At 43.0% G+C, this 144,179-nt stretch overlaps 4 protein-coding genes across 6 annotated transcripts; 2 read left to right on the top strand and 2 right to left on the bottom strand.

Moving 5' to 3' along the window:
* Positions 1-26,301: 26,301 nt before the first annotated feature.
* ALDH16A1 (aldehyde dehydrogenase 16 family member A1) lies at positions 26,302-74,374 on the bottom strand. Its single transcript, XM_077259645.1, has 17 exons — positions 74,040-74,374; positions 65,787-65,889; positions 60,399-60,525; positions 54,329-54,507; positions 53,758-53,835; positions 52,308-52,492; positions 52,017-52,169; positions 48,276-48,473; positions 46,883-46,981; positions 46,638-46,774; positions 45,120-45,225; positions 44,020-44,189; positions 35,743-35,910; positions 31,405-31,609; positions 30,782-30,967; positions 28,954-29,079; positions 26,302-27,051 (listed from the first exon to the last, which is right to left on the bottom strand). Exons 1-17 carry the CDS (start codon positions 74,133-74,135, stop codon positions 26,878-26,880), a joined length of 2,490 nt encoding a protein of 829 aa, XP_077115760.1. The 5' UTR covers positions 74,136-74,374; the 3' UTR covers positions 26,302-26,877.
* Positions 74,207-86,093, top strand: PIH1D1 (PIH1 domain containing 1). 2 transcript variants are annotated; one of them, XM_077259646.1, is made up of 11 exons: positions 74,207-74,504; positions 75,316-75,444; positions 80,154-80,220; positions 80,716-80,901; positions 81,248-81,309; positions 81,392-81,473; positions 82,721-82,817; positions 83,006-83,053; positions 84,967-85,057; positions 85,483-85,626; positions 85,898-86,093. In XM_077259646.1, the coding sequence occupies exons 2-11, from the start codon at positions 75,364-75,366 to the stop codon at positions 85,931-85,933; spliced, it is 894 nt and encodes a 297-aa protein (XP_077115761.1). In that variant the 5' UTR covers positions 74,207-74,504; positions 75,316-75,363; the 3' UTR covers positions 85,934-86,093. The 2 variants fall into 2 exon arrangements, with proteins under 2 accessions (XP_077115761.1, XP_077115762.1); XM_077259647.1 differs by lacking the exon at positions 74,207-74,504 and adding an exon at positions 74,530-74,566.
* A 1,876-nt stretch (positions 86,094-87,969) lies between these two features.
* On the bottom strand, positions 87,970-122,883 carry LOC143768599 (prolactin-like). The gene is made up of 6 exons (XM_077257235.1): positions 122,780-122,883; positions 100,144-100,245; positions 92,276-92,457; positions 90,055-90,162; positions 89,078-89,239; positions 87,970-88,433 (listed from the first exon to the last, which is right to left on the bottom strand). The coding sequence occupies exons 3-6, from the start codon at positions 92,423-92,425 to the stop codon at positions 88,251-88,253; spliced, it is 603 nt and encodes a 200-aa protein (XP_077113350.1). The 5' UTR covers positions 92,426-92,457; positions 100,144-100,245; positions 122,780-122,883; the 3' UTR covers positions 87,970-88,250.
* Positions 106,108-114,117, top strand: LOC143768598 (protein kinase C delta type-like). Of its 2 annotated transcripts, XR_013213961.1 has the most exons (6): positions 106,108-106,615; positions 111,253-111,506; positions 111,663-111,725; positions 111,894-112,447; positions 112,569-112,612; positions 112,772-114,117. XR_013213961.1 is itself a non-coding variant. In XM_077257234.1 (4 exons), exons 2-4 carry the CDS (start codon positions 111,337-111,339, stop codon positions 112,249-112,251), a joined length of 591 nt encoding a protein of 196 aa, XP_077113349.1. In that variant the 5' UTR covers positions 106,108-106,615; positions 111,253-111,336; the 3' UTR covers positions 112,252-114,117. The 2 variants fall into 2 exon arrangements, 1 of the variants encoding a protein (XP_077113349.1); XM_077257234.1 differs by having other exon boundaries at positions 111,894-114,117.
* Positions 122,884-144,179: the final 21,296 nt, after the last annotated feature.

Here is a 144,179-nt window from a genome sequence, read left to right as displayed (position 1 = left end):
GTGGCCTTCCTTGTCGCGGGATGTGCGTTCTTTTGTGCAGTCCTGTGGGATTTGTGCTCGGGCTAAGCCTTGCTGTTCTCGTGCCAGCGGGTTGCTTTTGCCCTTGCCTATCCCAAAGAGGCCTTGGACGCACATTTCCATGGATTTCATTTCGGATCTTCCGGTGTCTCGGAAGATGTCTGTCATCTGGGTGGTGTGCGATCGTTTTTCTAAAATGGTCCATTTGGTGCCCTTGCCTAAGTTGCCTTCCTCCTCTGATTTGGTTCCTTTGTTCTTTCAGAATGTGGTTCGTTTGCATGGCATCCCTGAGAATATTGTATCTGACAGAGGATCCCAGTTTGTGTCCAGATTCTGGCGATCCTTTTGTGCTAAGATGGGTATTGATTTGTCTTTTTCGTCGGCTTTTCATCCTCAGACTAATGGCCAGACCGAGCGAACTAATCAGACGTTAGAGACTTATTTGAGATGTTTTGTTTCTGCTGATCAGGACGACTGGGTTACCTTTTTGCCACTGGCCGAGTTTGCCCTTAATAATCGGGCTAGTTCTGCCACCTTGGTTTCACCCTTTTTCTGCAACTCTGGTTTTCATCCTCGTTTCTCCTCGGGTCAGGTTGAACCTTCTGACTGTCCTGGGGTTGATTCTGTGGTGGATAGGTTGCAGCGGATTTGGAACCATGTGGTGGACAATTTGAAATTGTCACAAGACAAGGCCCAGCGGTTTGCCAACCGCCGCCGCGGTGTGGGTCCCCGACTTCGTGTTGGGGATTTGGTTTGGTTGTCTTCTCGGCATGTTCCTTTGAAAGTCTCCTCTCCTAAGTTCAAGCCTCGCTGTATCGGTCCTTATAAGATTTTGGAAATCCTTAACCCGGTGTCTTTTCGCTTGGACCTTCCAGCGTCTTTTGCTATTCATAATGTGTTCCATAGGTCCTTGTTGCGGCGGTACGTGGTGCCTATGGTTCCTGCTGTTGAGCCTCCTGCCCCGGTTTTGGTTGAGGGCGAGTTGGAGTACGTGGTGGAGAAGATTCTGGATTCTCGTATCTCTAGACGGAAACTCCAGTATTTAGTTAAGTGGAAAGGCTATGGTCAGGAGGATAATTCCTGGGTTGTCGCCTCTGATGTTCATGCGGCTGGTTTGGTTCATGCCTTTCACGCTGCTCATCCTGATCGCCCTGGGGGTCTTGGTGAGGGTTCGGTGACCCCTCCTCAAGGGGGGGGTACTGTTGTGAACTGTGTTTCTGGGCTCCCTCTGGTGGTCACTAACGGTATTGTGGTAGGTATGTCTTGTTGCAGGCCTGAGCTCCAGCTGTGTCGTTAAGCAGCGGGTGCTTCCTATTTGAGTCTCCTCTGGACTCAGTCTCTTGCCTGGCATCGTTGTATCCAGACCTATTTGGTCTCCTCCGGATTCCTTTCAGTCTGCCTCATGCAAGAAAAGCTAAGTCTGTTTTGTACAATTTGGATCGTTTGCATTATTCAGTGTTTTTGTCCAGCTTGCTTTACATTTGTTTTTTGACTCGCTGGAAGCTCTAGGGGGCTGATATTCTCCCTCCACACCGTCAGTCGATGTGGGGGTTCTTGAATGTTCAGCGTGGATGTTTTGTAGGGTTTTCTGCTAACCGCATAGTCCACTATCTATTTTCTGCTATCTAGACTATTGGGCCTCACTTTGCTGAATCTAGTTCATCTCTACGTTTGTGTTTTCCTCTTGCCTCACCGTTATTATTTGTTGGGGGCTTTCTATATCTTTGGGGTTCAATTTCTCTGGAGGCAAGCGAGGTCTTATTCTTTCCCTCTAGGGGTAGTCAGTTCTCCGGCTGGCTCGAGACGTCTAGAACCAACGTAGGCACGTTCACCGGCTACTTTTAGTTGTTTGTGTCAGGATCAGGTATGCGGTTAGCCCAGTTTCCACCTCCCTAGAGCAGTATTTATATTTTTGCTATCTTGCCGGAATATCAGAGATCCTCTGCCATTGGGATCATAACACTCCTGTATTAGACCTCGTTCACACGTTATTTGGTCAGTATTTTTACCTCAGTATTTGTAAGCTAAATTGGCAGCCTGATAAATCCCCAGCCAACAGGAAGCCCTCCCCCTGGCAGTATATATTAGCTCACACATACACATAATAGACAGGTCATGTGACTGACAGCTGCCGTATTTCCTATATGGTACAGTTGTTGCTCTTGTAGTTTGTCTGCTTATTAATTAGATTTTTATTTTTGATGGATAATACCAGACTTGTGTGTGTTTTAGGGCGAGTTTCATGTGTCAAGTTGTGCGTGTTGAGTTGCGTGTGGCGACATGCATGTAGCGACTTTTGTGAGATGAGTTTTGTGTGGCGACATGCGTGTAGCAACTTTTTGTGTGTCGAGTTGCATGTGACAGGTTAGTGTAGCAAGTTGTGTGCAGCAAGTTTTGCGCATGGCGAGTTATGTGTGGTGCGTTTTGAGTATGTGCAAGTTTTGTGTGAGGCAACTTTTGCATGTGTTGCAACTTTTGTGCATGTGGCAATCTTTCTGCGTGTGGCAAGTTTTGCATGTGGCGAGTTTTCCATGAGGTAAGTTTTGCACGTGAGCCTAGGTTTGCATGTGGTGAGTTTTGCATGTGGCGAATCTTGTGCATGGCGAGTTTTGAGCAGCGACTTTTTTGTTTCGACTTTTATGTGGCGAGGTTGGTGTATGTGTGGTGAAATGTGTACTGAGGGTGATATATGTGTTCAAGCATGTGGTAGTGTGTGGCGCATTTTGTGTGTGTGTTCATATCCCCGTGGTGGTGTGGTGAGTATCCCATGTCGGGGCCCCACCGTAGCAACTGTACGGTATATACTCTTTGGCGCCATCGCTCTCACTCTTTAAGTCCCCCTTGTTCACATCTGGCAGCTGTCAATTTGCCTCCAACACTTTTCCTTTCACTTTATCCCCATTATGTAGATAGGGGCAAAATTGTTTGGTGAATTGTAAAATTTCGCCTCACAACATAGCCTATGACGCTCTCGGGGTCCAGACATGTGACTGTGCAAAATTTTGCGGCTGTAGCTGCGACGGTGCAGATGCCGATCCCAGACATACACACACACCCACATACACACACACATACACACACATTCAGCTTTATATATTAGATATATCCTTATACCGAGGATGTTCATACTTGTTATCTCTAGTACCCATGGCTTAGAGGTTGCCCTAATGTAGCCCTGCTGTTGTGGCTTTTTTTGTCTCAGATTGTCCTTTGTGCATCTCACATGTATAATGTTAAATGTGATTCTGTCTCTTACCTGCTTTAATTATTAAAGTTTGTTACTTTTTGATATACATAGATTATTCTATTGCTTCTTTTGTATTTATATAGTCCAGGATACATAAACGAAGCAACTATTATATCGCGCATCTGTGACGGACCCGGAAACGCTGCAGACCGCGTCCGAGGGTCCGTCATAGAATGATGGCACATCGCTAATGCATGCAGATTATGACATGCGTTAGCGATGCGCTACATAATGGCCATCAATGGGTGTGCTGAAGCATCCGTTACATTGCGCTAGCGCTGCTGTGTAACCGATGCCATCAGCGCATTGCCATTGACGCAATGTGAATGAGGCCTAACAGGTGTTTTCATTTGTCTGCCCTTTCACCTTTCGGGCGCAGCTTCATATTCTGTCCCTGCTGGCATTTCCTGCTCATGATAGTTTCTTGTGGATGTTCAGCCATTCTGCTAAAGCTTAAAGCGACTGAGCAAAATTTGAGCTAGGGTTTACCGCCTACATATTTCTGCTTTTTACTTTGCACCTACCTTCTGCTTCTTTTTAGGAAGTAGGCAGCATATAATCAAACAGTACTTACTCTATACTTTATTTTGTATTTCGTGGTTTACTTTACTCACTCTGGAATCTTTCCTTTTTTCAGCACACAGTGCACGCATTGAGTTGTTACACAGTCCTAACACAGGGTCTTTTCTCTCTCCTGTATAGTGTAACTCTTGTGATCAGTGGGGTTACTGGACTATCCTATACTTTTACGTTTGCTATTGCTCACCCATCTTGGAAATACCCTTAGGTTATTTTATTACTATTTACATAAAAAAAGGGCAGGCACTCCTTTAGTATTACATTAATATGTAGGTGCACAAATAAGATGTGCCCCATATGCAAACATATATGCAACCACTGTGCATCAGCACTCTGCGATTAATGAGTAATCATCCAAGTTCAGGTCACTATGTGGCAGTTGGGTGGTTTTTACACTCTTTGATGAAAAAATGTTAACCAAGTACCTTAAGTTTTATACTTTAATACTAATATTGGAGTTCATATATTCATTAATTACTGTGTATACCCAACAAGTTAATTATGCAAATTGTCTCTTCAGAGAGGAAGAGAGCTAGAACTCTAGTGCCACCTATTGGAAGGTAGAAATCCTACAAGTCAATGTTGACCTTTTAACGAGCCTTGTCACATGACTTAGGATAATAGCCAAACCAGAATCACAATTTGCAGACACTGTGTTTCGGGGTACTGCCCCTCATCAGTGCAAAGCGGAGATCTCGTTTGGCTGTGTGAGAGGCGTCAGTTGTAGGATTGCTACCTTCCAATAGGTGGCACTAGAGTTCTAGCTCTCTTCCTCTCTGAAGAGACAATTTGCATAATTAGCATATTACCCAGAGGGGCATTGTGGCTTTAAGTCTCCTCATCTCGGCATGCTTAACATGTCAATCACCGCATGCTTAACATGTCAATCTCCGCAAGGAGAAACGATACTTCTTGGATAACCGTCTGACGCCTCTCACACAGCCAAACCAGATCTCCACTTTGCACTGACGAGGGGCAGTACCCCGAAACACAGTGTCTGCAAAATGAGATTCTGGTTTGGCTATTATCCAAAGTCATGTGACAAGGCTCGTTAAAGGGTCAACATTGATTTGAAGGATTGCTACCTTCCAATAGGTGGCACTAGAGTTCTAGCTCTCATCCTCTCTGAAGAGACAATTTGCATAATTAACATATTACCCAGAGGAGCATTGCGGCTTTAGGTCTCCTCATCTCGGCATGCTTAGCATGTCGATCTCCGCAAGGAGAAACGATACTTCTTGGATACCCAACAAGTAGAATAACACGTCTATAATCTATATACTTTTTTACCTCGGTCAGCAGCACACATACAGTAAGTATAACTAAGCATTAGATTGAGTATGGATAACTATAGCATGCTCAACCATGCCGATCCACTCAAGATAAAAATCCACAGCCAGAGTGTCAGCTTCAACGAGTGAAGAATCCACTAGTGGTGAAGAAAGGAGATGATGGATTCTTTTCCATAAAAGAGCATAAATTCTTAATTGAATCTTCATTAAAATTTCATATATGCATCATAAGGAAAGAGACAGCACATACTAATGTGTGTCGTCCACACACCAGTCTTAGTCGTAATGTGTCATGCAAACAAGGATTTCATTTTAAATGCAAAAACAACTCCAAAATTTGATGAAGTCTCCTGATTACCCAAATTACAAAAAAATTAAATTCCACCATTAATAATCAAAAAGAATGTAATGTAAGGATGCTGAAATATCCTGAATAAATAAATATATAGAAAGTAATTTGATAAATTTACACCATAAGGGGAATGGGTATTTAATTGCAAAATCCAAAATGGTTCTCTATTGAGTAGGATTTTTCTCAATTACTACCTCGCCCAGGTCTATTGATCTGCGTAATGGCATGTGTTGGATGTGCAGCCATTGCACTTGAAAAAAGCCCTTAAAGGCGTGCCAAGTGCTATCGAGATTAACAAAACTGGAGCAAAAATAACTAAAGGACAAAACAGAGGACTTTTGAAACACCTTGAGTGATAATCTACCCTTGTGCTCTTTGGAGTTTATGACCAACATAATCCAACTAGAAGAAGCGAAATGACAGAATGTTTACAAAGATTCTTTTAATACATGAATTCTGATTCTGAAGGTCTAGACTCCAAAATGAAGGAGAACATTTCCAAATTGAAATAGAAAATTACGAGGCTCATACAACAATTTAAAAGAGACTCTAATGAGAGTTGGATCCAACGATGAATCGAATCCAAAGAGAAATGGGTCTATGAAAGGAAACTATCACCTTAAATCGATTCTCAAAAAAAAGCAGATTTTTTTTCAGACTTTTTAATTTCCACCTCCCCAAAAAATCTCTACAGATAAGGATTGATCTTTTTGTAATACAGAGATCTCGGATTCCAGCACATACAGATCTGACATTTCTTCCATCTCTTTCAAGGAGGACACTTTGGATGATTGGATGTCATCAAAACAATGTAAAAGAAAGAAGAATGACATTCTTTACCAAAACCGATATAACAGCAAAAGCAAAAGCAGTAGTAAATAACCAAACTGATTCCATTAACCCCTCAACAACGGAAGTTAAGGGACCTTATTTTTTAACGACGCTGATAAATAAGTCAATAGCACCCTCCAGCATTGGAAAATCTCAGAGGTTTTAGCTACCTCCTGGATCTTAGCTGGAGTACATGATCAGGGCTGATTTTTTCCGGTCCTCTTTCACGTGATCACCATTATTCATCGAATAACGTTGATCACGTTAAAAAAAAGTAAAGTCCGATTTTAAAATAATTTCTCTCTCTGACATGATCTATCGTGTCAGAGGAGAGAGAAATTATGTTCTCACGCTCCCCACGGTGCCTTAGTACCAGCGACGCCATCCCCCGGCCCTCCTCCTTCTGTTCCCGAAGCACAATGGTGGGCACATGGCAGTGCGCTCGCCGAGATCTGAGAACCGGCAACAGCAGGACATTTTTCTATTGACACTCTGCTTTGACTTGACAGTTCTAAGAGTGAAACGGAAACTGCTTCTGAAGCAGAATAGTTTTCATCCAGGGACAACTCCTCTTCCTCCACGGATTCCCAGACCCTGATTGCAGTGGAGTCAGTCATCACTTCTTAAGAGTAAGATACAGGGCCAAGTTCTGTAGTCCTCCCTTCATTGTCGTATCCCAACACTGCATTTTCCCCTCAAATGCCCCATTTTTCAGCACTACCTGCAATAAAATTAGCGGTCACCAATCTTACCCCCTTTGCCCACCAAAACACTTTATATGACCGAAAATATATTTCCCCCAAACCCACTTCCTTTCATTCCCATTCATGGATCCCCACAAATGTCTCAGAAATACAAAAAAAAGTTATTGCCTTACCCTCAACATGAGTTTAGGAAAAAAAAATCCACTCTCTGTTCCTAAGAGGTTAAAGAATCGGTTCCCAGCTGTATTTGTAGCTGTCATCTCCTGAACCCGATATGTAGCCCTAATGAGATTCCTTCATTTTAATGACAACTCCCAAGCCCCCAAGAAATGACCCCCAACTATGATTGCCATAATTTTACCCCTCAAAAACTAATTTCTAAATTCCTATGCCCCAGAACAAAATGTTGCAGTTGACGAGTCCCTCATGAGTTTCAAGGGCAGTCTATCATTCTGCCAATTTATCCCCTCCAAGTGCACCAAATATGAAGTCAAATTGTAGAAAATGTGGTAGAGCAAAACAGGATACACATCCACCTTCCGAATATATAAAGGTAGGAACTGCCAAATAAACCCACCAAACTGCCCCAGACAATTGAAATCCCAGTTAAAATTGTCTGGGAACTAATTACGCCATTTCTTCCCTGAGGTTACCATGTGTACACCAACAATTACTACAAAAGCTAGTGCAATAACATTTGATGTGCGTTCCTCAGAACGTCCAATAAAAGATTCATGAACGTGACAGTGAAAAAAATGCAAATTGTGATTTTTCAAACTTGCATTGCATCAACTGCATAACAATGGTGGTATCAAACTACTCACTACCTCCCTAGATAAATAAAGTAGAGGACATAATCTACAAAAAAGACATTTAAGGGGTATTTTTGGTGCTCTTGAATCACACTGGCTCTGCAAATATGTCAATCTATTCCAAATAGAGCCAAATTTATGTTCCAAAATTCAAATTGTGCCCCTTCTGTTTCGAGCCTTGCCTTTTTTATTACATGTGGGCTATCGCCTTGCTCGTAAGAACGTGGGTAACAAACTGAATAGTTCACTTTTTGGTGTTGCTTTTTTGAAAAAGTGGGGCTCTGCAAATACTACATGGTGCCCCACTATTTTTTCAGCCAAATTTGGGTTCCAAAATTCAAATTGTGTCCTTTCTGTTCTGAGCTCTGCCGTTTGTCCAAACAGAACTTTCTGACTACATGTGAAGTATCACCAAGCTTGGAAAAAAGAGGGTAACAAACTGTGGGGTCCCCTTTTTGGTGTTACCTCTTGCAAAATTGAAAAAATTGGGGCTAAAGCAAGATTTCCGACAACAGTTTTGAAGTATTTGAGGAGTACGGTTTTTAAATTGGCCTAACTTTTGAGGAGTTTCCAATATACAGGCCCCTCAAAGTCCATTTAAATCTGAACAGGTCCTTTAAGAGACAGGTTTTGAACATTTATTTAAAAAAAAGAGAAATTGCTGCTAAATTTTTAACCCCTCTAACATCCTAACAAAAAAAAAAATTATGTTTAAGAAAGGAAGCAATTGTAAAGTCAACACATGGGAAATGTTTTGTGGGTTATAAGCATCTGATTTAAAGGCTTAGAAATTTAAAGTTTCACATTTTTCAATTTTTTTTTGTCAAAATTTTAATATTTTCATAAATGTACGCAAATCAAAATTTACCACTAACATGAAGTACAATATGGTACAAAGTGTTCCAGAGTTTTTCCCACATAAATTGACATTGGTCAGAGTTCGAACATTTGGCCTGGTCATTAACCCCTTAATCCCATATGACGTACTATCCCGTCAAGGTGACCAGGGACTTAATTCCCAGTGACGGGATAGTACGTCATATGCGATCGGCCGCGCTCACGGGGGGGCCGATCGTGGCCGGGTGTCAGCTGCCTAACATGCCTGTTATTTGGGTCCGGGTTACGGGTAGCTATGAGAGATGGGAGGGTCTGGCTACCCATATACTTCACCCCTGCGTAAGGGGCATAACCATGCCTGTCTATGTTTGTTTCAGGACCTGTGGTGATGTCAGAACCACATGTCTAATCATGTCATGGGTTCCTGGGTGTGGTTTCAGGCTACATAATGGAGGTGTGTTTGGCACATGGTGGGGAGTGTTTGGAAGTCTGTCAGAGTGGACACACTTCCATGTGACTTGGCTGGACACTGCAGAGTGGCCTGTGTGTTGGACGGTTCCAAGTGGGGACAGACGCCCTGGAAGCACACAGAGACCATATTTAGGCTGGAGAGCCTACGTGCTGGACATGGCACAGCCTGTATGCCTACAGGTCTGAGAGAGAGCGGAGCTCTACTATGGACACTGAGGATTTATCCATCTGATGCAAGACTGTTTACCTTTGTTTTGCTGACTTAAATGGCTTATGGAGTGAATAAACCTACATGAACGCTGAAGAGAATGTGCCTCCTGTTTCCTCCTACGCACGTAAGCGAGTGAACCCCTACAATTGGTGGAGAATACGGGCAAAGATCCGAAGAGCACATGTTGCAGTGCTGGCTGGTCTGAGCCAGAAGAGTGGACGGTCTTGAAAACCGTGAGTAAATACTGACCAGGGTCAGTGAGAATTGTTATTGGTGGGATACCTTCGAGGAGAAGAGGGTCCCAGGAACCTGTGCGGCAATGACGGGTAACGGTCTTGAAAACCGTGTGTAAATACTGACCGGGGTCAGTGAGAAAACTGTATTGTCTGGGCACCTCTGTGGCCAAGTGGTGTCCAGGAACCCGTGAAGTTGCCAACGGGTGACGGTCTGAAAACCGTGTATTGTACTGACCGGCGTCAGTGAAAAACTATGTTTGGGCTGTGTGTAAAGCCGGGTGCGTAACAGACCGGAGTCTGTGGTGTTCTGACCGGGGTCAGCGAGAGACTGAGTTTTTTTTTCCTGAGAGTCAGCTTGCTGTGGCTCGGTGGGGTCACGAAGGTGACAAGCGGCTTGCTGTGGATTGGCGGGTCCACGAAGGTGACAAGCGGCTCGCTGTGGATCGGCGGGTCCACGAAGTCTGCGGTGCAGAGCCTTGTGAAGTGCAGTTGCAGCAAAGAGGAAAAAAAAAAGACATTGCTGGTTTAGAGTGTGCAGACTCTTAAAGGGCCAGAGTCACATTGGTGTGCTGTGCGAACTGGGGCCTGAGAGTGCTGTGGGAAGTCCACAGGGTGTATCCCAGAGTGGGGTGGTGTCCCTAAAAGGGGGTGGAGTCCCAAAAAACGGAGCAGTGCCCAAATAATTATGGTTGGCCAAAAAGGGGCTGTGTCTCAAAAGGGGGTAGTTGCCCAAAAGGCGTGGTGGCCCTAAAGGAGAAAATGGTCCACAAGGGGGTGGTAGCCCACAAGGGGGTGGTGACCCAAAAAGGGGTGGAGCTTTCAAAAGGGGAAAAACAATGTTTGTGTTTTGTGTATTCTGAGTGCGGCATAGACTTCCCATTTGATGACAGCCCACAGGTGTGTACTGTTATGTTACACCGTGAAGGAGTATCTGGACTGCTGGACTCAAAGAGTCAGGTGACTCTGATGGGAACTCCTCTCGTTCTCTGTCTAACCGAGAAAAAGGTTAATGTTCGCTGCATGCATGGGGTCACTGTTGACTATACTGTGGACAGAGTGATCATTGATATGTCCAAAAATGTAAAGTGCCAAGATGGCGGTATAACACCAGACTTGTTCTACCCTTTTGAGAGGGACCGGGACTTTGTGATCTTTGAAGACATACGGGAAGTTGACGCAGTATGGGGTTGTTCAGAGGAGAGACAGAATGGTCATATTGAAGCCCCACTAAAGCAGCAGGTTATGGGGATTCCTGTTAATGGGATGTGTAAAGAGAAAGTAGCGCCACCTAATGTCAATAGTCCAGAGTTACGGGTGACTGGAAGAAAGTGTGGGTCTGACACCTGTTTAAGTGGGGACTTGCTGTTCCAGGATGACAGGGTGAGAAGGGGTGACTCCTATCCCGACTGTGACTCGAGCGCAAAGGGAAAAGAGTGCAGTAAGGAGGAGCCCAGTAAAAATCGCAGATCTTCATCTCATCGCGGGGGACGCAGAAAGGCGGGACAGGTTACACCCTCTGAGAAGAGAGATGATGAGGAAGAGACAGGGTCAGGTGCAGATCAGGTTACGGTCTTTGATAAGGAGGTCACTATACCTCTGACAAATCCCAGCACAGAGGTAGGGCTGGAGTTAAAACAGACCTGCGGTAGTCCCATATCTGCAATGCCCGGAAAGGCTGAAGTGGCTCAGTATGAAGGCTCCAGAGTACCTGATGTTGAAGAGGTGGAGAACTCTGAAGTTACCAAGAGCCCAGGAGAGACCATAGAGGTGGATGCAGAAACAGGTGGAACTCTGAAGAGGCAGAGTGTGGGTGGGCAAGAGACCCCGTCTGAAAGTTTAATTAAAGAACTGGTGGTGCGACATGTGCTAGCCAAAAGAGAGCAGGACCATGAGATAGAGCTGCTTAAAGAAACTGTTGAACAAGAAAGGGTCCTGAGGCAAGCAATTGAGCACAAAATGGGTGACCTAGAGAAGGAGGTCGTTGAACTCAGAGGTCACCTATCAGCGCGTCAGGCCATGAATAGGGCCATATTGAAAGATATGGATGTGCTCAGAATGGCTCAAGAAAAGCATCAGCAGGAGCTTCTCCCGAGAGAGGAGGAACGTCGCTGCCTGGCAGAGGAGTTGCCAATGCCCATCTTGGCGAAGGCTCAAGTGGAAGAAAAGACTGAGGAAGAGTTCGTGCTAAAAGCGGAACAAGAGAGTCACCCGGTCGTGACAGACGTCTTGGTGGAAAGGTCAGAGGCAAAAAGGGAGCCGTCTGTCTATGAAGGGAGTGAGACCCAGCTCTTCAAGACCATGACTGATGTACCCGAAGAGGTGCAAGAAGCCTGTACCGGTGAAGGTGTGCATGAGGCCTTCAGAAAAGCAGTGGAAGCATGTAGTGTGCACTGGGCACCAGAGACTAAACAGTTGGTGATACTGTCGACTATGGAAGTCACAGTGAAGCGGGTGGCTATCCTGAGGGATATGCACCTACACTGCCTCCGTACAAAACAGAGGATCATTTTGAAGAATGATGAAGCCGTTCGACGTTTGGAGCGTGAAAGGAAAGCTCTTAGTCGGCTGGGCTTAGTGGAAGACACAGTCCAAGTACCCAAAGTTCTGGTGGAGAAAGTTATTGGGAAACTTGGGAGAGTGATGCAGGAGATGGTGGATAAATCCGGTCTGAAGAGACTGAGGATACCGGCTGATGAAGAGGTCCAGGTCATGGGTGAAGATGGGATGGTTCCGTTCCTGGTTGTCGGATCCAGAGAGAGTCTTAGGAATATCCGCATGCTCCTGGAATATCGCATGGCATACCTAAGGGAGGTAGAGCAGCTGAGATTTGAGAGACTGCACGTTAATAAACAGCTGCCAGAGAGACGAAGAGGTTCTCTAAAGACTCGAAGTCCTCAAGCTAACGGCGTATATAGAGATAAAGGGAAGAGCTGCTCTCCGAAGAAAGACAATAGGAGAGATCAACAACCGAGAGAGAACCGAAGGTGGTCAGATGGAAGAGCTAGAAATAGTGACTCCTCAGTTAGTTCAGGGCTCAGTGACCTAAGCGGGAGATCCTGTAGCAGACGAGATGACAAGGGGTCATCGTTATCAAAGGATGTGACGGAAAGGGTTGACGAATACCGACGTAAGGGTTCAGTGCCAGGCCCTGACTTTGACAGACGGTTTGACTGTCAGGGATGACTGAGAGGGGTCTCTAGTCGGTTTATGACAAGTGCCAAGCCCCACGGCTTTAGGCAGAGAGGGAGGTATGTAGCGTGGCTAAAGGTTGTATAGTCGACGGGAGGTATGTATCACAGGGAAGGTTTGTCGCTGTGATGTAACCCGGAGTATTTTCTTTAATGCACATAAAGCAATGAGGAATTGTTTGGTATATTTGGGTCTGGGTTACGGGTAGCTATGAGAGATGGGAGGGTCTGGCTACCCATATACCTCAACCCTGCATAAGGGGCATAACCATGCCTGTCTATGTTTGTTTCAGGACCTGTGGTGATGTCAGAACCACATGTCTAATCATGTCATGGGTTCCTGGGTGTGGTTTCAGGCTACATAATGGAGGTGTGTTTGGCACATGGTGGGGAGTGTTTGGAAGTCTGTCAGAGTGGACACACTTCCATGTGTCTTGGCTGGACACTGCAGAGTGGCCTGTGTGTTGGACGGTTCCAAGTGGGGACAGACGTCCTGGAAGCACACAGAGACCATATTTAGGCTGGAGAGCCTACGTGCTGGACATGGCACAGCCTGTATGCCTACAGGTCTGAGAGAGGGCGGAGCTCTACTATGGACACTGAGGATTTATCCATCTGATGTAAGACTGTTTACCTTTGTTTTGCTGACTTAAATGGCTTATGGAGTGAATAAACCTACATGAACGCTGAAGAGAATGTGCCTCCTGTTTCCTCCTACGCACGTAAGCGAGTGAACCCCTACAGGGCATAAAAATTAAAAGTTGGAAAATTGCGAAATTTTCAAAATCTTTGCCAAATTTCAATTTTTTTCACAAATAAACGCAAGTTATATCGAATAAATTTTACCACTAACATGAAGTACAATATCTCACGAGAAAACGGTCAGAATTGCCAAGATCCGTTAAAGCGTTCCAGAGTTATAACCTCATAAAGGGACAGTGGTCAGAATTGTAAAAATTGGCCCGGTCATTAACGTGCAAACCACCCTCGGGGCTTAAGGGGTTAAAGTCAAAATTGGCTCTGCCACTAAGGATCTAATCATGCTGATTTCGATGATGTTATTGTTTTACCTCCTCATATATATATATATATATATATATATATATATATATATATATATATCCGAGGCTGGAATGCAGGTATTAGCTAGGGCAGGGGTGGGGAATCTTTTTTCTGCCAAGGACCATTTGAATATTTATACCATCCTTCGGGGGCCATACAAACTCCGCCCACAAAGTGCATCATGACTCTGGCACTGGTGTCAGGACATAATCTTTCATTGCATGCCCTTCAATGTTCAGTAGTGAACACTGTGTGTGTGTGCTAACAGAGCAAGAAGAAATTAATGAGCTGGTGGCAATCAAAATACATCTCCCTGCCTAAGAATGCAGTCCCTGAGAATCTGCTCGGGGGCCTGATAAAAGGTCATCGAGGGCTGTAAATGGGCCTGGGGCCTGAGATTCCCCACCCCTGATCTAAGGGTTTACATTACGTTCCTATTCGTCATTTTGATTTATGTAAAACTATACTTGATGTGAACCGGTTTGCCCGGCTTTTGACAGTCAAACGTCATTTAATTTTACGGTGTGTCTAATGCATGTCTTGACACTATAGCAGAGGAAACTAATGTCTACGTGATTTATTGTTAGGTGAGCAATTAGCATTATCCATTAGAGATTAGTGAATATATTCCAGTAGAGTTGAATTTTACAAAAACATTTTTGCAATTTGCTTCTGCAAGAAATTCATCAAAATGGTAATCGTTGGCTGCTATTCTTCTTGAGTCATAATGGGCCATCAAAAGGTTAAAAGTTTCCTTATACTCAGCTAACTACTCACCTCTATGGCTGCTCTGCTCATCACAGTTACCTGTCTGGTCCTCGTCGCATCTTCTGATCATCTCCACTCGTGCTGAAATCTTTATAACCTTGATGAAGCCCAGGAGATACTGTGTATGCCCGTGTAATGTAACGGTGCACGTCATGACGTTGGGACTGCTCGGTACTCGAATTGAGTACGTCGAGTGCTTGGATGCTCGACTCACATATCAAGAATAATGTATGTCAATGAAGTAGTCAAGCATTTTTCGGGGAGACCGGTACTCGATGGGTGGGAGAGAGATGAAATTTTCCAAGAGAGAAATATTTGCACAGCTCAGATTAAAATGAGGGATCCGAGCACTTGAGCAGCATGCGATTCTCGACACTCTTCGGTACTCGACTGAGCACCCAAATGTATCGAGCTTTGGGAAGCACGCTCGCCAACCTCCAGTTCCTACCATATGCATGCATGTGCAGATCTGTCCCAAGCCTCATCAAAGCCAGAGGTTCCAGTGAATTCACCGCGAGCGGATGTGATAAGAAGACGTAGCGAGGACCAGACAAGTAACGGTGAAGAGCGAAGGGGCGGGAGAGGTGGATTTTTTTTTTGATGGCCCTTTCCGACCCCCAAAAATGGCAATTTTGCTAAATCAATGAAGAAGAAAATGAGTGAGTATAAGGATTTTTTATTTTTTACATTTACATGTCAGATGCATTTCTAAAAAAGCTAGCTCCCTTAGTAATATTTTATCCGTAAGTTAAATGCCGTAAAATGCCACACCAGACAGTAAGCAAATACGAAAAATCTGTTTACTGCCATCTACGGCGTTACTGTAAAATCTGGTCATTCATTAATTGCAGCACCACACACAGTTTATGCCATTGTGTGTCCATGTTGCAGTTCACGCTATATAGGTTATTTTAAAAAGTCAAAATAAAATCCAGAAAAAACATAGAAAATAATACAAAATAAAAACTGTCTCTTCTTTTCAAAAAGACCACCATTTTTCTTTATTTTTCCGTCGATATAGACGAGCGAGGGCTTCAGTTTGAGGGACACCATTCATTTTTCCATACAATGTACTGAAACACGAGAAATAGATTCCAAGTGTGATAAAAAAAAGTGAAAACAAAAATGCAATTCCGTCTTTGATTTTTTTTTTTTTTGGGGGGGTGGATGGGTTATTTTTACAGCATTCATTGTGTGGTAAAAATGACCTGGGAACATAATTCTACACGTCAGTGCGATTCCTGTAATACCAAACATGGATACATTTTTTTCGATTTAAGCAATAACCAAAATTCAGAAAATGTTAAAAAAAATGTTTTTTTGCTTTGTGCCGCCATTTTCTGAGACCTTTTTATTTTTTCTATTGACAGTCCATCACTCCGCTCTATTTTTTGCTCAATGAGCTGTCGTTCTTATTAATATAATTTTTTTTTATATATATACATACAATGCTTTGACTGCATCATATTACATTTTGTTTAGGAAGGTGTGATGATAAAAAAAAATGCAATCTAGTGTTTTTAATTTTTTCCTCTGTACTGAGCAGTTTCATTAACTCTATATTTTGATTGATTGGACTTTTATGAATGCAGCGATATTAAATATGTTTATTTTATTTATATTATTCCTTTATTTTTAAGGGGAAAAGGGAGGGAATGAAACTTTTATATATATTTTTTTATTATATTTTCAAAAACTTTTTTCTCTACTTTTTTTGTTAGACTTGAACAAATAAACAGTACTGCAGTATATAGGGAAAATATTAGTTTCCTGTGGAGTTTAACCGAGAAGTACTAAGATGACAGCGACAGGGGTCTTCAGTAGACCCCTGGCTGTCCTAGTAGCCCATACGTCCACCGGAACTGTATCCCAGGGTGGTAAACGGCGAACGCTCCATTTAAATGCCGCTGTTAGACATTGATAGTGGCATTTAAATGGTTAATAGTCACCGCCAAAACTCATATCCCGCCGCGGCTGTTAAGACACAGAAACTGGCTATGTAATACAGCCGGTACCTGCCGCATGTAGAGGGAGATCAGCCCCTTCCCATGACGTGAATGTATCCTTTGGCTGCAATAGGTTAATATAAATTTTTTAAATAAACATAATGGTGATTTACAATTTTTTTTTTTACATTTTTTGTGACCGAAAGGGTCAATGGACCTATGCGAAATGGTAATAGGCAAAAATTCCTCTTCAGTAGAGAAGCATTTTGGAGTTTGCAATTTTAAACACACAGCCAAGGAAACTCTCAATTGGTTTCAGAGAAAGAAAATGAAGCTGCTACAATGGCCGAGCCGATCACCAGACCTGAATCCAAGAGAAAATTTATGGAAGCAACTAAAGCTCAGAGTTCATAGAAAGAGTTCACGGGACTTTCAGGATTTTCAGTTCTTCAATACAAAACGTGAAGCTCCTATATTATATATAGTCATTACAGAGTGATCTATTTCAAGTGTTTATTTCTGTTAATGTTGATGATTATGGCTTACAGCCAATGAAAACCCAAAAGTCATTATCTCAGTAAATTAGAATAATTAAAAAAAAAAAAACACCTGCAGAGGCTTCCTAAGTGTTTATAAAGGTCCCTTAGTCTGTTCCAGTAGCTCCACAATCATAGGGAAGACTGCTGACTTGACAGATGTCCAGAAGGCAGTCATTGTCACACTCCACACATGGAGGGTGAGACACAAAAGGTCATTGCTAAAGAAGCTGGCTGTTCACAGAGTGCTGTATCCAAGCATATTAATGGAAAGGTGAGTGGAAGGAAAAAGTGTGGTAGAAAGTGTGTCTTTTTTAAATCTTGTCCGCAAATCATTAGTCCTGTGGTTCCTATATGGTCCGCAGTCTCCTAGTATCTCCTTACCATTGTTAAGGACATACTGGGAGTTGTAGGTTTATGCGATACAAACAGTGTCGGACTGGGGTGTCAAGGGCCCACCAGTAACATTGACTTTGGGGGGCCCACTTTTCACCTGCATACAAATATTACACAACCCTTGTTCACAAATCTGTCTAATAATGAACCATACGGCGCTGCTTAGTTGCTCCAGGTGAATAAGCAGCAAATATATGGACGAGATCACTCCCAATCGTCCCAAAAGTGGTAAGTCAAAGAAAGCTATATGTAATATTTGCGCTAAGGACACCTATATGAAGCCATAAATAGTTAAAATGCTAGGACATGTCATAAGCAAGGTTCTTCGTTAAAGACTAGGATTAACAAGATGTGTTTACCTTAATATCAAGGAAAAGGAAAACTGTATCCAGTGCTGGCATGCGGAAAGGTCCTTCACTCATGCACTTAAAGGTTGGTATCTGAAGCCTTCTCTGAATCTCTGTTCCAAAAATATCCAATATGTTGCAGAGCAAATGGTGGTATAGGAGACGCTGTCCCGGCCGGTGACTAGCGTACTCCCCTAGAGCTTGGTGACTGCCGTGAACAGGCAGTGGCGGCCACGTGTGTATAGCTAAAGCCGACAAGGTGCAGGACCTTGTGTGACGTCAGTCACGTGATGTGTACACGTGACCAGCTACAGAGCTGCGGAGCTAAGGAGCTACGAATAGCACACAGGACCAACTAATCCTACGCGTTTCAGAGTCACTGACTCCTTCATCAGGGATCCCTGATGGAGTCAGTGACTCAAACGCGTAGGATTAGTTGGTCCTGTGTGCTATTCGTAGCTCCTTAGCTCTGTAGCTGGTCACGTGTACACATCACGTGACTGACGTCACACAAGGTCCTGCACCTTGTCGGCTTTAGCTATACACACGTGGCCGCCACTGCCTGTTCACGGCAGTCACCAAGCTCTGGGGGAGTACGCTAGTCACCGGCCGGGACAGCGTCTCCTATACCATTTGCTCTGCAACATATTGGATATTTTTGGAACAGAGATTCAGAGAAGGTTTCAGATACCAACCTTTAAAGGGAACCTGTCACCTGAATTTGGCGGGACCAGTTTTGGGTCATATGGGCGGGGTTTTCTGGTGTTTGATTCACCCTTTCCTTACCCGCTGGCTGCATGCTGGCCGCAATATTGGATTGAAGTTCATTCTCTGTCCTCCGGAGTACACGCCTGCGCAAGGCAATATTGCTTGTACTCCAGAGGACAGAGAATGAACTTCAATCCAATATTGCAGCCAGCAGGTAAGGAAAGGGTGAATCAAACACCAGAAAACCCCACCCATATGACCCAAAACTGGTCCCGCCAAATTCAGGTGACAGGTTCCCTTTAAGTGCATGAGTGAAGGACCTTTCCGCATGCCAGCACTGGATACAGTTTTCCTTTTCCTTGATATTAAGGTAAACACATCTTGTTAATCCTAGTCTTTAACGAAGAACCTTGCTTATGACATGTCCTAGCATTTTAACTATTTATGGCTTCATATAGGTGTCCTTAGCGCAAATATTACATATAGCTTTCCTTGTTCACAAATCTACCTATATCTCTATATAATAATAGACTGGGTAGTTTGGTTAATGAATGTTGAGATGCTGCTTTTTTTCTGTACAGAGTGAATCAAGTGAATTATGCCAAGTACTGCTCATACAGTGGGGTTGGGGGCCCAGATGTGCACAGGAGGCCCACCGGGGGATTCCCCTGTTACCCTATGGGCCAGTCGGAGCCTGGACACAAATGTGTATGGAGCAAACTTGATTTTGCAATTGATTGCTGTACTAAGCTTGGTTCTTGTATTCAAGTACTTGTGGTGGTTCTCGTTATGTATTTCTGTATTGATGATGGTTCTAGTGATGTATTAATGTACTGATTGTGTTTCTGGTAATTCATTCATATACTGATGATGATTTTGTTGATATATTTATTTACTGATCATGGTTCATGTACTATTGATGGCTCTGGTGTTCTATTTAAGTACTGATGATACTTTTGGTTTTGTATGTATATGCTGATGATGGTTCTGATGATAAATACATTACTAGAGCCATTATCACTCCAATCACTCCATGAAGACATCACCAAAACCACCATCAGTACATGAATATACCCTATGTCATATAAGGGTGCTTGTTACATGGGTGTTTTTTTTTTTGTATTCTTTCCATGTGTGAATAAACTTTTTTATTGTGGTGCTGAATCCACTGACTGAATTCTGCATCAAACCTGGAATTTACAAAATAGAAATGCTGGAAGAAAACTACAATTTCACCCATAGTGAAATACAAACATAAGTGTTCCTTACTTCCAGCTGAGGGTAGGCCTGAATAAGTGTTCTTCCTACGAAGGAAGTCTAGAAATATTCCTGCTTCTATGATCTGCTCTATCAGACACATCTCCACCTCCGAGAACCCTCAAAGCGTATGAAATTTTTAGCAGCTTTCTTGTATTATCTGTAGAAACTGTTTTAGGTGCACTTTGCAACGGAACATCTCTGAATTCCAATTTCAAGAGGAAAGTACTGACCATAAAGCCCCTGCCACAGACAGCTACATGCACATTTGTGTAGGTCCCATGCTCTTTCATTCAGACCACAACCCGCTCATAATTGAGCTAAATTTATACTTTGTAGCAGACGAGGCTTTTAATTCTTAGTAAAATCACCCACACAGGAAGTAACCTTCACTTAATTGTTACATATTTGTGAAAATAATCAAAAGTTAACGTAAGAATATAGAATGTTTGCAGAATTGCAAGATTTAAATTCAATAATTAAAGGGCACCAATTATGTCCCCAAATGCTATTTACCTGCAGATAAAGGGTTAATCTGCAGGTACATAACGTTCCAATGCAGACTCTCAGCCTCACTGAATGTGTGGCTAACGGGAGAAAAAGAACTTTATTCCTCCTGGAAGCCACCGGCTTTCAGTCATAGATGCGTGTCTGGAAAAAGCTACAATCACAGTGGGTGGTGAATGTAAGCACACCTCAACGCTTTGATTGTCAGCTCGCTTTGCAGTGCATTTGTGTACTGCAAGCTGTCAATCAAATTCTGTAAGAGATGATTGTAGCAGCATCGGCATGCCTCTATGACTGAAAGCCAGCGGCTTGCCTCTATGACTGAAAGCCGGAGGCTCTCAAGTGGATTAAAGTTCATTTTTTTCCAGAAGCCGCACTTTTAGTAAGGTAGCCATACAGCTATGTAATACTATTAACCTGTAGATAAACCCTATATCTGCAGGTTAGTAGCGTTTGGGAACATGACAGGTTCCCTTTAAATGCTGTCCAGGCTTATAGTATTGATGACATGGTCAATGTCATGACTGCCCAGTTTTCTCAAGCAACTCTCAATTTAGATGTACGGAAATCGTAGATACTCCAGCTCCAGTAAGATGATAAAAAAATATTTCTTTATTCGTCCAACATATAGTTTTAAAAGGACAATCCTTACAAGTGAAACGTGGAGACAAGTGAATTACAAGATAATAGCAACGTGTTTCGATCCCTAGGGATCTTACTCATGCACATGCATTGAAGCACAAAGATATAACATACCGTATATAGCGTGCTTGAACCAATCACATGCAATTCACTGATCACATGATGAAATGAAAGGTCCTGCGATCTAATGAATATGACAAATATAAACTGGTAATCTATAAAATATTACAAAGTACATAAAACTATTAACAATAATGAAATATAATTTCGTTCCTTTTGTTCAAACCTGCGGGAAAATGAGTATTCAAATTATAAATCCAAAAGGCTTCTCGGGTTAGTAGACGTCTCCTAATGTCTCCCCCGCGGCTATGAAAGTGAATTTTTTCAATGCCATGGATTTTAAAGGCTGAGGTATCACCATTATGTTGGTCTAAAAAATGTTCAGATGCCATAGATATATTTCTATTCGTAATATTACGACTACTGGCGTCCCTGAGGTGTTCCGTAATGCGCGATTTTAATTTACGTGTTGTGCAGCCTATATATGACAATTGACATGTCATGCAATCTATTTTATATACAACATTTTTTGTATGACAGTTGATGAAACTGTTAATATTGTATTTTTTATTTTTTTCTGAATTTTGAAAAAAGCTGCCTGTATGAGAGTGTACACACGTACTACATGCCGTAGTGCCGCATTTAAAAAAAACCCTACACTCAAGCCAAGTATTTGATTTGTATTTGGGAGCATTTGAATTAGATGAAATCATATCGCCAATGGTATGGGCTCTCCTAGCTATTACGTTTATTCCATCTTTCAAGATGTCCATGAGAATGGAATCTTCGTATAGAATTGGTATTCTTTTATTAATAATCTTTCTAATTTGGGTGAACTGAGAGTTATACTGTAGACAGACATAAGGATTAACATTATGTTTATTTTTATTCTGAGCATTTTTTGTTTGCGATGTTAGTAAATCTTGTCTACATTTTTGGTTCACTATTTCTGTGGCTCTATTTAATGACCAGTTAGGATAGTTTCGAGCTCTAAGTTTCCTTTTGAGTTCCCCGAATTCTCTCATTTTGTCCTCTTCTCTGCTACAGTTACGTTTATGTCTAATTAGTTCACCTACAGGTATAGATTTTATTGTGTGGGCTGGGTGACTACTGGCTGCGTGTAAGATAGTGTTCATGCGTTTTACTGACAATTATTTCTTCAGCTATGCCGCACAGATCCAGGTCCAGAAAAGAAATTTTTTGTAAATCCCAAACGTAAGTGAACTTGATTCCAAACTCATTGTTATTAATATAATCAACAAATCCCGGTATGGCAGACACATCGCCCCCCCCAAATAATGAGGGTGTCATCGATGTATCTGCCATACCAGGAGATGTGATCAATATAAGGATTGTCCACAGAGTATATGAATTGTTGCTCCCAGTAAGCCATCGTCAGATTGGCTAAAGACGGGGAATATTTAGCTCCTGACTTTTGAACGTATATCTCATTATCAAATGCAAATATATTATGCTTCATCAAGAAAAAAATGACTTGTAATGCAAAATTGATCAAATCATGAGAATATTGTACGTAATCTGTGAGATGAAATTGTAGGGCTTTCATTGCCACCTCATGCGGTATACTTGTATACAAAGATACAACATCGCAGCTGAGCCACGCTGAATTACCGCTCCATTTTCGATTATTAAATGTCTTTAAAACTTCTCTTGAGTCTTTGATGTAACCCGGAATTTTCAATACGATAGGTTGTAGCAGAGAGTCCACCCATTCACATAGATGTTCTAACATTGATCCGATACCGGATACTATGGGGCGCATTGCTGGAAATCCATTGCTTTTATGCACCTTGGGAAGGCCGTACATAACAGGCAATTTAGGATATTGAACCAAGATGTATTCTGCCTCTTTTTTGTTAAGGACAGCCAAATTTAAACCTTCCGCAATTAATTCTGCTATTTGATCATTAAATTGTTTGGTTGGGTCTTTTTTTAGTCTCTCATATATTGATGTATCTGACAAGAGTTCATACATTTTTTCTTTATATTTATCCTCATCCATAACAATTATTTGGCCTCCTTTGTCACTTCTCTTTATAATGATGTTTTTCATTTGTTTCAAATCTTCTAATGCTTTTCGTTGTTGTTGTGATAAGTTGTTACGAATTTTTTTAGTACGGTTATCTTGTAGATTTTTTAAGTCTTTTTCGATTGATTCCTGGAATCTCTCCATACAATCTACTCTTGTTTGCAAGGGATAAAAATAAGGATTTTTAGTTTTGAATTTTTTTGAAACATTCACGTGTTCTTCTGATGATTCATCTTGTTGTTCTTTTGATAATTTTATTAGACAATTCAGAGCTACTTGTTCTTTGAAGTCTAAATTCTCAAATTCGTTTATATCAGAGTTTATATCATTTTCCTGTTCTGTTTCATTTTTCAGAAAAGAAATGTTTTTTTATTGTCAGATTTCTTATAAATTTATTTATATCTAAAATTGTCATGAACAGATTGAAATCAGTATCAGGTACGAAATTGAGACCTAAGGCTAATACATCTATGTGGTCTTGTGTTAATGTTTTAGACGACAGATTGACTACATTGTTCTTTTTCATTAATTGTGATTCTTCTTGTACCGAGTCATCATTCCTGGATGATTTTTTATGTTTCCTCCCGCCTCTTTTCCGTTTTTTGATGTTTTATTATATTTTTTTCTATTTTCATAAGTATTGCTCACCACAAACATATCCGATGTACTTGCGTTTGTGTCTGATGAGTCAGGCTCTGTGGAGGAAAAATTTACCTGAGGTCTGTTGGTTGATCTATATCGCGCTCGGCTATTTTTCAAAATGGGTTTGGGTGATTTATAAGAATTTCCCAATTTTCCCCATTCGTATACATTATCAGTAGAGTAGTCATTCAGATCTCTTTCAAATTTACGTCTTTTGCGATCTGTTATTTCATCTTCAAAGGCACATACTTTTTCTTGCATTTGTTTGATCAGTGTGTCATATTGTGGCTGTGATTTATATTTGTAATCATATGGTACGCTAAAATACAAATTTTATTAAATATGAATTTAAAATGCCAACAACCAATGGCACACCAAAAAAGAATGACACACTGTGAAAAAACTAGGTGGGGAAAGAGTCATACCCTAGTGTATGTCTATACTGTAAAGCTGCCTATCTGCGGGGGTTGGCACCCTAGGGGAAGCGTTGTGGCGCCCCCGCTCCACGATGGCTGGCCCTGGGGTCCCTGATTTGACCCTGATCGACCCTCAAGGAACCTCTACCCAAACACAATTGCACTAAAGGTTCCCCTATTGGCTAAACATAGATCAGGCCTATACCTAGGGAGACCTAGACCCCACACTGTGCATAGTAAAAACAATAAAGAGAACATGTAATTAAGGCGTTTTGGTGGCAAAATTTGCAAAGTAGCCCTGATTATAGTCTTTGGCATAAAGATTGCCTAACATGGATTACCACAGTATCATTGGCTCCAGCTCCAATGTGATGGCAAATGTTTCACCCTATATATGGGATTATGAGCACATAAAGATGGTGAACAGTATGTTCCCGAATCATGTGATAGATTTTACATGTGCCACATATTGCAGGAGCTAGAGCATATCAATCCATATATATTTTGATACTCATCATTCAGGTGCAATGCCGCCCGCCTTCTGTCTGCTTAGCCTCAACGCGTTTCGCCTCTCTGGCTCATCAGGAGGCCCGATTTCCTGTCATGTTTCTCGATAGGTTGTGATAGAGTTGAATCGCGATACTATTACCTCAGTTTTTAAAAGGCAAGACACCGGAACTTGCAGTATTGGTACTTCCTGTTTCCAGGATAGAGTGCATCCATATAGTATGCTCCCTAATGTCCGGGGAGAAAGGTTCCACCTCCTATGTCTGATGAACTATCTGGCGCTTCCTAGTATTTCATACACAGTGGGCTAAACGACGTCCCCGCTGCTTCCGGGGATATCCAATATACGTCAGCAAAGAGTTCCGCCCTCGTAAATTGCGCATGCGCCGGGTGGAACGCTACCAGATTGCCTGCGTTCCACATGCTCCCAAATGCAGGATGTCTAATGCGCGTGCGCGAGGTGCGACGCTTACAGAATAGCTGCGTTCCAGCAACTCTCTCGTACGGGGTATCTGATGCGACGCGACACTGCTGCGCAGGCGTAGCATGGAACGCTCTGTCACATACTGCGTGCCACAGCCTACTGCTTTGCTGCAGCAGGCAGATACCTGTATGTCACCACCATATCACCTGCACCTGTGAAATATACGATAACCGGATATAGACAGTGCAGTTATATTGCATACAAATTATATTTTCTGCACATGCTATTGTTATTCTCCACAAGCATCCGATGGAGGTGGTAGACACCCCGCCCCCATGGGGTACACACTTATAGATACTAACCCCGCATCTGTTCCCAAGGGATTTGGAAGGGGGGGGGGGAAATTGTAATGATGTCTAAAGCAGGTGCCCCTGAAAATCCCATTTATTGTGACGACTGCAACAGGTGATCACCCCTATTAGAGGGATGCCCCTAAACTGAGGATTTTTATTAAGACTATTCTACACACAAATCTGTGTCAAGCCCCCCTTATAAAAAGGAGGGGGCAAAACAATGGCAGAGTATGGACAGGCCTGTGCATGCACTGGCTCCCACCGACCCCCAGCCCATATGTGCATGCACTGGCTCCCACCAACCCCCAGCCCACATGTGCATGCACTGGCTCCCATTGATTTTCCCAGCCCACATGTGCATGCACTGGCTCCCTTTGACCCTCCAGCCCACATGTGCATGTACTGGCTCCCATTGACCCTCCAGCCCACATGTGCATGCACTGGCTCCCATTGACCCTCCAGCCCACATGTGCATGCACTGGTTCCCATCGCCCCCCCCCCCAGCCCACATGTGCATGCACTGGCTCCCATTGACCCTCCAGCCCACATGTGCATGCACTGGCTCCCATTGACCCTCCAGCCCACATGTGCATGTACTGGCTCCCATTGACCCTCCAGCCCACATGTGCATGCACTGGCTCCCATCGACTCCCCCCCCCCAGCCCACATGTGCATGCACTGGCTCCCATTGACCCTCCAGCCCACATGTGCATGTACTGGCTCCCATTGACCCTCCAGCCCACATGTGCATGCACTGGCTCCCATCGACCCTCCAGCCCACATGTGCATGCACTGGATCCCATTGACCCCCCAGCCCACAGAAGCATTTTTCAGGCTACTTTCATTCCAAGCTAGGCTAAGCAACTAAACCAAATAACAACCATCAACAGGTACGCCGCCGCTTTTGTAAGAAGCCGCCATGTTTTTATTAATTCTAGACAAATCCTTTAAGCTTTTGCCTTATGGAAAAGAGAAAAATACTAAAAACTCAACTAGTACAAATAATTTGAAATGTGGAATTTTATGGTAAATTAAGTTTTTGGTCAACGTTCTTCATTAATGGACTATTAAGTTCATCCGCCTTCATCCTCCTTATTTCAGAAAATTGCAGGGCTCCTCAGTAAATGATGGGGGAAATATCGACCCCCAATAAAAGCCAATTAAAGTGGCCAACAACATAAGATATTTGATGAAAGGTCCATCTATTTTTTTGTGGAATCTGCTGATAATCTGGGAAACAGATAGCCCAGCGTTCCAGTGTATAGGGAGTTCGGAGACATAGCCATCTAATAAGAACGGCCAGCTATAAAACCCATGGCGCTGCTTATATGAAAAGGCGGCCATGTTTTTCGGGTCTCATAAAACCCCTTTAAGAAACAGGGAGCACATATGTGAAGGGTTTACTGGTCTTGAGAAATGCACTGAGGTATGAATTGTAAGGCAGAGGGTCCCCTGATGGCGACAAGGCTGTAACCAGGTTAGTTGGCAAATATTTCCCCCATGGGTATCCAGATGTTTTTGCACTGGGTGGCGTGATAGAGGAACTCTTCTCCTTCGCCCTCCTGGGGGTTCTCCCAGTCTCTGGGCAGGCCGTAGTTCACCCACGTTCGCTTGCAGTTTTCTGCAGACGACCACTCCATGAATTTCGATCCCTGTTGAAAGTGAGAATAAAAATTATTGCTATGAGTCCACGGTATCTGATCACAGTTGTCGACAGCTGGAAATTATAGAAGTGTAAGTTCTTAGTTTCCATGCTGCCCGACGTCTGCCCTGAATTTTGGACAAAGTGATTACTGCACTGATCGTTACTATTCGGCCTACAGAGACTTCAGCGCAGGTAAATCTCAGATTCAATCCTTTTCCTGCCACATCAATGAATTCAGAATTTAGACACGTCACGTTGTAAATATTCCTTCCGGAACTTTACCCTTAATTTTGCATCCAAGTATCACATTTAGAAACAAAGTGCACTAAAGGTCAGGTTTACCCAGAGTCACTTATACCCATGGCTACATGCATTCTTAAAGCACTGCCGTAACCACATGAAAAGTGGGCTGTTTTCGCTTTTATTTATTTCCATTGCTCCCCTAAATATTCTGTTTTTTGTTTTTTTTAAATCCGCCATATGGTTTCAGAGATATGTGCCATTTTGTTTTGTGCCAATTGTTATGGCTTTTATCAAGTGGGAGTGGCTCTGGATCCTCTGGGGCGTGTCTTTAGGCTGCCCAAAAAATTAATATCTCTGGAACTACATGATGGATTTCTAAAAAATAAACAACAATGTAATCAGGGGAGCATCATAAATAAAATAAGAACAAACTCTGGCATATTTTAAATAACAGTTCCAGTATCGTTCATGAGGGTCACTGTATGCTGTACAGGGGTGAGCTGATAGTTACAGACAGTCTTGATCCTGAGGTCACTTACTTCAGTATCAGGAACGGCCTTTGTGGAAAACTTTTTTGCATGACGGAGCCGCTGCCGATGACCTATTGTAGTCTCTATAACCCAATGCTAAATACTACATGGATGTTCCAGCACACTGCGAAACGTTTGTCTTGGAATAATACAGGCAGGGTCCTGAGTAGAATAATTCCTATTAAACTCCTCAAAACAACCGCCAGCATAAATCAGAGTATTTAAAAGGGTTCTCCAGGACTTAGTTTGGATGACGTATTCTCGCCAATTAGCTGTACACAGGGTATGGAGCGGATCAGGTCCCATTCACTAGAATAGGAGCTGAGCAGTAGTACCTGAGACCAGTCACTAAACAGTATATGGAGCTGTGCTGTCCCGCTTTGGAGCTGATAACCGTAGATTAGTGTGGGGTGCTGAATATTGGACCCCCACTGATCTGATACCGATAATCTACGCTATGTATAAGCCATCAGCATATTTGTTTGTGCTACATACCCAATTTAACCCCTTTCCATATCATTGATACAGTCGAGTAAACCATGATTAGTCAGACAGATTGGATATGTATTATTCCATTACAAATGAGAATACTTTATTTATTACTCACTTCCACTGTGGGAAAATTTTGCGTGATCCCAGAAAACCCCTTTAAGGGAATTCTTTAGATGCCTTACACAAGACATAAGGGGCTGTTTAGACGGGTTGGTGTGAGCAGTTTGTTCCTGATCACTGCCTAGTACTAACACTTCCAGCTATGCAACGACAAACCATGATTGGAAGATTTGTCACCGATTGCATGGGCTACAATAATCTGTTTATCCGAAGGATGATTTATTGGAGGCAGCCATCTTGCTTGAATTGACAGCATTTAGATATGCTTTACAGCAGTCATATGGTCCATGTAACACTGGCATCCAGAGATGACTGACTTCTATGGGGGAGTGCAGTGGGCATGCTCTGTGACCTGTGCAGTGGTCATTGCGCAGAGAACAGGAGGAGGGGAGGCATGTCCATCACCGACTTTAGAAAATCGATCCAGGATTGCCATCATGATTTCGGTATAAAACAGAAGTTTAGACACCAGGGTGAATACCGCAAGATGGAAAGGAAAAAGACAGAAGAATAAAGGGCATTACCTGCTCAGATCCGAAGTACCACATGGCTTGTATATCTTGGTGCTCCACAAGGTATTTGGACAAATGGTCCCGTCCACCGGTAAGTACGTTGACTACCCCTCCTGGGAGGTCGGACGTGTCAAATACCTGAGAAAAGAATAAAAAGTAACAATCAGAGACAGAAATAAAGTCTATCAGGAATTATTGAAAACATCAGATGACTTTTCTGAATATGTCCTGAAGGACCTTAAGGAGAAACAAAACTATTGGATATTTTTTTTTTAGTTACTCGTCAAATATTTAAATTGTGACTCAGACTCTTAATACTGTATTTTCCTCAACTTTTCAGGTAAAATCCACCTGATGGTCGAGGTCGACTAAAAGGCTACGGCAAGCCGGAGAAACAAGTGCAGTTTTATGTGCTCCTATTTAGAAAAAAAAAAAGGGTCTAATACTTTGATATTTTTGTGTTTGGGTGGAAAAGGAGGAAAGTAAGAGACTTTGGAGAAAAGATGACGTACATAATGTTATGTGAAATATATCCATCTACATGTTAATACTAGATAAGAGAACATTTGCAGAAATATCCAATCTCTGTACAAGAAGGTACGATGGTCAAGGTATTTAAAATAATCCAAAATGTATATCGTTTCAATATATTTATAAGGAGGGGGTTTAAAAATCAAGCGTGAGGCATCTCTGTAAGCAGCCAAGATATGTACCAAGTCTGGTAAGTATTACATTAGTAGTTCCAAAGATATAATAGGACAATGATCTATTGGACATAGACAGGGATTGGTATTATTGAAAATAAAGAGTAAAAACGCCACCGTTTGAAGAAGCCAAGGCGAAACGTCGTCGTCGGGGTGGCAGCCTGAGTGTACATGGGTCTTCTATGCAGCACTACAGTAAGTTATACCTGGTATCATCTTGATTACTACTTCAGAGTAAGAGAGCCTAAGAGAGGAGTTCACACACGTAGGGACCCATCAGTGTTTGAGACCACCTTGACGATGGTTGATGGGCAGATAGAATTTGGCCAAATTCTATGCCAAGCATCTCATTTTTTCCTAATATTCAAAAACCGTATTGCTATTCCTATTTTATATATTTCACATTGACATGCCTTAGCACAATAGAGTGCAACCTTTTTTTGAATATCAAGGTCAGAACATCATGGATTGGTTCCAAGAACAGGACAGCAGAATTTCCTTTGCTTCCCCGATCTTCAGTCCTCAGATCTTTATCCTATAGGGCAGTGTTTCTCAACTCTGATCCTCAAGACCCACCAACAGGTCAAGTTTTCAGGATATCCTTAGTATTGCACAGGTGATAATTTCATCATCTGCTCAAGCATTAATTCCATCACCTGTGCAATACTAAGGAAATCCTGAAAACATGACCTGCTGGTGGGTCTTGAGGACTGGAGTTGAGAAACACTGCTACAGGGTATCTTTGGGGCAAGCACTTCCGCTCCTCCATCTAAATTGCAGCAACTTTGACCATCTTTGTCCACACTGGCCAATATTCCTACCAAATGACTACAACACCTAGTGACTCTGCCACAGTGGACTGCTGATGTTCTAAAGGCCAAAGGAGGTCCAATGCGCTAGGGGCATTTCGAATAAAGTGGCCATTCAGCGCGTGGTCACTTTTTTGGAGACTAATAACCACTTAATGATTTAACTAGTTCAGTCCTTCAGGACACACCGTTTTACACTTACAATACATTTTATAGTCCAGGTCCCATTATTAAGGAATTTTTATTCCCGCCAAAAAAGTGAACCAAGCTCTTACACCGCACATCATGGAGATCTCAACAATCTTATTCAGACCAAAATTGTGGTACCTGGTAAAAGTCAAGAGCCGGCAGAGGGAATTTTTCACTTGGTATAACCACCACAGCGTTTCCTCGAACTATCGCAGGGGCAAAGAGGCTCACAAAACTGAGGAGAGGGTTTTCATCAGGGCAGGCGATGCCCACAACTCCTACAGGTTCTCGTATAAGAACAGTCGCTCCATAAAGTAATGTTTCCTTAAAAGAAAAAAAAAAAAAGAATCAAAAGCTCAGATTGACCCAATTATGTATGAGCCTACAAATCCCACATCTGTATTCGTGACCCCCAAATATATATTTCAGGGTCCTGAAATATATCCTACGATGGTTTGTGGAAAGATGATGCAGAAGATAGGCCAACCATGGCAAACCAAGAGTTTGGTAGGTCAAGTTACAACCTCTCGAATCAAGTTTTCTTGAGACACAAAACACTGCCATGGTTGTCTGCCAACCTCTTATCTCCTTACTGGTTGGACAAGTCTGGGAACATACTAATTGCCCGATCACGGCTATGTTAGGAGTAGAGCCAGCTATAGTCTGGCCAGGTCGTCTTCTAAGGTCACCGTGTGGAAACCATATGTGTTGTCCACAGTGAGCACATTCATGACGTGATTTCATGCACTGGAACATCTTACCTGTACAGTGCCACCATATTTATCACAATACGCTCCCCAGTAGAACAGTCGTTGGATGCTCAGGTCCACCTCTTGCAAAGCCTTCTCCTTAGAGCGCCCAGTCAAGGTACTCAGTCGTTGAGATACCTCTTCCCTCCGCAGCTCAAGATTTTCAGCCATATAGTACACAATCTGGGCTCGATTATGTGCGGCCCTTTTGCCCCACCTGTAAATTTTAAGAATAAGTGGTATTTTAAGACAATAACTTATACAGCACCTGAGCAAATATACATTATATGGAAGGACAGGAAACATTGTCCTCTGTACCCCAATACTAATTCTCTATGTATAGAAATTTACAGTCTGGTACAGTCTGGTGAGGATTGGCGTCATAATATTGCTAATAACACAAATGGTAAACTTTCTATAGTCAAGGTCAGTCGGCTGCACCTAAGGCTCAAAGACTTTTGTTGTGCATTGAAATGGGAAGGTCATATGCTGCCACTGAAAAAAGGGAGCAAACAAGATCTCGGTTCAAAGGGAACACTGTATAAATTAAATGAGAGGAAGCCCCCATACACAGACTAAAGTCAATATCGACAACTTCTGCCGACAGTCTAATGTGTATGGAGGCCCTGGACAACTGATGGTTGGGGAAGATGTCGATCGGGCATGTCCGATTTTGGATTGCTGATTGGTTTGTTAGATGAGCAGTCACCAAAGGTGACCGTCTGTGGCTTTCTCAGAGAGAACACAGGAATGCATGGTCAAGCAAGCGCTCCTATGTATGGAAGATATGGCCAATGTGGCTGTTGGCCGAACAACTGGCCGAACCATCATTCAGCCAACCGCCATCTAATGTACAGTACATGGCCGACTAAAGACGAGCTGTAATTTTATTTTCTGATCACCACAGTGGTACGAAACCAAACGCGAAGATTCCTGGTGTTGGGAATGCAGAGATGGGTCATGGTGTTGTAGGACCATGTCTTAAGGAAGAACTGTCTGCTCTTCACACATGTTCACTCAGTACATTATTGTATTCCCTACTATATCCCGATTCTAGAGCATTTTTTTTTCTAATTCTATATTGAGCAGTTGCTCTTTTCCCTACTAAAAATTTATGAATAAAATTGAAAAGTGGGAGTTACCAGCTGGGAGGCAGGGAGTGTCCTTACAGTCTGATAACTACCAATCAGTGCAGGGACACGTCCCTTAGAGTGACAAAGGGAATGGTAACACCCATATGTCAATTTATTCATTTCTAGGAGGAATAACAGATGTGTATGGGCATAATGTTACGAAAACACTCACATTGGACCGGACTGGGAAGAGGTAATGGAGACAACAATATGATTACAAAGCAAAAAAGTGCTAAAGGACCATTAAAAAATCTGTTTTCTGTCCACTGCTTGCTTATCTATTTAGAAGGCAGAAAAGACAAACAAAAGGCTAAAATAAAAATAAAAAGTCCTCAAGCACTATGATATGATTTTCATTGTACTGTAATCACCTCTTAATTATTTAACTTTCAACTCACATGTACCGTATTTGTATACTTTTTTACAGAGCTGGTGTGACCTTTATTATATACTACTGTCATAAAAATCAAGAATGTATGACAAAAAACAGTAAAATTATTGGATGGAAAAGCCCCTTGAAGCCACGGCGACACGCACGTCAGGAAACAAGGGTGCTGCACCATAAGATATTATGCTCTAGGCACTTACTTTTGGCTTTAGTCATTATGTCATTTAGGCTATTGACCATCTGCTTCATACTGTGAATAAAGGGCATAAAAAGCACTGCACTATAGAACTTTATGCACTTATTATGGACCTGGAACATACTGCAATTAGTGATATGCTGGTTTAAATATTTACCACTGTCCTCTATCAGTCCCGTCTATGCTGTTATTTATTCTGTGAGCTACCAGTACATCCAGATCCTCCTCTACAAGTGACTCTCCTAGTTTTACTCTCCCTCATTGAAATTGCAAGCTGTTATTTACTCTGTGGTCTATCAGTACATCCAGATCCTCCTCTACAAGTGACTCTCCTAGTTTTACTCTCCCTGATTGACATTGCAAGCTGTTATTTAGTCTGTGATCTACCAGTACATCTAGATCCTCCTCTACAATTGACTCTAGTTTTACTCTCCCTGATTGACACTACATGCTGTTATTTACTCTGTGGTCTACCAGTACATCCAGATCCTCCTCTACAAGTGACTCTCCTAGTGTCACTCTCCCTGATTGACATTGCATGATATTTACTCTGTGGTCTACAAGTCAATCCAGATCCCTCTCCACAAGTGACTCTCCTAGTTTTACTCTCCTGATTGACATTGCACGTTGTTATTTTCTCTGTGGTCTACCACTACACCCAGATCCTTTTCTACAAATGGGTCTCCTAGCTTTACTCTCCCTGATTGACATTGCATGCTGTTATTTACGCTGTGATCTACAAGTCCATCCAGATCCTTCTCTACAAGTGACTCTCCTAATTTTACTCTCCCTCATTGACATTGCATGCTGTTATTTATTCTGTGATCTACCAGTACACCCAGATCCTCCTCTACAAGTGACTCTCCTAGTTTTACTCTCCCTGATTGACATTGCACGCTGTTATTTACTCTGTGATCTACCAGTACACCCAGATCCTCCTCTACAAGTGACTCTCCTAGTTTTACTCTCCCTGATTGACATTGCACGCTGTTATTTACTCTGTGGTCTACCAGTACATCCAGATCCTTCTCTACAAGTGATTCTCCTAGTTTTATTCCCTCCAAGACATATGATGCCCACATATTCACATATTACAGGTGCAGATCTTTACATTTTTCCACATTAAATCCCATTTGCCAAGTAGACGCCCAAACATTAGGTTTCTCCAAGTGTTTTATCTATATGGTTTTCCCAAGTACCGATCTTCGATTTCGTTGTTTATATTTTAGATGTTGCGTGATTATTTATGTCCCGTAATACAATGATTTATAAAACTCTCTAAAAAAAATAAATTAAAATAAATCTAATTTAAAAAAAAAGCCATTTCTTTTTATTCCTGCAGAAAACACATATCCAATAGTGACACGATATAAAACTACAAGTGCACGCCTTGCATTCCTGGAGGAGCCAGAAGACTTTGGCTTGGCTATATTGTTTTCTCAGAGTAGATTTTTTGTCTGCTCTAATTAGTACTAAGTCTTCTGAGAAAATTTACATATGTTGCATCATCCGCCTCTTGCACAAAGAAGGTGTTGGATAAATAAATTGTTTTAGCCATTTAAACCTCTTCATCTTAATAGACCTGGGGGATTTTTGGAATCCATCTACATCTGTGCCTGGCGGATTGTATTTTCTGGCACTGGAGACCATGAGAAAATATGAATAAATTGTGTAATATTCCTGCCCAAACAGAATAAATGAGATGTGACGGTAGGTTTGTGAAATTGGCCATACATTAATTACATGTGCACTTGAAGGTATCTTCTAAAATATCTCAAGTTCCAGACAGAAACAGACAAGATAACCAATGTAATGAGGCCGGACAGTGTTTGGTTTCACAAACCAAGGTGCACCATGGCGGGGCCATACATTTCAATGGACCTTCCCACCTACATATCAGTGCCCATCCGAATCCAGGTTGACCTGTGTAAACAGGCTACAAAATTACCACTGTTTAGCAAATAAGCAGCTGTTCAGCAATCATTTAGGACCCTGGGTCGGCCAGTGTAAATATACACCTTAGATCGCACAATCAGAAAATATCTTGGCCATCTCTTCCATACATAGGAGGAGTGTTCACTCTGGGTTTGGAGAGTCCGGGAAAATGTTACCCCCTGATTGTGGCCGTTGTACAGATGGTGGAGGAGGCTAATGCTATAGGCTTGTTCCTCAGGGGCTGGCCTATTTCCAGTGAACGGAAATCTTAATACTTCCAACATAAGACATTTTGGACTATCACAGCTTCATGGAAACAGTTTGGGGAAGACCCTATTCTGTTCCCCATGACTGAGTCCAGTGCACAAGGCCCATACAGTCATGGAGGGCAAATTTGATGGAAGAACCTGACCGGCCGTCAGCCCCATCCAACACCTATGACGGTGAGCCCGGCCTCTCCCCAACATCAGTGTCTGACCTCACAAATGTTCTTCTAGAAAAAAAATTCCCAAAGCTGTCCAGAAAATCTGGTATAAAACCTTCCCAGAAGAGCAGGAGCCAATTCCATAATTAATGTCAATGGATGTAGAACTGGAGGTCAGGTTCCAGTTTTATGTAAGGGGCACATAGCCTTTCCATATAGTGCACATCTATGTTTGTAGACCTCTCATCATAAGTCTGGTGCAGACAGGACGTACCCAGGAGCAGCCTTGTGAGCTGCTTCCACTGCGTTGCGCACATCTTTCCGGTTTCCATCAGCTACATATGCCATGACGGCTCCATCAGATCCAAGGATGGGTCGAGAGTACATGCCGTCTGGACGTTTTTGGGCGCCTCCATAATACAGCTTGTAAGTTCTATCGACACTGGAGGCAAATGACAAAGCAAACAGAAAAAAAAAGATTATTCACATGAATGAGCAAATATGGGACTTGTCTTCATCCCACTGAAACACAGACGACAGGAGGACTAACAGAGGCAGCATGCAAAGTTCTAACACGGCTAGTACTGACTGGATAAAAGGGACATAAACCCATTAACAAGGGGAACTAACAACCCCCTGACAGTAAATCAGGGAGGAATAACACAATCCATAGAACTAATACAAGAAATGTCAGAATTTATTAAATTATAGAATCCTGCCTCTGATGATAAGGAAACTGCTGAAAACTCTTCCGGAAAGGACAGTCTAAAAATGCCTTTAAAAGTAACTTTGTAATAGATCTAAGAGAAATCCACTTCTTTCTTCGCCAGGACGGATCGATCGTTCTCAAAATTCTCAATTCAGGGGTAAAACCTGTGCTCAGAGAAGATATGTTTTTAGATTACGGAGACAGTAGTTGGTGCTGGTTAAGACTATGTGGAGGGGAGGAAAGAAAAGAACGCAGAGCTCCTACCTTCTACTCCCTCCTCAGTTTACATAGAATCTTATAAGCAACAACTGTCATCGAACTCAGTAATATAAATATCTGCCTTCACTAAACTAAGATTTTACCTGTGAATTGAACATTTTGGATATGAATGATTAGTCCAGGAGGGGAGAGAAGCAGATTTCTCTGATAAGGCATACCATATGTTCCCAAAAAATAAGCCATAGCATTATTTTACAGGATTTTTGGAATATGCATGAAATGTAAACCTTACTACAAAAATAAGCCCTATTCAGGGCTAATGTTTGGGGTTCGCTGAGTGCTAAAGCTTGAGAAATGGCTTTATAACCTTTTCCAGACTGATGATCTCAATTACTTTGTTTCCCATTTCTTCAAAAATTTCTTTGGATTGCATCATGATGTCTAGCTTTTGAAGATCTTTTGGTCTACTTCACTTTGTCAGGCAGGTCCTATTTAAAGTGATTTCTTGATTTAAAACGTGTGGCAGTAATCAGGCCTGGGCGTGGCAAGGGAATGTGAACTCAGCTTCCCAAAAATGTGATAAACCACAGTTAATTTAATGTTTTCGCGAGGGTGGGTGGGGGGATTCAGTTTTTCACACAGGGCCCTGTACATTTGGATTATTATCTCCAGTTCTAAGAAGCACCGTCAGCACAGACTGGTGAATATCAGCATCTTGTATAAAACAGCGAATAGTCTGAACACACTACACAAAGAAGCAACAACACATGTAGCTGATTAGAAGAAGTAAGCCAGAGATTGTGATCCCTGTAGTTATAGGGTCACTTTCCTTTACCCCTTCAATTTCTTGGCACTTTTCACTTTTTCATCCCTATTTTCTACAAATCACAACCTTTTAATTGAAGACTTGAGTTTTAGCTACCGTTTTCTGCCACCATTTAAAGGGGAAGTCACCAGGTCAAAAATGTTTTTGCCATTAATTCTAGAGACAAGGGCCTTTATTTGGTGTTAATTTTTTATTATCTTTCCTGAGGGGATCAGAGTAAAGAGGCAGAATAATCTAAGACACGCCCAAGAGGATCCCGTAAGCCACACCTTCTTAGTAAAGACCAATAAATAAGCTCAAAATAAAAAGGACAATATCTCAACCTATAAAAAGACAAAAAGGATGACGAATGACAATAGTCCTAACACAAAGGGCAATATAGACATGTGTTTGTGGTTGAACCAAAGGGAAAAACACCCCTGTGCTAATAAAAATGAGTCCTAGTGTAAAGTATAAAGCATAGTCAATACAATGTTAAGCATGCATAATAAGAGCAAAGAATGACATGCCAAAATGGAAATATAAATCGATAATGCAGTAAAAGTCCCTATTAGGATGTAATAATATGCATCATGGCAGCCAAGATGGAGACTCACCCACCAAACACACCCGACAAGCTTTTCACAAATACTTCATCAAGTTACCCTTGAAGAAGCATTTGCGAAACGCGCGTCAGGAGTGTGGTGTCCAAGGGACTTACTGCATTATTTATTTACAGCTCCGTTTTGGCATGCCATTCTTTGCTTATAATATGCATACTTATGCTTTATACTCTTTAGTAGGACTATATTTTAGTACCTCAGGGGCATTTTTCCCCTTTGATTCACCCACTAACACCTGTCTGTAGTGTCCTGTGTGTTGGGACTATTATCATTCTTTAACTTTTAGAGGTACATACAACCTTTTTAATGTTTCTTTAGTCTATTTTTAGAAGACAAAATAACCCCACCCCCAAAAAAACATGGTGGCATTTTTATTTCTTATTTTTGGGGTGGATTTCTGTTTGACCACTTAAAGCTCATCAACTGCAGCATCTATGAGGTTAACAGTACACGATCAGCAGATTACAAGCAGGTTTTCCACTGGTTCACACGCTTCCAGGTGGAATGGCAGACCCGAATGCATAAAGCAGAATTCTAAGTATTTACTAAACCAGACATGTTAGGAGTGGTGTTTGCTCCTCCGTAATACAGGTGCTCGCTCTTATTATATGTAGGAGGTATAAAAGGTCAAGATTACTGGCATTTATCCAAAATTAGGTACATTAGCCATGTGGTTCTACAGAACTCCCACACCGCACAATTGTGCTGAGTGTTTTCTCCACTACATCAAACATTAAAAATATGTCAAAGATCAGTGACTTTCCACTCTGGAAAAGCAAAAGCACAAAGCATAGAAACCTGCGAGAGCAAATGACACCAGGCAATAGTAATAGTAATCATATAATACTGTGACCCTTAAACAAGAACTTGTGTGTGCTCGCATCAAGACTTTAACCCCTTAGGCCATGGAACTTACCATAAGTATATATATTTTTTTTAACCTGGTGTGAATGTCGCCGTTCTCCTGAATCCGGCATAGTTTTTCTTTTTTTTCTGCACCTCTCCGTTCCCAAGATATGGCCTCATCATTATTAATCTGGTTTTGTTAGCCAAACGGGTGTAGACTTCAAAGAACACTCCCACGAGGATGATCTAATGATCCCACCCACTCGGATAGCAAGGCCAGATTAAGAAAGATGAAGCCATATCTCAGCAATAGAGTGGCACAGGCATACAGGTAAAATGACGCCAAATTCAGGAGAATAGCGGCGTTTACACCAGGTAAAAAAAAAAACCATTTACAGCAAGGGAGAGGTCCGCTTTTTATAGGTTTTTCCCAGGATAAAAAGTGATGTACTTTCCATCAGATAGGATCTGACCAAGTGACTGCTGGCACCCCCAGCGATCTTCGTAACAGGACAGTGCAGACCCGCCATCTTGAATGGAGCAGAGGTGGGAATGCATAATCTCCTTGCGCAGGCGTGTACTCCGGAGGACAGAGAATGAACTTCAATCCAATATTGCGGGCAGCATGCAGCCAGCGGGTAAGGAAAGGGTGAATCAAACACCCGAAAACCCCGCCCATATGACCCAAAACTGGTCCCGCCAAATTCAGGTGACAGGTTCCCTTTAATCTGAGAAGGTGCACAGTTTGGCGGCATTCTGGTTTTTATAGCAGCAGTGGGCGCCCCCAATGTGCACAAAGTCTAATCCTTATCGGCATGAATTCCATCTCCATTTCTCTACTGGAATGACGTAGCCGACACTGGATGGGTTGAGTGTCCCCTCTTCCATTGCGGAGACTCCGGTTCATCTGTATTTTCTGAGGAGTTCAGCAAGAACAACATCTGCAAAGAGTTTGTATGTTCTCCTCCTGTTTGGGTGGGTTTCCTCTAAGTTCTCTGGTTGCCTCCCCCACTCCAAAGACATACTGATAGGGAATTAAGATTGTGAGCCCTAATGGGGAAAGTGATGATTTCTGTACTGCGCTGCAAAATATGATGGTGCTATAATAAGGCTTTGTTTACATGAAGTGTTTTTTTTGTTGCTAAGGCAGCGCTCTGCAGCATGCAAACATAAAATATGAAAATTGAATTGCATTACTGCACTAAGAAATATGAAAAATTGAGACTACTTAGCACATAAATTGGTCAATTCAGGTGTACCTGGCAGCCACGTTAAGGCGTTTCTCGTTGCCAGGACCTAATGCCAATCCTCCCCCTCCACAGAGATATAGACTTTGGTCCAAGAGAGGATTCACATTAGGTTCCCAGAGAGATGTAGACTGTCTAAGAGAGTATTGACATTAGGTCCTGGCAACAAGAATCACCTTAACGTGGCTTCCAGGTACACATGAATTGGCCAATTTATGCGCTAAGCTTTCTCAATTTTTCAGATTTCTAGTGCAGTAATGCAATTCAGTTTTTCATATTTTATGTTTGCATGCTACAGCGCTATAGAGTGCTGCCTTATCTGTTTAATTGTATATGAGTTGGCGACTCTAGGTAAGCACCTGTTCAGACCTGTATTATGTTTGGATGTGACGGTCAGTTTTTTTTATTTTTTATATATTTTTTTTGCTGTCACCAGATTTGTCTTACCCCATCTGGTAGCAACATGATGCAGGGGAAGAGACCCTAATTCCAGCAATGTGTCACTTATTGGGCTGCTTGCTGTCATTTTGATCCAATCACTGATTTCTCTACCGTATAACCCCGCCCACACCACTGATTGGCAGCGTCACGTGTACATTGGCAGCAAGCTGCCAATCAGCTGTGAGGGCGGGGTTATACAGAGCTCATGAATATGGAGGACTACATGGCAGCAGGTTTACTGGTACTTCAAAGATAATCTCCTAAAGATAAAACTGTGATTATATCAAAATGATAACAAGCAGCCCAGTAAGCAACACATCACTGGAATCAGGGTCCCTGTCTCTACATTATGCTGATCTCAGATTAGGTGGCAAAAACCTGGTAACAGATTCCCTTTAATGCAAATTCAAAGCTGCTTTTTAGCAACAGATAGGAGATTTCAGAATTTTGTTTTTCGATGACGGAATTTAAGAACATGATCGTTTTTTAAATCTGCATCATGTCAATTCTTTCATCGAAAGTAGTAAAAAAAAGCTGCAAAAAAAAAAAAAAGGAGCAACAAACGTCTGAGTTTTTTTTGGTAGATAAAACTAACTTTCTTAGTTGCACATATACATAAACGATGAGCCACGGTGTATAAGGGTGTTGAGTCCTGAAGGTCACCTTGATGTGGTTGTGCTGACACTTCGTGTATGTATATGGTAGTACATTGGACACATGGAGTATTTGGGCACCTGTGCATTAAGTTAATGCTGAAGGTGTGTGGGTAACATTTTTTTCCTTTTTTGTGTGGAGCAAACATGTAATCCACCCCCCCCCCCCAAAAAAAAAAAAAAAAAAAGTCAAAATAGACCAGGAAAAAAATGCAACAAAAATGTTGAGAGTGAACACAGACTAAGGGAGTAAAAAAAAAAAAAAAAAAAAGTTGTATAAGGAATTCCAATGCAGACCAAATGGGAAGAAAAAACAGATGATCAAAAGGCTGGCGGTGGCGGGTTCTCCAGATTAGTCGTCTGGGGGTCAAAGACCCTGTAAAATACTACGCTTTAATCTGGAGGGAAGGAAACATTATACAGAACATGAACGGAAGATCCAGATGCTGGAATGTGGGAAATATCCCTGAGAAACATGGAGGATTTACAACCGGCAGGAACCAGGATCACAGCTGACGGCCGTCTCCAGACAGTCATTTTTAGGGAGGGAGGACCCCTGCCCCGAGGGAGGACACGCCATAGATTCAGTGTCTGCATTAGTCGCATTTTCCTGACTACAATGGAAACTATTTCCACCCGAATCGACTTCCCATTGAATTTTCAGCCGGTCAGTCTACAAAGCTGCAGTGTAAAGCATAAGGGATAGACTGAACAGTGTTCTAAGCCTCTAAACCATGGATGTCAAACTCAAATACTCAGAGGGTTAAAATTAAAAGCTAGGACAAAGCCACGGGCTAACAAAAAAATAAGTCTATAATTGAGATTTTTTTTTCTTATCAAATATAACGATGAACTTTTTCATATGGATCAAACTTAAAGGAGCCGTCCCGCAAACAAAGAACATTTTAAATAAATTATATTAAATAAATATTAAAATATTAGAATAATATAATGTTATGTAAGAGCAGGAAAAGCATAAGACCTAATGGACTAATATAAATATGTAATAAAAAAAAGGACTAAACACTTAATAATACAGATAAAGTATGATTCAAACAAAAGTGCCCCCAAACACAGTATGATACCCCCACACGCTCAGTATGATTACTCTACTGTACCCACCCCCTCAATCCCCCTTACAAATCACAATATGATTCTCAACAGTAGTCCCCTACGCAGCCCTCCATACAGTATAACGGCTACAAAAAGTGTTCCACAGTATAATGAGCCCCATATATTGCTAGATACAGTATTATGGCACGACAGTCCTCCATAAGGTATAACGGCCACAAAAAGTGCTCCACAGTATAATGAGCCCCATATATTGCTAGATACAGTAGAACGGCCTAACATAGTCCTCCATACAGCATAATGAGCCCCATATATTGTGCCATACAGCATAATGGCCCCACATAGTCCTCCATACAGTATAATGGCCCCATATAGTCCTCCATACAGTATAATGGCCACAAAAAGTGTTCCACAGTATAATGAGCCCCATATATTGCTCCATACAGTATTATGAGTATTATATAGTGCTGCATACAGTATAATGGCTCCACATAGTCTTCCATACAGTATAACAGCCACAAAAAGTGCTCCACAGTAAAATGAGCCCCATATATTGCTCCATACATTATAATGGCCCCACATAGTCTTCCATACAGTTTAACGGCCACAAAAATGCTCCACAGTATAATGAGACCCATATATTGCTCTATACAGTATTATGAGTATTATATAGTGCTGCATACAGTATAATGGCCCTACATAGTCCTCCATACAGTATAATGGCCCCACATAGTCCTCCATACAGTATAATGAGCCCCATATATTGTGCCATACAGTATAACAGCCCCACATAGTCCTTCATACAGCATAATAAGCCCCATATATTGTGCCACACAGTATAACAGCCCCACATAGTCCTCCATACAGTATAATGGCCCCACAGTCCTGACTATGGAAGGTACTGACCAAATTATGTGTCTGGGAAGGAAAAAAAAGGCAACTTATTGCAGGACAGTGGCTATAGTCATAGTGCACAGGAATCCAGAGCTTTAGGTACATACAGTGATGCAGCCGTCCCAAAAACTGCAAAGGTTGTATTTAATTTTTTTGTTTTTTCGGCATTTAACATAAGGTTTAAATAATTTTAGATGATTTTGATAGATCAGATTTATACAGACACAACAATGCTAAATAGATTTTCAATGAGAAATATGTATAATGTAATTAGGTGTTGCCTTTAGTTATTAAAATTGCAAGTTTGCAGCCTGTTACAAGTTTTAGATCTTTGCCTTGTGGGAGTTTCTCTCCCAGTAATATAGGCTGAATATGAGCTCTGTGTGTATTCCTGGTGACGCTGTCTTCACTTGCTTTCATGGTTTAGCACAGCTTCTATTCTGTACTTATTCGTCTCCGCCTGCTTTCTTCTTTGCATATAATCTGATATCTCTGCTCTCCATAACACATTAGATGCTTTCTCCTTTATCCACTGCAGATCTGTGTACAACCTCTTCCCTCCAGCTATCACTAACACTGAAAAATTGCAAGTTTATGGCCTGTTCCAAGTTTTAGATTTTTGCCTTGTGGGAGTTTCTCTCTCAGGAATATAGGCTGAATGTGAGCTGTGTATATTCCTGGTGCTGTTGTCTTCACTTGCTTTAGCACAGCTTCTATTCTGTACTTATTCCTCTCCATCTGCTTTCTCCCTTGCCTATAGTCTGTTTTCTCTGCTCTCCATAAGACTTTAAATGCTTTCTCCTTTATCAACTGGAGATGTGTGTACAACCCTTCCCTCTTGCTATCATTAAAACTGAAAAGTGAGGGGAAAAGCACTGAACTGGTCAAAGAGCTTACAGTCTGGGGCAGCAAAATGGTAGAAAAACTTTCATGAAGACTATTGGAAAGTTGCTTAACTTTGCATTTAAAAAGCAAATGAACAACAAAAATGTAAAAACCAAGGTTTGCCCACAGATACCACGCTTTGCCATTTACCTACTTACCTCGGAATTTGGGAATCCTGAACCTGAATGATGGAGGCGCTGACGTCTTTTTGGCCAGGAATTGGGGGAACATCGGCCCCATAAGTAAACGCAAATGTTTTGAGGTTCACATCTCCTGGGTTCGGCTTGGCTCTACTTTCCCAGGACGGTCGAACATATTCATATAGCCCCTGAAAATAAAGGATCAACTCGTCTTTGCAACAGGTTGTAAAGTGGAGCTCTATTAAATCCAAGAATAAAAAATAGCACAGTAACATAAGATAGAAATGTCTATCTAGTTCTACATCTGCTTAAATCAAATTGTCGTGTTAAATTTATTTTTTTGTGTTTTTTTCATGTCACGATCTGTATTAAAAGAACAAAATTGATAATCTTGCAATTTCCACTTTAGCCACTAGGTTTTTTGTTTTTTTTAAAGACTAACTTCCTGTTCTTTCAGGAAGAGTTTTCAGCAGGCTCCTTATCACAGACAGGATTACAATGACGGGCAACACACAGCTATCACAACAGGAGACCTTTGCACACGCTCATTAGATGCTTCAACATGCTAGGGTTGGGGTCTGATTATTGCTGCTAATGTACATGTGCCATTTCCTGAAACAGGAAGTTAGAGTGTAAAAAAGCCCCGATGGCCGGTATGAGAACTGCAGGATTTTTATTTATTTACTTTTTTGTAGGGGAGATGAACAAGAAACCCTCAATATTGTATTTTGTTATGCATTTCACTTTTTTTTTTGCACAATACTGATCACTCCCTCCAGGGACTTGAACACACGATCATTTGATTACATAGATAATACCCTGCACTACTTCTAAAGTGCAGAGCATTATCTACACTGCCGGTGTAGCCAGTGAAGTAACAGCAGGAGAGATCTCCCTCTGTCACGCTCCTTATATTAAGCATAGCATGTAAGGAGTTTGTGGAGCCGCTGCAAACACCGACAACGCTCATTTAAGTCTGCTACATCTTTGCTAGAAGCTGGTAGACACTGGCAGCCCTCCGATCACCCTCCCAGAGTGAATAATCAGTGCATCTCACATCATAATGGAAAATGGCACGTGAAAAGAGAAGTAATCATTCCAGGAAATCTCCCCTTTACCTCTTTTCCACCATCTCGGCCAAATCCACTTTCTTTATAGCCACCAAACCCGGCTGCTGCATCAAACATATTGTGCCCATTCACCCACACAGTACCAGCCTTGATGCTGAAAGTAAGGGAAAAAAAATTGGTAAAAGTGCCTAGCTTAGACTACACAGTCTTAAAATTTGCTCAAAGATTGTTAAAATTCTGTTTTTAGACGGTCTATATTAAATTTGAGGCAACATTTGACATTTTGGCTAATTATATGAGTAGCAAAAGAAAACAGGATGGCAAGTTGAAAGTTGCTAAATATTAAATCAATATGGTCCCAGTATAATTATTCCATAAAGGAATTTATCAACGATATGGTATATGAGGCAAAAACACTAACAGTGAGCCACAGGCTTCAATACTATGTGGAGTAGAAGAGGCAGAAACACTAACAGTGAGCCACAGGCTTCAATACTATGTGGAGTAGAAAAGGCAGAAACACTTACAGGGAGCCACAGGCTTCAATACTATGTGGAGTAGAAGAGGCAGAAACACTAACAGTGAGCCACAGGCTTCAATACTATGTGGAGTAGAAAAGGCAGAAACACTTACAGTGAGCCACAGGCTTCAATACTATGTGGAGTAGAAGAGGCAGAAACACTTACAGTGAGCCACAGGCTTCAATACTATGTGGAGTAGAAGAGGCAGAAACACTAACAGTGAGCCACAGGCTTCAATACTATGTGGAGAGACGCTGCCACCATAGGTGACTGTCATCGCCTCACTCCCCTGTGTCCTTTGAATAAATGTATTGGGGACTCGGGAGAGACCGTTGTTGGCTGACCAAGCATTTGGCCCATGCGCTCCATTCATTTCCTAAGGAGCTGCCGAGGGCTGCGCTTCGCTTTTACCGGCAGCCTAATAGAGAAAGAATGGCGCGGTGGATTAGTTGTTTGTAGCGGGATTTGTAGTGCATTTGTAACGGGAATAAAAGGTTCCGTTTCTGACAGCAGTCGGACCCCCATCAATTAGCAATCGGTGCAGATCGGTGATAGCATGTTCTAATCGAACAACCCCTTTAAGGCCAGACAGGTTTCCATATTAGTGATGAGCGAACGTACTGGGATAAGGTGTTATCTGAGCATGCTCGGGTGCTAACCGAGTATCTTCGGCGTGATCGAATATGTCTCGCGGCTGTTAGGCAGACACAACACATGATTGCCTGTGTGTTAGACAATCCCTGTATGTGCTGCGGCTGTAGAACACTCGAACATATTTTTCGAGCACGCCGAAGACACAGTTAGCACCCGAGCATGCTCAGATAACACCTTATCCCGGCTCGTTCGCTCAGCACTACTCCATATCTCCGCTTTCTGGAATCCTATGAATGTGACACAATAATGGTGAATATCGAGTATGTAATTTGGGTATAAAATTAGTTTTTATTACATGGTGCTTATTAAGAAAAAAAAAGGAAACAAAAGAAGGGGAAACGGTTAAAAAAAAAGGGGTAAATCCGTAGGTTTGAAATACAGAACCACTCACCTCAATGCTACTTCCAAGGCGAGAGGGAGGTTATCTGTCCACACACTCGCTGCCAATCCATATGGGGTGTTGTTACCCAGGGAAATGGCTTCCTTAGCTGTGCGGAAAGACATGGCGACCAAGACGGGGCCGAAAATCTGGTAAAAAAAAAAAAAAAAGAAAAAAAAAAAAATATATATATATATACATATATACATACATACATACACACACACACACACACACACATATATATACTTTCTTACCTCTTCTCGGACACAGCGAGAGGTGGTGTCCACACCAGTGATCAGGGTCGGCAGGTAATATAATCCTTTCTTAGGGAGCGGTCCTGGAGCTTGGAAAATCTAAAGGGGCAGACAGAGGATACACTGATGTCTGAATGAGGTCTTAAAAGTGGTTGTCCAGACTTGTGAATCCTCACAGCGCGCACAGTGCGCGAAGTCAGGATTCTCCGGTGCCAGCAGTGATCTTGAGACTTGCATACTCCAGGCCACATTACGACTAGACATATGTGACCTCACTCAATTCACTTGTATTGTGCGTGGTCGTGCACGTCTAGTCGACATGTGACCGCATGTCTTCAAATCGCATATTTGTGGTCAAGCGCCCTCCCCCTACCGGCAAATGTTGACAGCTTGCCCAATGCGCACTGTCGGGATTCACAAATCTGCAGTCAAATCGAATTGAACCCCAATCTTAAGCATGGACAATCCCTTTAATAATTAATTTCTAGATTAAGTTTCATTAAAAGGTTAGTGGGTTTCTGAATATTTTTTGGAAAGCGAACATGCAGAGAAGTGGAACTGGAAGCTGATGAAGGTGCTCACACTGCATTCATGCAGCAGATCCCTCCCGTGTCAGACAGCAATGATAAAAGTATAAAATTTGAATAGAATCCGCCACCAGGTTTTTTTCTATATAATCGGAGAGCAGCATAATGTAAAGACACACCCCGATTCCAGTGATGTGTCACTTGCTAGGTGGCTCGCTGCCAATTTGATACCAACCCTGTTTTCTCAGCTGCAGAGCTCAAATGCTGAGCCCTGTATAACCCCGCCCACACCAGCATACACTGACAAAAAGCTGCCAATCAGTGGTGGGGGCGGGGTTCTACAGAGCTGCAGGACTAGGTGGCACGAGACACCTAGTCCTGTAATGATAATCTACTGCTGATAAAACACTGATTGTATTGAAACAGAAATTAACAGCCCAGTAAGTGACACATAGCTGGAATCAGGGTCTCTGCCTCTACATGATGCTGATCTCAGTTTACATAGTAAAAAAAATGCTAATAGATTCCCTTTAAGTACAATAAAAAAAGCCTTGAAGTACTACAAGTCTCAAGAATGTTGGAAGCACCTATCATGAGCTTCTCCTCCATCCTATTGTCATTTAACGTTCAATCTTTGGGACAGTAAGGCCATATTCACATGACGGTGTCTGGATCCATGAGATGGACCTGAATGGTCTGAGCCTAATCCACAAACATGGACCAGAATAAGATATACGCAGAGTTGGAGTTGAGCGTGAATAATACCATAATATGGTTTTTGGACAAAAGAAAGGTTTCCAAATTAGACAACCCCTTTAAGCTTTACGATATACAACATGTCCTCCCTTTTCAGTTCCAATGTTCACCTCTGCCCCTTCTGAACGAGCCTCCTCCACAAATTCCCCAATTGTCTTCTTTTGGCTTTCGTCCACCAGGGCTCCCATGTCGGTGCATTTATCGAGACTGTCCCCGACCCTCAGGTGGGACATCCTCATCTTGAGTCTACGTATCAAATCTTCAGCAATGGACTCCTGCATGAGAAGCCGGGACCCCGCACTGCAAACCTGGAGGAAAAGGGGCAAATCAAGTCAACCGGACATGACCACTAACCAGAGGACCGCCCTGGGATTCCATGTATAAGCGTCTGGTCAGTTTTAAGCCCAAGCTTAACAGGAACAAGGCCTTAACAAAAGGTGAAAAATGTTTGATTGCTGGTCCCCCTCTCGATCAACTGGACAGGGGTCTTTACTCCTAATAATACGCAGTAAAAAAAAAAAATAATTAAAATAAAAAAAAATATTCTCCATCAAAAATGGTTTAAAAAATTGCTTGGAAATACTTTGAAATTAACTTGTTCTTAAAAACGTTCTCCGTTCTCAATAACAGGGGGATTTTCAATGTTCATGTTGTTGATGGAAACCGACATGAACAGGCTCGGTCTGGCAGATCGGAGAGCAGGGGAATCCTCCGGTGGGCCACCACCCTCTTATAGTCATTTACACACCTGCCTGGTTCATGTTATATAAATTTGTGATGGAGGACAATGTCACATTTGCATGTAGCTGAAAAGTGGACACTGGTGGGCCCTTGGCACCCCAGTCCGACAAAGGAGGTGAGGTCCGGGTAGTGTGATTACATGGCATGAGTGCTGCCATACAGTGCTGCCTAATATTTGGGGGTCAAGAATAAAGTAAAGTAGCAGTCAGGTGAGAGGTGAGAATCAGGTGTAAATATTAGAAGTTCTGTGATCTAGCTCGTTCTTCCGTCGTTAACACTTGGCGGCTCTAATGATGGACGAGCGGCTGGACAGACCACTGCACATAAATCAGGACAGCTCTTCACTTTTGGTTAGCCACTGGAGTAATCCGCAATTTCGTTCATTGCTCCTCTAAACTGTATGACCTCCATATGCTCAGCACTAAATCGCTCTGATATATAGGCCGGGGCCAGTGACCCAAGAGATAAAAACCATATGGCCGACTGCTGCTACCGCTCCTGAAATGAGACAGCCGTGGAAGGCCTCAGTTATAGGGGGCTTTCAGTTGCAGAAAACCCTGGTACCCCTCCATGTAGTTCGAAAAAAACCAAAACGCATTACTCCCCCTCCTCAGGTCCAGTGCTGAGCCTTCAACATTTATTCTAGTGTCTGATGGTCTGAAGCCCTGATATCATGTCAAAAGCACTGCAGCTAATCTATGAGCTTCGGCTCAGGGCTTCTAGTGCCATCTACTTGAGCACAGCAGCGGAGCTCACCGACTGCCCTCAGCGCTGATGTGCCGAAGAGGGTGAATGAAACAGAATCCTACATACCATGTAAACATCCCAACAACAAACTCAACTTGCTCCCATTCCCCACACAGATGCGATGGAACGATGTTCTGATCACCTGGCCACTTCGTTATCACTTTTGCCTTGAGTCCTGGTCTCCATCATGCGGGAAAAAGCTTTGTCATTGCCACATTGCTCCTGGATCATTGGACAAGTTGCTCTTCGAGGAGGTTTAGATTCCATTTTTTGCTCCTGGCCATGTTCTTAGGCAACAGTTTGAGTGATTCCCTCCATGGATGAGAAGCCCCCATGCTTAAATGGTCTCTGGCGGCTTTACTGATGGTATGACCCAGGATTCATGGTAGCGCTCACCTTTTCTTCTCTCAACATTCTTCTAGATGTCTCAAACAGTCAAAGAAATTTCATCAGATTTAGACCAGGTCCAATCTCTGCAAAATGTCAGTCTGATGAGGTTTTTCCTGGAGAGAAGAGGCTTTTTGCTGCCCTTCTTGACCACCGGGCCACCCTCCAAAAGTGTCATCTGCCTCCTGCCATTCCAGGGCAAGCTCTGCACTGGTATGGAACCGATCCCATAGCCAATTTTACTTTTTTTTAAGAAACGATTCTGGCACTTGCTGGATTTTCTTGGGCGCCCTGAAGCCTTCATCACAACTATTGAATTTGCTCTTTAAAGTTCTTGATGATCCAATAAAAAGGTTGATTTCAGTCAACATTTCAGTCAATCTTAAAAGAAGAACTGTCGTCTGTAAAGTCTTTTTGATCTAAATCAATGAGGACTCCTTGTTTCTTTAGAATTATCCATGGATAACAGAAGACGACAACGATTTCAAACACCAGCGCCCTTTTTAAAGCAACAACACTCTGAATGAATTAGATCAGCTGCTTTGTCCTTGTTAGAACTTTCTCCTGATCTAAGGAGAAGATGTAAGCAGGTCATTTTGCAGCAGGACTGAAATGCAGCTGAAATGGGGGTTTTGTGATTACCTTAAATTTTGATTTTCCAATTTTTTACAATTCATCTGATCTCTCTTCACAACAATTCTAGAGTTAATGAAAATTGAAACTAGAAAAACTGAAGCAAAGCAAAAGTTTTTGTCAGTCTCAAAACTTTTGGCTACAACTGTATATCTATATTTCTGATGACGTTTGTTTCTCATGAAGGGTGGGTGACAACTTTGCAGGTGGTTGTGCTGGCTGTCAGTCAAGTCTTCCGGGGAGTGATTATCCAAGCAACAGCTGCACAGATATTTTATCATTACTGAAGAATTTCCTGTCCTATTCATATGAAATGCTTCTATTCCTTGGAGTATATGGATGGACGCCTCTATTCTTGTAGATCAGTTTGTTTGTCCTCCCCAGGGCTGTGTGTATGGGGTGAAGAAGACTCGTCCATGTGACTTGCAGCAGTGAGATTCCTTACAATCTGATTTATCTGTAGTGATTGGAATGATGAGGGTTGTCTATAAGGAAAGCCGAAATCTGCTCCCCGGATGGCGCATCCTAATCCCCAGCAGATGCTGAGCGATGGCTGATTGCACGGATACAGTAGCACAATCCTACAGAATGTTATCACCTAGTCTGTAGATAGATGATAACTTGTTTTCCCCAGACAAACCCCTTAGTAGCACTCAAATTCTATAATTCTCTATATATTATAGTTCTCTAATAATTCATCCTGTGATTAGTTCCTCAATATATATTTCAGATAGTTGTTCCTCTAGATGTAAAAAAAAAATCCATGCTTTGCTTTTCCTTAGTTAGGTAACGGGATCTTGCTCTCAGCCACCAGAACTGCCTGCATGATGAAACTGCATGGACTGTACCACTAACGTTTTCAACAAATCTCCTATCACAGTTACTGATGATGACTGCACAGCTCCTGTCACAATATTATAATGTAGAAGGTGGCTGATCAGACTTTATTATTAGAAGGTTTTGTTTATAAAGGAGAAAACAAAGGAGAATAAGTCACATATTGGCTCCAGCTGCTCATGTAATGCTGAACTGATGTCTCATGGGATTGATAGCAAAGCATAGAGGAATAAAATGCAGGAGGAGGTCAAGGAATCAAGAAGGAAGCTGTAGAAAGCGAGGGCTGATTGCAGGGTGATCTACAAGTAGGGGAGTGTAGGGATGGAAAAAGAAAAATGTAGCTAGACTGCTTTATTAATTCCTGTCCAGTAAAGCTGGTGGAAGGGATTCTCTGAAGGCCAAGTAAAAGTCATTACCGATCGGGTGAGGATTTACACCAGGATGTAAACCAGGTTTACATGTCTTGAAGCACCATTCATTGTGATCTCTGCAGTCTCTGAACCTACCTGGCCTTGGTTAAACCAAATGGCATCTACAATTCCCTCCACCGCACTGTCCAAGTCGGCCGTATCAAATACAATAAATGGAGATTTGCCACCGAGCTCCAGGGACAACTTCTTGCCGCTGCCGGCTGTTGCTTTGCGTAGAATACGTCCGACCTGTCATCAGAAGAACACGATACAGAAGCAGGACTTGAAGGAACAAGCCGACCAGGACGTCACCCCATCTATTTACTATAATGCTTGATGACTACTGCGCGGACAGTATCAGATAACTGGTCCCGACTTGGTCATTACCTCGGTGGAGCCGGTAAATGCGACTTTATCCACATCGGGATGAACCGCCAGTTTCTCCCCAAAAGCTCCACCACCAGTAACCACGTTGAAAACACCTGGAGGCAGACCGGCCTCCGCACAGATCTCCGCTAGAAGAAGCGCCGTCAACCGTGTGTACGTGGCAGGTTTCAACACTACAGTATTTCCTGGAGTACCAGAAGGAAGGAAAGAACATGGGTGTGAACAGAGCCTTAAGACTCATCTGAAAGTAGCAGTAAAAGTCCTGACAAGGTGAAACTAACCACATAACTAAGTCCCGGGGAATGTGTCAGAACCTTTCAGAAGACATTCCTCCTAGACATCTCCTGACGGAAAATGACCAGCCTCAGTCGTACCCACCCAAGAGGGGTCAGCCATTGCGCACGATACCCTTTTTTTCTCCCAAAATGCTACTACTCAGTGTCAATGGGATACTACGGTCAGTCTGGAGTTTTCCGGCACATTTTGTGTCCAGATCGTTGGTGAACTACATGTGACCCTATGCTGTAAATCTCTTCGACCCAGGGTAGATTGTGGCATAGCATACACTGGAACATGATCATCGATGGTATGCCTGCTGGGGGAGATCAGGGACGTTAGGATATGTGTCTGCACGGCTAAGGATTAAAAAACCTACAAAAAACGTGTATGGCCAAAATAAGGTATGTCATATTAATAACAGACAAGCATTAAAATAGAGGAAGAGCTAAAGGGGGCGATCAGAGAACACATTGGTAACGAGACATAATCAATAGAATGTGGGGGGAAATGATTGAATGAATGAGCGCATATGATCAGCAAAAGGAAATCAATAAATACATTAAGCTAAAAAGTGATCTATCAATAAAAAGCAACCACAATATCTCAACAAAAATCACATCAAGAAAAGGTCATCATTACCCCTATGTGCCTCCTGATGGAATGGTGTCAGCCTCAATGTGCGTTTCGGCGCGAGTCTTTGTCAGGGGATAGGGTTTTCTTTTTCTAATTAATGAAGTGATTTTGGCCACTATATTACTTCGTACGCTTGTTTTTGGTGCATGGTTACCCTTTATATATTTTCAAATATACATCACAACTATTCTCTATGTATAAATTTATCAGCAACATTATTTCATTCATTTCTTTGCACCACTTTTGCTCCTTTTGCTCTCCCACATCTAAGGTTTAGCAGCCATTAGTGACTTCTAGCACTTTTTCCATTATACAGATATGTAACAAATGGGTGTTCTAGCACACATGGCAGGTTTGTGCTGCTCCCTGATGGATACCTTATGCTTAGTTTCTTGGAAATCCACCAGAAAACATAACCTATTTAATCGATGGAAAACCCCTGTCACATTAAGTCAAATCACAAAAGATAAAGAAGCTGCAGGATTAAATAGGATTAGCACCAATAAAGTGCACAAACACAAAAGAAAATGTATCATACCCATGGCCAGAGCCGGACAGATTTTCCAAGTAAGTAACATGAGCGGAAAATTCCAGGGAACAATGGCAGCAACAACACCTAAAATAGACAGAGAAAAGGATGTAAATAATAAAGAAAGGCGAGGTGACGGGCCTGGGGCGAGAGATCGGGTGGCCGCTCGATGACGGGGAGACCGGCAGGCCGCCTGAGGGCGAGGAGACCGGCAGGCCGCCAGAGGAGACCGGCAGGCCGCCCGAGGGCGAAGAGACCGGCAGGCTGCCCGAGGACGAGGACACCGGCAGGCCGCCTGAGGACGAGGAGACCGACAGGCCGCACGAGGACGAGGAGATGGGCAGACCGCACGACGACGAGGAGACAGGCAGGCCGCCCAAGGAGAAGGGCAGGCCGCATGAAGATGAGGAGATGGGCAGGACGCCCGAGGACGAGGAGACGGGCAGGATGCCCAAGGTCGAGGAGAAGGGCAGGCCGCCCGAAGACGAGGAGATGGACAGGCCGCCCGAAGACGAGGAGACGGGCAGGCCGCCCATTAGAGAGGTCATGTGTCCTCTACAACGCTATAGGTCAGACTCACCAAGTGGCTTCCATTTTGCCATCTCAGTATCCCTGAGCTGAGCCCAACCGGCATGATGATAAAAATGACGGACCACCAGAGGAACATCGCAGTCGCGTGATTCCCGGATAGGCTTCCCGTTGTCCATGCTTTCCAGCACGCTCAGTAACCGTTGGTGTTTCTGTATAGTGCGGGCAATGCTGAAGGACAAAAAGCAAAAAAAAGAAAAACATTTTCTTATAGGGAACCTGTCATGTTGGACCAGTGATCTGATCAACTGGTAGAAAGGATTAAAGCAGGAAGCGCTAAGAGTATCCATGATCCTAGTCCTTGTCCAACAGTCATGTCTATGCATGGTCGTACAGGAAAGACAGTCAATCACCGAATAAAATTACCCACTGGACTCCTAAGCATTGAAAGAGCTATATACTATAGGAAAATTCATCAATAACAGATCGGTGGGGTCCGTCAACCTATCAGCTATCTGGATGGCACATTCATGGCCACTACTCAAAGAACAGACCTACGAAAGCTCCAGAGAGCTGCAGCCCTTGTAATCAGCTGATCAAAGGGGCGGCCAAGAATGTCCTCGAGACGTCGTCGTATTCTCCTAAATTGTGAAACGTTCGTCTTCCGGTCAATAGATGTTGTATTTCTTTGAGAAGTTGGGTTACATGTCAAATGGCTCTCAAAATATTGGTCATCATTTTTTCTATACTACAAATTCTGATTATTCAATTTGAGACTTTCCTTTATATTATACAGAAATTTTGAAAGTTTGTGAACCCTACAGAATATTCCATATTTCCACATAAATTTGACCAGATAGTCACACCATTGCTAAAAATAGATAACAAAACTAAAACAAACAAAAGAGTCAAAAATATTAAGACTTTTGTTATTTTTTAAATTAAGAAAAATCATCCAGTATCACAAAGTGGCAAGAGTATGTGAACCTTTGCTTTCAGTATCTGGAGTGATCTCCTTGTGCAGAAATAATTGCACGTAAACATTTCCGGTAATTGTTGAGGAGTTCTGCACATCGGCTTGTAGGAATTTCAGCTTATTCCTCCCTACAAAACAGCGTCAACTTGCCAAGTCCAAAACTAAGACTAAGGTCTGGACTGTGACTTGGCAAGTCCAAAACTAAGACTAAGGTCTGGACTGTGACTTGGCAAGTCCAAAACTAAGACTAAGGTCTGGACTGTGACTTGGCAAGTCCAAAACTAAGACTAAGGTCTGGACTGTGACTTGGTTTCTTTAAAAATAGGACTAAGTTCAGGACTGTGCCTTGGTTACTCCAAAACTTTACAGTTTTTCTTCTTTATCCTTTCTTTTGTAGAACATCTTGCGTGCTTTGAGTTGTTGTCTTGCTGTATGATCCACATTGTCATGAGAGTCGGCTCATGTACAGATGTCCCGGTATTTTCCTTTGGATTCATTGTTCCATCAATGAGAAACCAGATGCAGAAAAACGGGCCCAAACCATGATACCACCACTGCTGTTCACAGATGATAGAGGTTTTTATGTTATGTTGGTAGAAAGAGAAACTCTAAACTCTATCACAACTCTCATCTAAACCAAAAAGCTTTATTTCAGTCTCATCCATCCACAAGTTATATACGGTAGTTTCTACAGTCTTTTGGCTCATCCTGGTTATCTGTACCAAATTGCAGATGGGCAGTGATGTTCTTTTTGGAGAGCAGTGGCTTTCTCCTTGCAATCCTGCTGTGCACACCATTGTTGTTCAGTGTCCTCCTGATGGTTAAAGGTACCGTCACACTCAGCGACGCTGCAGCGATATAGACAAGGAGCCGATCGCTGCAGCGTCGCTGTTTAGGACGCTGTAGAGACGTCAAACACAGCAGCTCCAGAACGATGCAGGAGCGATCCTGTGACGTAACGGCGACTCACTTATCGTTCTCACAGGTCGTTAGCTCCATGTAAAACATTGCTGGCATCGTTGCTTTTGCTGTCAAACACGACGATACACGCCGACCTGACGACCAAATAAAGTTCTGGACTTCTAGCTCCGACCAGCGATATCACAGCGGGATCCTGATCGCTGCTGCGTGTCAAACACAATGAGATCGCTAACCAGGACGCTGCAACGTCACGGATCGTTGTCGTTCTCGTTGTAAAGTTGCTGAGTGAAGGTACCTTAAGGTGAGAGAGGCCTTTAGTTACTTAGAGGTTACCTTTGGTTCCTTCGTTATCTTACAGACTTTTATGCGCCACGCTCTTAGAGTGATCTCTGTTGGTCTACCACTTCTCAGGAGGGTAATAAGTCTTGAATTTCCTACATTTTTACACAATCTGTCTGGCGAGGGATTGGTGGAGTCCAAACACTTTAGAGATGGTTTTGTAACCTTTTCCAGTCTGATGAGCATCAACAATTCTTCTACCGAGTTCCTCAGAAATCTCCTTAATTTATGCCAAGATAGAGATTCCACAAATGTATGATGTGAAAATCAGACTTTGATCTGTGTTCTTTAAATAAAATAGGTAGCCTACTCACACCAGGTTGTCAACCCATTAGATGAAAACTCCAGACTAATTTCACCTTCAACTTATCTACATTTGCAGCTCACTGACATGTATCATTTTCTTCAATAATAAAATAAATAAAAGTCGAATATTTTAAATTCGTTTGTATGATCTGTTCTCTTTATCTCTTTGTAGAACTTGAGTGAAAACTTGGTGTAGTTTTAAGTCAAACATATGCAGAAATATGGAGAATTCTGAAGGGTTCACAAACTTTCAAGCTGCTCTGTAAGTGAATATTAGAAAGCATAACTAAGGATTCCAATCATGCTCCTGGTGACATCGGATGCTGCCATCTACTGTTGGGATTTAGGAAAAACTCAAGCAAACAAATTAAAAGGGGCCATCTGGTTAAGAAAATTCCGGAAGATTCAGAAGACCACAGTCAATAGGAATGGATTAAAAAGGAATGAGAAATATAAAGAATAGACTTTTACTTCTCCTTGCTGGATCCTTTTCTGATTTTGGCTTAAAAAACACCCATGGAGGAGTTTTATTTTTTTCTTAAATTGATTTTTTTGTACACTATTAAATTAAACATCCCACTCTCCTTGAGAGAGAAATTTTTAAAATTAGGTAAACTGCAAAGTTTTTTTGCTGTTACATGCACTTTGCAATTTCACCTATTTATAATGAGAAAGCCATTTTAAAGAAGACCTGTCACTTGCTCGAAAAAAAATTGAGTTGAATACCTTGTAAAAATCACCGAACTCCCCTGATTCTGCTGCTTTTTTCTGTTTTGCTCTGCATTGCTCCATTTCAGAAATATCCACATTTTTTGCTTTTGGAGCGCAGTATGTGAAATCTCTGCCTGTACAGCAAGTGGGAGCTTCTTCAGAGCCTTCTCCAGGGGCTTGTGCTTTACTCATTCTTCCTAGAAGCTGCCAATCACAGCTCAATAGCTTATGGGTACAATGGGCAAAAGTTCATGCCCCCAAAGAAGACTCAAAAGAAATGACCATTTGCTTTACAGGCAGAGATTTCACATACTGCGCTCCAAAAGTAACAAGTGGAACATCTCTGCAATGGAGCAACGCAGAGCAAAATGGAAAAAAGCGGCAGAATCGGGGGAGCTCAGGGATTTTTACAAGGTACAAAACAATATCACTGGCGCTCAACACTGCTGCCCACTGCGTATGTGGGAGTTACTAATGAAATCCCCCAGCTGCTGGTATCCTCAGAACATGTGCCACTTCTGTAAAGACCAAATGAATATACTAGTAACTGGTACCGCGCTTAGGTGATTTAGGGTGATCTATCCCTGATTACAGGGGTGCGATCAACCTGAGTGTGATGATGGATAATAAAAATGTCCCACTGTGAATGATGGTGTGCCCAGTACCTGACTGGTGAGCCGGCTAGTCACCTATAAACAATTACAATGTGCACTGTACAATTACAGCCACTAAGTCGCCCGTCAAAACAGATATCAGCACGTTGCGGCAACAGCACAAAAAGCACATGAACAATAATTGTGTAAAGCTCTTACCGTGTGCTGTACCTGGTTTGGCGCGCAGCTACTCCTGGTAAATGTCAGAGGGGATGTGCGGTGTTCCGCAAGTGAACGTGGCGAATATGAAAGCAGAGTAGGTATGCAGGTGGCGGCCGGCAGGTGGGCACACAAGTATTTGGTCAAGCGTGACCTGTGTGGGGTGTCGCTGATAAGTGCAGAGCCAGGGAACGTCCCGGCCGGAGGCGTCCCTGGTTGCACTTAGAAACAAAGATGGCCGCCGCTGCCAAGCAGCGTGTGACGTCACAGGCCTACGGAGCCTCACTGGGACCAAAAAGCAAACCGACGCGTTTCGAAGGGTAAACGCCCTTCTTCATCAGGGTTAAAGCCCTGCAGGAGAGCTCCTCTTCAATATATGCCTTCGCCACCCCTATGTGCCCGCCCACTGGAACTAATTACCCGCCCCAGTCAACTCGATTGACGATAAACTGCGATAGCAGCAATTTATCACACCACAGTATCCAACCCCCTATGTAGTACACAGATTGTCCCTTATTGTCAAACAATTATTTGAAACATAGCCTGATACCTATAGATGTAAGTAACGACCATATACTATGTATAGAAAAGGATTAAAAATACAAATAAATAACAATATCTTTTATTATTAAAACATGCTAGGTATCGGGCTATGTTTCAAATAATTGTTTGACAATAAGGGACAATCTGTGTACTACATAGGGGGTTGGATACTGTGGTGTGATAAATTGCTGCTATCGCAGTTTATCGTCAATCGAGTTGACTGGGGCGGGTAATTAGTTCCAGTGGGCGGGCACATAGGGGAGGCGAAGGCATATATTGAAGAGGAGCTATCCTGCAGGGCTTCAACCCTGATGAAGAAGGGCGTTTACCCTTCGAAACGCGTCGGTTTGCTTTTTGGTCCCAGTGAGGCTCCGTAGGCCTGTGACGTCACACGCTGCTTGTCAGCGGCGGCCATCTTTGTTTCTAAGTGCAACCAGGGACGCCTCCGGCCGGGACGTTCCCTGGCTCTGCACTTATCAGCGACACCCCACACAGGTCATGCTTGACCAAATACTTGTGTGCCCACCTGCCGGCCGCCACCTGCATACCTACTCTGCTTTCATATTCGCCACGTTCACTTGCGGAACACCGCACATCCCCTCTGACATTTACCAGGAGTAGTTGCACGCCAAACCAGGTACAGCACACGGTAAGAGCTTTACACAATTATTGTTCATGTGCTTTTTGTGCTGTTGCCGCAACGTGCTGATATCTGTTTTGACGGGCGACTTAGTGGCTGTAATTGTACAGTGCACATTGTAATTGTTTATAGGTGACTAGCCGGCTCACCAGTCAGGTACTGGGCACACCATCATTCACAGTGGGACATTTTTATTATCCATCATCACACTCAGGTTGATCGCACCCCTGTAATCAGGGATAGATCACCCTAAATCACCTAAGCGCGGTACCAGTTACTAGTATATTCATTTGATTTTTACAAGGTATTTCGGACACTTTTTTGAGCATGTGACAGGTCCTCTTCAAAAAAACAAACAAACAAAAAAAAAACATTGGACCATTTTGCTTCTACAGCCTCTATATATCACAGTACAAAGCTGCCTGAGGGGCGAGTTACCATTGCATCCATCAGTATGCTCAACAAACGACAGCATCTGTAATTCTCATCCCTCTTCTCCATGAAGATCTTATAAGCGGATTTATGATCAAGTTGAACATTGATACAATCACAAATCAGCTTAAAATATTAAGAGGGAGAGAAATAAGTGTGATAGATGCTGCTGTCGGCTGAGCTTTCTGATTATACTGGTAACTTATTCTGTAGCCAGCCAAGTACAATGATACATAGAAGCTGCAGGATCAAAATGGCCCTATGCTGACGGAAACTCATTCAGCATTCTGCTGTGCACTGTGATACATAGAGGCTGGAAATTCAAAATGGCCAATAATTGTAAAAGATATGTCCTCCCTTTTAGGACCAGCAAGCAGTAATCAGAGAAGATAACTCCTCTACTTGCAGTACCCTCCGGCACTGGCTGCCCCCTGATGCCCACCTGTACATATATCGTGCTCGAACATGACAGGGAAGTTGGCTCCAACTCTCGTAGGCTTGTCGTGCTGTGCTGACTGCCAGCTCCACGTCCTCCTCATTTCCCTGGATGGTGGAGGCCAGAACCTCTCCTAAGGAAAAGAAGTGAAGAAATCTCCAAATGGGTCGATGTGAGGATAAACCTGCGGGCGTTAGTCTGTAAAGTACAGCTAATAATGACCTAAGGGTGAGTCACATTGTGTTCAGTAGCTCTGTCCGAATTCGGACGTATGAACCAACAAGGCCATAGACTATAATGGTGCCGACAGAGTGAACGTGCGCTCAGCAGTGCATCATTTTCGGGAGTGAACATCTACTGGACACAGACAACCAGATGTTGGGCTGTTCCTCCTGAACATTAATAAATTGACACCTGGGTGTTATCAGGTGGGGCTGTGGCCCTGCTCTGTATCACAATAGCAGCTCTGATTGGGCAGTGTTGGGGGGTGTAACTGCACAGTTTGACACTGTGCTATTAGAACTACCAGTGTCAGGACGCGCAAGGACACAACCCCCAACACTGTCCTATTAGAGCTACCAGTGTCAGGCTGTGCAGGGACACACCCCCAACACTGTCCTATTACAGCTACCAGTGTCAGGACGCAACCACAACACTGTCCTATCAGCGCTACCAGTGTCAGGCTGCGCAGGGACACACCCCTAACACAGTCCTATCAGAACTACCAGTGCCAGGCTGCTTAGAGACACACCCCCAAAACTGTCCTATCAGAATTAACAGTATCAGGATACGCAGGGACACACCCCAACATTGTCCTATCACAACTACCAGTGTCAGGCTGCTCAGAGACACACCCCCAACGCTGTCCTATCAGAACTACCAGTGTCAGGCGGCTGCGCAGAGGCACACCCTCAACGCTGTCCTATCAGAGCTACTAGTGTCAGGCTGCGCAGGGACACACCCCCAACACTGTCCTATCAGAACTACACGTGTCAGGCTGCACAGGGACACACCCCCAACACTGTCCTATCAGAACTACCAGTGTCAGGACGCGCAGGGACACAACCACACCACTGTCCTATCAGAACTACCAGTGTCAGGCGGCTGTGCAGAGACACACCCCCAACGCTGTCCTATCAGAGCTACTAGTGTCAAGCTGCGCAGGGACACACCATCAACACTGTCCTATCAGAACTACCAGTGTCAGACTACTCAGAGACACACCCAAAACTGTCCTATCAGAACTACCATTGTCAGGCTGCACAGGGAGCCACCCCCAACACTGTCCTATCAGAACTATCACTGTTAGGCTGCGCAGGGACACCCCCCCAACACTATCCTATAAGAGCTACCAGTGTCAGGCTGTGCAGGGACACACCCCCAACACTGTCCTATCAGAACTATCAGTGGCAGGCTGCACAAGGACACACCCCCAACACTGTCCTATCAGAGCTACCAGTATCAGGCTGTGCAGGGACACACCCCCAACACTGTCCTATCAAAACTACCAGTGTCAGGCTGCACAGGGACACACGCCCAACACTGTCCTATCAAAACTAACACTGTCAGGCTACTCAGAGACACACCCCAAAACTGTCCTATGAAAATAGGATGTGCAGGGACACACCCCCAACACTGTCCTATCAGAACTACCAGTGTCAGGCTGCACAGGGACACCCCCCCAACACTGTCCTATCAGAACTACCAGTGCCAGGCTGTGCAGGGACACCCATCAACATAGTCCTATCAGAACTACCAGTGCCAGGCTGCACAGGGATACCCCCCCCCCCCCCCCAACACTGTCCTATCAGAGATGCCAATGCCAGGCTGCACAAGGATACCCCTCCAACACTGTCCTATCAGAACTAACAGTGCCAGGCTGCACAGGGATACCCCCCAACACTGTCCTATCAGAACTACCAGTATCAGGCTGTGCAGGGACACACCCCCAACACTGTCCTATCAGAACTACCAGTGCCAGGCTGCGCAGGGAAACACCCCCAACTTATAACACTCAGTTGTCAATTTAGTCATAATTTTCTAGGAGGAATAATGGAGGAATAGACTATTGTTGCTCTAGAAATGTCATTTTATGCTGAATACAGAGAATATTTAGTACAACAGATACGCCAGCCATACAAAGCCCCAATAATATTACATGATCCCATATGTCTCTCGCACTGAATATAATTTCAAGTAAGTTGTATAGGAGGCGTTGTGTCCGTGCGGCCCTGATCCTGTGTCCTACATCTTCTCCAGCACAGCGGCTTACAGATTAACCTTGGAATAAACCCGCGGCGTACCTAATCCTCCCCCACTCACCATGCCACTGATTACTGGACACATGGGCCGGGATGGGAGTCGTGACTTACCGGCTTCAAGAATCAATGGAGAAAAGACGACTTTAAAGGGAATGTGCCCTAACGTTAGATATCAGTGATAGGTATAAAAAAAAACATAAAAACCCATCTGTAGTAAAGTCTTGTGATGTTCACACTGGCTACAAAGCCTAATATCAGATTCATACTTAAGCTATGTTCACACTAGGTGTTTTCTTAATGCATGTCACTTCTATTAGAGCTTTATTTTCAGCATTTTTGGTGCAAAAAACTCAGGTATCAGGTTTTGCTGCATTTTTGGTGCCAAAACCTGATGAAGTTGAATCAGATTATTTTTTTTTAATGCACTTAACTTTATCAGCATGCACAAGAGACAATGAGGCCTGACAAAACCACAGGAAAAACTAAGCAAAATTGCTTTTTGTAAGCAGCTTAAACAATGCATTAAAAAGCAGCAAAAACGCAAAGTGTGAACATAGCCCTACTGTCCTACTCATGGATATTAGCAGCAACAGACTGCATCAGACCCTATTTGTTTGTATACAGATTAAATCTGTGCATGCTCCTAAGCTATGAAATGTTGATAGTGAAGAAAAAGGGAGGAGGTGAGCTGTGACATCACCTATTGTGAATGGTGGATCCTGTGTTATCTGCTGTATATAGAGGTGTTATCAGTCATTGTACAGGAGAAGGTGAGCTGTGATATCACCTATTGTGAATGGTGGATCCTGTGTTATCTACTGTATATAGAGGTGTTATCAGTCATTGTACAGGGGGAGGAGATGAGCTGTGACATCACCAATTGTGAATGGTGGATCCTGTGTTATCTACTGTATATAGAGGTGTTATCAATCATTGTACAGGAGGAGTAGGTGAGCTGTGATATCACCTATTGTGAATGGTGGATCCTGTGTTATCTACTGTATATAGAGGTGTTATCAATCATTGTACAGGAGGAGTAGGTGAGCTGTGACATCACCTATTGTGAATGGTGGATCCTGTGTTATCTACTGTATATAGAGGTGTTATCAGTCATTGTACAGGGGGAGGAGATGAGCTGTGACATCACCTATTGTGAATGGTGGATCCTGTGTTATCTACTGTATATAGAGGTGTTATCAATCATTGTACTGGAGGAGGAGGTGAGCTGTGACATCACCTATTGTGAATTGTGGATCCTGTGTTATCTACTGTATATAGAGGTGTTATCAGTCATTGTACAGGGGGAGGAGGTGAGCTGTGACATCACCTATTGTGAATGGTGGATCCTCTGTTATCTACTGTATATAGAGGTGTTATCAATCATTGTACAGGAGGAGTAGGTGAGCTGTGACATCACCTATTGTGAATGGTGGATCCTCTGTTATCTACTGTATATAGAGGTGTTATCAATCATTGTACAGGAGGAGGAGGTGAGCTGTGACATCACCTATTGTGAATGGTGGATCCTGTGTTATCTGCTGTATATAGAGGTGTTATCAGTCATTGTACAGGAGAAGGTGAGCTGTGATATCACCTATTGTGAATGGTGGATCCTGTGTTATCTGCTGTATATAGAGGTGTTATCAGTCATTGTACAGGAGGAGATGAGCTGTGACATCACCTATTGTGAATGGTGGATCCTGTGTTATCTACTGTATATAGAGGTGTTATCAGTCATTGTACAGGAGGAGGAGGTGTGCTGTGACATCACCTATTGTGAACGTTGGATCCGGTGTTATCTATTGTGTATATAAGTGTTATCAGTCATTGTACAGGAGGAGGTGAGCAGTGACCATCTATTGTGAATGGTGGATCCTGTGTTATCTACTGTATATAGAGGTGTTATCAGTCATTGTACAGGAGGAGGTGGTGAGCTGTGACATCATCTATTGTGAATGGTGGATCCTGTGTTATCTACTGTATATAGAGGTGTTATCAGTCATTATACAGGAGGAGGAGGTGAGCTGTGATATCACCTATTGTGAATGGTGGATCCTGTGTTATCTACTGTATATAGAGGGGATATCAGTCATTGTAGAGGGGGAGGAGATGAGCTGTGACATCACCTATTGTGAATGGTGGATCCTGTGTTATCTACTGTATATAGAGGGGATATCAGTCATTGTACAGGGGGAGGAGGTGAGCTGTGAAATCGCCTATTGTGAATGATGGATCTTGTGCTATATACTGTCTATAATGTTACCAGTGATTATAATCCTGTCTGTGATGATTATGAGAATGTTAAGTCTTCAGTAAAGACAAGTAAAACTGCAACATTTATGATTTTTTATTTAGCGATATGGAAAATTTGGGGGAAAAAAATGTTTAAAAAAATATATATAAATAGCACAAAAATCTGATGTAAAAAATAGGTCCCTTTCTAATGACACATTCCATTTAAGGACAAGTGAATCTCTAAGGTCTGCTATAGAAATGTGCAGCCGCCCGCCACCCAACTTTCCATGACTTCAGCCCTATCTATGTATCACAGCACCTGAGTGCAGCCAAGGAGGTGACCATATGGGCTGTCATTCAGCTTTCCCAGGAACGGATAAATACAATGCACGCGGTGCTGGAGCTTTTATATGGATAATGGCGGCATCTAGTGGTCAAAGGCGGTATTGCCATTAGCTTGTACTTTGGCCTCATTTACACTTTGCAGTTCCGAAAAGTCAGGTCACGTGTAGAATTTTATATATTCCCAAGTGTGAAAAACCCAAATTTAGCTTTAAAAGAGGTCCCATAGTTTCCCATAGAAACAGGTCTAAGAACTTTCCCAGCAATGGCTGTATCTAGAACCCAAGATGTCTTGCAATCATCTCATATGAAGAATATCAGTGCAGAAGGCTGCAGTTAAAGGGGACAGACGCCACCTAACACGTGGAAACCACCAGGGGGCGATCAGCCTGTAGGACAGTGGCTTATATGTATGAGCATGACTGCACCAATAGACCAATAAGAAGTGAAATAATGGGGGAGGGGGACGGGACCCCCGTTATTGTGATCGATCAGCCAAAATCCAAGAACTCATACATTTATCACCCATTCAGTAGTTTGGCAGATGACCCCTCACCTGTTGCGGGATTCTTCGTAGCGTACGTCTGCCTTCCGTCTGGTTTTATCCACTTGTTACCAATAAAATGACCAAAGCTTCGTTCGTGACTATCGAGCCAGGCCTAGGAGAGGAAAATAAAGAAATGAGACCATTAGTATAAAGCAATAAAATAACATCAGAAAATCATAATACTATGGAAAAACAGAGGCGGTGAATGGTTTATCTTGGTCTTTGAATTGAGTGGCAGTGCATAAGCTAAAAAGCCGCCACATTGAACTCCCCCTGAAAAGTGGGTTGCTGCAGTTCTCCCATAAACCTCAGGAGCTTCCTGTTTGGTTGGAAAAAGTGATAATGTGGGGGGTGCGCTCCTGGCTGAGTGGCGGTGCGCTCCCCCTTCTGAGTGGCGGTGCGCTCTTCTCGGCTGAGTGGCGGTGCGCTCCTCCCGGCTGAGCGGCGGAGAGCTCCTGGCTGAGTGGCGGTTCGGCCCAGCGGCATTGTCCCGCCACTGATCAAAGCTGTGCTGCTTCCCATATCTGGGAAAAGAGCTTGTAAGCACTGCACTCTTCACATAGGAGTTCAGCCATCAATGATAGACTGCAGCGGTATCTGGTAACATAAGCAACGAGCCATAAACTATAGAATTAAAAATCCAAGGGTAGTTAGCAAAGTTGCTCGTTAGCAACAGCATTAACAATTTATCATGATGAGAAAAAGCGTTTAATGTCCCCCATTTGATGGATACAACATGTTTAGAAATTATCATCCAGGGATAGATTGCTTTGGATAAAATCTCTCAAAAATCAGATGTAATCTATGAGGGAACCCGGCGGCAAGTGTTCACTCTTCCTGCAGCGCCTCCACAGGCAAAATGAAGAATTGCAGATGCTATTAAAATCAATAGTCTGAGCAAGTGAGGCAGCGGGCACAGTATTACCGCTCCATAAATGCTCCCAGCTCCGCGGAGCCATCAGGTGGGATATATTGTGGCTTACAAGCCTCCTGTGATGTGGGGGACGTGCGGCTCGGTCTTATCTATACGTCTCGTCTCTCACTCTCTGCAATCACCGACAGTCCATCAGAAAGGAAAATGTGAAGGTCAGTGACGAAACATCACAGTGCAAACAGATCTCCAGCTACTTTCATTCTGATGTTCTCGGGGACGATGACCCGCCGGACTGCTGGGGATCCCCCATATAATGAGAGGATACAGCCGAAAAGGAAGACAGTGTTCAAATCACACAAAAATCACTTTATTCGGGGATTCCAGTGATGTGTCTCTTATTAGGCTGTGTACTGTAGGTTTGATACAATCATTGATTTATCAGCAGGAGATTATCATGGCAGTACTAGGCGTCCTGTGCCATGTAGTCCAGCTAATGTGTAGCCACACCTCCAGCACTGATTGGTGGCTTCCTGAGCACAGCTGCCAATCAGTGATGTGGGCGGGGTTATACAGAGCTCAACATTCAGAGATCTACAGCAGAGAAAACAGGGATTCTGTTAAAACTGCAGCACACAGTGCAGAAAGGGACACATCGCCGGAATCAGGGTCTCAGCCCCTACATCATGCTGCTTTCAAAAACATAAAAAAGGGGTAATCTAAAAAACTAAAAATGTAATAATAATAATAATAATAATAATCTACTATATAATTGTCTAAGGGGTACTTCCGTCTTTCTGTCTGTCCTTCTGTCTGTCTGTCGGCAACTTCCGTCACGGTTATTCATTCGCTGATTGGTCTCGCCAGCTGCCTGTCATGGCTGCCGCGACCAATCAGCGACGGGCACAGTCCGATTAGTCCCTCCCTACTCCCCTGCAGTCACTGCCCGGCGCCCGCTCCATACTCCCCGCAGTCACGGCTCACACAGGGTTAATGCCAGCGGTAACGGACCGCGTTATGCCACGGGTAACTCACTCCGTTACCGCCGCTATTAACCCTGTGTGACCAAATTTTTACTATTGAGGCTGCCTATGCAGCTTCAATAGTAAAAACATGTAATGTGAAAAATAATAGAAAAAAAAAATAACAAATCATTATATACTCACCTTCCGCCACCTTTCCGACGCTCCGGTGAGCGGTCCATGCAGGCGGCAGGTTCCGGTGCTAAGTTTGGTGTACGACAAGGACCTGCCATGACGTCACGGTCATGTGACCGCGACGTCATCACAGGCCCTGCGCGGAGAAACTGCGGTACCATGGGACAGGCAGGGACAGCGTCAGGAGCAGGTGAGTATCTCATATTCACCTGTCCGCGTTCCATCCGCCGGGCGCCGCTCCGTCTTCCGCGTCCTCTGCAGTGACTGTGCAGGTCAGAGGGCGCGATGACGTATTAGTGTGCGCGCCGCCCTCTGCCTGATCAGTCAGTGCGGAGAGACGGGACGCTGAGGAGCAGCGACGAGAGGGGAGTATGTCATTTTTTTTTTTTTATTATTGCAGCAGCAGCAGCAGCATAACATCAGGTACAATGCTGTATGGAGCGTCTATGGGGCCATAAACAACTGCATGGAGCATTATATGGGGCATCTATGGGGCCATAACTGCATGGAGCATTATACTACGTGACTGGGCAAAATACTACGTGACTGGGCAAAATACTATGTGACTGGGCAATATACTACGTGGACATGCATATTCTAGAATACCCGATGTGATAGAATCGGGCCACCATCTAGTAATAATAATCTTCATTGTGGGTGCATTAGGACGACGAGCATATCTATCTATACAATCGTCTAAGGATCACTTCCATCTGTTTGTCTGTCTGTAACGGAAATCCCGCGTCGCTGATTGGTCGCGGCCGGTAGGCGACCAATCAGCGACAGGCTTAGTCCAGCCACGAATTGGCCCCTCCATACTCTCCTCCAGTCAGTGCCCCCTCCATACTCCCCTCCAGTCAGTGCCAGTGTGTCGCCCCATCCCGGACCAACTTTTTACTATTGATGCTGCCTATGCAGCATCAATAGTAAAAAGATATAATGTTAAAAATAATTTAAAAAAATTAAAAATTGTGCTATTCTCACCTTCCGACGTCCACCGATGCACGCGCTGCTGTCGCCAGCTTCCGTTCCCAGTGATGCATTGCGAAATTACCCAGATGACTTAACTGTCTCGCGAGACCGCTAAGTCATCTGGGTAATTTCACAATGCATCACAGGGAAAGGAAGCTGGCGGCAGCATCGCGCGCATCGGCACAGCTTTGGTGGACGCCAGAAGGTGAGTATATAACTATTTTTTATTTATTTTTTTTAACAGGGATGTGGTGCCCACACTGCTATATACTACGTGGCCTGTGTTATATACTGCGTGGCCTGTGTTATAATACTACGTGGCTGTGCTATATACTACGTGGCTGTGCTATATACTACGTGGGCAGTGCTATATACTACGTGGGCAGTGCTATATACTACGTGGGCAGTGCTATATACTACGTGGGCAGTGCTATATACTACGTGGGCAGTGCTATATACTACGTGGGCAGTGCTATATACTACGTGGGCAGTGCTATATACTATGTGGCTGTCTGTGTTATATACTACGTGGATGTGCTAAGCGCGACGTACATACATACATACATATTCTAGAATACCCGATGCGTTAGAATCGGGCCACCATCTAGTACCAAATATATTTGCCTTGATTACAATGTCCTTCTGCCACCACAGTAAAGGAGTTTAATCATTTGCTTTTTCTAAACCTAGAAAATCCCTTTTTTTTTTTTTTTTGCAGCTTTAAAGCTGCAGATCGGCTTCAGACAAAGGGTTACAAGAGGAGGCCAGGCTCCTGGAGGCACGAGGATCCTGTTAAAATGTAGCCTGCGCTGACAAACAAGAAAGGAACCTTTGTCCGCTCCCGGCCATTGTGAGCGCAGCCCACGGTGATGTATAGGGAGCCATGTACACACAGGAGGCCGAGCCCCGGGCAATCCCTGCAGACCTGTCAGGTCGCCTCCGTCACCCGCTGCCATACAATACCGGATCAACAGCATTAACCATTTGTGGACGGATTTCACAAGTTTGAAAAGTCCCCTGTAGTGATAATCTCCTGTTGATAAAACACTGATTGTATTGAAACAGTAAACATAGCCCAGTAAGTGACATTGCTGGAATCAGGGTCTCCACCCCTACAACAAGCTGCTCTCAGACTACATAGTGAAAACCTACTCACAAATTCCCCTTTAAGAAAAGAGAGGGCCAGTCTCAGCCTTAGGGCTTGTTTCCACATGCGAGAATCACGTCCGTGTCTCGCATGTAGAAACCAAGCTCTGGCGCCGGCACTCAGGAGCGGAGCTGTGCGGCTCCATGTGTTCCTATGCGGCCGCACGCTCTGCTCCGGAGTGCAGACACCAGAGCTTGGTTTCTACATGCGAGACACGGACGTGATTCTCGCATGTGGAAACAAGCCCTTACAAAGTAATACTAGAACTCTACCAAAGGGAACAGAAACCCATCAGCTGGTTTGGGTTCTCGTCAATACAGGGCAAAGTGAAAAGGAGCTTTAATTTGGATTTAAGGTTGTACAGCACAAACCAGTAGATTATGAAGGGAAACATGCCAGCAACGCCAAAACAGTGGTGTTTCAATCTTTTTGGAGGATGCTCTAGTTTGGCTTTTGTACTTTATACTAAACAGACTTATAGTGCTCCCGTCTCCAACCCGTGGCAGAATTTTTAGTTTTTAATAGAAATAAAATTTGTATACCCTTTTTTTTTCCCCAGAGAACATTGCCTCGCATTAAGACTCTTTGCAAGAGCTGATGTTCTTCACTCTTTCACCACAAAACCCTCCCTGTCTTGGCTGGAGGAATAAAGGGGCTCAGAGCCCCGGCGTCTGATGGAGGAGTCTTGGTTTGGTGAACGCCAGGAGAACATGACAGCTCCGTTCTGATCTTTCTCAGCGAGAGAAGACGTCTCCAGGAAGTCGTGTGCAAAAATGAAGAGGAACTGGAGGATTACACAGCTGTCACACGACATGTGGATCGGACGATGGAAACAGTCAGTAATCTGTCCTCAATCATCATCTGGAACGGAGGTCTACAACTCCAAAAAAAGGCCATCAGGGCATGATGGGTCTTATAGTCCCCCCAACAGCTGACCTAGAGGATCACATAGCTAGAGAAGGATTAATTTACTGTCTACTTCAGAGATTTTTTTATTATTATTTATAGATTTTTTACATTATTATTATTTGTTGATGTTTTTATTATTATTATTATTATTATTATTAGTTATATTATTATTACAATTATTTGTTATTTATTATTATAATTATTTGTTATTTATTATTAGTATTGTTATTGATTGTTTTTATTATTAATAATAATAATAATAATAATAATAATAATAATAATAAACAAAATCAATACCAAATAATACTAATAAATAACAAATAATTGTAATAATAATAATAACTAATAATAATAATAATAATATTATTATTATTGGTTATTGACTTAATTATTATAATTTATTGATTTTTTATTATTATTATTATTATTATTATTCTGTTAATTACTATTATTTGTTATTTATTATTATTACTATTATTTGTTTATTATTAGTTATCGAGTAATGAAAACTTCCACAAACAATAAAAAAAAGTTTCCAAAAGTTCGAGAATTTGCTGTAAATTAACTTTTGATGCTTAAATGTTTGACCAAAATTGAAAAAAAAATTAATTTTTTTCCAAAAACAGCGCCACTCTAATCTGATGGCGGTGTACGGTATTGCGACCCAGTAAGATGGGTGTAGGGTCTGATACAGAGTGTGATGTAATAATACCCAGTTGTGTCATCCGGGTAATGAAAAGGGGGTTTGTACAGTCATGGCCAAAAGTTTTGAGAATGACACCAAAATTATATTTTCATATGATCTGCTGCCCTCTGGTTTTGATTAGTGTTTGTCTGATGTTTATATCACATACAGAAATATAATTGCAATCATATTATGAGTACCAATAGGTTATATTGACAGTTAGAATGAGTTAATGCAGCAAGTCAATATTCGCAGTGTTGACCCTTCTTCTTCAAGACCTCTGCAATTCTCCCTGGCATGCTCTCAATCAACTTCTGGACCAAATCCTGACTGATAGCAGTCCATACTTGCATAATCAATGCTTGCATTTTGCCAGAATTTGTTGGTTTTTGTTTGCCCACCCGTCTCTTGATGATTGACACAAGTTCTCAATGGGATTAAGATCTGGGGAGTTTCCAGGCCATGGACCCCAAATCTCTATGTTTTGTTCCATGAGCCATTTAGTTATCACCTTTGCTTTATGGCAAGGTGCTCCATCATGCTGGAAAAGGCATTGTTGGGCGCCAAACTGCTCTTGGGCGGTTGGGAGAAGTTGCTCTTGGAGGACATTCTGGTACCATTCTTTATTCATGGCTGTGTTTTTAGGCAAGACTGTGAGTGAGCCGATTCCCTTGGCTGAGAAGCAACCCCACACATGAATGGTTTCAGGATGCTTTACAGTTGGCATGAGACAAGACTGGTGGTAGCGCTCACCTCTTCTTCTCCGAATAAGCTGTTTTCCAGATGTCCCAAACAATCAAAAAGGGGATTCATCAGAGAAAATGACTTTGCCCCAGTCCTCAGCAGTCCACTCCCTGTACCTTTTGCAGAATATCAGTCGGTCCCTGATGTTTTTTCTGGAGAGAAGTGGCTTCTTTGCTGCCCTCCTTGAAACCAGGCCTTGCTCAAAGTGTCTCCGCCTCACAGTGCGTGCAGAAGCACTCACACCAGCCTGCTGCCATTCCTGAGCAAGCTCGGCACTGCTGGTAGTCCGATCCCGCAGCTGAAACAGTTTTAAGATACGGTCCTTGCGCTTGCTGGTCTTTCTTGGGCACCTTGGAGCCTTTTGACAACAATGGAAGCTCTCTCCTTGAAGTTCTTGATGATGCGATAGATTGTTGACTGAGGTGTAATCTTTGTAGCTGCGATACTCTTCCCTGTTAGGCCATTTTTGTGCAGTGCAATGATGGCTGCACGTGTTTCTTTAGAGATAACCATGGTTAACTGAAGAGAAACAATGATACCAAGCACCAGCCTCCTTTTAAAGTGTCCAGTGATGTCATTCTTACTTAATCATGACTGATTGATCGCCAGCCCTGTCCTCATCAACACCCACACCTGTGTTAATGGATCAATCACTAAAACGATGTTAGCTGCTCCTTTTAAGGCAGGACTGCAATGATGTTGAAATGTTTTGGGGGTTAAAGTTCATTTTCTGGGCAAATATTGACTTTGCAAGTACAGTAATTGTTGTTAAGCTGATCACTCTGACATTCAGGAGTATATGCAAATTGCCATTAGAAAAAATTAAGCAGTAGACCTTGGAAAAATTAATATTTGTCTCATTCTCAAAATTTTTGTCCATGACTGTATATAGACAGAAGGTGACGATTCACAGTGGCCCCCCATCATTAAGCCTCGTTCACACATTGCCATTTGTCGTCTTGTGCATTATTCCCACTAGTCCTATTCTCAATAGTATTTTTTGCGTGGACTGAGGGTCTAGAAATAGGAAAAATAAAAAAAGGTCAAATATGGAGGAAGAACGGAGCAGCGAAGTAATGATATATATATATATATTTTATTTATTTTTATTTTTTTCACATTATGTTTTCTGGCAAAAAAAAAAAAAAGATGAAAAAATACTTTAAAAATAAATAAAATAAAGTCCCAGATTTATCATTTGCAATTTTTTAAGCCTTTTTTTGTTTGTTTGTTTGTTTGTGAACGCGTTCAGGAATTTTTGCCCAGAATCAAAATTTCTCTTTAGTTTTTTTTTTTTTTTTTTTTTGCTTTTTAATTTTTCTTTTTAGCCTAAAAAGGCCACAGGATGTACTAAAAGTGACAGCATTTGAGCAAAAAAAATTACAGACAACTATCAAAAAAAAAAAATCCCTCTGGGGTACTGTGTGAGGGAATGGAGTACATTCAAAAAATAAAAATAAATAGGTCACTCGACAACCAATGACATCTGAGTCGCACAGCCGCGATGATGTGCGTTTATTTTGGATGACACAAATAAGAAAATATATATAATGCCGCGTTCACACTGCGCTTTTTCTCTGCTGCTTTTTACCTGGGCGATTTCTGACAATCCTCTGATTATTGCTGATTTTTTCCCTGTATTTGATGCATTTTTGGTGCAGATTTACTGCAATATTTTAGTACTAAAGTGTTTTTTACTCACACAAAAACGCACTGTGTGCACATGCCCATGCACCCATGCACAGGCACTGCCACATCTCTGCCCCACAGCCCTCACCTGCGCGACACTGGCGGCCTCAGGAGCGGGGCCGTACTGCATGGAGGTGAAGATCTCCCGCACGGACGGTCTCTCTGTCCCAGTAGAAGCGGCCATGACTCCCAGCGACGAGTGACAGCCTGCCAGCCCACTGTCAACCACTAGGGGAGCTCCAGCTCTGTAGAGCTGCGTGGTGTACGTCACTTCCGGCGGAAGAAGGTCATATTATTACACGCTTCCCAGGATTATAATCCTCCACTGACCACGTCTGTGCAAATATCGGTGTTAGTGGAATTGGGGTTTTCATCTGTAAAATTGCTGCGTTGTGCTGTAAAGAATTGCGTGTGAGAAATAGTGAGGAAGGGCAGGAAAAGGGGCAAACGGAAGTGAGTGTCCGGCCCGGAAGTGTGCGCCTGCGCGGACGCAGAGCCTGTTGCCGAGGCGTGGGGATGCTGTAGCTGTGGTTGCAGACGGAATACACTACAGGTAAGATGGAAGCAGTGGGCGGGTGCGACGTGATTACATGGGAGGACTGCAAGGTGTCAGCTGTAAGAATGTGGTACCCCACTCCCAGCACTGTCAGGGTGCCCCCTCCCTTCTCGTTAGCTGTCAGGGTGCTGCACCCCCCATTGTCGTTAGCTGTCAGGGTGCTGCACCCCCCATTGTCGTTAGCTGTCAGGGTGCTGCACCCCCCATTGTCGTTAGCTGTCAGGGTGCTGCACCCCCCCTGTTGTCACCAGCTGCCAGAGTGCTGCACCCCCACATTGTCGTTAGCTGTCAGGATGCTGCACCCCCCATTGTCGTTAGCTGTCAGGATGCTGCACCCCCCCCCCCATTGTCGTTAGCTGTCAGGATGCTGCACCCCCCCCCCCCCATTGTCGTTAGCTGTCAGGATGCTGCACCCCCCCCCCATTGTCGTTAGCTGTCAGGATGCTGCACCCCCCATTGTCGTTAGCTGTCAGGATGCTGCACCCCCCCTGTTGTCACCAGCTGCCAGAGTGCTGCACCCCCCCCATTGTCGTTAGCTGTCAGGATGCTGCACCCCCACATTGTCGTTAGCTGTCAGGGTGCTGCACCCCCCCTGTTGTCACCAGCTGCCAGAGTGCTGCACCCCTCCCTTCTCGTTAGCTGTCAGGATGCTGCACCCCCACATTGTCGTTAGCTGTCAGGGTGCTGCACCCCTCCCCCCCCCCCCCCCGTTGTCGGCTGCCAGAGTGCCGTACCCCTCCTTGTCGTTAGCTGTCAGGGTGCTGCACTTTGGCATTGGCGTAGATTAATACATGTTTCGATCTTTCAGGCTTCGTTTTGGAAAACAAGATCCCAGAGAAACCTTTGACCTGAAAAGATGGCGTCTGACAAGTCACTGCTCTCTGCAGAGATGAACACAAACATGGAGGAAGCGCTTTATGAACAGATGTTGATGAAGGTACCTGAACATAAAGATGAATGAGAGGCCAGCAATCACCCAATGTATGATGAAAAGGATCATTCGTTTGCTGAATTAGTTCTTAAGCTTGCTTAGAAATCATAATTATTATTATTTATTTATATAGCACCATTAATTCCATGGTGCTGTACATGAGAAAGGGGTTACAAACAGAGTTACAGATATCATTTACAGTAAACACATTTACAATGACAGACTGGTACAGAGGGGAGAGGACCCTGTCCTTGCGGACTTACATTCTATGGGATAGTGGGGAAGAGACAGAAGGTAGGGGGCGATGCGATGGCGATGCGGTGGCTCTGGCGATGGAGAGGCAGCTGCTCTGGCGATGGTGAGGCGGCAGAATGGTTATTGCAGGCTGTAGGCTTTCTTGAACAGATGGGTTTTCAGGTTCCATCTGAAGAATCCGAGGGTGGTGGATAGTCGGATGTGTTGAGGAGTGGAATTCCAGAGGATGGGGGATATTCGGGAGAAATCTTGGAGGCGGTTGTGTGAGGAACGAATAAGTGTGGAGGAGAGTAGGAGGTCTTGGGAGGATCGGAGATTACGTGAGGGAAGGTATTGGGAGATTAGTTCAGAGATATAGGGAGGGGACAGGTTGTGGATGGCTTTGTAGATCAGTGTTAGTAGTTTGAACTGGATTCGTTGGGGAATTGGGAGCCAGTGGAGAAATTTGCAGAGGGGAGAAGCAGGGGAGTAGCGAAGAGAGAGGTGGATTAGCCGGGCAGCAGAGTTAAGGACAGACTGGAGTGGTGCAAGAGAGTTCGCTTGGAGGCCACAGAGGAGGGTGTTGCAGTAATCGAGGCGGGAGATGATGAGGGCATGCACAAGAGTTTTGGTAGATTGTGGGCTGAGGAAGGGACGGATTCTGGCAATATTTTTGAGTTGGAGGCGACAGGAGGTGGCAAGAGTTTGGACGTGTGGTTTGAGAGACAGGGCAGAGTCGAGAGTTACCCCGAGGCAGCGGATTTCAGGTGCAGGAGAGAGCGTGATGCCGTTTACCATAATAGATAGGTCAGGTGGGGGGGATACGTGAGATGGGGGAAAGATGATGACTTCGGTTTTGTCTACATTGAGTTTTAGGAAGCGAGAGGTGAAGGAGGATATGGCTGACAGACACTTCGGGATTCTGGACAGCAGAGAGGTGACATCTGGGCCAGAGAGGTAGATCTGAGTGTCGTCCGCATACAGGTGGTACTGGAAGCCATGGGACTTTACGAGTTGTCCTAGGCCAAGGGTATAGATGGAAAAAGTAGGGGCTCTAGGACAGAGCCTTGAGGGACTCCAACAGAGAGAGGGCGGGATGAGGAGGTGGTGTGGGAGTGGGAAACACTAAATGTGCGGTCAGAAAGGTATGAGGCAATCCAGGACAGGGCAAGGTCCTTGATGCCAAGGGAAGAAAGAATCTATAGCAGTAGGCAGTGATCGACTGTGTCGAAAGCAGAGGACAGGTCAAGAAGGAGGAGGATGGAGAACTGTCTGTTAGCTTTGGGTGTGATTAAGTCATTAGTAATTTTGGTTAGAGCAGTTTCGGTGGAGTGGTGGGGGCGGAAGCCAGATTGGAGGTTGTCAAGGAGAGAGTTAGATGAGAGGTGGGAGGAAATTTGAGCATGGACATGCTGCTCAAGGAGTTTTGAAGCAAACTGGAGCAGTGATATGGGGCGGTAGCTGGGCATAGCAGTTGGGTCAAGGTTAGTTTTTTTGAGGATGGGTGTGATGGTGGCATGTTTGAAGGCAGAGGGGAAGGTACCAGAAGATAGCGATAGGTTGAAGAGATGGATTAGGGCTTGAATTAGCATGTTAGTGAGGTTGGGGAGCAGGTGGGAGGGGATGGGGTCAAGTGCACAGGTGGCGAGGTGCGATTTGGAAAAGAGGCGAGTAAGTTCTCCTTAAGTGATGTTGGAGAGGGAGGTTATTAGGGAATGGCAGAGGTCTGGTATATGGAGTGGTTGGGGTGGTGGAACAGTTAGGGTTTGCCTTGTTTGGTCGATCTTGTTTTTGAAGTAGGTGGCAAAGTCCTCGGAGGAGATGAGGGGAGATGGAGGTGGCAGTGGTGGGCGGAGGAGAGGGTTAAATGTGCTGAACAGTTGTTATGGGTTGTAGGATAGTGAAGATACAAGGTTAGTGAAATAGGTCTGTTTAGCGGAGGTGAGGGCTAATTTGAAGTCAAATGTAGCTTGCTTGAAAGTAGTGAAGTCGTCTGGCAGGCGTGGTTTCTTCCAACGCCGCTCCGCAACCCTGGATGCTTGTCGAAGTTTTTGGGTGAGATTGTTATGCCAAGGTTGCCTATTGGTTTGCCGCACTGTGCCATGCATGAGAGGGGCGACTGAGTCTATGGCTGATGTGAGGGTGGAGTTATAAAAAGCGGTGGCGCTGTCCATGTCGTGGAGTGAAGATATGGAGGACAGAGGTAGAAGAGGGTCTGAGAGTCTGTAAATGTCTAGATGTGCGAGGTTTCTGCGAGGATGTGGTAATGGCTGGACATGGGGGGTGGGTGAGGAGGACAAGGATGAAAAGGTGAGTAGATGGTGGTCAGATAGAGGGAAGGGAGAGGTTGTGAGGTTAGATAAGGAACAGAGGCGGGTGAAGATGAGGTCTAGTGTATGTCCGTCTGTGTGGGTGGCTGTGGAGGACCACTGAGTGAGTCCAAAGGATGAAGTAAGGGCCAGGAGCTTGGAGGCTGCTGGCTGGCGGGTGTCAGTAGGGATATGAAAGTCACCCATGATGATGGTGGGAATGTCAGCAGAGAGAAAGTGAAGGAGCCAGGTGGAGAATTGGTCGATGAAGGCAGTGGCTGAGCCCGGTGGTCGGTATATGATGGCCATTTGGAGATTGGAGGGAGAGTAGATACGGACAGAGTGAACCTCGAAGGAAGGGAGGATAAGGGAGGGTGGGGGTTGGATAGGGTTGAAGGAACAGTTTTTAGAAAGAAGGTTACCCACTCCTCCACCATGTCTGTTGCCAGAGCGAGGAGTGTGGGTAAAGTGGAGGCCACCGTATCTCAGTGCAGCAGGGGGGGCCGTGTCAGCGGGCGTCAGCCAGGTCTTGGTGAGGGCCAGAAAGGAAAGGTTGCGGGAAGTGAAGAGATCATGGACCATGTGGAGCTTGTTGCAGACAGAGCGGGCATTCCAAAGTGCCCCAGAGAGGGGAAGCAGGGGGGTGGGGGTCAGTGGCACAGATTTTAATTGTGAGGGGTTGCGATAGTTTCTCATAGTGTGAGGAGGAAAGGGGTGAGGATTAGTGAAGAATGAGGCGGGGGGGGGGGGGCAGGATTGGGGGGATGTGTCACCAGCAGTGAGAATAAGCAGAGAAAGAAGCAGGTGGGTGAAGGAGAGTGATTGGCTTATATTATATTTTGGTGGTAGAGGTCTGAGGTTAGAAAGCAGGACTGCAGATGGAGCGAGGTGGGGGGGGTAAGAGAGAGGGGGAGATAGTTATGTGGTTTGAGGGTGCAGGGGTATGGGGTTAGTAGAGGAGAGTGAGGATTAGTGGAGCAAAAACGGTGGGGGAAATGTGAGCATGGTTAAAGAGCAGGGAAGAAAAGAAAGGTAAGTAAAGTTGGAATACAGTGATTAGTCTTACCGTCTGGTCGATTTCTGGACTACTTCTGGTATATTTCAGATGATACACTTAAACTATGTCACTTGAAATTATGTCACATCTGACTAAAGTCAAATCTGACCCACTCCATGCAACTTATACAATTCTAATGGTATAATAATTCTCGACTGCACATCATCCATGTGCTGCTGAGAACAATGAAACCCCGCGCGACAGACTGATCATACCAAAGATTGCTCAGTGAGCACAGAAGTGCGCTTCCCCTGTCTAAACGTGGGTTCACATTACACAATTTTGCAGCTTTGTGTGACCATTGATGGGTAAATATTTACCGAGTGTTGGTCGTTCAGTAGCCTGTTTCCACGGGAACCCCAAATGTGCATGGAGCGATCAGTAGTAGATGTTCTCAGCAGCGCAAGGCTTGTTTGCACAGGACAATGCGCTGCCGAGAACAATGATCTTTTATAAAAAACAAATGATCATTTCACTCCATGAACGTGCGTTTTGCTCATTCATCTGCTGATCGGCGGCCTGTTTACACTGCAAGAACGTTTGTTAGTGATAATCTTGCAGTGTACATGGACCTAAATGGACTGTGGGGTGCAGCAGCCTCTGCCGTTGTCCGCCTGGGGCGCAGCAGCCTCCGCCGTTGTCTGCCTGGGGCACAGCAGCCTCTGCCATTGTCCGCCTGGGGCGCAGCAGCCTCTGCCATTGTCCGCCTGGGGCGCAGCAGCCTCTGCTGTTGTCCGCCTAGGGCGCAGCAGCCTCTGCTGTTGTCCGCCTGGGGCGCAGCTGCCTCCGCCGTTGTCCGCCTGTGGCGCAGCTGCCTCCGCCGTTGTCCGCCTGGGGCACAGCTGCCTCCGCCGTTGTCCGCCTGGGGCGCAGCAGCCTCTGCCGTTGTCCGTCTGGGGTGCAGCGGTGTCCGTCTGGGGTGCAGCGGTGTCCGTCTGCTGTTACATACTGTAGGGAAATAATTGATAACCCTCATTTACAATAAATGGCGTGTTTGTCCAACCTTTACCTAATGTGTATTGTCATCTTTAGACGAACTGCAGTTGTAGTATTTTGGTGCAGTTTGCGGCTCCGTCCTGTTACTGACCGAATTCTCACTTTTTGTCTAATTTCAGGCCAAACAGGAAATACAAAGCAGAATACCGAACTTACCGGAAACCAGACAAATCCGTCCCCAGCCGGGTGAGATGGTATCCTCTGCTTATTACCGAGGTTACACTGTACATATGTGCGGCCTGTCCGAATACCTCAGTGGGGTCTATAAGGTGACCCCCTGAAGCAGAGCTGAGGACACCGCAGCAGAGGGGGCGGCTCACTGGAGAATCGGACCTCTCCCCAATGTTACTTAGATAGGAGGCTTCATGGTGATGGGAAACAGGAGATGGAATCTGCTCACATGGTGGATTTGTGCATGACTCCTCCGCGCTCCCTGCTCTGTCCTCCGCCGAACTGCTGGTATGGACATCTTGCAGGGATGTCATGTAACCGCTGCAGCCAAACAGCAACGTCTTATTGGCTGCAACAGTCCACGATGTACCCAACGGAGGACACAACAGCAAGAGCGGAGGCGCAGCGCTGGTCTAGCTGTCCCGTTCCAATAGTTTTTCTTATACAGTCGATTACATTGTTGCCATTTTTATCTTGTTTTTGTTCCTTTTTGTTTTATTGCTGTGTTAGGTTTCTGCATTAAAACTCGCACGTCCAAAAATGCCAAAATCTTCATCAACATCTGCAAGTCCAGCCAGATCCCGGTGCCTCCGGAGCTGACCGAGCCGGAGCTAGTCGGCATCCTGGAATCTGACGATCCCTCCGGGTATCGGGTCCCCATGAGCCTTGGAGAGCCCCACGTTGAGGTTGATAATAGTAAGGTTTGTTTTTAATACAGTGCAACTTCTTTAAAGGGGTAGTCCAGAGATATCCTTAAAGGGGTCAGAATAGCAAGTATTACTATTTACTAATCCTCAGTGATCAAAGGTCCCTCGTTTTGAAGATCCTGGTGGATCCACTTCTAGTTTGTGCTTCACTGTCTAATAAAGTTTGACATCTTGTTGTTGACTTTTGGTTTAGATTTGAGACTTAAAGGGGTTGTCCACTACTTGGATTCCCTTTAAGAACTTTTTCCACTTATTCATGGCACCATTTTGATTCCTATATGTAAAATGTCCCTTTACATTAAAGTATGTAAGTCCTGGTGTACTTCATCCTGCAGGTGGAGGCGGCTGCACGGCGTATGACATAGTGATAAATGGCGCATTCTTTGAGAAAATTAAGGTATCTGAACTTGCTCATTCCGACATACGAGCTGTCTGCTCTCTTTTGTGTCGGCTCCTTACTTTGTTTTTTTTTTTACCAGAATAATGAGCTTTTCAGGGAATTTTTTGTCACCGTGGCCATGGAGGGGTTAGAGAACAAGTATGAGATGGAGCTGTCAAGAGGTAACGACCACATCACTGATATTTTCCTTGATTTTTATTTTTTTTTCCCCATCGACGCAGCCATACGAGGGTTTGTTTTTTTTCAACACAAGTTTACCATATGATATATTGAAAATTGGAAAATGTGTGTGTGTTTTTACAACCTAAAATAAAAAATTTTCTTTTTTAATAATGCAAAATATTTTTTATCAAAAAAAGAAAGATATATATTTTTTATAACAAAATAATATTTTTGTATATTTTTTAAAAGCTTATTTTGTATATGAAAAAATTATATATTTTTTTGGTAATACAAAATAAGCTTTTACAAGATCTAAACAAAATTTTGTTTTATTAAATATATTTAATAAAAATGCTACTACTATAAAAATAAAATTTAATAAAAATAAAGTAAAATTTAATACAAACGCTACTTATACAAAATAATTAGTGATGAGCGAAATATACTCGTTACTCGAGATTTCTCGAGCATGCTCGGGGGTTCTCCGAGTATTTTTTAGTGCTCTGAGATTTAGTTTTTAGCGCCGCAGCTGAATGATTTACATCTATTAGCCAGCTTGATTACATGTGGGGATTCCCTAGCAACCAGGCAACCCCCACATGTACTTATGCTGGCTAACAGATGTAAATCATTCAGCTGCGGCGCTAAAAACTAAATCTCAGAGCACTAAAAAATACTCGGAGGACACCCGAGCGTGCTCGAGAAATCGCGAGTAACGAGTATATTCGCTCATCACTAAAAATGATATATTTTTTATAAGCTTTTTATTTTTTTAGTCCCCATAAGGGGACTTGAACCTGCAGTTGTCTGATGTTTTTTCTATATACTATCATGGTATTGTACTGTTTAGAAAGAAGCACAGTTTCCTACAAAGCTCAGCTTGTGGTTTTACAATAGAACGAACATCCTAGCTATAGGGGCCTTCAGCAGACCCCATGATTGACCAGTGGGCGCCAGACATGGTGCTCTGCTGGGATCATGTGCTTCGACCATCTTCCGTGCATTGTGCGGGCTCAGCTTTTGAGCCTGTTCCGTATAACCTTACCTGACCACACATCAGAATGGGGTTAAGCACAACTGGTCAATTTTCTGGCAATTATACAAGAGGACCGTTCTCTTCTGGGGCAAATTAAGACCCTTGTTTAATGTAGCAAGGAATAAATGGCTATGATTATGTCCTCTATGACACAAGAGGTATCATTTTATGGCAGCAATAAGGAACTAATATTCTACGACTTCCCTCCAGAGTGGAAAATGCTGAAAAATCGGAAGTTCCTGGGATCGATTTTTGACCAGAATATCAGAACTAAATCGAAACCGATGATTCAGGAAATGGACACCGGGTAAGGTTTGGTTAATCACAACTTGGCGATCTCTAAGATCCAAGTCTCCGGGGTGCAGTCTGTAAAAGACGACGTGCAGCTTCAGAGCAGGCCGCTGTTGAGCATCGGAGGCTTCTTCTCTCACTCCTCCATGGTTGGCCATTCGTTTGAGTGGGGTCTCATAATTTAAATTTATTTTCTTTCTACAGACCCCCCCAGTTAACTCCAAGCAAGTCCCTCATCTCAGAAGTTGAAAGGTTTGGGTTCCTTTGACGTTTAATACATGCATTTACACTTTTTAAGATGTAGGATCGAACCTCTTGGACTCCCAAGAATAAGGGGGGCTGCAGCCCTTAACCCCTTTCTGACCTCGGACGGGATAGTACATCCGAGATCAGATCCCCCTCTTTGATGCAGGGCTCTGGCAGTGAGCCCGCATCAAAGCCGGGACATGTCAGCTGTTTTGTACAGCTGACATGTGCCCGCAATAGCGGCGGGTGAAATCGCGATTCACCTGCCGCTATTAACTAGTTAAATGCCGCTGTCAAACGCAGACAGCGGCATTTTACAGGTGCTTCCGGCCGGGCGGCCGGAAATGAGCGCATCGCTGACCCCCGTCACATGATCGGGGGTCAGCGATGCTTCTGTATAGTAACCATAGAGGTCCTTGAGAGCTCTATGGTTACTGATCGCCGGTAGCTATTAGCGCCACCCTGTGGTTGGCGCTCATAGCATACCTGCATTTCTGCTGCATAGCAGCAATCTGATGATCGCTGCTATGTAGCAGAGCCGATCAAGTTGTGCCAGCTTCTAGCCTCCCATGGAGGCTATTGAAGCATGGCAAAAGTTTAAAAAAAAAATGTAAAAAAAAAAAAAGTTTAAATCGCCCCCCTTTCGCCCCATTCAAAATAAATCAATAAAAAAAATAAAACCTACACATATTTGGTATCGCCGTGTTCAGAATCACCCGCTCTATCAATAAAAAAAAAAGCATTAACCTGATCGCTAAACAGCGTAATGAGAAAAAAAATTGAAACGCCAGAATTACATTTTTTTTGTCGCCGCGACATTGCATTACAATGCAATAACGGGCGATCAAAAGAACGTATCTGCACCGAAATGGTATCATTAAAAACGCCAGCTCGGCAGGCAAAAAATAAGCCCTCAACCGACCCCAGATCATGAAAAATGGAGACGCTACGGGTATCGGAATATGCCTCAATTTTTTTATTTTTTTTTTTTTTAGCAAAGTTTGGATTTTTTTTTTCACCACTTAGGTAAAAAATAACCTAGTCATGTTTGATGTCTGTGAACTCGTAATGACCTGGAGAATCATAATGGCAGGTCAGTTTTAGCATTTAGTGAACCTAGCAAAAAAAACAAACCAAAAACAAGTGTGGGACTGCACTTTTTTTTGCAATTTCACCGCACTTGGAATTTTTTTCCCATTTTCAAGTCCATGACATGCTAAAACCAATGATGTCGTTCAAAAGTACTTCTTGTCCCGCAAAAAATAAGCCCTCACATGGCCGTATTGACGGAAAAATAAAAAAGTTATGGCTCTGGGAAGGAGGGGAGCAAAAAACGAACACGGAAAAACGGAAAATCCCAAGGTCATGAAGGGGTTAAGTAACCCCGCCGCCCTTTTTACACACTGTGCTGGTGGGGCATCCACTGTGCAGGAGAAATACAGCCGAGCCCATTAATTTTAGTAGATCTATGCTGTCGTTCTCCTGCACAGTGGAGGCCATGACGCCTCTGTGCAACGGACGACTGTGAAAGAGCTGACGCCTGACATCCGCATCGGTGCCCCCTTCGTTATTAGAATCGGTGAGGGCCCCAACAGGTCATAAATTGATCATGAACATAATCTCCCCAAAAAAAATATTCATTAAACATTTGATGAATTAATTATATTATTTTATTGATACATAAGGCAAAATGACACAAAATACCACAAAAACAAGGAATTTTATTAAAATAAATTACAATCAAGAATGTGAAAGAATCTAAATAATTTGATAATCCTGTATGCAGAGGGCAGGGTATGTCAGGCCAACTGGTAACATAACAAAAACTACAAAAAAATATATAAATTGATCGTGAACAGATATTGTACTTACTAAGGCTTCTTTAAGAATTTTTTTTTTTTTTTTTTTTTTTTTTTAAGGTCACCCGTGAAACCAGATTACACAATTATGGCGGAACCTCCTGAAGGACACCCAAGTTTTCTGGTGGCAGAAATCTCTTTACCTAAAGTGGTAAGATTTGGTTTTAGATTGTGACCTTCTTGCATTTCGTGTGATTTCCAATAGTCTTACCTTTAAAAGTCCGTGCCGACCTCGTGCTCCAGGTCCTCCTCCGCCACCTTTTATCATCACACAGCTCTGATGTGTCCACAGTAACCGATTGCCGGCAGCTGTGACACATTTGCTGGATGATGATAATATTAATATCTTGCTTGCTCCAATACCGCAGAACACGGTGCTCTGATTTCTTCTATACTAATACGATATTTGGAGGAAGCGCACACTGGAGGACGTAGAAAATGCTTTAAATGTTTACACTTTTCTCATGGCAATGTCACAAGATCATATCTGATTTTTGGGCACTGGGGGGTTACACCTTTCTTTCCCATACAGAAGCTTTGGGGACCATTGTTACCACTGCGGTCTTCTCTTTACAGTCTTCTACTAGATCTCTTGTGCTGGACTTGGGTGAAGACAGAATAGTCCTAGTCGGCCGTCCTGACCTGTATCATCTAGATGTCTTCATTCCTTACAATATCAACCAAGAACAAAGCGGAGCGCAGTTCAACAAGGACAGTCAGGTGAGATAATGGCGCAAAAGCATTGTGAAATCTTCTTAAAGGGGTTCTCTTAGAAAATGTATCAAATAACACTTGTCTGAATATCAAAAAATACATTTATGTAGCAAAAATAAATAGTTTTAATATTAGGGGATAATAATTGTATATGGACTTAATAGGCAACGATGCAGGCGGCAGTCCATCCTAGGGTGCGGGCTTAAGATGGATTGCGTGAAGGAAAACTGTTCATCAGCGTCTCACAATGACCATGCAACCGTGCCGTATATTTCAGGTGCTGACCATCACCATGCCAGTCCAGCCAGCATAGCGGGGGGCTCAGAAGTCCAGTTTGGATACCGCTCCTCCTATATAGATCCAGTGGATCCGGCCTACATTCGCTGCGGTTTACATCAGTGTTAACCATTGTATGGCTGCAATCCTATTTGGACTTCAATATGATACCAAAATAAATTTTTGTCTTTCTTACACTTGCCGTGTACATGCTCAGTTAATGTGTTTTTTGTTGTTGTTGTTGTTTTTTTTTTTCTACTGTGGGGAAGTCTTGACAAATAATTAGCATTGTAAAGGTTGAGAATCTGCAGTGTAATAGGGATTTTTAGGAATTTTAATTTTTGCATCACATCTGGATTTAGTAGCAGCTGCCCCTTTAAATGGATTCCGCCACCAGGTTTTTGCTGAGAGCAGCATAATGTAGGGGCAAAGACCCCGATTCAAGCGATGTGTCACTTACCGGGCTGCTTAGTGTTATTTTCATACAATCACAGTTTTCTCTGCTGCAGATCTACTAGTACTCTCACTGCTGAGCCATGTATAACCCCTCCCACATCACTGATTGGTCGCTTTCTGTGTACACTGTACATAAACTGCCAATCAACGTTGGGGGCGGGGTTGGACTACACGGCAGCATGTTTACTAGTCCTCTAGTGATAATCTTCTGCTGATAAAACTGATTTATATGAAAACTATAGGAAGCAGGCCTGTAAGTGACAGATCACTGGAATCAGGGTCTCTGTCTCTGCATTATGCTGCTCTCAGATTAGGTAACAGAAATCTGGTGACAGATTCCCTTAGCTGAAATGGCTCCTAGATACCAGAGAAGGAAAACTTTATTCAAACTGTTTCCTAAATAGAAAAAAAGGATAATTCGATGTGTGAAGCCATCCATTGCATTGCTGTGTCAGGTGGGCTTAGGAGCGGATCCCCCATCATACACAGCTGACTTCTTCCAGTAACAGCAGCGGAAACAGCGGAGCTTCAATATCTGCTGTTTAACCTTTTATATGCCAACAATTACTGATTGCAAGTTAAATTGCCTGTACGCTATGCAGTGGTACTAGAATTTTTTGTTACATTTTCCATTTGCTTCATGTCGGTAGCGGATACACATTTATGTGTGGATAGGCCCTTATAGAAATCACTCAATAGAATGTATACCTGTGTATCCAGGTTTATCCTTTGCATCAATTTTAAGAGGTATTCATACTAGTAGAAGTCATGGAGTATTGCTAGGATGTGATTGTTGGGAGTCTGACCCCCTGATTTTTAAAGAGGCTCCTGCATTGTTTTTTGTTTTTTCACGCTCCGAATTTGCAATTTGAGTATTGATGGACCTATGTTTTCTTTTTTTTTTTTTCTTTGCGCTATGGGTGGGTATTTGGGAGCACAGTTGTGCAGGAAAAAAAAATTGATATGTTCCCCATTCCTTCATTCTCAGGATCGGTGGTGGAACCAGAGGTCGGACCATCGCCTATCAAAATATTATATGCTAGCAATGTGCCATAACATTATATATTGAGTTGGTTGCCATAATTCTCTATTCTTAACCTGGTGTATATAGAATATAATATAAACACGTAAAGGCCCCGTCACACTTAGCGACGCTAAAGCGATCCCGACAACGATACGACCTGTCAGGGATCGTTGCTGCGTCGCTATGTGGTTGCTGGTGAGATGTCAAACAGTGAGATCTTCCCAACGACGCAGCAGCGATGCAGCGACCTGTAGCGACCTGTACAACGATGTCGTTGGTCGTTGTGACCCTGTCACATGGCAGCTATTATGACGGTTCAGACCTCGATGAGGGACGTCCTGTGTGACGTTGTAGTCAACGAGGTCGTTGGTAAGGTGTCAAACACAGCGATGTGTGCTACCCAGCGGGACCTCAACGATCAAAAAAAGGTCCAGGCCATTCCGACACGACCAGCGATCTCACAGCAGGGGCCTGGTCACTGCTACGTGTCAAACATAGCGAGATCGCTACTGAGGTCGCTGTTACGTCACAAAACTTGTGACTCAGCAGCGACCTCGCTTAGTGTGACGGGGGCTTAAGAAATATTAATAATTTAATTAAATAATTAAATTTAGTTAAATTAGCAATTTAATTATTACATTAACAATTTAGTAATTAAATTTATCATGTAGTAATTAAATTGATAATTTAGTAATTAAATTGATAATTTAATAACTATACTAATAATTACTTAAATTAATGATCTTATTTAAAAAAAAAAAAAAAACCTGGAAAACAAACTCTCAATTAATTGTTTTTTTATTTGCATACCAATCTAAAATTGTACACTTTGAGGCACCAGAAATAAATGCTGGCATATAATTTATAACGTTCCCTAGCAGTTGGCGTGAATCAGGCGACATCGGAGGATCTTCAAGTAGCTGTCAATCTTGTGGGAATCTCTGCGGAAACAGTGGAGCAAGTGGTAGACGGGGAACATGTAGGAATCGCCTTGTGGTGCCGTAACATCCACCGGTCCAAACCACTGAGGATAAACGTCTTCCAGATCAGTCAGCATCTGATATAAACAGTGGGTGATTGAGGGTATAGAATTTGGTTAGAGAAAAGGTACAATAGGAGGATAACACTACAATTGTCCTTTTTAAAGATTTCCAAAAAGTTGTGTCTATTACTGCATTACCACCAGTCACAAGCAACCTCAATGTCTTCTTATATAAAAAAAATTAAAGGGAATCTGTCAGCAGGTTTTTGCAATTTAATCTGAGAGCAGCATGATGTAGGTGCTGAGACCCTGAATCCAGCAATGTATCACTTATTAGGGTGTGTTTTACTGTTTCAGTAAAATCAGCAGGAGATTATCACTACAGGACTAGGTGCCACGTGCCTGCTAGTCAACTTGCTCTGATCTTGCTTTGATAGTATCAAAATGACAGCGCACAGACCAGCAAGTGACACATCGCCGAAATCAGGATCTCGGCCCCTACATCATGCTGCTTTCAGATTACACGACAAAAACCTAGTGATAGATTCTCTTTAAAGGAGACTTATCATTGCACATATTGCCGACAGTCAGTCCTTTTTGCAGTTCTACAGTTTCTTCAGCCAGCTCCACTTTTGTTTTATACTTTTTTACCATATAGCTTAATTTCATGACCTACGTGAAGGAAGAGAGGGTGTGTGTGTGTTAGTAATGCTGCTTACTCTTCCAGAGATCCTGTCTATTCCTCCTTGAAGAATCCTGGCGTGTTCCTCAGCTTCTTTCACTTTCTGCACCAAGTTATTTGGCGCCCCCATGGACAAGTACTGCAGGGGTTCGGACCAAGAGCGCAATAATTTATTTATAAGGCTCAGCAAGTCTTCGTGCTGTGGAAGCAGTAGATGTCAGTAAGGAGGGAGATCGGACTGAGAACATATTTCAAATCATATACAGAAAAGGGAATATAGCAACAGCCTTATCCCAGCACGTTCGCTTATCACTAATAATAATCATTAGTGTTATCATTAATTCCCCTGTCCTATAAAAGCTCTGCATTGTCCGAGAACAATTTGATAGATGTACTGGCCCTTTAAATTTAAAGGGCATTTCCATCTGCACATACAATAAAGCCTTTTCAAAACATTGCTGCTTCTTTCATCCAGAACAAATTTCCGCTGACAGATTTTCAGGCCCGCCATATAATATTCATACCAGTCCTCCCTACTTTTCAGTATTTTTGGGGGTACTCACTAAATTGTGATTACAAAAAGGTGGTCTTTATTTCAAGACCGTAGCATTAAAATGATTATTCATATTTTTCTTTTTAATTACTAGTGTTAATATGGAGTTTGGGATCTAAGGGGTAACATTTCTCATTGTGGAGAGGGACAAGCCAGGCCTGGCATGTCGGAGTGAGGAGACTTATAAGCCATGCATGCTCCTACAGTCATTTAAATATGCAAACTGCCTCTTTAGAAGCAATTTGCATGTTCAATATTGAATCTATGATGTCACTGCCTGTTATTGTCATGCGTCACAGTATTATCCCCTAATCTGTAATCTAGCATGCATTTGTATTCACCGCTACAATATGCGCCTATGGCAGACTCCATGATATGGATTTACACGGGACGTTACCCGTATTGTGCCCATGTACAGGGATATTAATGGCCGGCACTGGATATCTTCCCTGATTACTTACTTGTAGCTGCAGTGTCTGCTCCTTGTCCTCTGGAGTATTTAGGGTTGAGGTATGACAATTGTTCATTGCTTTAATGATAAGCTTCCGACCTCCTGAGTATTGCTGATCCTTTAATGAAAAATTAAGAGTATTTTTTTCTTTTTTTTATATAATTATTGATCAGTCTTTGCTGAGTTATGAACCTTTGTAATATACTCCATTACCTTCTCTTGCTTCCTTTTCTCCTAAACTCAGTGCTGAAAGAGCTGTTTTATCTGCCTAGTTCCTACACTTTGTGGTGCTGTTTTGAACTGCAGGCCTAGCAAATATTCTTACCCTTCTCTGCTACCATACATCATGCTCAGACATAAAAAGTGTTTATATATAGTGACACAGTATCGGGGAGAAGAGCAGAGAAAGGTAAGAATATTACCGAGACTTGCAGTTCAAAACAGCTGCCCTAAGGGCATGAGCCAGGCAGGTAAAACAGCTCTTTCCCAGCAAGAGTTTGGGAGAAAAGGAAGCAAAATAAAGTAATAGAGTACGTTACAAAGATTCATAAATTTGTAAAGACTGATTGTTCTAGATATAATTGCTAAAATCTATAAAGTTTTCATATTAACATTGAAGCATGAATTATCAATCACCTCTAGCATCAGCTTGAACAGAAAGGCAAGCAGATTACTTTAAAATCCTTTGTCCTCCTTTGCAAATTTTAAATTGAGGTTTTTATGAACGACATAGATATGACAGACATATTTTCGGAGTTGTGGCGAATGTAACGCATTATCTTACGTCACTGCACGGCTTCGGCGACATCTCCAAATTAATATCTATCAGATGGATGATGCTATCCATGCCATTTCTCCTATCTGTAGAAAGGTAAAATCGTGATAGGAAAAAATTACAGTAATATCTCCTGCCTGGGACCTCCAGGAACAAAGATACTGTGGAAGTTGGGGATCTCATAATTTTCTAAAAAAAAACCTAGCTCCATCCCTGACCAGCACTGTAATGAGTCACCAGAGGGAGATATGTGGGCGTGACTTGTGGTAATAAAAGCAAATACCGACCTATGATCAGTGTCAGTCCTGGGAGACACGGTACGCTGTGGTTCTGTCCTGTTACTCCCCAACATACAAAGTGCTCCCCTTCATAAGAACCAGAGCCGCACAGCCCTCCTTGTGCTCGCCAGAGTTAGCCTGACTGCCATTAGGTACCGAGATGAGATCCTCAGACCCCTTGTGAGACCATATGCTGGTGCGGTTGGCCCTGGGTTCCTCCTAATGCAGGACAATGCCAGACCTCATGTGGCTGGAGTGTGTCAGCAGTTCCTGCAAGATGAATGCATGGAAGCTATGGACTGGCCTGTCCGTTCCCTAGACCTGAATCCGATTAAACATATCTGGGACATCATGTCTCGCTCCATCCACCAACGTCACGTTGCAGCACAGACTGTCCAGGAGTTGGCGGATGCTTTAGTCCTGGTCTGGGAGGAGATCCCTCAGGAGACCATCTGCCTCCTCATCAGGAGCATACCCAGGCATTGTAGGGAGATCATACAGGCACGTGGAGGCCACACACACTACTGCGCATCATTTCCTTGTCTTGAGGCATTTCCTCTGAAGTTGGATCAGCCTGTAACTTCATTTTCCACTTTGATTTTGAGCATCATTCCAACTCCAGACCTCCGAGGGATATTAGTTGTGATTTACATTGATCATTTTTATGTTTCATTGTTCTCAACGCATTTCACTATGTAATGAATAAAGATTTTCAGCTGGAATATTTCATTCAGTGATATCCAGGATGTGGGATTTTAGTGTTCCCTTTATTTGAGCTGTATATATATATTCCATGTGTTGGAATCTGAGGTGTATATACCATACGCTCACTGTGAGTTCCCCAATGCCCGGCCTAGTACCTAGTAGTGTAAACACTGGCGACCTCGTCCATCACTCGTCAGTCAATTGCATAATTGTCCTGACGATTGCAGGCGGAGAGTTGCGTCCCCTGACAAATTGGGGACAGCGGTGGGATCTGCGTGATCTCCCCAGTGTTCTCTTTGATATTGATCAATAACTAAATTTAAAAAAAAAAAGTTTGGCTTCACTTTATGATGAATATTTAGAACAGGGGACGCACTCGATCCTGTTGCGGATGTTTCCACCCCCCAATATTGCCCCCCCTCCCATCAGAGCTGATGATCTTTTAGTTAAAAAAACAACTTCCCGATACTTACAATGTCCTCAAACATCTCCGTGGACAAAGAATGGATATAATGCGAAAGTCTGATCGCTCTGTCGAATAGATCACTGAGCAGAACCTGACATTGGAGACTCCCGGGGGTGCAGATTGGGCTGGAGAAGACCACTTCCCTTGTCAGGCACATATTTAGTACCAGGAACACAAGTAGTAACTTCCCTGCATAATATACAACAGATTATTTCATGATTAAAGGATTTTGTTTTGAATTGGGGTCTAAAACTCATTTTTGCAATTGGGTTTCATTAAAATTTCTGCATCGTTTGACTTTTACAGGGTCTTTGTTTCGCCGCACATTCCATTATGTTGCAGCCTGTGGCCATAGGTCAGCTGAGAGGAGCTCCGAAAAAGACAGGTAAAAGAGATACAAACTTGTCATTCAATAAGAATAAGCTCACTGACTGTTTCTCGGTTAACTCTAGGCAGTGAGGCTATAGAAGGCAAATAGTGCAAATGTTTTAATGAAACCCAAGTACGAAAATAATTTTTGGCTCCTAAAAAAAATATAACTAAAAGGGTGAACAACCACTTTTGACTTAAATAAGTTAGAACCATGTATTAAGTATAAAATAAAGTCAACTTGATTAGTTTGGAAACCATCAACAAGTAGGTATCTAGCTTATTATGCTGCTGAAGGAGATCATAGGGTCACACACTGCCTTCACTATGCAGAATTATGTGCCAAGGAGGAGGCTAAAAGATGTCAGGGCTTAAGGACTGACATCCTGACTGTTACAGAAGGCCGGTCCAGCTAGAACTTCAGAAGTGTAATGGGACCTATTCAAGGGTAAATATTCACTTAAGGGTTTCGTCACTCAAAAGTTAGCTGAAAAACCACATCCAAAAACTGCATAAAAAAATCAAGGTCTTTGGAATCATTTTTTACTGTGTTTTTTTGTGCAGTTTTGTGAATGGGGCAATTTTTTCTGCTTCATCCAATCTGCAGCTTTTTTTTTTTTTTCAAGCAGAAACATCTGAAGAATCAACATGGACAAAAAATGAGTGGAAAAACCGCACCACATGCGCTACAGACGTTTTCCCATCAATATCACTTGGGAGCTTATTTGGAGAGTATTTAAAGCATTTTTTTCATGCAGGTTTTGGAGCAGAATCTGATTCAAATCCACATCATCTATCTAAAATATGCATTAAAATAAACATTAGGAGTCCGGCTAGAGCATAGGAATAAAATGTCAAAAAGGATTATACAGACATTCTGATGCAGAGTAAGTACACCGGCTCATCAGGTCTAAAAGATCTTTCAAGAACAGCGCCACACCTGGCCGTGGTTTGTGTCTGGTACTACAGCTCCGTTCTACTGGGTAAATGGAGCTAGGCTGCTAGAGCACATAGCCTGTGTTTATATGTGATTGATATATATATATATATATATATATATATATATATTTATTTATTTAATTTTTATTTATATATATTTTTATATATATATATATATATATATATATACACCGTATACTGTATATATGTGTGTGTGTGTGTGTGTGTGTGTATATATATATATATATATATATATATATATATTTAGATATATATTTATACCTGTTTTGCTGTTTTTGGAAGAAAGTCACAATTTTCTAATTCTGGACAACCCGTCTTAGCAAAGATTACATAGACCTACACTTAAGATATTAACATAGATGTCAGTATTAATTTTCGAGCACCATTAATTCCAGGCTGCTGTGCATGGGAACAGTTTTTACATAAATGAAATATAAAGCAACGCCCATAAAAACGAGCAGAGACAGACTGGTATAGAGAGAGGGCTTTGCAAGGTATTAAAAGCAGCTTAGCCAGTAATCAGGTGACAGCGGGATGATGAAAGTGTAATCACAATTTTAATTTTTATTCCATAAGTCAATAGTACACATGAAAATAAGCAACTTTGTAATATATCTTATTAGAGAAATCTGCTTTTTTTTTCTCCTCCTGGACTGAGCTTTCACTCACAATTTATGGATAAAATCTGTATGTCGACACATTTCTGCCTTACTGAGATAAAGATGACAGTTGGTGCTTTTAAAATTCTATGGAGGAAGGAGGAGTTATACAGACATTCTGCTGCAAGTTCTCCTGAAATGACAGTTACAGTTCTCCATAGAACTTTATGAGCACCAACTGTCATCTATCTCGGTAATGGGAACATCTGTATTCACTGAAGACACATATTATCTGTAATTTGCACATTTTTGAGAATAAATGATCAGTTTTGGAGGAGAAAAGCAGGTTGTTACTCACACAGATGGTGCATGTGGTTCGTGGACCCAGTGAGCCATGGGGCCGGGATTGCCTAGGAAGGGGTGTAGGTAAGTGGCTACCTGGTGTTCATTGGAGCTCCTCCTATTAGCTGGAAGCCATCTTGGAGGTGTGTGTGCTGCCCTTTAAGAACAGAGCAGCATGTGCCCCCCCAGTCAAGCACCTGTCGACCGTCATGGATTCTGCATGGGTAGCTGCCTCAACAGGCTGGTAAGCGGGTGGTCTTCGGAAGGAAAGGGCCAGACAAAACCGATTCCTGATTCGGCTCATCAAAGACCTTTTGGAAGGTGACCATGAAGGTCTACAGGTCAGAGGTGAAAGGATCCTCTCTCTCCCATAGGAGGTTGCGCTGTGCTAGGGCATCTCCTGCAAGGTAGGACATCAGGAATCCCACCTTGAGCCGATCATGAAAAAAGTGATGGCCCAAAACTTCATAGTGCCACATTCACTGCTTTAGGAATCCACGGGGCTGCTTTGGATCCCCATAGTACTGTGGCGAATCAGACAGGATGGGTTCCACTCCAGAAGCATACGTTTCATGTTGGATAGGCACAGCAGTATGTATTGCAACTTGAGCAGGCACAGCTGATGTTAGGGCTTCCAACCGGTCATCAAGTTTATGCAGATGAAACAAAATGTTTTCCTGGTTCTCTCGCTGGTAGCTTAAATGCCAATATAGCTCCGAGTGCAGAGAGGACTGAGGATCAGCGGGGCCCATGGCTGACGCAAACTGTTAGCGTGCAGGTCAGGTGGTGCACATGGTTTGTGAACCCAGTGTGCCACAGGGCGAGCTTTTCTAGGAGCCCTAGCGGCTACCTGGTGTTCACTGGAGCTCCTGATGGTGGAGTCAGCCATGAGCTACAGGTAGACACCAGGTACCACTCCTAGGCAATCCCCAGCACTGCAGCTGCTGACCCAAAGGTACTCTGGCTCCATTCAGACTACTAGGTTCTGGATCCTCTTCAGAACAGTTATTGACACGGACTTTGGTTCCTTTCAGACTACTAGGTTCTGGATCCTCCGATAGAATGGTTACTGACTCATTGGACAGTCAAGGTACACACAATACTCTGATAGGCACACGTTCAGACACATGGGTCTCGAATATAGATTCAGGTTCCATCAGAGCATCTTCAGGGTTCAGGAAAAATGATCTGAGGTTCAGGAAAAACCTTAGAAACAATTGTATGGAGAATAGGAAAAAGGAAAGAAAAAAAGATCTTGAGGCGAGTGAGACGAGCAACTGGCCACGGAGTTGATGATAGATTGGAGGGGTGCAAGGGTGTTGCAGTGGTTGAGGTGAGATAATAAGAGCATGAATTTGCATTGCTGCTGATTCAAGGTTGAGGGGGTTGAGTGGGATCGGAAAAATAAAAATTTGTCATAGAAATCAGGTGGAGAATAAGGAGGCTATAGCTGATAGACACTTTGGGAATCTGCACACCAGAGAGGTATGCAATCTAGAGAGGTAAATTTCCATGTTATTGGTATACAAATGGTTCTGTAAGCCATGGGACCTTAGGAGTTGTCCCAGGTCAAAGGTATGGATGAAGGAAAGTAGGGTTCACCATACAGAACCTTGAGAGAGGGCAAGAAGAGGAGGTGGTGTGGAAATGAAAGACTAAATGTGTGGTTATTAAGGTATGATGACTGATGAGATCCAGGAAAGGGTCATGTGCATAATGCCTTAAGATGAGAGAATTTATGGTTTGAGGTTATGTTCAAGGGGGTTGAAGACAGAGGGCAGGTCTAGGAGAAGCACAGAGTAATTTCATTTGGCTTTGGGCTGGTAGGTTGTTTGTGACTAGAGAAGCTTTTGTAGAGTGGTGGGGACAGAAGCCAGAATGTAACTGGTCGAAAAGTGTGTTGGATGAGAGATTGAAGGAGGACATGCTGAACAAGAAGCTTCAAGGGAAACAGGAATTGTGATATGGGGCGATAGCTTGACTTAGAATATGGGTTAAGGGATTGCTTTTTGGGTGTGATGGCTCCTGCTTTAAAATAGGAGGCAATGGGGTCAAGTGCACAGGTGATAAGGTATGATTTGGAGAAGGGTGGATATTCTTTTCATCCATGATGGTGGGGAAGCCGGTTATTAAGGAAGCATGCAGAGCAGTTGTATAAAGGAGCTGTTAGTAGAAGCTTTCTCTATCATAGTTAAAGATATTGTTTAAAGCTGTGGGACAGAGAAAATCTGGGAGTTGCGACGTCGTCCCATTTAGCAGTGATGAGGGCAGACTTGAAATTGAAAATGACTTGTTTGGATGTAATAGTTTTCCTTTTGGGTTTTTCACCTGTGCCGTTCTGCAGCTCCAGAAACCAGATTTTTACTGCCTAAGTTGCTCAGGATTGTCACAATGGATATTAGACAATTATGATCATTACTGGCATATTAACCAAGGCAATTTATATATTTTTCATACCTGAAAATGAAGCTCCTTTGGCGGTAGTCATGGTTAGAACAGCTGTCATCTAATGTTAGGATTACCTGCCCTTGTCTGGTGGAATGGGGGGCTTTTATACCTTCCAATAGCTTTGGTGCCACCCAATTACAGAGGAAACATGTTAACCATATTAATCAGAAACATGGAAACTTCATTTTCCCAACATCCATATTTAGGAGAAAAGCCAATTCGAGGTTAGTGGTGTCATTTTTATGTTCTACAGTTTAATTAATTTGCTCCTAAGTGTAGCGGATTTGCACAAATGCACCTCTAATGACTTTTTCCTGGGTGAATTTACGCAGTTAATACAGTTTGTGGGTTCACTGTATTTTCTATATGTACTTTTTTAAAAGACTGAAAAATATTTTAAAAGTACAATGGATGTATTGGAGATATTTTTATACTGTTGTTTTCAAAATGCTTTATTGGTTAGTTATCAAAGTGGGTCTTGGTCTAGTAGTGGATATCTGCTACACTAGTATGGCTTAGTGACTTTGAACACTGCCTTTTTGATAGAAGAGATCTTTATTGGGTTTGTCCAGGATTGAGATATTATCTGTTGGATAGGTCATCAATATTACATCACAGGGAGTCCAACACCCAGTGGACACCACAATCAGTTCTTACCAGTTCTTCTAGCCACTGAAAGTACATTGTTCATGATGCAGGAACACCACAGTTCCATAACTGTGTAGTGCCTGTTCTCAGGTTAAGCGATTCAGCTTCTTAATGCTAAGTTCTAGATGGGTTTGAAGTATAAACCAAAGGAGCTACGATGCCTTATGGTTACACGCAATGGATCATAGTTAGGTCAAGGGTGCAACGTAGCATAACCATCCAAAATTAACATTAACAATGTCACAGGTTTACCGTGATAGAGAAGAGCCAAAAGACCGCGGCTTCTGGTTTCTCCTACTCTTCCACTGGTTAGAAGCACTTCACCTTCATTTTAAATTGTGGAGGTTTCTTTTAGCTGTGCAGGGGTTAATCTGCTAAATTGAGAGCTGCTTGAAACTTTCCTGCATTAAGGCATGGTTGTGTTACCTCGTTACTGTTCATATTTTGCCTACTAGGGAAGCGGTGTAAACTGCCATCAAATGGAAGGATTAGGCAACGTGATTAAAACCCAACAATCTCCTCTGACATCTGTTGAGGTGACCTCATCAGATGTTTGGCTGTTCCAAGTTTTATTTCTTGTGTTTGGGGGCCTTGAACCTGCTTATGAAACATTCTTGAAAACAGGTAAAATCTTGAAGGCACAATTCCTTGACATTTATACCAATGAAAATTTGTGGCATGCCCCAGCTTAGGGGTGGACAACCTGTGGCTTGGGGGCCACATACGGACCTCGATGCTTAGGAGTGTACAACCTGCATCTCCGAGGTCACATGCCTCCCTAGATACCTTTATGTGTGCCCATTGACTATATGATGAAACCCACATGCTTGACAGGGTCTGGTGGCTGCTTACAGAAATTTTCCATGTTCGGAAGAAGAAGAATGTAGGGTAGAACCGTAGTGATGGGCAAATATCCATGGTGCACTTTGTGGCCATATCTGAGGCTTACGTATTTTGACAGAATGAGGGAGTCCTGACTATTGTGAAGCATTGTAAAGAGTAGATGTAGAGTAGAGTAGGAAGGCAGCTATCTTCCGCTCAATCCTGACCTCACCACTAGAAGCTCCAGTGAACACCATGGTAGCTGCTTAGTCACATCCCTCCAGGGTAACTCTGGTCTGTGGCACACTGGGTCCACAAACCATGTGCACTACCTGCGTGCGAAACACATATTATATTGAAGGTGTTGCCCAGGATTAGAAAACATGAGTATTTTATTCCAAAAATGGCTCCATGTCCCATTGAAGTGGCGATGTTTTTCAAAGAAAGGAGCCATGTTTTTTATAATCCCCTTTAACCCAAAACTCCTCATTTTCAAATACAAGAGATACTTCCCTAATATACTGACATAATGGAAAATGAAAACTAAGTGTAACACTTGAGCTGTGGATCAAGTGATCGCGGTAAGTTTCCAGTTGTAGACATCTAATTATTAATACAAAGGCAATTACCGGGTGGAAATGAGGCTTAGGATTCCACATGAGTGCTCTATAATGCATACATGAATACTTGTGTGACTTGTGTCTGACCTATAAAGTATGGGCCGCTCATGTAATCCATATATACGCCAGAAAGAAAATTAACCAAGAATATTTCATGAATTGAAAAGTCATGATGGGTGAGGTTGGAAATACATGACACATGGTTTTCTTTGTGTCTTAAAGGGAATATGTCACAATCCCATTTGTGGATAGCGTGGCATAGAGAAGGAGAAGCGGAGCAGAATGATATATAGGTTTGTTGGAAAAGTTTTACTATAAGTTGCATTTTATTCATTGAAATCCCTGGTGTTTATCTGTAGAGTCCAGTGGGAGGTTCTACTAGGGCAAATCATCAAGATCCACTGCTGGCAGCTCCTGTGTAATCACTGACCAATGACGACCCAGATGTGCTCGATGGGAGACAAGTCAGGAAACGCTGAAGGCCTTAGTGGCACGTTTAGGCCACATACGTAGGCTGCTCACAGTAGCACCAACAACATGTGGTCTGGAGTTATGTTGAAAAATGTCTACTGGGACAATTTGAAGAAATGGTCAGACAACGAATTCCACCACCAAGTCAATGTAACACTGAGATGTTAGTGTACATGGAATGTAGACTGGAGGGGTCCTGCTACCATATATTATTCCACCCCACGCCATAATCCTGGGGGTAGGACCAGTGTGACATTCTCTCATGATGTCCTCATAATGTGGCCAAATATTCTGACAATATACTGTATTTGGTAAGAGGATGATGAGCGTTCGCTTCCACTCTTGTACACCAGCAGCTGTAAGAGAGAAAGGTTATCTAACCCAGAAAGGATGGACCCACTTGACAAAGGGGCAAAACTTACCTATGATGGAACCTCTTTCTTCATGGGCCTCATAACTGCCACAGAGTCTTTCTATCATGCATGACTATGCATGATTGTGTGTATATTTTTCTAATTTTTTTTTCTAATTACAGTCACTCTTTAGTGATTGTCATAAGTAAAATTGAGATTTTATGTAGATGAGTAATTAATTACCTGCTACAGTCACGTGAGTATGCAGACAGCTCCTAAGCGCCCTTTAGTGGTGGCTACAGACATCAAGAATTTAATCCATGGCTACACAGGGGACTGTGAGCTCTGGAAAACAAATAATAGCGATTACTGCTAGAATTATATATCGAAAAAGTAATTAGAAGAATATGTTGGATCTAATTACTACATAGTGTTAAAAGTAAAAAAAAAAACGCTTTAATTTTTTTTTTAAACCGTGTTTTCTACCTGAACTAATGATTTCTACCAGTAGAGCCAGCTCCACTCATTATCAGCGCTAGAGAGGGGTCATCACCTGCTTAACATTTAATGAAATCATTATCAAGAGCCGTGTTCATGTCACTGGTCTAATGAATGGATTTCCATCTCATTTGGAAACGCTGTTTCCTGTGGATTAGTTTCGTGGCGCTGATTTACTTATTTTAAACATTAGCTTTCTTCTTGTATCCTCTGCCTTATTATATAGATCCTAAAAAAATATATGCTGGTTTAATTCCATAGGGCAAAGTATATACATATCTGCAAACCAGTCACCTGATCGATTGGTTTATAGGTTTTTATAGTAGTGTTATAATCAAGAAAAATCATAAAGAAGAGGAAAATCATAACTAGGGGTATCTGTGACAAGCAGTATTTTAGAGCATATCGCTAGCACTAGCCTGGACATATCCATGGATATACCATAAATGACGAGATAGAGATAGAGACGGTGCTTGTTTGAACAGCGCTGCAGCCAATCTCTTAGCTTAGCAGCTTATGCCATCAGTGATTGGCTGCAGTGCTGTTGACGTGATATGATCTCTGCAGCCAAGCAACAGAGGAACAGGGAAAGAAAGTCCACCTATATTAAAGAGAGTTTATCTGAAAATCTTCCTCTCCAGCCATGCAGGCTACTTATTCATCAAAAAGAAAGATGGATCTATGAGGATGTGTATAGACTATAAGGGTCTGGATAAAGTCACGCTTAGATAGCATTATCAGTGATGAGCAAATAGTGAAATATTCGGATTCAAGAAAATCGGCACAAATAATTTCTAATATCCGTGTATTCGTACCGAATAACAAATCCAATACAAGTCAATGGGAAAGACGAATATTTTTCTGCTGGACCCAACAAACTGGTCTGGGGGCCCGAGAAAAAAGCTGAAATGGATGGGAAAGAGCTAAAACTAAATTGGAACAGCATGGAGAAGATGTCTGCATGCCTTTCTGAGTCACATATGGTATCTGGGAATAATGGTGTCAAACCTATGAATTTATAAGAAGACCTACCAAGCCAAACCTAAATTGTTTTTTACAGGGAAAAATGCTAAGAAACATCATTTTTTTCCTTCATAATTGCATGTATAGAACGCAAAATAAAAAAATAATTAAAAAATTAGCATATGTTCACGTATGTTCACATGGCACGTTTTGGCTTTAGCTTTTCCATTAACATTTGTGAGAGTTCTCACTCCTACATTTGGGAGGTACCTCCCTCAAACCAAATAGTTAGCCAGATAGTGGAATAGATATTCCCCATCCCTTTACAATGCCAGCTATAACATGCCCATATGAATTTGGGGCTTTGCCTGCCACCACCACCATGTCCACCTCCATGTCATTATGCTGCCCTCGCTTCCCATTTTCAGAGGTCCAGCAGGTGCTGTGAAACCTGAGTTTGGTAAGGGCCCTCAGGTGGCCATGCATCATACATTTAGGAGAGCTCTCACTCCTACATTTGGGAGGTCCCTCCCTCGTGCCAAATAGTGCATAATGCATATTCCCCATCAATTTACAATGCCAGCTATAACATGCCCATTTGAATCTTGGGCTACCACCTCCATGTCCACCTCTATGTCAGCTTCCCATTTTCAGAGGGCCACCATGTGCTGTGAAACCTGCGTTTTGTAAGGTCCACAGTTCATTTTTGCCTCCCGATCCCAATGGAACCACTGTCATAGTGGGTGAAACCGCTGTAAGGTGAATTAAATACAGGAGTTGGGGGAGCTGTATGATCAATGTCAGTAAACTGGATTCTACGAGACACCGAAAGCATTAGAATTAAATTCTAAATACAGTGTATGCAAGCGACGGCTGGTATTATGGTCAGTCTGTCAAGCCTGAAACCCATGTCAGGAACATGTACAAGCCTCATTTTACTTGGAAGCAACCTCCTCAAGGTAAAGAGACAGGAGTGCCATTGACCGATCTGCACAAGACCAAACACTTCTTCCAGAAACTACCCAACCAGGCAGAATGTATTTTTGCATGGTTTGAGCAACAATGGAGTAATTACAGGATATGTCCCAGATATGTTGTTTTTTTAACCAACATAAATTTTTTTAAGATTTTTTCCTAAAAAAAATTGTTTGGTATATGCTGGTACTAAGTAATATTATTTGGCTCTAAAAAGAGCTGCTTTATATACACTGCTCATAAAAATAAAGGGAACACTTAAACAGCAGAATATAACTCCAAGTAAGTCAAACTTCTGTAAAATCAAACTGTCCACTTAGGAAGCAACGCTGATTGACAATCAATTTCACATGCTGTTGTGCAAATGGAATAGACAACAGATGGAAATTATTGGCAATTATCAAGACACCCTCAATAAAGGAGTGGTTCTGCAGGTGGGGACCACAGACCACATCTCAGTACCAATGCTTTCTGGCTGATATTTTGGTCACTTTTGAATGTTGGTTGTGCTTTCACACTCGTGGTAGCATAAGACAGACTCTACAACCCACACAAGTGGCTCAGGTAGTGCAGCTCATCCAGGATGGCACATCAATGCGAGCTGTGGTAAGAAGGTTTTCTGTCTGTCAGGGAAGTGTCCAGAGGCTGGAGCCTCTACCAGGAAACAGGCCAGTAGACCAGGAGATGTGGAGGGGGCTGTAGGAGGGCAACAACCCAGCAGCAGGACCGCTACTTCCGCCTTTGTACAAGGAGGAACAGGAGGAGCACTGCCAGAGCCCTGCAAAATGACCTCCAGCAGGCCACAAATGTGCATGTGTCTGCACAAACTGTTAGAAACCAACTCCATGAGGATGGTCTGAGGGTCCTATGTCCACAGATGGGGGTTGTGCTCACAGCCCAACACTGTGCAGGACGCTTGGCATTTGCCACAGAACACCAGGATTTGCATATACACCACTGGTGCCCTGTGCTCTTCACAGATGAAAGCAGGGTCACACTGAGCACATGTAACAGATGTGACAGAGTCTGGAGACGCCGTGGAAAGCGATCTGCTGCCTGCAACATCCTTCAGCATAACCGGTTTGGCAGTGGGTCAGTAATGTTGTGGGGTGGCATTTCTTTGGAGGGCCGTACAGCCCTCCATGTGCTCGCCAAAGGTAGCCTGACTGCCATTAGGTACCGAAATGAGATCCTAAGACCCCTTGTGAGACCATATGCTGGTGCGGTTTGCCCTGGGTTCCTCCTAATGCAGGACAATGCCAGACCTCATGTGGCTGGAGTGTGTCAGCAGTTCCTGCAAGATGAAGGCATTGAAGCTATGGACTGGTCCGCCCATTCCCCAGACCTGAATCCGATTGAACACATCTGGGACATCATGTCTTGCACCGTCCACCAACGTCACGTTGCACCACAGACTGTCCAGGAGTTGGCAGATGCTTTAGTCCAGGTCTGGGAGGAGATCCTCAGGAGACCATCCGCCGCCTCATCAGGAGCATGCCCAGGCGTTGTAGGGAGATCATACAGGCAAGTGGAGGCCACACACACTACTGAGCATCTCTTCCTTGTCTTGAGGCATTTCCACTGAAGTTGAATCAGCCTGTAACTTCATTTTTCATTTTGATTTTGAGCATCATTCCAACTCCAGACCTCCGTGGGATATTAGTTGTGATTTACGTTGATCAATTTTAGGTTTTATTGTTCTCAACACATTCCACTATGTAATGAATAACGATTTACAACTGGAATATTTAATTCAGTGATGTCTAGGATGTGGGATTTTATAGTGTTCCCTTTATTTTTTTTGAGCAGTGTATTATGGTAGTGAATAAAACCTTGCCTATCTCTCCCTAATCCCACAGTCTGTTCCTAAAGGTACCTTCACACGAAGCGACGCTGCAGCGATAGCGACAACGATGCCGATCGCTGCAGCGTCGCTGTTTGATCGCTGGAGAGCTGTCACACAGACCGCTCTCCAGCGACCAACGATGCCGAGGTCCCCGGGTAACCAGGGTAAACATCGGGTTGCTAAGCGCAGGGCCGCGCTTAGTAACCCGATGTTTACCCTGGTTACCAGCGTAAAAGTAAAAAAAACAAACAGTACATGCTCACCTGCGCGTCCCCCAGCGTCTGCTTCCTGACACTGACTGAGCTCCGGCCCTAACAGCACAGCGGTGACGTCACCGCTGTGCTTTCACTTTCACTTTAGGGCCGGCGCTCAGTGTCAGGAAGCAGACGCTGGGGGACGCGCAGGTGAGCATGTACTGTTTGTTTTTTTTACTTTTACGCTGGTAACCAGGGTAAACATCGGGTTACTAAGCGCGGCCCTGCGCTTGGTAACCCGATGTTTACCCTGGTTACCAGTGTAAAACATTGCTGGTATCGTTGCTTTTGCTTTCAAACACAACGATACACAGCGATCGGACGACCAAATAAAGTTCTGGACTTTATTCAGCGACCAGCGACATCACAGCAGGATCCTGATCGCTGCTGCGTGTCAAACGAAACGATATCGCTAGCCAGGACGCTGCAACGTCACGGATCGCTAGCGATGTCGTTTCGTGTGAAGGTACCTTTAACTATACAACACAATGAGAACTAGCATAGATCTGCAGCATGTACTTGCAATGATGATTGATAACACGCCGCTTGTCTTTCACTCTCCCTCATATTAAATCTCTCCCTTCGCTATCTCCACTTAACAAAGAACTAATCTTCACCCTCATGAGCTCTTAAAAGAGCTTTTTGGAATCACAAACTCTCCCTATACGCTGCTTTCACTCTCCCTACTCTCACACTACGCTCTCACTACGCTGTTTCCGGCTGCAATGTGCACAAGATTATGCCGGCATGGATTAAATATCCCCTATGATGCTGTAAGGCCAGCCAATCACAGTAATGCCACACCAAAGATGGCGCTGGCATCACTGTGATTGGCAAGAAAGCCCAGCATGTTCATTGGCTGCAAATAAAGCACCAAACATGCTTGGCCGGTCACTCGAATATACCAAGGCAAATAGCAAATTACTCGCCGAGTAAGGAATAGTGCTGAATGTATTCGCTCATCACTAAACATTATCCATTGACCTCCATTTCTAAGTCATATGCCAGGATTTAAGGTGCTACCATGTTCACCAAATTAGACAAAGCCATCCAAGAAATAAAATCATTTTTTTCCCAATGCTCCTGTCCCACACCATCAGGAGGATGCTTTATTTAAAAGTGGATGCCTCTGATTTACCTGCTGCTTCATGAATCCACCATACCAGGTGAACCTCTACACTCTCGTAATCATGTGATGTGATGGCTGCAAGGCTGTATGTGGAAGCCTGTGCAGCCGCCCTTGAAGTCACGTGAGGCTTCTCTTGCTTGGTAGTGGGCATTTTTTGGCATTTCAGTTGACTTAAATCACAGATTGTTCAAATTCGCTGGTTGCAGAGAATTTGTTCAATTTTGATGCCAATTAAATTGGCATCAAATTGATTTGCTAATCTCTAGTAACTGTGAGACATGAGAAATAGTATTATAGCACAAAAGATAAAAGTAATGATTTTTCAAATATATGGAAATCCTAAAATTACATTAGTAATGGGAAGAGCTGGCATTTTATAGTATGTTGTGTTTTTTATGTATTCTTTACATATGATTACGTCTCTGTGCATGTGGATAAAAAGAATGTATTCTGAAATTTAATAACAGCACTGTAAGCCGCCATGAAGTTCTCTGCCGTTCCTCTGGATTCTAAACTGTCACCCATGATGCCCACATCACAGTGTATAGGGCAGAGCAGGGCCAGGAGCCGCTGCCTGTCAGGAGCCACCTGAGGGTTCCGTCACCTTTGACCTCTGGTCACCTGCACACGACCAACTGCCGTTTACTTTCAACTGTCGGCTGAAGTGATTGGACCAAGGTCTACAGGCGGGAAGAGAATACTGAGAATGGCGACTACTGGACGAGGAGAAGAGAGCGAGAAGAGGAGCGAGGAGAATAGGAAGAGAGAGGAGAAGAGGAAGAGAGAAGAGGAGAGTGATACCACTGATGGATTCAGGAAGAAGAGAAGAGAGGAGAAGAGGAGAAGAAAGAGAAGAGGAAGAGAGAAGAGGTGAGTATTACCACTGCTGGTTTCAGAAAGAAGAGGAGAGAGGCCGACGACAATGGATTGGAGGAAGGAGAGCCAACACCTGGATGCAGCAGAGACACCGGAACATCCAGCCCCTACGCCAGGCTTGACATGACCAACTTTGCCTTCCATAAAGTCTTGGGTAGAGGCAGTTTTGGAAAAGTAAGTTTTTATATATTTTTCTATATCAACCAGTCTTTGTCAGTGCATCTCCATCCGTTGTCTTCTGTAGGGAGATATTCATTGAAGTGTTCTTCTACGGGATGACTGAAAAACATCCCGATGCTCCCCAGCCCCCCTAGATTATTTCACATATTGGGTCATCTCATCACCATAGTTAGGTTCATCTGATCCATCAAAGAGCTTATCTCTGGGATTTGGGGAGTTGGGGTGTCATACTTTATTTCCATGTACTAGTCTATATATACTGCTACTGCAACATTTTAAGTTTCTCTGATTTTTCTCTTTATAGGTATATTTTTGTGTAAAATGTAAATAGTTATTTTATTCTATAAACTTCTGACAACATGCCTCCAAGGTTCCAAGCAATACATTTTTTATTTTTTTCTGACAAAAATGGTAAAAATTTTAAAAAATACAGTGCTTTTAGATCACAATTAATACAAAGCAAACAAGTTCATAATCATTTAGAAACAACAATACTAATGTTTTAACTCAGGAAGAGTTCAGAAATCAATATTTTGTGGAATAGCCCTGATTTTTAAACACAGCTTTCATGCCTCTTGCATGCTTTCCTCCAGTCTTTTACACTGCTTCTGGCACAAAAATATATGGAGGAGGGCTGTATTATATTCTATGGGGGAGTGCTGTATTATATTTTATGGTGGGCTGCATTATATTCTATGGGGAGAGCTGTATTATATTTTATGGGGGGCTGTATTATATTCTATGGGGTGCTGTATAAGATTCTATGGGGGGCTGTATTATATTCTATGGGGGAGGGATGTATTATATTCTATGGGGGAGGGCTGTATTATATTCTATTGCGGAGGGCTGTATTATGTTCTATGGGGGAAGGCTGTATTATATTCTATGGGGGCTGTGTTATATTCTATGTGGGAGAGCTGTGTTATATTTTATGGGGAGGGCTTTATTATATTCTATTGCTGAGGGCTGTATTATATTCTATGAGGGGCTGTATTACATTCTATGGGGGAGGGCTGTATTAGATTCTATGGCGGAGGGCTGTATTATATTCTATGGGGAAGGCTGTATTAGATTCTATGGGGAGGGCTGTGTTATATTCTATGGGGGAGGGCTGTATTATATTCTATGGGGAGGGGGCTGTATTATATTCTATGGGGGAGGGCTGTATTATCTTCTATGGGGGGCTGTATTATATTTTTTTGGGGAGGGCTGTATTAGATTATATGGGCAGGGTTTTATTATATTCTATGTGAGAGGGCTGTATTATATTCTATAGGGGGCTGTATTAAATTCAATGGGGGCTGTATTATATTCTATGGGGAGGGCTGTATTATATTCTATGGAAAGGGCTGTATTATATTCTAATGTGGAGGGCTGTATTATATTCTATGGGAGAGGGCTGTATTATATTCTATGGGGGGCTGTATTATATTCTATGGGGGAGAGCTATATTATATTCTGTGGGGAGGGCTGTATATTCTATGGGAGGCTGTATTATATTATATGGGGAGGGCGGTATTATATTCTTTGGGGGGCTGTATTATAATCTATGGGGGAGGGCTGAATTAGATTCTATGGGGGAGGGCTGCATTATATTCTATGGGAGAGAGCTGTATTATATTCTATGGGGGACTGTATTATATTCAATGGGGGCTGTATTATATTCTATGGGGAGGCTTTATTATATTCTATGGAGGTGCTGTATTATATTCTATGGGGAGGGCTGTATTATATTATATTGGGAGGGCTGTATTATATTCTAATGGAGAGGGCTGTATTCTATGGGAGAGGGCTGTATTATATTCTATGGGGGGCTGCATTATATTCCATGGGAGGGCTGTATTATATTCTATGGGGAGGGCTGTATTATATTCTATGGAGGGCTGTATTATATTCTATGGGGGAGGGCTGTATTATATTCTATGGGGGGCTGTATTATATTCTATGGGGGAGGGCTATATTATATTCTATGGGGGAGGGCTGAGTTATATTCTATGGGGAGAGCTGTATTATATTCTATTGGGGGCTATATTGTATTCTATGGGGGAGGGCTATATTATATTCTATTGGGGAAGAGGCTGTATTATATTCTATGGGGGAAGGGGCTGTATTATATTCTATGGGGTATTATATTCTATGGGGGCCTACATTATATTCTATGGGGGCTGTATTATATTCTATGGGGGGACTGTATTATATTCTATGGGGAGGATTGCATCATACTCTTTGATGGGGTACATTATATTCTATGGGGAGGTGGGCTGTATTATATTCCCTGGGAGCTACATTATATTCTATATGGGACTGTATTATATTCTATGGGGGGCTGTATTATATTCTATGGGGAGGTTGGCTGTATTATATTCTCTGGGGGCTACATTATATTCTATGAGGGGCTGTATTATATTCTCTGGGGGGGCTACATTATATTCTATGGGGGCCTGTATTATATTATATGAGGGAGGATTGCATCATACTCTTTGATGGGGCTACATTATATTCTATGGGAAGGTGGGCTGTATTATATTATTTGGGGGGCTATATTATAGTCTATGGGGGCTGTATTATATTTTATGAGGAGGATTGCATCATACTATTTTATGTGGCTACATTATATTCTATGGGGAGGTGGGTTGTATTATATTCTATGAGGGCTACATTATATTCTATGTATTACATTTATTCTATATATTAAATTTATTATATTCTATGAGGGGTGATTCCATCATACTCTGATGGGGCTACATTGTATTTTATGGGGGACTGCATTATATTATATGGGGCTAGATTACATTGTATGGGGGATTCATTATACTCTATGAGGGGGCTACATTATATTCTATGGGGGGCCTTACTACACTTTATGAGGAGGGCTACATTTTATTCTATTGAGGGGCTACATTATATTCTATGGGGGGCTGCATTATATTCTATGAGGGGGCTACCATATATTCTATGGAGTGGCTGCATTATACTATATGAGGGGGCTGCATTATATTCCATTGGGGGCTACATTATATTGTATGGCGGGGCTGCATTATACTCAGGGGGCAACATTATATTCTGTGAGGTGGCTGCATTATACTCTGTGTGGGTGGCAGCATTATGCTGTATGTGGGCTGCATTATACTGTATCGAGGACTATGAAGAATACATTATACTATATGAAGAACTATGGGGTGCATTATACTATGGGAAGTGAATTATACTACATGGATGACTATGGTGGTGCATTATACTATATGGAGCACTACAAGGAGTGTATTATACTGTATGGAGGACTGAGGAGTGTATTTTAATATATGGAGGAGTGTATTATACTATATGGAGCACTATGAGGAGTGCATTATACTATATGGAGGACTAAGCAGTGTATTTTAACATATGGAGGACACTAAGGAGTGTATTATACTATATGGAGGACTATGAGGAGTGTATTATACTATATGGAGGACTGAGGAGTGTATTATACTATATGGAGGACTATGAGGAATGTATTATACCATATGGAGGACTGAGGAGTATATTTTAATATATGGAGGACTACGAGGAGTGTATTATACTATATGGAGGACTATGGGTAGTGTATAATACTATATGGAGGACTGAGGAGTGTATTTTAATATATGGAGGACTATACGGAGTGTATTATACTATATAGAGGACTATGGGGAGTGTATTATACTATATGGAGGACTATGAGGCACATTATATTATATGGAGGACTATAGGGTGTGCATTTTACAATATGGATGACTGTGGTGCACATTATGCTATGTGGAGGACTGTGGTGCACATTATACTGTGTGGAGGACTATGGGGTGTATTATACTAAACAAGCAAAATGCTGCATATTCATCAAGTGATTGAATTGTTTATGCGGGAACAAAAATCATTGTTCACAGCAGCACATCGCCAGTGTAAACTGTAGATATGCTGCTGATAGCATGATACTGTATTGGGACAGATAGATCTAATTGTTATTGTTCTGTTCCCATTCTTTCTCAGTTAATGTAAAGAGGCCGGGAAACAAGCGAACGACTTCAATATTGTCAATCACACTCGTTTAGCGGCTTGAACTCAGCGCATGTAAACACAACAGAAATGATTCTGTGTGATGTGCAATATGGCAGCATTTGGTGCCCCATTTTAAACTTTTGCCTAGGGCCCCACTTTGCCTAAAACCGGCCCTGTCCTCTTGATTACATTCCAGAGGTTTTTAATGAGGTTCAGGTCTGGAGTTTGGGCTGGCCATGGCAGGGTTTTGATGTTGTGGTCTCTTAATTTTTGCCAGAGCGGTACGTTGACCTCTATGTTTCAGTAAACTTTAAATTGGCAGCACATTCAAATAAGACCAATTCTGTATTCCAACCAGCTCTAAATGCCATCCAGTGTTTGTCCTATTTATTTCCATATGGTGATAATGGAATACCCCTTTAAGGCCTCTCCATAGAGCATACGTGGAGGAGACAGTGCATCACGCCAATACCTTTGCATTGCTCTGCTATAAAGTCCAGGATGCCAGCAGACTCACAAACCACTCAGTCCACCCGTATCTTGTGCAGTAGATGAACCAGCTGTTTTCCACCTCCCATACACATTTTCCAACCATAGTCTATTCCTTTCTTCAGGTGGTCCTGACATCAGTCCCCAGCCAAAACATCTGTATGGCTGTGAAGATGATCAAGAAAAAGGAGGTTAATTAGAACATCATTATGAGAGAGCGGCGGATACTCCTGGAAGCCCGAGACTGCCCATTCCTATGTCACCTGTATGCCGCACACCAGTCTCGGAAGCGCGCGTATTTCATCATGGAATATCTGTCTGGCGGCAGCCTCGAGGCATTGATTGAGACGTATGGCTGCCTGAACATCAACAATGTAAGGTGAGAAAGAGGAAGATATACCAAAAAGTGAGGAGAGGGGTGGAAATAAAAGCTTAAGTTGGGATGGAGCTGGGAAAGGACTGGCAGGGAATGTGGCTCAGGCAGGAAGGAGGTTCCAGCGATGACATTGATTCTACACTATGTTCTCTCCATCAGATTCTACACAGCAGAGATTGTATGTGGCCTCCAGTTCCTCCACGGACCCAACATCGTCCACCGGTAAGCAGAACTCTCCTCCTTCTCTCTGTCCCCTTTATGTGCTAGTAATATTGCCCCCAACTTTCCTGGTCTCCTGTCTCTCTATTTCCCCTAATATTGTAATGACATATTTTCTATCTCCTGTATCACTCGGCAGATTTCTTACTCTGATGTTTTTTTTCATTGCAGAGATATTAAGCCGGATAACATCATGTTGGATGCCGATGGCCACATCCGTATCATCGACCTTGGGCTTGCCCAAGATGGCGTCACCTCCTCCAATAACATCTCTGGAGTGATGGGCACTTTCCATTTCATGGCCCCAGAGGTGCTTCGCAAAAGAGGGTATGGTACAGCAGTGGATTGGTGGAGCCTGGGGATTGTGGTGTCCGAGATGGCAACTGGGCACTCCCCATTTTACACCTGCTCCGTCAGCAAAATTTCTTACAGAGCTATTACCAAAGGAGAGCCTGAAATTCCATCTTGGCTTGATGCTGACATGCAAGATCTTATCAAGAAGCTGCTGTGCAAAACTCCTCAGAAGTGACTGGGTGTGAGCGGGAACATCCGAGAGCATCCATTCTTACCACCATCGGCTGGGAGGATCTGGAGGAAAGGAGAGCACAGCCGCCATTCATATCATTCAGGCCAGTTCTGGAGAAACATCTTATGCAGTGGCCGGAGGAAAAGAAAGCCCTTAACCCCATAGCCGGCTTCAATTACGTGTCACCAAGCTGGGCCCGGTAAGATCATCTTTCTCTGAGGATAAATCCCATCAAAAGTCCTTCTCACCTTGTGGCCATTATCACCGTCCTTGTCTTCTCCCAGTGTTTCTGCCAATGACCATGTCTCTGTTATTCTTAGGTGGATGAGAAGATCTGGGCTGTGAAACCATCCAAGACCATCTTGTGGGTGACTGCTGTATACACAGGACACTGATCATTATATCAGTACCTCAGATCTGATGTTTCATAGGGGAATGGTTCATTATGATGGCCATTCCTCTATGATAACAGAAGATCCAGTAGATAGAAGTTGTTGAAATGTCTTCCTTTTATGTCTTCCAGGATGAACCTGTGCCAACTGCCCTGAACTTTGTGCCTCCTGATCCGTACCTGAGATCTCTGCTGCTGTTTGTCACCTCGGCTGCCCTAGAACATCATGTCTCTCCATAATATCTTCATGTCGGACCACTGCCATCGTGTCGCTGCACCAGGCCCTTTACTCTGCATCATCCAATCCGGCGCTGGTTCTTCACATCACTCCGGCCCAAAGATCTTCTGTGCCATCGGAAGCGGCCTGTGCTTAGTGTCCATCTTGTGAGTTCAGGAATAATAGTCTAATATGGGCCATTATCCCTGAACTCACCTCAGCACAGGCCAGGTAAGTATTTCACCCATCACAGCCACGTCACCCACACCACATGATAGGTATAGGCCAACACTACATGATAGGTATAGGTCCACACTACATGATAGGTATAGGCACACACACATAGACTGTAGATAGAGATTTCGTCTTTTGATCCTGGGATTTAATCTGATCGCCATATTTGGGGTCAGGAAGGAATTTTCCCCCCTAATATGAGGACAATTGGCTCATTCCTCATGGGGGTTTTTGCCTTCCTCTGGATCTACATTGCCTTAAATAGGTTTAGTACAATATGTCGATAATTAAATTCACACATAAGTAGTGCAAAAAAGTTTTAAAAATGTTAAAAAGTATTTTCAAAAAGTTTATTTTTACATAAAAGCATTTTTATTCTAAATATATAACAGATTAATAAAATATTTGAAAAAAATCTCACTTCCATTATACATAGGGAGGTACGAGCCTTTGATCCTGGGATTTAATCTGATCGCCACATTTGGGGTCAGGAAGGAATTTTCCCCCCTGATATGAGGATAATTGGCTGATTCCTCACAGGGGGTTTTCGCCTTCCTCTGGATCAACACGGCCCATAGATAGGTTTAGTAAAATAGAATAAATAAGTAGTTTCTTATGTTTATAATAATAAAATATATAATATATGTAAAATAATAATATAATATTTTGGATTTACAATAATTTAATTGACACAAATATAAACATAAATTAGTCAAAGAATAGAAATTACTTTTATATTTTTATATAATAAACATTCATATAATAATAATATAATAATTTTATATAATATATATTTTTAAGTTATACGTAGGTATGACATATTAGCTATGAGCCTTTGATCCTGAGATTTAATCTGATCGCCATATTTGGGGTCAGGAAGGAATTTTCCCTCCTGATATGAGGATAATTGGCCGATTCCTCACAGGGGGTTTTCGCCTTCCTCTGGATCAACACGGCCCATATATAGGATTATTGTAGTAGATTAATAATTTACACATCTACATATTAATAAAATATATAATTTATAACCCCGTCTATAAATAAAATCTCTTTTCCCCTACATCGTTGTTTTTGTCCTTATTTCATCCGACGTCCATGTAGTGAATGTGGGTTTAGCCCCTGACTCTTATTCTCCAGCACTATGGACCTTGATGGGGTCGTCCAGTCTCATGTAAGGTTTCTCCATATGGGTCAGAGGTAAAGCCCCAATGTGCTGTGAATAAAGACCAAATTGATCCCTTCTACACAAACCTCCTGCAGTAAGTGAGTACCCGACAGCAAACGCTGGAATTCCCTACAGCACCTCCAAAGGAGAAATTAGGTATTACACATTGTCCTCTGTAATCACGGAAACCATGGAAGTGTTGGGACCTCCAGAGCAGAGAATGCTGTTTATTGGTCGTCTGCATTCTGACTAATGGATGAGAATACAGAACGGGTCCCTTCTGTTGCTTCAGATTCCGATAAATGGCAATTCGATATTGGGTTTTCTAAGCTGGTCAAGAATAGAGTTGAGTGACTTTTACTTTTTTTGGATCTATTCGGGTTTCGCGAAACCCGGCTTTGTCAAAAGTCGGGTCGGGTGAAATCGGCCGATTATTGCGAAAAGTCGGGGGCCGACTGAAACACGAAACCCAATGCAAGTCAATGGGGAATCAAAGTCGGCAGTGAGTGGAGGACAGGAAAACACCTACAGTGCCCATTTTAATGCTAAAAACATCAATTCTTATTACTGAAGCTTGTCAATCTTAATTTACTTTATAATAATAGTTAGGCATTGAAAACTGGGGGTCATTTGGCTAAAGTTGTGGGGTGGGTAGGGCTGGCTCAAGATTTTCGAGGGCCCAGGAAACGCGGAATACGTCACGGCAGTGGAGCACGGAGAGGTAAGTATTTCAACTTTGCCAGTGCTGTGATCCTGAGCAAGCAGGGGGGGCCCACTCGTGGCATTGGCACAGGGCCCCTCATAGTACGGCGGTGTGTTTGACGGCGGGTGGCGCCTCCCACCAGAAGAGACACTTTTGCGTACTATGAGGGGCCCTGTGCCAGTGACGTCGCAAACGAGTATGCCCCCCCACCTGATGAAGGAACCTGCACTTTCATCTGCACCTTCCTCTTTGTCCCCATGTAAGGTGGTATAATATGCGGGAAGGGGAACCTGACTTTCAGCAGTGTCAGATTCTGGCTGTGTAGAGTGCAAGGGGAATGTAGTGGTCTGGGTCAATGTACCAGCAGACTCATCTAGCAGTGGCTGGGCAATGGGCAGGATGAGGAGGAAACACAGATATAGGCCCAAATAATAAAGTGGGCTAAATGCAGTTCAAATGTGGTAACAGGACTAAACAGGCGGCATTGTGTTATGACCCCAATGGTGAGGGTCTCAGAGGAACAAGTAAGTCTGCGAAGTACAAAAATCCAGCTCATAGGGCAGTGGTAACTGGGTTGACCATATATCTACTCCTAACGCCAACACTAGAAGTAGCCGGGGAACATGCCTACGTTGGTCGCTAGATGTCTCGCGCCAGCCGGAGGACTAACTACCCCTAGAAGAGGAAAACAAAGACCTCTCTTGCCTCCAGAGAATAGACCCCAAAAGTTGGATACAAGCCCCCCACAAATAATAACGGTGAGGTAAGAGGAAATGACAAACACAGAGATGAACTAGGTTTAGCAAAGAGAGGCCCACTTACTAATAGCAGAATGTAGTAAGATAACTTATATGGTCAACAAAAACCCTATCAAAAATCCACACTGGAAATTCAAGAACCCCCGAACCGTCTAACGGCCCGGGGGGAGAACTCCAGCCTCCCTAGAGCTTCCAGCAAGGTTAGGATACAGATTATGTACAAGCTGGACAAAAATGCAAACAAAAACAAATAGCAAAAAGCAAGAAAGCAGACTTAGCTTAATCTAGCAGGAACCAGGATCAGTAGACAAGAGCACAACAGATTAGCTCTGATTACAACGTTGCCAGGCATTGAACTGAAGGTCCAGGGAGCTTATATAGCAACACCCCTGACCTAACGACCCAGGTGAGCATACAAGGGATGGCAGACATTCCCAGAGTCAAATCACTAGTAACCACTAGAGGGAGCCAAAAAGGTAAATTCACAACAGCATTGCTTTGTTCAGTGGAGGACAACTGTAATGAGTGGCAGACACAGTTAGTAGGCCCAAATAATAAAGTGGGCTAAATGCAGTTCAAAATTGGTAGCAGGACTAAACAGGCGGCATTGCTTTGTTCAGTGGATGACAACTGTAATGAGCGGCAGACACAGTTAGTAGGCCCAAATAATGAAGTGGGCTAAATGTCTGCCAAAAAATTGTTCATAAATAAACAGGTGGCATAGCTAGGTACAGGGGTGGGCTCCTCTGCTGAGTAGCAAACAGTGGTAGTAGGCGCAAAGTATTAACTGGTCTAAATGGAGGCCAGGGCCCCTGTATATTTTAACTATCATCTATCATTTCAACAATTTGTATTGGCAGTGCCATTGAAGGATTTAACAGCACAGACTACATAGTGGTGGAGCAGGGAAAGGTAAGTATTGCAAGTGGTAGAGCACTGTTCGAGCTGGGGGGAACACTCTCTCGTGGGCGGCGGTACTGGCACAGGGCCCCTCATATTACGATGGTGTGTCTGACGTTGGTTGTGCACCACCACCGTCAGAGACACTTCATTGTACTATGAGGGACCCTGTGCCAGTGCCGTCGCCCAAGAGTGGGCACACCCACCTGTCCAGGCAAATGGCACTCGCATGGGTGCTTGCGCCAGGTGGTGACCACGGCCCTGTGGGGGGAGTCAGCCCATTTAGGGAGGTATAAAAATGGCCTATGGTGGACATTTAGCAGCTGCAAATGGAGGAATTGGAGAAGTCAGTAAGAGGGGGCTAAAAGCAAGACATTTTTCAGGCAAGCTACGTGTCAGCAGGGGAATGTGGGGCCAAATAATTTGAAATCCATGATTGGTTCATTTTAATGAAGGTTAGATCATCAACAGTTCAGGTAGCCAGACGTGTCCTTTTTTCGGTCAGTATTGAACTAGCAGCACTGAAGACTCTTTCTGATAGCACACTAGCAGCTGGGCAAGCGAGCTCCTGTAATGCATATTCTGCCAATTTAGGCCATTTATTTTAGATGCCCAGTAATCAAAGGGGAATGACCTGTGAGGGAGAACATCGATAAGGGAGGAAAAGTAGTTTGTAACCATACTGGACAAATGCTGTCTCCTGTCACTTTGAATTGATGCAGCAGTACTTGTCGTGTCAGCGGTCATTGCGAAATCACTCCACAACCTGGTCATAAAACCCCTCTGTCCAACGCCACTTCGGATTTTTGCACTTCTAACACTTCTGCCATGTTGCCCCCTACGGCTCGTGTGAGAACCAACACCGCCGCTGTGTGCTGGGAATGCCTGAACCAAACGGTCTACAAGAGTTGCTTGTTTCGTAGCCAATATTTGCTCAAGGTTCTCATGTGGCATGATATTTTGTAATTTTCCTTTATATCGTGGATCCAGGAGGCAGGCCAATCAGTAATCGTCATCGGTCATCATTTTGATAATGCGGGGGTCCCTTTTTAGGCTACGCAAGGCATACTCAGCCATGTGGGCCAATGTTCCAGGTGTCAATTCACTGCTTGTGCTGGGTTGAGGAGCACTTTCTTGCAAATCAACATCACTTGTGTCCCGCAAAAACCCTGTACCTGACCTTGCAACACCACCAGTTTCTATTGCCCCCTGAGAAGCATCCTCCCATAAATATTCATCCCCATCATCCTCCTCCTCTTCTTCCGCCACCTCATCCAAGAGAGTTCCCTGGGCAGACAATGGCTGACTGTCATCAAGGCTTCCCTCCTCCTCGGCTGCAGACGCCTACTCCTTAATGTGCGTCAAACTTTTCATCAGCAGACGCATTAGTGGGATGCTTATGATGGCGTGTACATTCCTCAAAACACTGAAGGACTTGACAGAGGTCTTGTGCTTCGACCACTGCACACCAGACAACTCCATGTCTGCCATCCTAGTGCCTGCCTGTGTATGTATATCCTCCCACAAATTAATTACAGCACGCCTCTGTTTGCACAGCCTCTGAACCATGTGCAGTGTGGAGTTCCACCTTGTTGCAACATCGATTATTAGGCGGTGCTGGGGAAGATTCAGCGATCGCTGATGGTTCAGCATAGGGCTGGAGTGTACGGGCGACCGGCGGATGTGCGAGCAAAGTCTTCGCACCTTCAGGAGCAGGGCTGTTAACCCCGGATAATTTTTCAGGAAGCACTGCACCACCAGGTTCAAGGTGTGAGCCAGGCAAGGAAAAAGGAGTCCGAAACGCGCGTCGGGGCAGATGCACGCAGCCCGGTGACACAGCAGCCAAGACGCAATTCATGTATGGGTAATTATATCTTTCCAGCGTGTATAGGCCCAATGGGGTCATGATGTTTATGAGATAGGTTAATGTGATCATAAAATGGGATGGCATACTGGACAATAATTATGAGTTGATAATCACAATATGTACTCTTTCAGTATTGCCTTCCATTAATACCCAATATGGGAGCTGGCTATGTGTCGCGGGGCACTGTGCGTCAACACTAGTGATGGTGTGATATATGTTAGTTGTTCCATTTCTTTGAATATTGGTAGTATGCTCTTATATGTATCTATTTAATAAAATTGTGGTTTTATACTGATATCATTGCCTCTTTGATCATCATTTGTTCTTGTGTTCTACATAGCGTGGTACTGCGTAGGCCATCAGGTCTTTGAAAGCTTCGCTTTCAACCAACGGGTAGGGCATCATCTCTAACGAGATTAGTATAGCAATGTGGGCGTTCAAACCCTGTGTACGCGGATGAGAGGATGAGTACTTTCTTTTCCTAACGAGAGTCTCTTGTAGGGTGAGCTGGACTGGAGAGCTGCATATGGTGGAACTAGCGGTGGTGGTGGTGGACATGGCGGATTGAGAGAGGGTTGGTAATTGTATTCTTGATGTTGGCCTACATACAGTGTTTCCTACCAATAACCTTGGGATTCCCTGACTGCTTTGGCCTTGCGACGATACCTCCGCATTTGCTGCTGGTGGTGTCCTAACCGGTGGGCTTACAGTGAGGGAAGCAATGTAGCGTTGCTGACTGCCTTCATTCTGAGCAGGTGCACCAACGGTACGGGACGTTTGGTAGTTAGTCCAGGCTTGCAAGTGCATGCTGGTTAAATGTCTAAGCATGCACGTTGTATTTAAATTTTGAAGATTCTTCCCTCTGCTAAAGGTCTTTCAGCATTTCTTACAGATAACTTTTGACTGATCATTCGGATCTTGGTTAAAAAATTGCCACACTACACTCTTCCTACTATGGAATACTTTTTCAGGCATTGCACGCTGTGCTACTTTCACCGGAGGGCCACGCTGTCCTAAAACTTTTTAACAATAAAAAGGACTGCTGCACACAAAAGTGTGGACAAATAAACAAGATAACTATGCAGAAAGGAGCAACAGGATTTTTGCTTTTAAAAAAGCAGTTGGTTTGCACAGCAGCGTGCAAACAGCGATGCAGCTATCAGGGAGCCTTATAAGGCAGCCTAATAAGCTACAGAGCTGATGCACAAAAATATACCCTCCACTGTCCCTGCAAAAAAAAGGTGGTGTTGGACAGTGGAAATCGCTACAGCACAAGCAGTTTGGGGGTTAATCTTTCCTCCCTAACTATATCCCTTCTTCTGATGAAGCTGCAGCAATCTCTCCCTATGCTACGATCGGCAGAAGTAAGATGGCGGTCGGCGTGCACGCCCCTTTATAGCCCCTGTGACGCCGCAGAAAGCAAGCCAATCACTGTCATGCCCTTCTCTAAGATGGTGGGGACCGAGACCTATGTCATCACGCTGCCCACACTCTGCGTCCTCCTTCATTGGCTGAAAAATGGCGCTGAAAGCGTCATACGAAACGCGACTTTGGCGCGCTGATCGCCGACCGCATGGCCGATCCCACACTAGGATCGGGTCGGGTTTCATGAAACCTGACTTTGCCGAAAGTCGGCGATTTTTGAATTTGTCCGAGCCGTTTCGCTCAACCCTAGTCAAGAACATTAAAAGTTCCAGCAAAACTTCAGTCACGGCTCAGTTACAGTGAAAGGAAGCTGCAACTTCGTCCCGGCACTGACCGACAGCCGACTCAGCAGTGCATCAGTACAGATGCGACTGTCAGTGTCAGGGCGCAGTTATAGCCGCCGCTGACTATGACTGAAAGCTGGAGGCTGTTGGGAGGAATAAAGGTACCGTCACACTAAGCAACGTCGCCAGCGATCTGTGACGTTGCAGCGTCCTAGGGAGCGATATCGCTGTATTTGACACGCAGCAGCGATCAGAATCCCGCTGTGAAATTGCTGGTCGCTGCTAGAAGGTCTGCACATTATTTGGTCGCTAGGTCGCCGTGTATCGCCGTGTTTGACAGCAAAAGCAACCATACCAGCGATATTTTACACTGGTAACCAGGGTAAACATCGGGTTACTAAGCGCAGGGCCGCGCTTAGTAACCCGATGTTTACCCTGGTTACCAGCGTAAAAGTTAAAAAAACAAACAGCACATACTCACCAGCGCGTCCCACAGCCTCTGCTTCCTGACACTGACTGAGCGCCGGCCCTAAACTGAAAGTGAAAGCACAGCGGTGACGTCACCGCTGTGCTGTTAGGGCCGGAGCTCAGTCAGTGTCAGGAAGCAGAGGCTGGGGGACGCGCTGGTGAGTATGTGCTGTTTGTTTTTTTAACTTTTACGCTGGTAACCAGGGTAAACATCGGGTTACTAAGCGCGGCCCTGCGCTTAGCAACCCGATGCTTACCCTGGTTACCCGGGGACCTCGGCATCGTTGGTCGCTGGAGAGCGGTCTGTGTGACAGCTCTCCAGCGACCAAACAGCGACGCTGCAGCGATCGGCATCGCTGTCGCTATCGCTGCAGCGTCGCTTAATGTGACGGTACCTTAACATGCATTTCCCCCCTGTAGCTGGGCTTTCAGTAAGGCGGCCGGGCAGCTTTAGAACACTATTAACATGCTGATTAACCCCAGTTCTGCAGGTCAATAATGTTTAAGGACATGACAGGTTTCCTTTAAAGTATAGAATGAAAACTGCCAGTGGCATAACTTCACCTGGGAGAACTCACCTGTGACTAAATGATTTTTTGGTGAGTTTTGTACACTGCAAATTTTAGAAAAAAATGCAAGTCACCTTTTTTACTTAATGGGGCAGAAATGGTGCAGAACATCTGCAATATCAAAAACTCACTAAAGCTCATTGTGGGAACGGAGCCTTATACCTATAAAAACAGAGGGTCCCATTCACCATTTTGCTTCATTTGTTAACTATTGTTAGCATGTGAACTCCTTTTACTAATCCTGTAAAATCTTCACCAAACTCTTTGCTGTACAGTCATAGGGCACAATTCAACATTGCACATTTTTTTTAAGTCACTTTTCTTTTTCATGTCTTTTGGTATTATTTGATTTTTTTTGCGCCAAATTTGCAATTGTCCCAAATCTTCTGGACCTAAAACATAATTCACCATTCATCATCAAAAATAAAAACATCTTAGAGAAAATGAGTGTATTCTGGAATTTAATGAATACAAAATATTAAAGTTATGCATTCCCTTTAAAGAGAATGGACACTAGTATTGGGAGGACCCATTTTCGGGACTCTGGTCCATTGGCCAGGTCAGTAGTCCACTGGATGGAAGGCTCACAAATCTCTTACCTTCCAGAATCCCCAGCACAGCTTTTGATTAGCCGGATTAGCACGACATCACTCCTCATTGATGATATCATGCCATATCACCTAATCAAAGATTGTGCTGGAGATCTGGGAAGGTAAGAGATTCATGAGCCTTTCATCCAGCAGACTATTGACCTTGGTCAATGGACCAGAGTCTTGCAAACTAATCCACCCAACTTTAATGGACACGTTTGACAATGGAAAAATGATTTATTGATAATCATATTAATAAAAACTTACAATAAAAAATGTGATGTTGTTTGAAGACATTTTCCAAATTCAATTTTGGCTGCAATTTTTTTTTTAATTTAAGTTTTCATTTTAGCCACTAGATGGCAGCCCGCCAGAAGAAAACCGCGAAATGTTCTGGCTCTCGGATCCTGAGCCAGCAATTCTGACATTGTTTTTTGAGGATTGTTTTTTACGATGTACAATGTATGATAAAAATGACCTTGCAATGTGATTCTCCTCATCGATACGATTACGGCGATGCCAAACATGTCCGTTTTTTAAAATTATTTTTTGTGGTAAAAAAAAATCATAAGTTTGAAAAAACATTTTTTACAGGGGTTTCCATTTTCTGAGACGTGTAACATTTTTGTTTTTCAGCCTATGGAGCTGTTTGGTGGCTTATTTTTTGCAAGGCAAGACTAGATTTGATACCATTTTGAGATAGATATGACGTTTTGTTATAGCAGTTTTTGGAATAAAAAATGTAACTTTGGCATTTTTTTTTCATTTAAGGTGTTTACCGATTGGGTCAATTATTTTAATATATTGATAGATCTGACTTTTCTTAATGCGGTAATACCACATATGTGTATTTATTATTATTATTATTATTATTATTATTAATAATTTTCATACTTTTAAAATTATTTTCATATTTTTAAAACTATTTTTTTAAACATTTTTGCTACACTTGTTGGTCACCTTAGGGGACTGTAACCTGCGATTGTCTGATCCCTTCTGCTATATACAGTGATGCCATAGCATTCCCGTATATAGTAAAAATCAGGGTCTCTATTGAAGCCCAGCTACAGACCCCCTGCTGTCATAGCAACCAATTGGCCACCCACGATCACTTCACGGGCGTGTCGATGGGTGCTTAGAATTGACAATTCTATCCATTAGCTGTGTTGAGACACTCCCTTTAACAGGGCACATGGATAAAGCAATATGGCAGAGATTTATGAAACTGGTCTTGGTTGCCTATAGCAACCAATCACAGCACAGCTTCCATCTCATATAGTGCTCTTATAAAATGAAAGCAGCTCTGTGATTGGTTGCTATGGGCAGCCAAGACTGTTGTTTGTGTTACCACCTTTAATTCTCCGCCATATTGCTTTATCTTTAATAATCGTGAGCTTGTTTCGCCATTACTTTGCCGTGTATACAGGCTGCCAATCACATGATGAATGAGCAAAACACTCATTCATCGGAAGAGATTATCTTTCACACAATTTTCAACGGTGTATCGTCCTGAGAACAATGGCAGCCTATACGCACTGAGCAATCAAGTGTAGATCGCTCAGTGCTCATCGTTTTATCTGGCCTAGCTGCTTACACAGGCATTGAAACGATCACCGATCAATAAAAGTTTACCGATCGGCGGTCACATCATGACGCCAGTTGGTCACAGACCGTATGGTTATAGAGACATGGACCGCACATCCAAAGTTAATAAAGCTATGCACCATTTGGCTTTTACATGGCCTTTATATCCCCACACAATGTGGTCTGTGGTCATATTTTAGCTGAGAGGAGCTCTGAAAAAAGACACAAATTCACCATCATAAATGGACTCACTGACAGACTCTCAGTTAGCCCAGTTAGATAGTACAACACAGACTCTCTAGAAGGCAATGGGCGCAAACTCTATAATTGCAAAAATGATTTTTAGCCCCATCACATGCATTTAAAGGGGTTTTCCCATGAACAAAGTATATTTTAAGTAATAGATCTTGGACTAATAATAATAATTTCCACAATTGGATGTGTTTAAGCAAAATGTTCCTGTGCTGAGATAATCTTATAAATGTCCCCTGCTGTGTACTGTGTAATGGCCGTGTCTGACCGTGCAGGAACATGGTCTGATCGTACCGCATCTCCTGGGCAGGGGACGGAGAAAAAGAGTATACAGACATTACAGCAGGGGATCGCAGCTGATGCTTTTTGTGAGGTAAAACATTTTGCTGCCTGTTTTTAAACAATATTTTACTTCAAAGAAAGAATCATTTATGATCTTGTACTGTAAATTCTGTATACTTTTTTTCTCCCTTCATGCCTAGGAGCTGTGGTATGATCAGACCATGTTCCTGTATGGTCAGACACGGCCATTACACAAAATAACATTTCTGTGAGGAAAATGTGATTTTATTATTTTCATGGCTCAATGTTATAAACCTCTGTGAAGCACCTGAGGGATCAATATGCTCACCGCACACCTAGATCAGTTCCCTGAGGGGTCTAATTTCCAAAATGGTGTTGGCTCTCCAAAAGCAACATGGTGCCCGACAATTGATCCAGCAAATTTTGCATTCAAAAAGTCAAATTACACTCCTTTCCTTCCGAGCTCTGCGATGCGCCCAAATTGTGTTTTTCTCCCTCAGGCCGGGGTCACATTTCAAGTGTGATGCAAGAAACTTGCTCAAGTCTCTCGCATCAATACCGAGCACTGCCGCCGGCACTCGGGACCGAAGCGTTCAGCTGCATAGAAACACATGAAGCTGCACACTCCGGTTCCGACTGCTGGCGGCAGCACCGGGTATTGATGCGTGAGACTCACGCAAGTTTCTCACATCACACTCGCAAGTGTGACCCCCGACTCATATGGAGTAACGTCGTACTCAGGAGAAATTACACACCACATTTTGGGATCCATTTTTTCCTGTTACCCTTGTCAAAATAAAAATATTTGGATCTGAAATACATTCTTTGTGAAAAGAGGAAAAAATGTTCCAACTTCTGGTAACATTTTCAGAATAATCTTTATTCCATCAAAAAAAAATAAAAATATGGTGGACAGGAACAAGAGCAAGTGACGCATTTCGAAAACGGTTGTTCTTTATCAAGCTTACTTAAAAATGACCAAACACCAGTCTTAAATACACAGGTGCAATTAAACAACACCCATGAGAAATAATTTGACTAATTAAAACTAACACACTGTGGAAAGGAAAAGAAAGAAAATAAAATGAATAAGTATTAGACTCCAAGCAGAAAGTATAAAATATGGGTGAAAAAGGAGAAATGACCAATGAATGAAATAATAATTTTTTTTTTTTTAAATAAAAATTATGCCAAGTACCTACAGATTTGGGTCTGGAAAAATAAGCTTGGAGAAAGTCGATTTGCCAGTGATGGAGCGTTTTTGACTACTACAGAAATCCAAATTTAAAAAGGGAAGAAAGAATTTCATCCTCAAACAATATAGGTAAGTGTTTTAATACAACATATATAATACTAGATAATTGAGGACTATCCTAGGTAGAAAAACTGGTTTGTTTGAATGTGTGATGATATTATGGTTGGGTTCCTTAGGAACAAGCAATGACGTTTTTTTTTAATCACAGATGGATTGTGCTCTTTTTAATACCCAGGGGGATTCCACATTTGGCAAGTCTACAGTTTAGTTGACTACTTTGAAAACTTCAGTCAATGGGGTAACTGCAATTTCTTTTTAATACGAATGTATTCACCGGTAGGAACAACTTTAGCTACATGTTTGAGATGACTGCTCCTATCATGCATGATGGTATTGCCTGAAAGTGGTTTTCTAAACATAGAGGAGACAGCAAATTCATCCACCACACCGGTGAGCTCCAAATCCAGGAAAGTGATCCAGGACGGATCATGGTTGATGGTAAATTGAAGGTTAAATTCATTTGAATTTATGTATTTGCCAAAGAGTGGTATGGCAGACACATCGCCACCTCAAATGAGGAGTGTATCATCGATGTATCTGCCATACCACTCAATGGACTCCAAAAATGGATTACCTGGGGAGTACAAAAATAATTCCTACCAATATCACAGCACCAAATTTGCTAATGAAGGGGAGAAACTTGCCCCATCGACACTCCTCGATGTTGTAAATAGTAGGAGCCATCAAATAAAAATTAGCTACCCAATTGCTACACATGAATGGTCGGCTCGTGGTTCCGTGCATGCCGGGCTCCTATAAATTTCAATGTTGAGCTGGCATTATCCTTTCTGTTTTCTCCCCAAAAAAATGGTTTAGTAAAATTTGTTGGAAAAGTGAAGAATCGCTGGTCAACTTTTAACCCTTATAAAAAAAAATGTTGGTTTCAAAATTGTGCTGATGTAAAGTAGACATGTGGGAAATGTTATTCATTAACTATTTTGTGTAACATATATCTGTGAGTTAAGGCCATGAAGATTCAAAGTGTGCAAATTTTCCAAATTTTCACCAAATGTAAATTTTTTCACAATGAAACGCAAGTCATATCGAAGAACTTTTACCACTGAAATTAAATACAATATGTCGTGAGAAAACAATCTCAGAATCTCCGGGATGCGTTCCAGAGTTATAACCTCATAAAGTGACAGTGGTCAGTAAAACAGTGGTTGTAAAAATTGGCCCGGTCATTATGAGGAACATATGTGAGATGTCTCACCTTCTACACGGTGTAACAAATGGATGTAATATCTGGCAGCTCCGCCTGTGGCACTGGAGATGTTATAGGTCTCTTCCATCAGATTTATCCCCCTTCTGCATCTCTCTAAGGGATTTAGATATACAAATAGACTTTCTTGGCATAAACCCACAGGGGCTCTATGGCACGAGTCCTACTCCAAGCCATCAATCTGTACCAGGATTCCAAGTTCCCCAAATATTCGATGCCTTCTTGTGCTCACAATATAAGAAACCCCTTGACTAATTGCTTCATTTCGATGTATATCTGAGACCTAAAGGTTATTATGGTCCCCTGGGAAATTCAGGACCTGTCTGAATATATTCATCGAGCCTAAGACTGAAGACAAATGTTCCTATTGATGGCCAATATGCAATAGTAGGATTTGATTTTTAATACTGCAAAATACTAATTCTCCGTAAACCTTGAAGGCACCTGCTTCATTTTCATAAATCAATAGCCCTCATCAAAAGAAGAAATGTTGTAATATGTCTTATCGGAAAAGTTTCATTTTTTTCTCCTCTTGGATTCCACTTCCAATTCATGGGAAAATCTGAATTCAGTGAAAACAGATTTTATTATTACTAAGATAGGAGATGGCAGTTAGTGCTTATAAAATTCTATGGAGAAGGGAGGAGCTATAGGCATATGCAGACATTCTGCTGCGGGTTCTTCTGAATTGACAGTTACAGTTCTCCATAGAACTTTATAAGCACCAACTGTCATCTCCTATTTCATTAATGAAAAAATCTGTATTTACCTGATTTTACCCGTCAACTGAGTATTTTGAGAATTAAAAATCAGTCCAGGAAAAGAAAGAAGATGATTTCGTTAATCAGTTATATTACAAACATTCTTATTTTTGCATGTATTAATGATTTATGGGGGAAAAAAGTTATTTTTTAGCTGCGATCCTACAGTCAGGTCTTAGAGCTCCTCGGAATCAATTGAAGGCAAATCTTTGAATGAGGATAATCATTGCTCATGAGCTCGGAGAAGATATTTTTTTCTCGGTTTTCTTGTACAGATGTACATGAAATAGATAAAAAAAAGTAGACATAAGGCAAAAGATTTAACAAATGGTGAGTATATGATAAAAGGAACGAGGAAAGTTAAATACCCAAGATAGGGCTCTTTAATTCTGTCTTGGTAAAGTGATATCGTTTTTCAAAGAGGACCTCAAAAATTGTGATAAATTTGTTGTAAAATTCCCTGAGATGCCCTGATTCTGTTGTTCTTTTCAGTTTTGCACTGTGTCGCTCCATTACAAAGATATTGACTTTTTTGTTTTGCCTCGATAGTGCATTATGTGAAATTTCTGCTTGTAGACCAACTGGGTGTTTCTTCAGAGTCTTCTCTGGGGATTTGCATTTTCACCCTTTCTCCCTGATGCTGCCAGTCATAGTGTGGCAGCTGATCTAGCAGTCTCTGTTGCTGCCAAGTTGGGATTGGCAGTTTCTGAGAGGGAAGCGTGAAAGCGCATGGCCCCCAAAGAAAACTCTGAAGAAACACCCAGTTGGTCTACAAACAAAGATTTCACATACTGCACTCCAAAATAAACAAATGTGAATATTGCAGCAATGGAGAGACACAGCACAAAATAAAAAAGAGCGACAGAAATAGGGAAGCTCAAGGATTTTTTTCAAGCTATTTAGCTAAATTTTTAGGGGCAAGTTATATATCCTCTGTAAATAATTCTGAAAGCTAAATACTTCTTTTTACGATAAATGAAATCTCTTTGGATATAGTTCTGATTCAAAATACATTAGTGTTTTGTCTATATTTGCACTAAGCAGATCTGGGTGTCGCCATAGCAACAGACGACAAACACTCTCTGTGGCTGGCCTCAAGTTTTCATTGGCTCCGGGAGAAAGAGTCTTAGTGGGTCCCTTTAAGTATTGTAGGCACCACATAGTCCTCCATAGAGTGTTATGGGAACCACATAGTCTTCCATACAGTGTTATAAGCACCATGTAGTCCTTCATTCAGTATTATGGACACCACATAGTGGTGTATAATGGGCCCCATATATTGCTCCATACAGAATAATGGGCTCCATATATTGTTCAATACAGTTTAATGGGCCTCATATATTTTTCCATACAGTATAATGGACCCCTTATATTGCTCCATACAGTATAATGTGCCCCATATAATGCTTCATGCAGTATAAAGGGCCCCATATATTTCTCTATACGTAACAAATAAATAAAAAAAATACTCGCCTCTCCCTGCTCCCTGCTGCTCCAGTCTCCTTAATGTTCTCTGACCCTGTGCACTGCTTGACGGCTCCCTCTCCCAACATTGTTTTTAACTATATCAGCATGCCGAAACAGTTGAAATCACGATGCATGGGGGGCACAGTGCCTTGTGTTGACACCGGTCTCCATGACTTGGTGACGGTGTTCCTGATGGCGAGTGCCCCCCCCCCCCCCCCCCCCGTTTGTCCGGGGCCCCGGCACTTACTCATGTACGCAGGGTGGTGACCCTGACCCTGCCTTGTATAGTCAGATCCTCCAGTTGTTTCACTATTTATTCTACCCTCCATATTTAGTTTATATACATTTTACAGACTACACAGGGTTTTCTTTTTTCCCGTAGCCATAAGGACCCAGGAGTCGCTTTTAGAGTTCTAAACACAAAATAGGAAAAGGTTTTGAATTTACATTTTTTATTATTTTTGCATTTTGTTTTTAAACGATTTGTCCAGCAGTTTGACTAACACTAACAGCCTAGTCTTAAGTTTTGGACAAATTTGAGTCTTGGTGTTTAGTAACGCAACCAGAGTTCCATGAACCCGGCTTCAAAATTTGGACCTGGGTCCTCACCTCCAAGTTGATCAGATATATGGGCCTTTGTGGCATTCTAGATCCTATAAAGACATATGTTTTCAATCCCCATGTAATAATGTCAGGCACCTTTCTGTAAAAATGTCCTCCATCCTGACCCCTTTCTATAATAATGTCACCTTTTGGCTAAGTTGCCAGAAGGCGTCTCGGGGCTACATAGTCCTCATTGAAATAACATGCACGCTTGACCCGAATGTCCATATGTATGGGGATTAAAAGAAGTAGCTGTCAACCACATAAGTATCTGAAGGTGTACGGCCCCTTTAGACCATGAAGTCTAAACTATTGTTCTATGTTACCAGCTATTTCAGACAATAAATATGTCAATACATTGGTGTGACTGATTGCCTTATTAGCCGCAGACTTTAGATGTTGTGCTTTTTTACATTCCCATATTTGCTATGCTATTTTTTTTGCTGTTATTTTTTTTTGCTATTTTTGCCAGAAGCCCCATTTTGTGCAGTGGCCTCTGGGAAATGATGCGAACAGATGCAATACTTCCGCTGGGCTTCGAGCGCTTCTCCCTTATTGGAGGTTTGTTCTTCTTAACTGCGAGCTGGAGCACCCCAGAGAGTGACGCTGGCGAGGATTAGTGTCCCATTTTCCAACTGTTTAGAAATCTGCTGACAGTTGGCAGCCCCTGAGACCGGGGCAGAGAGCGCAGCCTTTACTAACGACGTTACTGTATAGATCCCCCTATATGTCTGGCAGGAGTAAAACCTTAGTCTTCAGCATTTTATCCTGGCTACGTGTATAGGACACCGCTTACCTCGATGAACTAATTAGGGCTTTTTATATATGCAAGCAGGAATATATCTATCTTACAGCTAGAAGTGCTGAATGCGGCCCCCTCCCCTGTCTCTGAATAGCAAAAATGTGCAGTTACATTGTAGTGCCTGAGCCTGTGACTACCATAAATGATGCATGGTCAAGGGGCGGTGGTTTGGTACATGATTTCCGCAGTACTGTTTTACAATTTTAACACGCTCCACACCAGCTGGTAAAGGGAGCTATTCGGATAGTAAGTAGATAATTGCTAAAAATTGGATTTTCTAATGTAATATAATGGTTCCAAAGCTTGAGCTTCACTTTAAATTATATTGCATGCTCTATTCCATATTCCACATGGAACGTGGTACATAAGTAAGAGAAAAAGGGCTAGTATCTGAAAGCAAGATCTAGAGCAGAGAAGGGGTTAATGTTGCGTACCTGGTGTCCAATGAGTAACTCAATCACCTGGCTCCAACAGTTATTCTTGTAGCAGGAAAAATGGACTTTAGACTAGAATGGAGCGAAATACCCACTGCTCCCCATGCCGCTATCACACAGACTGCTCCCCACGCCTCTATCACACAGACTGCTCTCCATGCATCTATCACACACGCTGCTCCCCATACCTCTATCACACAGACTGCTCCCCATGTCTCTATCACACAGACTGCTCCCCATGTCTCTATCACACAGACTGCTCCCCATGTCTCTATCACACAGACTACTCTAGAGCAGAGAAGGGGTGTTGTATGTCTGGTGTTCAATGAGTAACTCATTCACCTGGTTCCAACAGTTATTGTTGTAGCAGGAAGAATGGACTATAGACCCAAAAGGAGCGAAATAACCACTGCTTCCATGCCCCCATTCCTCTATCACACAGACTGCTCCCCACGCCTCTATCACACACGCTGCTCCCCATACCTCTATCACACAGACTGCTCCCCATACCTCTATCACACAGACTGCTCCCCATACCTCTATCACACAGAATGCTCCCCATACCTCTATCACACAGACTGCTCCCCATACCTCTATCACACAGACTGCTCCCCATACCTCTATCACACAGAATGCTCCCCATACCTCTATCACACAGACAGCTCCCCATACCTCTATCACACAGAATGCTCCCCATACCTCTATCACACAGACTGCTCCCCATACCTCTATCACACAGACTGCTCCCCATACCTCTATCACACAGAATGCTCCCCATACCTCTATCACACAGACAGCTCCCCATACCTCTATCACACAGAATGCTCCCCATACCTCTATCACACAGACTGCTCCCCATACCTCTATCACACAGACTGCTCCCCATACCTCTATCACACAGAATGCTCCCCATGTGTCTATCACACAGACTGCTCCCCATGTCTCTATCAGGCAGACTGCTCCCCATTCCTCTATCACACAGAATGCTCCCCATGTGTCTATCACACAGACTGCTCCCCATGTCTCTATCAGGCAGACTGCTCCCCATTCCTCTATCACACAGAATGCTCCCCATACCTCTATCACACAGACTGCTCCCCATACCTCTATCACACAGAATGCTCCCCATACCTCTATCACACAGACTGCTCCCCATACCTCTATCACACAGACTGCTCCCCATACCTCTATCACACAGACTGCTCCCCATACCTCTATCACACAGAATGCTCCCCATACCTCTATCACACAGACTGCTCCCCATACCTCTATCACACAGACTGCTCCCCATACCTCTATCACACAGAATGCTCCCCATGTGTCTATCACACAGACTGCTCCCCATGTCTCTATCAGGCAGACTGCTCCCCATTCCTCTATCACACAAACTACTCCCCATACCTCTATCAAACAGACTGCTCCCCATGCCTCTATCACACAGACTGCTCCCCATGCCTCTATCACACAGACTGCTCCCCATGCCTCTATCACACAGACTGCTCCCCATGCCTCTATCACACAGACTGCTCCCCATGCCTCTATCACACAGACAGCTCCCCATTCCTCTATCACACAAACTACTCCCCACGCCTCTATCACACACACTGCTCCCCACGCCTGTATCACACACACTGCTCCCCATGCCCACTCTTACACAGACTGACATATGCTTTCCTTTTTTTACTCATATCCTACCCCCCATTCCTGTTTCATGTCCCCTCCCCAGCTCTCTATGATGCACACTCTTAGATTTTACCCTACACGCCACCTTCTTAACCACAGTCTGCTTCCCATGCCCCCCCATGATTTTCCTTTCATTTTTCTCCCACAGACTTCTTTCTGTGCCCAGTCTATTTTGCAGACTAATTCCATGGTCCTCCCTCTCTCACTGACTGCCCTCTATGACCTCCTCTCTCACATAGACTCCTTCCTCTGCCCTTCTCTTGCAGACTGCTCCCATGGTCCTCAAAACTCACTAATATACAGCTGCCCAGTCACGATCACTAAGTCAGAACTTAAAGAGTTTGAACAGCAGCCCAGTTTTTACGAATGTGGAGACGGGTTATGTTTCATTGCCATGCAGCTTAAAGGCATTTCTAGGACATCAGGGGTCCAAGATCTGTCTTCCACTCCGATTAACTGATATCTGGTCCAGCAGCGGCCAGATGTAAACAACGTATGGAGCAGAACACCTCGGCTCCTTACATTACTTGGTGGCCACTGGTGGTTTCTGCAGTTAATTGTCCATTTACAAATGGCCATTCTTGTAGAGGATGTACTGGTTATGTATCCCTCAGAGGGACCCTCCTGTACAAGAAAGAAGATCCCCCCCACTATGAGATATATATTGGCAGTGGCTTCATGCATGAGTCAACACCTCTTTCATAGGAAAAGCTATGAAAATATTAGACTGGGGCTACATGGCGACATTTGTCTTGCAACACTGAAATCGTTGCTACATCGCATCTAACAATTTCCTATGGTGGACACATTGTCACCTAGACCATTCTGCCATTGCACATGTTTCCAAATGAGTACGATTTTCTGTCTCAAGTTGCAATCGACTAACTTGCCTTAGACTTCAATGAAAGTTGTAACTTGGTTGTTTTATTTTACTGCAAAATCACAGTTCTAAAATTGTTGCAAACTTTTCTAAGAATTGCTCTCGTTGCCATATAGTCTCACCTGAAATAATATAGATGTATTTGAGTACTTTATCTGCTGCAATGAAGCATCCACCATGCAGTAGAAGGTTAGGAAAGGTGGACTGCTGAGCGGCTATTATGGAAATCTGGAAATGTCCTCTTTAATAATAAATAATGCTATTTTGCTCAGCTGTTTAGTAACTATCTTTAAGCCTGAAGTCAGTGAGAATACAATGTTACTGATGGAACCTGACTTGTATGATTGCAGTAATTTTCCTGTGTGATGACCCCTTCTGCTACAAATTATGTCCTCCTGTTGGCAGCTATCAAGCACAAGATATCACTTCCTGACTCAGTGATTTCAGAGTTTAGTCTGCTCAAAAATCTAATCTTCCTGATCTCAGACCATAACTCAAAATGCCCAAGTAGAGAACCTGGTTAGCCAGTTCTATCCATGAAGAGAACAGGGTATGAAGGTTCCACCCATGAAGTAGACAGGACATGGAAGCTCAACCAAGAAAAAGAGCAGGACATGGAGACTCCACCCAAGAAGAGAACATTAAACGGAGACTACTCCCAAGAAGGAAACAGAACATGGAGACTCCCCCCATGAAGAGACAAAAACATTGACACTCATTAAAAGAACAGAAGATGTTTAAAATAGAACATTAAGGCTCCACTTAAGAAGAAAACAGCATATGAAGGCTACACCCAAAAAATAAAAGGAAATGGTGGGTCCACCCATAAAGACAACAGTACATGGAGGGTCCACCCTTGAAGAGAACATAACATGGAGTGTCTACCCATAAAAAGAACAGGATATGGAAGATTCACCAACGAAGAGAAGAAATACGGTAATTAAAGCTTCATCCATGAAGAGAACAAAGCAGGAACATTCCACCTATGAAGCCAAAAGCAGTTATGATAGATGACTCCCAATTCTGAGGTGAGTTAGAAAAATATCTGTTTGAACTAAGTGACCGGATAAGGGTTAAATTAGGATTTATTAGCGGTTGCAATATAAACTTAGAAAAGAAGTCATTCGAAGTCCGTTTGTCACCTTCTTATTCTTCTTCCTTTCCAATGCTGGAGCAGAAAAGAAGACATAACAGGAATGTAATTGCATCTAGGACACCTTGAGAACTGTTTCATAATCATTTATTAACGGTAGCCTCATATAAGGAGTGTTTCCTGAAAACATTTCAAGACTACAAGAGCAAAGCGATACTTTCCTGAGCGTGCCAAATTACCTTTCTTGAAGGAACAGTGCCAGTTTGTAACCTCTTGTCCCAACATTTCACTTTTATCCTGGCTGGTCAACAGATTAATACTGTATTGCTGCAGAAGAGCTCTGTAACTAGTCTCATCTGAAAAACCTACTTGTTTACTGTTTTATAATTTATCCTCTTCGTCCATGATTCATGCTTCCATCTTTATGACAGGCCCTGAAATCTGGCATATACGCGTCGATGACCGTTGCCTGCCCTGCTTAGTATTCTGCCAGATGTAGGAAGTGACCTTACTCACATGCCCTGAATATCAGTGAAGCTGTAGCCCACAGTAGGGAGATATAGGGTGCATAGGCCTGACATGTGCCGTGCATGTGCAAAATTTTTAATATCTGTCAGAAAGATGGAGACGTCAATCAATGTCAAGGGGGAGTTGTTAGCTAAGGTGCAATGAGAAGAGCAGGGGCACTCACAGAGATCGGGATTGCCTTTGGGGCACGTGCCTCTTTGCGTAAAGCATAGAATCATAGAATGTTAGACTTGGAAGGGACCTCCAGGGTCATAGTGTCCAACCCCATGCTCAATGCAGGATTCATTGGACCATCTCAGACAGATGTCTGTCCAGCCTCTGTTTGAAAACTTCCATTGTAGGAGCACTCACCACCTCTCCTCTCAGCCTGTTCCACTCATTGATCACCCTCACTGTCAAAATAGAATCATAGGTTTTAAGAAAGCTGATTTTCTCTGCAGTTCCAATTCTATTTGTGACCACACAGGTTTGAAAACAGTTCTATAGCAGGAGTTGGTAGATGGTTTTATAGGTACAAACCATCTAACAGACTCCATTTACAAAGGTATGCCCATTCTATACTATTACAAAGGCATGTAAACGTTTGGGCATTCCTGGTCAAAATGTTAAAGATAGCACATTTCTTTTGCATTTTAAGCAAATATATATACAGGTGCTTCTCACTAAATTAGAATATCATCAAAAAGTTAATTTATTTCAGTTCTTCAATATAAAAATGGAAACTCAGATATTATATAGAGTCATTGCAAACCGAGTGATCTATTTCAAGTGTTTATTTCTGTTAATGTTGATGATTATGGCTTACTGCCAATGAAAACCCAAAAGTCATTATCTCAGGCTGGTTTCACACTTGCGTTTTTATCTGCATGCGTTTTTAAAAAAAACGCATGTGTGCAAAAACGCATGTAAACGCGGTAAAACGAATGCGTTTTTTAGACGCATGCGTTTTTATAGAAAAACACAAGAAAACAAGAAAAAAACAAAAAACCCTAACCCTACCCCTAACCCTACCCCTAACCCTACCCCTAACCCTACCCCTAACCTTACCCCTAACCTTACCCCTAACCCTAACCCTACCCCTAACCCTAACCTGAAATACGTGGCACTGAAATACGTGGCACTGAAATACGTTTATGTACGTATATACGTATATAAGTGCCACGATATTTCAGTGGCCACGTATATAAGTGCCACGTATTTAAGTGCCACGTATTTAAGTGCCACGTATTTCATGTAAATGCCACGATATTTCAGTGCCACGCATTTACGTGCCACGTATTTACGTGCCACGATATTTCAGTATAACCACGTAATTATAGTATTTATAGTACGTGGCACTGAAATACGTGGCACTGAAATATTGTGGCACTGAAAGACGTGGCACTGAAAGATGTGACACTGAAAGACGTGGCACTGAAATATCGTGGCACTGAAATACGTGGCACTGAAATACGTGGCACTATGACTGTCAGAAAATGTTCATTAAACGGTTAGGGGTGAGGTTAGGGGTAGGGTTAGGGTTAGGGTTTGGATCCCTTTATCACCTTGATGGTGGTGGGTGACTTTTCAGTGTGTTTTCTGCTTTTTTTTCTATAAAAACGCATGCGTTTCTAACGCAAACGCATGTGCTTAAAAACGCATGTGTTTACATAGACATCAATGCATTTTTTTGCCGCGAAAAAACGCATGCGTTTTTTCGCGGCAAAAAAAAAAACGCCGCTAGAAATTACTACAGGTTGCATTTCTGCAAATGAATGCACGCGTCAAAAAACGCATGCGTTTTTAATGTTAAGTATAGGGAAAAACGCATGCTTTTTTTTGCGTTTTTTAGCGCTAAAACGCAGCTTACAAAACGCAAGTGTGAAACCACCCTCAGTAAATTAGAATACTTTATACCAGCTTGAAAAATGATTTTAAAATCTGAAATGTTGGCCTACTGAAATGTGTGATCAGTAAATGCACTCAATACTTGGTCGGGGCTCCTTTTGCATCAATTACTGCATCAATGCGGCGTGGCATGGAGGCAATCAGCCTGTGGCACTGCTGAGGTGTTATGAAAGCCCAGGTTGCTTTAATAGCAGCCTTCACCTCGTCTGCATTGTTGAGTCTGGGGTCTCTCATCTTCCCCTTGACAATATCCCATAGATTCTATATGGAGTTAAGTTAGGTGACTTTGCTGGCCAACCAAGCACAGTGATACTGTTGCTTTTAAACCAGGTATTGGTACTTTTGGTAGTGTGGACAGGTGCCAAGTCCTGCTGGAGAATGAAATTTCCATCTCCAAAAACCTTGTCGGCAGAAGGAAGCATGAAGTGCTGTAAAATTTCCTGGTAGACGGCTGCCCTGACTTTGGTCTTGATAAAACACAGTGGACCTACATCAGCAGATGAAATGGCTCCCCAAACCAGCCCTGATTGTGGAAATGAGTCGCCCGCTAGGGCCGTGGGGTACCCGGTACCGGATCTGGTGTTCACAGGGGGATGTCACGGTGGCGACCCGGTCCGTGGTCCTGGGCGCCCATGTAAAAGGGAGAATTGAATAAAGTTTATGTTCGTGATGCCACCTGTGGTATTCGGTCAGTGGGGACTGACGTTGCTTTAAGGGGTCCTCTGGGGTGATGTTATGGCAGCTAGATGGTATAACTTCCCACAGGTGAAGTATAACCCCAGGGCTCCCGGTGTGTAGATGGAAGATGGTGAGTGGCGCAGTAAAGAACGAGGACACAGGTTTGCAGTCTCTTTACCTGGTTTACTGAAGACTTCAGGCAGCCACAGTCAGGGGTACCAGATCACAGGGCAGGCAGGGTCCGGCCGGCTTGGAAGCGAATCCTGAGTCCCCTTTACAGGTGGAGTTAAAAGCGTTCCTCTAGAGCGGTGGTGTTGTAGTCCCTTACTGCCTATGGCTTCAGATACGGTCCCCACAGTTATTCTCTCTGTCCCCCATATAAAATAGGACAATACCTGCATGACAGGTAACTCGAGCCTTTTTACAGGGACTCTATCACGCCCCGGGCTCTATGTGTTACTGTGCCTTCAGGAGTGTGTGGCGGACAGGTAGTTTGCAATTCAGCTGTCCTGCCGGTTTCTGATGTAAGTTGTAGAGTCTCTTACAACCTCAGTGTTCCGGCTAACGGTTATCTGCGCTTTGCCGGGGAGATAGTCTGCTCGCTGCTGTCCTCCCCCTGGTGTCCTCGCCTGTGCCTTGCTCTCCTTCACTCTCACTGAATGATGTCCTTTCCTTCTGTCTCTCTATCCAGGAGCTGCAGCACTTTCTCGTGGCTGCATGGCTCCTCATACGTTCTTCCTGCCTCAGACTGCTCCAGTCTGCTTCCTGGCACTTTCTGACTGACTTTCCCTCCAAATCACAATATATATAGGGGATTCACCTAGGAATAGGATCAAAAGCTCCCCCTTGTGGCCTGGAGTGTGAACATGTTGTGTGCATGTGATTACCTGATAAAAGATATCCTTCATGGCTTCCAAACGTAACATCACTCTCCCTGTGAGGAAAGCAATGCTACTGTGATGACCAGGACCCTGGGGCGCCACAGATACTTCACACTAGACCTCCAGCAGCTTGGATTGTGGCCTCTCCACTCTTCCTCCAGAATCTGGGACCTTGATTTCCAGAGGTAATGCAAGATTTACTTTCATCTGAAAACAACACCTTGGACCACTGAGCAACAGTCTCTTTTTCTCCTTGGCCCAGGTAAGACGCTTCAGGCGTTGTCTATTGGTCATGACTGGCTTAACACAAGTAATGCGACACTTGTAACCCATGTCCTGGATCTGTGTGAAGTGGCTCTTGAAGCAATGACTCCAGCAGCAGTCCACTCTTTGTGAATCTCCCCCAAATTTTTGAATGACATTTTCTCAATCCTTTCAAGACTGCGGTTATCCCGTTTGCTTGTGCACCTTTTTCTACCACACTTTTTCCTTCCACTCAACTTTCCATTAATATGTTTGGATACAGCAATCTGTGAACAGCCAGCTTATTTAGCAATGACCTTTTGTGGCTTCCCCTTCTTGTGCAGTGTGCCAATGACTGTCTTCTGGAGATCTATCAAGTCAGTAGTCTTCCCCATGATTGTGGAGCCTACTGAAACAGACTAAGGGACCTTTATAAACGCTTAGGAAGCCTTTGCAGGTGTTTTTTTGTTATTTATTCTAATTTACAGAGATAATGACTTTTGGGTTTTCATTGGCTGTAAGCCTTAATCATCAACATTAACAGAAATAAACACGTGAAATAGATTACACTGTTTGTAATGACTCTATATAATATATGAGTTTCACTTTTTGTATGGAAGAACTGAAATAAATTAACTTTTTGATGATATTCTAATTTTGTGAGAAGCACCTGTATATATATGTTGCCATTTTTTACATTTTAACAATTACAAAAAGGAAAATGTTCTGATGCAAAAGTTTGGGTAGCCTTGGAGATTTGTTTGTGCTCAGATAACTTTGACCAAGATTTCATACCTTAATTAGCCTGTTAGAGTTATGGCTTGTTCACTGTCATTGTTAAGAAAGGCCAGGTGATGGAAATGTCTGTTCTTCTCTTTTTTGGGGGGATTCATCACTAGAACTTCATGAACTTTTTAAAAAAGGTCAAACATAAACTCTTTCCTGAAGCTGATGTCTTTATGACCATCATACAGTGATCTTTGATTAGTTAATTATTGCACTGGAATTTTTATAAACACTTTATATGATATTTTTATATTTGTGCCATTTCTTTTAGGACATGGGATCTTTAGAGCTGTTATCTGGGGATCATCATAACACCTTCACTTTCTTTCTTCAGTGTCCAAACCTTTAATCCTTTCACATTCAGACTTTCCTACGTCAATTCTTTGATTACATCTCCTATTACATCTTCCACATCTTAAAGCAGTGTTTCACCCTTGTAAAAATAGCAAATTCAATTTAAATATACAGGCCTAAGTATAGCTAAAGACATAGCAACGTCTCTGGAAGATGCTTCTCAGGTTACAATGTGCAGCAAGGTTAGTGGAGAGTAATGCAGAGCCTTCCAGAAATACCGCATCTGCTGATTAGTGTAAAATAATCTATCTGAGCCGTGTCGAGGAGACGGGCTTGAGAGCAATATCATGTAACCGGATCCCTTTTTAGAGTTTTCCTCTGAGGGCTTTTCAGCAAAACCTGGGGGAATAAGGAGACTGTTCCTGACAATGAGCAATGTGGTAAAAATATTCCATGTTTAACGTCACAAGTGAATTTTGTCAAGAGGCTGCCAAGTTACTGAAAATTATTCTTAAAATGCCTCTATATGGCTTAAAAAATTAATACTAATCCTCATGAATCCTTTTATCCTCAGTAGCTCCTTTTATAGCGCTACCTAGCCCATGCTGTTTCGGCGCTGCCTGGTCAAGCTGGTCTCTATTTTCTGATCTTGTCTTGACTCACCAGAATTGGCCACCTAGCCAATCATTGGCCACAGTCATTACCCGCCTCAGCCAATATTTGGTCATGTGGGCATCTCTGTCCATTCCTCTTCTTGTACTGAGATGGGATCTGAAGGTAAGTGCCAGAACAGAAACTTTTTATCAAGTGTGAGCCTCTTAAATAATAATTTTTATCCACTGGACAACCCCTTCAACAGGTACAATGAAGCTCCACCATTGAAATTTTTTTTTTAAAGACTTACAAAAATAGCAATGCCATAATATAATAATATTATTTTCAGACCCTGTCATGGTCAGAGGCAAAAAAAGAATTCTGCTTGGCCATTTCAGAAAACCCTAAAGATATGTCCACACTACGATGGAAACAATCAACGTAATGGACCAATTAATGTCCATGCAAAAACGACTAGCTGTTCATATGTTTGTAAATGCTGCAGGTCTTCGAAAGGCACCATGGCCCTGATTCATTAAGTGCAGCAATGTTCACGCCGGACTTGATGGGGCGCACGACACATAATGAGCACAGGTGCAAGCTACAGAGCAGGACACAAGAACAGCACCCTCAGAGGCCATAGCAGCAAGATCCGGAGCCCCAGGGTCCATCACCTGTGATTGCAACTATTCAGAGACAGGTTATTGCCATTGTGGCTGTTGCCCCTCTTCAGAACCCATCCAGATTAAGAGATTTCAATCTTACACTTGCTATTTCCCTTGCTGCCTATCAGGGCCGTATTGCATAACATTGATCAGTGAGCGATCTGACGGCACACGGACGATTTATACACTCGTCTGCATGAGTCCTAAGGCTCCATTCACTCATCCATTGTGAATGTTAAAATTAAAGAGGAGCAGACCAATGTGGAGAGGTCCTCGCTTCCAAGCCAGTAAAAATCCTTTGGAAGATCACATTTTTACTCAAGTTTATCATTAAGCAACAAATTTGTGAAACCTCTGATCTTGGCTCTTGAATTCCTCTAGAATACAAATACTTTGATGTGTAGAACGTATAAATATCTCAACAAAGCAAATCAGAAGAGAAGCGCCTACTCTGTTAACGTGACATCAGCAGAAGCCACTGAATCACCGGCAAGAGCGGTCTGTGACCATTCTATTTTGGCAGAGATTGATGCTGGTCACAATATGCAGGTAGGTAGCAACTGCCTACCTGTGCGTTTTTAGGCTCGTACTGAAAAAAAAATAGTCCTGGATAAACCCTTTAAGAACTTCACAGAATATCTTCAGATGTCATATGTAGTCCATGCCTCGATGGGTCAGAGCAGTTATACTGTAATGCAGGGGTCTCCAACTCAGCTGGGTATATGGGCCACACATAGAAAATATTTGAATTTGGGGGGCCGCATTTTTTGTAGGACAAAGTGACATTTTTAGTGACACCATTTTTTCTCTATGCCTTTTGATATTTTTTTTTTACATTTTTGCCTTAAAATTCCTGGTTTGAGGTACGAGCTGTGACGTCGTGCCCCTGTCCATTTTGGCAGAGCTGGGCGAAACTGGCATGAAAATACCAAAATGGTTTGAGGAATATGACAAAGATTTCAGCGTTTTGACTTTACACTAAATTCCCAGATCTTAATCCAATTGAGCAAAGCTTTGGCTTTGCTTTACTTCACCCAGGGCAAAGGGTTAAGTGCACCACCCTCACCTTGTATCTAAATATATCTGACCTCCCAAAATGCTAAGCTCTATTTTTTTTACTATAGGCCTAAAAACTAACAGGAAGGTAGTTGCTAACCACTTGACTGTTCTACCCGAAGCCAACACAGATCGGTCGGTCATTGACCGCTCCTGCAGGCAATTCAGCTTCTCAATGTCAACAGAGCAGTTCTTTCTCTTCCTGGTTGCTCTGTCGATGGGACATGACTGCTGAAGTCATGCTGATTGACAGCAGTTAGGCATTGGGAAGTAATGTCCCCATCAGCAGTAATATCCCCATCCAGGTCCCCATCCAGGAATAAAGACCCCTTTCAGGAGTAAGGTCCCCATCCAGGAGTACTGTCCTCATCCAGTTGTAATGTCTCCATCCAGACCCCCATTCAGGAGTAATCTCTCCATTCAGGAGATATGTCCCCATCCAAGAGATATGTCCCCATCTTGCAGTAATGTCCCGATCAAGGATCCCATCCAGGCACTGCATACCCCTTGATGATTGCAGCCTGATCTAGGAGACCGCTTACTGCAGCTCATTATTTCAACTGAATGTGCGTCCATCAATTGAAAAATATTGTCATGCAGAGTGCCAGTCGCCAGCCAATCAGAAGCCAGCATCTGACATCAGTGTGCCGGTGCACGGCAGTGACGTCATAAGCCGCCAAGCTGGCCCTCCGATGTTAGCTGTTGGCCGCTGATTGGCCAGTGCCTGGCATTGGTATTATTGTGCAAATACCTTGTCTCTGTACGGCAAGACAGGACAATCAAGAAGGACGCACATTCAATTGAAATAAAGCGCTGCCGTCAGTGGCCTCCTGGACCTGGCCGTGATTGTCAAGGGGTCTGCAATGCCTGTGGGCTGCATGAAACATCCTCAAGGGCCACATGATTGAGACCCCCTGCTGTAATGGATGACCGGTGTATGTATTTTGATGGTGTCAATGGCGACATTTGTGCCCCTCTCTACTGTATGCTTAGTTGTCTATCACTATATTAGAGTATTTAGAGCTTTTAGATCTTTGTGACGTCAACCAGATGGCACGTCGTTGACACACTACTCTAACCACTGTCCTGAAGGATTTCCTATTTCAAATTGCACCCTCTGCGATATATTTATCAGTGACTTTATAGTGATAGGAGTTAAATTAGAAAATAAGATATTTTTTGGATATTTTTTGTACTTTTTTTTCTGAAAGCTCAAGTCTCCAGAGCATCCCTAAGACACAATCTTGGTCTGTAATTGGTAACTAGTAACTAATACACTTATTGCTTCTAGTGTTATGTTGTTATTCTTCCCAACAATCCCTAATTGCCTATTCGTTCTAGGTTTAAGCAATAACATTTTCAATTTGTTAACAACAAGATAGTCATTAGAGAACGTGAACCATTAATTACGCACTAAACCGTGGTCATAAAATTGTTTCAAAGACACTACAAGGGACCGACATGGCAAAATCCCTGAATAAATATCTATGTTGTACTGACCTTATAACCCCCACCCCCCAAAAAAAAAAAATTAAGAAAATTCACTTTACTCTCTTGCCATGTAATATAATCGGATCTCCTCGGTTTGGCACCAGGGAACCAGGTTTTTCAGATGCTGAACGATTAGATTTGCTGCCTTTAAAGAGGTGAATACACAGATGAGAAATTTTAATGGGCATCTTAAGAACAAGATCCTTGGGCTGCCGAGCCTTTGAATTTGTAGCCTTTCATCAGTGGGGTACGTGTGGAATAATAATATACTGGATGTATATGCAAAAGGGTTTAACAAACACAATCGGATGACCTAGATCATAGAAGGACGGCTCGGGGATAATGTTTGTTATTGCCCTTTGACACAACTCATTTCATTTTCATTGCTCAGATTCCCAATCCTGTAGAGAATGGTGTGAGCACAGACCGCCATCTGTCATATCTAAGAACATAGGGGTCTCTCGCCTGTGCTCAGCCACTTCTCACATATTTCACTACATCCAAGGCCAATATTACCATCCTCCAGCCAAGAAGCACAATGCCAAGTCACACCTTATAGCTTCCACACTAAGTGTGACATACTGTATAACACCTGCTAAAGGAAAAACAGACATAAATTCACACAAATGTAGCTTCTTCTTTGAATCTTTTCTCATGACTACGATCCTCCATCAGCCCTTTTGTGGCTCCTCTTTGTACCTTTAAGGGGTTATCCAGGACTTTAACATTGATGGCCTATCCTTAAAATAGTAGTGTAGAAATGTACAGCACTCCGTGGTTTGGAGATGAGGTGATCAAGTAGGGTTCCAACACGCGAACAAGCAAGTAAGGAACTCAGAACTCAAGCTGTAATTTGAG

The sequence above is a fragment of the Ranitomeya variabilis genome, chromosome 4 (assembly GCF_051348905.1).
Source record: "Ranitomeya variabilis isolate aRanVar5 chromosome 4, aRanVar5.hap1, whole genome shotgun sequence".
NCBI classification, from domain to species: domain Eukaryota; kingdom Metazoa; phylum Chordata; class Amphibia; order Anura; family Dendrobatidae; genus Ranitomeya; species Ranitomeya variabilis.
The sequence above is the reverse complement of the archived record's forward strand: the minus strand, read 5'-3'. Positions and strand labels throughout refer to the sequence as shown.

Bases quoted from the DNA above. Each gene is read 5' to 3' on its own strand.
- ALDH16A1 (XM_077259645.1), bottom strand. From the start codon at position 74,135: ATGGCCGCTTCTACTGGGACAGAGAGACCGTCCGTGCGGGAGATCTTC. The intron at 65,890-74,039 runs GTGAGGGCTGTG...TTCCTCTCCTAG, and splicing joins AGGCCGCCAGTGTCGCGCAG to GCCTGGCTCGATAGTCACGA. The intron at 46,775-46,882 runs GTAAGAAAGTAT...TTTTTTTACCAG, and splicing joins CTCGCTGTGTCCGAGAAGAG to ATTTTCGGCCCCGTCTTGGT.
- PIH1D1 (XM_077259646.1), top strand. From the start codon at position 75,364: ATGGCGTCTGACAAGTCACTGCTCTCTGCAGAGATGAACACAAACATG. The intron at 80,221-80,715 runs GTGAGATGGTAT...TTGCTGTGTTAG, and splicing joins ACAAATCCGTCCCCAGCCGG to GTTTCTGCATTAAAACTCGC. The intron at 81,310-81,391 runs GTATCTGAACTT...TTTTTTTACCAG, and splicing joins CATTCTTTGAGAAAATTAAG to AATAATGAGCTTTTCAGGGA.
- LOC143768599 (XM_077257235.1), bottom strand. From the start codon at position 92,425: ATGTGCCTGACAAGGGAAGTGGTCTTCTCCAGCCCAATCTGCACCCCC. The intron at 90,163-92,275 runs GTAAGTATCGGG...TTTTCATTAAAG, and splicing joins CGGAGATGTTTGAGGACATT to GATCAGCAATACTCAGGAGG. The intron at 88,434-89,077 runs GTAAGCAGCATT...TGTTTATATCAG, and splicing joins TAGACAGGATCTCTGGAAGA to ATGCTGACTGATCTGGAAGA.
- LOC143768598 (XM_077257234.1), top strand. From the start codon at position 111,337: ATGAGAGAGCGGCGGATACTCCTGGAAGCCCGAGACTGCCCATTCCTA. The intron at 111,507-111,662 runs GTGAGAAAGAGG...TCTCTCCATCAG, and splicing joins CTGAACATCAACAATGTAAG to ATTCTACACAGCAGAGATTG. The intron at 111,726-111,893 runs GTAAGCAGAACT...TTTTCATTGCAG, and splicing joins GGACCCAACATCGTCCACCG to AGATATTAAGCCGGATAACA.